The sequence below is a fragment of the Cornus florida genome, unplaced genomic scaffold (genome assembly GCF_030987335.1).
Source record: "Cornus florida cultivar Cherokee Brave unplaced genomic scaffold, ASM3098733v1 CherokeeBrave_3.0.0_Hap2_Chr05, whole genome shotgun sequence".
NCBI lineage: Eukaryota > Viridiplantae > Streptophyta > Magnoliopsida > Cornales > Cornaceae > Cornus > Cornus florida.
Genome location: NW_026775575.1, coordinates 82,738,158 through 82,882,336, shown reverse-complemented (window position 1 = coordinate 82,882,336; position 144,179 = coordinate 82,738,158). Strand labels below are relative to the sequence as shown.

The following is a 144,179-nucleotide window of genomic DNA, read 5'->3' as shown; positions in this document are numbered from 1 at the left end:
GAAGTGGGCATGTATACCTAAGCCTAACAGCGTACACCTCAAACCATCATAGCCAGTTATGCATCTCACTGCATATACGCTCCCTAACCGTCGATTCTGAGACTCAAGCTCATATCGCGGTACCATATATATATATATATTTAAAATCCATTCAAAAACCAAAATATGTCATTCAATTGTTCATTGATCTGACACACGATATAAGTAGAATTTAATGTTATGATTAATCTATTCCCTTATTCCAGTATAGGTAGGAGTTAGCGTATTGATCTAATCCATACTTAATATGCCACCGTCCTATACCGGTGCATACAATCCATACATCCAACAATTGATAATACAGATAATAATTGTAAACATCAACTGATCCATAATAAGCACACTAGAAATATAAACTAACATACTTATTTGATACTACTCCGCAAAATCCAATAATTGACAATACAGACAATATATGTAAATATCAATTATTCCATAATAAGCATAACCAGAAATATGTAAACTTGCATGCTTATTTGATATCACTGAAACATAATTAAACTATAAAACCCTTCATAGAAAAATTGCTAAGATAAGGTTAAGCAATTTAAATCCTCCACATTCAATAACAGTATACCAATTTATTCAAGAATTATATACTGTTTAAGTTATAAACACTAAGTGGTTTATCATGCATTATCATACCCTTTGGAGCTTGAAAATGACATTAGACATCATTTAATTCCATACCTACAACTCCTAATTGCATCTAGAGTGACCAAAAACCAACCCAGAATCAAAATTTCGCCAGACCAACAACCAAAGGAGGAAGGAGCCGCATCCCCCTTGAGTGGAGCCGGCTCTCCCTCATGGAGAGCCACCTCCTTGCTAGTTGAGCCGGCTCCCCCCTGTGGGGAACCGCCTCTTTGAGAGGGGAGCCGCCTCCCCTCTACTGGGAGCTGGCTCTCCTCTTGATTTCCTCCTCTGTATCTTCTCCGGCGATTTCCCATTCCTTTGTCCTCCATTGCTAGAGTTCCTAGGGGTCTGAACTAGGTCCCAGACTATTCCAGAAATATATTTAAATCCACTATGCATTGATTAAACTAATTACAGCAAGAATTTACAAAGAAACTTAAAATCAAGCAATACTAATTTGTTTAAACACATATTGTTTTAATAAAATCTAACATGCATAAAAGATTAATTTTTACGCTTATTTACTCCTGGAATTGCTTTAGGAATGCAAAGAACACAGGTCAAAGGGAGGGAGATAAATATAAAACTTGCCTTTAGGTTTCAGTTCGAAACCTTTCATCGTCGTCTCTGAGTTTCTGGCAAATTCCTAGACTGCTGACTATCGTAAAACCTCCTATTGCTCTAGTTCAATCCCACAAGCAATCCCTTCCTTCCTCCTTGGTCCGACCTTTAATCCACGGCTGAAAACCTAACTAGTCTCTCTGTTTACTCTCAAATCTCTCTCTGTTCATGAATAGGGTTTTCAACCATAGACAGACGTATACTGTTGTATTTATAGCCCAAATTACTTTAACCTAATTCTTATTATACTAAGAGAAGGAAAAGAAAAGAAAACCAATTGAATTAACAAAGTCGGCTATCCCGTGAAACCTATAAAACCCTAGAATTATAATGAATAAAAAAACTAGTTAAATCCAATAAAACAATTATTTCATTTTCCACATAAACATATAATAAAGAAAACAAACAATTAAATTAATCCATTAAACAATTAAAACAAATAAGTCAATTAAATAAAATAATTAATACAAATAACTCAATTAATTAACAACAAATAAAACAATTAGACTAATAGCCAAATAAACACATAAAGAATGTAAAATTGCAATAAAACCATAAAAGAAAAATACCGAGACTATCATTTTAAAATTAGGGGTATTACAATAGAACTAGCGGCAGGCGAATGGGGATGATCACCATTAGGAGACAAACCTCATTCAATTGCATTACTTCTGCACAATGGTATACACTTGACTAAGTGGGAGTACGCTCCACCTCAGGGAATATTTTCATTTAGAGGCCAAGGATAAATCGGTTGCCATATTTCATTTGGCATGAGATGTCTAGATAGTGGGATATGGTGGAAATTGTTTTTGTCTAATCAAGGTAGTGACATAATCTTTTGGTAGTGGCATGTTCTTATTGCCCCTTGAGATAAATGAGTGAATACTTACAGGGATTATGATTACCGAAGTTTTCATTTTATCAGTGGTTTAAAGAGACCCATGGAGAGGCTATACAAAAACTAAAGTTCATTTTTGTTTATGTATGTATGCCATTTTATTTATGCGTGAATGTTTGTATATATTTCAGATGTCAAATGTTTTCAGTCCACTTGCTGCTATACTTAAAAATAACAAATTAACTGGGCCAAACTATGTTGACTGGAAGAGAAATCTTCATATTGTACTTAAGAGTGCCCTCCTTTGCCTGACCCTGATGACAGCCAGGAGCTAAAGGAAATGTACGAGAAGTGGCAAAAAGGCTGATGAAATGGCCAAGTGCTATATTTTAGCTTCAATGTCAAACGTTTTACAACATCAGCATCAGTCTTTTGTCACTGCTCGTGACATTTTGTTGAACCTTAAGGAAATGTTTGGGGAACAAAGTAGAGCGGCACGACAAGTCGTAATGAAACAGATTATGAATGCTCGTATGGCCGAAGGAACTCCAGTTAGCAAACACCTTTTAAAACTGAATTCTTATTTCAATAAACTGGAGGTTCTTAGGGCAGACATAGATGGTGAGATCCAGGTTAATATAATTCTGCAATCATTGCCAGAGTCATTCAATCAGTTCGAACTAAATTATTCTATGAATAGTATGGCTTATGCTTTATCAGAACTGATGAATGCTCTGCAAGCTGCAGAAGGAATTTTTAAGGGTCAAGGGAGTTTTCATATAGTGGAAAAGGGTTTTTCTTCTCATAGAAAGCTGAAAGGCAAGAACCATAATAAGAAGCAAGATTCCACTGTCCCTAAAAAGGTTGGTACTAGTGTTGGAATTGTCAAGGCTAAGGGTAAGGCTAAAATCAAAGGAAATTGTTTCCATTGTGGTAAGGAAGGGCACTAGAAAAGGAATTGTTGCGTGTATCCAACAAAGAAACACTCTGAAGGTATGCTCCAGTCACTCATTATTAAGATATGATATGTGGTTGAATCTACAGATACCTGGTTTGTAGATTCTGGAGCCACTAACTATGTTTGCAATTTGTTACAGGGTTCCAGAAAACCAGAAGATTGAATGAAGGGGAGATATTTATCTTCATCTTGCTTCACAAGCAAGGGTAACAGCAGTATCAGTAGGAGTAGTTATTTTGAAATAAATGATAGGAGTTCATTATTAAAGATTATCTTTATGTATTAGAGAGTATAAAATACTTGATTACTATTTCAGTTTTTTCAAAATCTGGGTTTTCAATATTTTTATTTAGAAGTTTTAATAAATAAAAATAAAAGATTTATTTATTCTGGTACATTGATGGATGATCTTTATTTAGTTACTCCTACACCTCACTCCTTGTATGATACTAAAATAATTGCTGTGTTGTCTTACCATTAAAAGAAAAGATTCCTTCGAATAACTCTATATGTTTTAGCATATGTGGTTAGGTCATATTAATCTAAATAAGATTCAATAACTAGGCTGGGCCTTTGGCCTCTTTAGTGGTTAAACTACTTCTAGTTTGTGAATCCTACTTAGAGGGTAAAATGACCAATAGGCCTTTTAAGGCTAAGGGGCATAAAATCAAAAGAGGTAGTAGAGTTGGTGCATATAGATGTATGTGGTCCTATAAATGGGATCATATCCTGAATTTTTGCACCAGGCACACCGTAACAAAATGGTGTTGCGAAAAGAAGTAATAGAACCTTACTCGATATGGTAAGATCAATGATCAGTTATTCAATATTCTTTTGGGAACACGCTCTCAAGATGATTTTTATTCTGAACTCAGCTCCATCTAAAGTAGTTCCAAAGACTCCCAAGGCATTGTATACTAGGTGTAAGCTTAATTTACAAAATTTAGGTAAGTGGAAGTGTCCTGCACTTGTGTGGAAGGGAAAGCTTGAGAAGATGGGACTGAGAATAGATGTTTGTCTATTTGTGGCTATCAAAATGGTATAAAAGGATTATTCATTTTATGATCCTAAGGATAAAAAAGTGTTCATTAGCACGAATGCTACTTTTCTCGAGGAGGATTATATAATGAATCACCATCCTCGAAGCATGGTTGTTTTAAAGGAGATGATAGATACACCAATCAATCCAAGAGTGGATATGACAATAAAGGATGATGAGATATCATAAACTACAAGTCCAAAATCTCTTATTATATCAGACCCTTAATGTATTAGAAGGGTTATTAGGCCATCTAATAGGTTAATGCTTTTGGGAAAGTCTGACGAGGCGATCCCAGAAGAGCAAGATCCCTCTATACTTATGAAAAGGTTATAAATGATTGTAACTCGGAACATTCGTTTTGATCGTGATCAAATTATTTAAACATGATTAGAATATGAATGGGCCTTGTGTATACAAGAAGAGTAATGGTAGTATGGTGGTGTTTTAAAAAGATAGTTCAGCATGGGGATATTGTTGTCATTAAGATTGCATCTGCAAATAACCTTGCAGATCCTTTCACTAAGACTCTACTTACTAGAGTTTTTAAGTCTCATATTGAAGGGATGGGTGTTAGATGTAATGGTAATTGGCTTTTAGTACAAGTGGGAGATTGTTGGGATTATATGCCTTACAAGCCAATTATTTATTCGATATTTTATTAATAAATGTGATATTCATGCATTAGGCTTTACATATTTTTGCATGAGATGCATTATAGTCCTCAAGTTGCATTATAGGTGACTTAAGTACGTAAATGAGATTTACATGAAGGAAAATTGGGCTCACCGGTTTCTTACACCTTGACATTGTTCGCAGTCAATGATAAAAGTTGGGCACTTTTATCTGTAAAACTGTAATACACTTGACCTCTATAAGATAGGATGGTTTGTCTCGACCATTGAGGTAGTTGACTCTAAGGCAATGTGTTAGTGTGTTTGGAGTACATTGAACTGGAGCACCATAAGATCACATCTTACAATATACTGTCATTATTTTGGTGTGTTTCTTATCCTGAAGGATTTAGTGAACTCAAGTTTCAGTAATAATTAATTTGACTTACCAATGTGTGAGATCTTTTTAAGGTCAATACCACGATATCGTGGGTGGCTAATGTTAGAGCTCTGGGAACACAAATACTCAACATGGAATCCACTCTTTATAAGAATTAGAATATCCCCTTGATGCAATTTAATAAGTTTGATCACTGGAACCTGGCCAGGGTATTTTAGTAAAATGTTTACTAAATTATTTTTCTATTATTTATTTAGAAAAATATTTATTTTGAAAAATTCTTTTATAAAAGAAATTCAGTGATCATAAGGATTAAATTGGTTACTCAAGGAATATAAGAAGTAAGCATGCCTTAGGTGGGACAATATTTATTTTTCTTGGGGCTACTTATGGATATTCGGTAGTGGAGGGACTTATATGTAGTTATTTAGTATGACAGGGCCTTGTTGTAATTTTTGAATCCTAGAGTGCAATTACAATATTATTGTGGTGCTTATTGTAATTAATTAGATAGGGTGGAGTTATGAGATAACTCTATCTGTATCTAATTGGAGATAGGATTAGAATCCCTTTTGATCCTTATCTCTAGCCCCATCTATATATGCAATATCTCTCAGGCTGATTGTTCTATTATTTTACACACAAACTTACAGAATACAGAACAATCATATAGGGTTTCCACAAACTTGTGTATTCTGGAGATATAAAGGTGAAGGTTCACTGGTGTTCAAGGCCAAACGAGGAGCAATCTAATTCACTGTTATTCTCGGAGTGTTGACGATTAATTAATCGTCCAAAGGTATAAAATCCCTTTTCAGTATTTCTTGATTTAATGAAATATCACGTGGATATGATCCTGAAAATTTTTAAATCGCTTCCGTTGTGCCTTCAATATGGACCTGGCATGGTTTGTTAAACATATATTAACTATTTTATTTTTCTTTCAGAAAATAGTGTAGAATCAATAGGTAATAAAGTAAATTATATTTTTAGCTGTTCTGATTTTACTTATCTTTTTGAAGAGAATTTATTGCCACAATTGGTGTTGTGATTGTCCTATGAGGCTTTCTTTGGGCTTTAGCTTATTGGGCAAATATTACTTTGGTCGCAACACGGGTTGTCCACATGAAGATTTTTATGTGTCATGGTTACGGGTTGGAGTTGGAAAGTGATTTGGTTCATATCCTTTACTTTCCTTTGTATTCGTCTATCCTAGATCAGTTGGACCTGAATCTAAACCACCAACACCATGCTTCTTTGCTAAGTAATTTTGATAAGCAAGCATGATAGCTTGTTTCTGCTTTGCCCACTGGTTGTTGTAGAAACTAGCGGCTTTCTCGGTCTACGCTCTCAATTTTGCCAGCGCAAGCGCCTATACAGCATCTGCTAATGGTGGAAAGCTGTTGTGTGAAATCTGCGACTGAGATGCGATCGGAGCAGATAAGCCAGTGGCTTGTTGCGTACCAGCTGAAGGGGGAGGCGTCATCAGTTGGTCACCGGACTTTTTCTGATTGGTTGATGAGTCGATGTCGGACGACGAGTACTGTAACTTCTCAGCCGTTGGTGTGTCTATAGAAAGAAAGTGAAGCACAAGGTACAAATCTCTTTCATCGTTAGAATTGAAACCATCATTGTGATACCCCTCGATTCTAAAGCCATGGGTGATCAAGTCCGAGCACAGATCCGAGGGATATCAGACAATCAATATGTAAACAAGCAGAAATTAAAAACTGAATTTAAGGATAAATAAATAATACGCTGAAAGAAATCTAAAATAAGAATCCTCAAACTTGAAATAATAAATTAAGTATAATTTAAAACCGTACAACTCGGGAATCCACCTAGTGGACCCCTAATCCCAAATCCTTGAATAAATTTACAGAATTAAAATCCAACTAACAATAGAAAGGAAATCCTATGTAATCGGAAGAGTGAGTGTGTAATACCCCTAATTTTAAAAAGGATATTCGTGGTATTTAATTTATTATTTAAGTGCATTTTATTTGATTATGTGTCATTATTTTTTTTATTAGGTGCTTAATTGTTTTCTTTTGTGGTGATTTAATTTATTTCTTTTGTGGTGATTTAATTTATTTAAATGATATTTATTTTTAGTTATTTGATTGGAATTACTTGTTAGTGTTTTAATTATTTAAGTGGCATTAATGGTTTAAGTGTAATTGGTTTAGTTATTTGATTGAAATTACTTGTTAGTGTTTTAATTATTTAATTGGCATTAATGGTTTAAGTGTAATTGGTTTAATTATTCTATGTGTGTCTTATTTTATGTGTGTCTTATTTGGGTTTAATTGGGTTTACTAATTATTATTTTATTCAATTAGATTATTTGTTAAGTATTTAATGGTGAATAGGGTAATTAGGTAAATACATCTAACTAGGGTTTTAATTACAGTATAAATTAGGGTTTTATATTATAGCCGTCGTAGGTTTCTACGTTAATTGGATGGGCCGGTTAGGATTGTGAGTTGGACTTAAATGAACCTAGGGTTTAGAAAAACTATATAAGTATAAGGTAGACGTCTGTGTAGGGTTTTTTTTAAACAAAGCACACGTTTTGTGGAAGTGGAGAAGGAAAAACGTAGTTTTTTCCATTCTGCCCAGATTTCATCAAACATCCGGTCCCGCTTCGTCCGTGGTCCGATCGAGCTGAATTTTGGAGGAGAGGTTCATGACTCATTGACGCACAATCTGAACAGTGGAGATCAGAGTTTGACCTCGGGAACAGTGATTCGTACTCGTGAACAGTAACTGGGTCGCACAGGTTTTTTCCATTCTGCCCAGATTTAATCAAACATCCGATCCTGCTTCGTCCGTGGTCCGATCGAGCTGAATTTTGGAAGAGAGGTTCATAACTCAGTGACGCATAATCTGAACGGTGGAGATCAGAGTTTGACATCGGGAATAGTGATTCGTACTCATAAACAGTAACTGGGTCGCACAGGTTTTTTTTTCCATTCTGCCCAGATTTCATCAAACATCCGACCCCGCTTCGTCCGTGGTCCGATCGAGCTGAAATTTGGAGGATAGGTTCATGACTCAGTGTGCACAATCTAAACGGTGGAGATCAAAATTTGAGTTCGGGAATAGTGTTTCGTACCCGTGAATAGTAACCGGGTTTTGGAACTCGCCGGGATTTTTTAAGAAGACGACGTTGAAACTTTGAACAAAAGTTTCTGAGGCAAGATTCTATCCTTACTCTTTTCCTTAGGCTTCATAATCTTTGCACTCTTAAATGATTTCAGGATTAATGAAGATTAAACCAAACTAAAATGATATCTGTTTTGCTATGAAACTGGTAGTTATAGTAGTGTTGTATGCTTGTTCAACCTAGACTAAGCATGTTTGTGGATGCATTGTGGTTCTGTGGTTCACGTTTTTCCTTACCACTGCTAGTATAAATTATTGGAAGGATGGGTCTAGATGATAGCTATCTTAACTTCTGTAATAGCAACTGTTGGAACTTAAATACTAGGAGGATTTGAGTTTAACACTAGATCGGTTTTGTGGAACACTATAATTTGAACATGTCTACATACATACTATAAATATTATTTTAATGCTTACATTATCACAGTTAGTATCAACTGTGGAGGTTAGGATTTTGTGATACATACCCTACATATCTGTATGTCATTTGTAAGGTGTTAAGTGGAAGTTTTAATTAATTCTGTCTTTATATCAGATTAAAGGAAACAACTTAAATTGGGCATGTATATGTTGTTGTTGTGACCTTGTTTATCAATGCTTATTTTATCACTGCTAACATTGAATGTTGGATGTTGGAATTTAGTTGATATATACTTGATTTATTGGTATTTTTGACTACTGGAGGATTGGAAAGTAGGCACTGGTATGGGATGGTGGCATACTAAGGATGGGTTTGGTTTTTAAAACAATACCATTACCCATCTACTTGGAATAAGGATGGGATTAACTAAAAGTTAAGTCCCGTGGATTTGTATTGTCATGGCAACTACTTGTTGAGCGGCAATACCAGGGATTTTGGATGGATTTTATATATGTACTGTTATGGTGCCTCGGTATGAGCTTGAGCCTCAGGACCAATGGCTAGGGAGCGTATATGCATCGGGATATGTAGCTGGCTACGATGGTTGGAGGTGTACCCTGTTTAGGTATAGGTACATATGCCCACTTCGTGTGCGTTTTAGCATGTTACCTCTATTCAGGTTGAGACCGGCCTGTAGTCCAGTGAGAGTCCTTTAGTGTGACTATATATATATTTACGGACTATTAGCTATTGTTGAATTGTTTAGGATGTACATGCGTATCGGGCCTCTGTTTGGATTGTAGTAGTATAGAACTTGCGCGTGGGCCTGACCCACTTCTATTTTTCAGGTACACGACAGTTCTAGGCTTAGGCGTGTTCGTGCTGAGCAGAGGTCTCTATTCACTCTTCCGACGATATAGGGCTCTCTCTATAGTTTTATTTCTGGATGTTTATTATAGTTGTTCTATCTTCCGTTTAGATGTTTAATAGGGGTCCACTAGAGATGGATTCCCAAGTTGTAAACTGATGGAGTTTTGGAGTTTGGGTTTGATGGATTTTAATAATTATAATATTTTGCGGATTCTATTTTTAGTTTCTTCCAGCTTTAATTTCATTTCTTAATTTATTTTATATTCCGTGTTCATTATAAAATATTAATTGTTTGATATTCCCTCGGGTTTGGGCCTGGGCCTGATCAACCCGTGTCTCGGATCCGAGGGGTATCTCAGAGTGTCTGTATCTGCATCAACACGATCACGCTCTAAGCCTGGTACTGTTAACCACCTGAAAAATAATAAAGTGGGTCAGGCCCACATGCAAGTCCTGATCTACTACGATCCAAACTGGAATCCGAAACGCAGATACATCTTAGATAGACTCAACAATATCTAGAGTAGTCCATATATGTATATATATTACACACTATAGGACGCTCACTAGTCCAATAGATATGTCTCAGCCTGAGTAGAGATACCATGCAAATCGCACGTAATGTGGTCATGTGTATCTAGACCTACCAGGGAACATAACCACTGTCCAGTTATCCATCCTAGACGATATATGCACCCTAACCATGGTCCTGAGACTCAAGCTCATTCCATGGCACCATAACATAAATATATAAAGTCCGTTCAAAGTGTGTCATTCAAAAAGTTTATTGACCTGACACATAGTTATAAGTAGGACTTAACTTTTGTAGTTAATCCATCTTATTTCAGAGTAGGTAGGTCTTAGTGTTTGAACTAAGCCATCCCTAATATGCCACCGTCCCATACCGGTGCATATACATCCATATAAGTAGGACTTAACTTTTATAGTTAATCCAACTTATTCCAAAATAGGTAGGAGTTAGTATTTTAACTAATCCGTCCCTAGTATGCCACCGTCCCATACCGGTGCATACAATCCTCCCAAGAGCACAGTTTATAAAATAACATTATGCATTCAACAACCATTCTCCAAAATATGCATCAAAATAATTTAACACATATATATGAATATTAGGCATTCACTATAGGGCCTAAAAATAACCTTCTAATAATATAAACTGCTAAAATAATCTAAGCATTTACATTCTCCAACTTGCCTATAAATTGATGCAGTTAAATAACAAACATATATCAATTTTTAATCCAAACCAAGCATCGATAATTTCAGGTAAATCTCTACACTTATAACTCCACCTAAATATGATTTACAGTATTACGTCATAAATAAAACAATCTCCAAGTACAGTAAATAGGTTTCTTAACCACAACAGTGCACCACCAACAGGTTTTCCCCCAAATTCAACTTACTCCATTCTTTAGTCCAATTATGAATTGATGTTTCCCTATTGTTTAATACAATTGGAGTACCAATTAAATCTATACTAAGTATAGTTGATTTAATTAATTCACCATACTTATAACACTATGGAAAACATGATTATATCTATAATTAAATCATATTTAAAAGCCTTGATAAGTTCCAGTATATAAACCTAGCAAAAAAAATTGCAATACTGCAAGGTTTCTTAAACTGAATGCTACTCCATCTCCTAATACCATGCTGTACCAATGTTTTCCAATAGTTTTATAAGTTCTTAGTAATTAATTACATCCAAGAAAATCAATTAAACCATTTAAGAAAAGTCTGTACAACCCAAAATAGTCCCTAAAACTCGTTCCTGTGCTTTTTAAGAAGGAGCAGGCTCTCAAAATTGGGAGCCTGCTCTACTTTTCATCTAGAGCCGGCTCTAGGCTCTTAGAGCCGGCTCCAAGAACACCAAGAGCCGGCTCCCCCCTTTGGGAGCCGTCTCTAAAAGGTTAGGGAGCCCTCTCTCCCTCCTCTTAGCAGCCTCTGTTCGTTTCATCTTCCTCCTCTCCGATTCTGATGATCACCAGTCCTCTGTAGTAGTTTTTAATACATGTTTTAAAGTCCACCTAGATTCCATATTGGTCACAGAACAAGAACATACAACCAAAACTTGAATTTAAACACACGTTGTTACACAACAGCAGCAAGGTTTCAAGTTAACATTGTAAAGCAAACTAAGAACAGATTTATTTCATGAATTTAAATACAAATTAAACATGCATAAGAGATGTAATTAAGACTTAATTTAATCCCTGGAGGCTATCTAAGCATGCACAGAACACAAATTCCTGGGAAAAAGAAGATCAGAAACTTGCCTTTGAAACTCAAACTTGCAAAGCTAATCCCACGTCTCTGAGTATTAAACCACCCTTGCTACTTTTATTGTAGTCTAGTAACACACACCAAACTTCCCTCCGTGATTCTGTTTTGTGAACCACTCAACCTCCCACTCCAATTCTCCCTGTATCTCTCTGGTTTTCACTACCAATTTAGGGCTCTGTTTGTGGTTTACAGAACGTAGTTTATTTTGTTCTTCAAACCCTAAACCATATCTTGCTTTATATTTATAGGTGTATATAAATACCCTAGTCCACGCATAATCAGAGACTAAGCCCTAATCCCCATCCTAATCGGCCCATGAACTATCTCAGTTCTAATCTACGGCGGCTCACCTATACGTGAATTATAAGCCAAAAATTATAACTGTAACCCTAAGTTACCATACAGAAAATAAACACATTACATTAACTAAATAAAATAATTAAATAAGTATAGTAATTAAACAGGTAATGAATCCAAGTTACATATTACTAAGGCAATTAATTTAAATAAATTCAGATAATGTAATTAAAACAATCATAATTAACATGTAAATTAAATACACACAAATATTAATTAAATTAATTAGGCAAACACAATTAATCACTAAAAAAAAACAAAACAACAAGTCACATAATTAAATACAAATGAAATCAAAAATCAAAATCTAAAATTTAAATTCCCATTTTATCCTTTTGAAAACTAGAGGTATTACAATCATCACCGCCACCACCATCATTTTCAACCTCAGGAGGCTTCGTTTTTGAGTCGTTGGAAACTCGAGCAGCTATCGCTTGGTGCTTTTTCACCAGCAGAAATTTATGGACGTTGTTATATGAAGAAAGCGTGTTGGCGGAATCCGGCGACTGAGATGCGACAGGATCAGAGACGTCGGCGGTCCGTCGCCGACTAGGAGGCATCGTTAATTGGTCCTCGTACTTCATTTTGTTGGTTGACGACTTAGTGTCGGATGAGTACGGTGATTCCTCGGCCATCGGGTTGCCTGTCTGTAGAGAGAGAGAAGGTGTGTGTGAGAGGGGGTGTGAAAACCCTAGGTTTAGAAGACACGAATAGTTTAAAAGACTATATTTATGCCGGATGGAAAATGGATCATAGTTTTTGTGAGTAAATTATCATTTCCCACAGACGACGTCAAAGTGTAGGTGCAAAAATTCGTATGACTAAGAATAGTCAACAAAATCTCTGCAATTATTACACCCAAAATAATAATGGAGAAAAACAACGAACTAGAGAAATTATATAGAGATGAGGGGGTATTTTGATGATATGACCGAACCTAGAATTACCTAGATTGCTTACGTATCCCTCCTCATAGAGGTGTAGGAATTAGGTCGGAACATAATTCTGGCAATGAGAATTGAATCTTTCCTTTTTGGGGGCTTTGCCCTTTTTTCTGTGTCTATTTTATTGAGGGTCTTAAGCCTTTTAAATATAGGAAAAAACCCTAATCGAGTCCTTTTAGGATTCGCATTGCCTGTCCCTTAAGAATCTCAATCACATTATACCATCCTTATAATAAGGATTTTCATGATTTGGTTTTCTTAGATTATAATCCTTCTTCTCGTAAAACTGTTACAAAAAATGTGTTTAATAATACATTCGTAATTGGGCTTACGGTCTTATTATATCAGGCTTTCTTAATGAATTCAGCACACTAACAAAGTCAAAAAAAAAAAAAAATTGAGGTTGGATTTGTTAGCTGCCTAATGTGTTTCAATAAGTTCCCTACCATATTTGTTAAGCAAGTTGCTCAATGCGAACGTTGGATGCTTCCCTACTTATTAATGGGCTAAAAATGTTGAATTTGTTCCTTCTCTTAAAGGTCAATACAATACATTCCTTAGCTATGGATTGAATGCATTCATTACTGGAGATATGAATGTGTTTTAATGTATATAAAATTAAAGAGTATAAATATTTAACAAGGTTGAGATTTATTTGGGGTCTTATGTTGGAGGTCAAAAACAATTTACTATTTCGTTACACTGATATTGATATCGCGTTCACAACTGCAAATTTTGGATTCATCTTCAAAAAACAAAAACAAAAAAAATAAAATTATAAGTATGACTTTGGTTTAATTTTTGTATTGATGTTATAATTTATTTATTTATTTTTAACTAAGAAAATAAAAAAGTAGACCTTGAACATGGACGCATCACTCGAAAAGCTTGGGACTCTATTGCCAATTCAATCGTATATATAATTTTGCATTGATTTATTTATTTATTTATTTATTTTTTCAAGATTTTGCATTTATAATTTAGTTTATTTCTAGCCCACATTTGGAACCGGAATGAAATATCTCAAATTTATTTTTTAGTTTATTGGGGTCAAACAGTCCCTAAATCGATCTACAATCCACATGGGTGTCAAATTAGTGGGGTCACGTGGAAGACTGGGACCATCAGTCAGGAGCTCACAGTGGGCCCACTATTGGTGATCCAGAGGCCCACATCACTCCAATACTGCTCCATCAGATAAATATCTCACACGCATCACCGTTGCTCATCATCGCTCTCAATCACACCCTATTCTTTATTACTTACCCTCCCAAAAAAACCACCCCATCCTCTCTCTCTCTCTCTCTCTCTCTCTCTAGTTTTTCATGTCAGAAGAAAAATGAAACAATCCCAGAAATCTTATTGTACAAATTTATCTCTCTCTAAAAATTTCTCTCTCTAGGAGAACACTCGGACTGTGATTTGAATCACAGTAGTTTGGGGGCTTGTGTGTTGAGTCAAGCCATGGCTGCAGCACTAGAATGCTGGTCGAGCCGTGCGAGCACAGACGAGGACTTGGTGGAACAAGTCCTAATGCGGACCCAGGACAGATCGGAGGGCCTACCGGAGAACTCCTCGGCGGCAGCCGCTGCTGCTGGCGGCGGCGGCGGAGGAGGAGGAGGAACGAAGGAGTCGTCGGCGATGCAGAAGCGGTTGCAGAGGCTGAGCCGCAACGTTTCCGAGGCCATCGCGTCGCTCAAGAACACACTGAACCTGGACTCCGCCCGTGACTCGGCGCTACCACCACCGTCTCGGATTGAGAGCTGTCGGAAGGTGGTTTGGGGTAGCGTTGTACGGAACCTGACGCAGCTGTACCCTGGTAGTCAGCTGCCGGAGAAGCTCGTCTCCAATATTCGCAAGCACTACGATTCGTTACCACTCAGGTTTGAATTTTGAAATCACTTGGCATATTCAATTGTCTATGCTCTGTTTGGTTGCCGAGAAAGTATTGGTAAAAGAAGTATGAACTAGGAAATTTGTAACCATTTTTAGCTGCACTGACAGCTGACAGCCAGATTCCTAGTTTCATTTCCCTTTTTCCTACATTTTCTCTGCAACCAATCGACCATTAGGTTTTCTATATATTCATAATGTAGTTACAGAGATTCTATTTCTGAAACCGCGGTATTTTGTTCATGGTAATTTTATCAACAGCTACGCACAGGCGGGTTTTGATATGAAGGAAGTGTTTTTACATATCAAATTGATAGAGCAGGCGTCTGTGGAAGACCAACCAGCGATGTTGATTCAAGAGGTGTCTGATGATGAAGTTCAGGGGTCTGTTTTTAGGCTTACATTTGCTTGTAACTCTTTGATTTCGTGGCCGGCAATGTCGGGTGCACTCGATAATGCTTCAATTTGTTGCAAGAAGATACAGATCTTTGAGAAAAAGGGGTTCACATTGGGGGTTGTTTTGCTTCTCGTTCAATCTGGGCAAGAGAAATTGTTCAAAACCCGGTTCGAAAATGCTCTGAAATCGGCTCTGAAGAAGCCGAAACCTACTGCCATGAAGCTCCCATTTGGGCTTTGTGGGTGTCAAGAGAGCAATAGAGGCAAAGAGCTTGGAGAGATCGAAGAGGATTGCGGTGAACAGAACTACAGAAATGGGATTGAGAATTCGAACACGAAAGTTCAACTTCAGATGCCTTTACCCACTTCCTCATTTGTGGTTTCTGTTGATGAATGGCAGACAGTGCAATCAGGTGGAGAAGAGATTGGGAAGTGGTTGTTGAACTCTGATAATCTTGAGTTCATTGATCATATTGGACCCAATACATTCAAGGGAGTTTACAAGGGCAAGAGGGTCGGAATAGACAAGCTCAAGGGATGTGACAAGGGAAATTCATATGAATTCGAGCTCCGAAAGGATCTACTGGAACTAATGACTTGTGGGCACAAGAATATACTGCAGTTTTATGGCGTCTGTGTAGATGAAAATCATGGGTTATGTATCTTGACTAAGTTGATGGAAGGTGGGTCAGTTCATGATGCTATGCTAAAGAACAAGAAGCTTCAGACTAAGGATATAATAAGGATTACTGCGGATGTGGCAGAGGGGATCAAGTTCATGAATGATCATGGCGTTGCGTATAGAGATCTCAACACACAGAGGATTTTATTGGATCGCCATGGGAATGCTTGCTTGGGGGACATGGGTATAGTCACTGCTTGCAAGAGTGTTGGTGAGGCTATGGAGTATGAAACTGATGGTTACCGGTGGCTAGCTCCTGAGGTTTGTTCCCTTTACTCATTTCGATCGATTCATACTTTGATGATCAAGTCCATTTAAATGATAATACATTTCTTTGTCAAGGGCTATGAACCTAACCAGCTAAGGACACACTTTCACTACCTGCTAGAATGATTCCTATTTTTTTAAATCATATGGAAACAAAATGAATTTGTTCCTTTTCCATAGGTCATTTAAACATGTTATTTTTTTATTTTTAATTCTTTTGTGCCATGGTTCCATGATCTAACTTCTATGTGCTAATGCACTGAAGTTTTAATGAAGTTGTGGGACCTCACATCTGAAATGAAACAATTTCATCTAGATATGCATAACACAGTTATTTTGTAGATTAGTAACATTTAGACACAGTCTGTTTTGCACATTTGTTTTCTTCTTTTTGGGATTTCAAGGAATAAGGAATGGCATCATATCAAAACTTTTTATTATCATTTCAATGAGGAATTGACTCTCAATTCAAAGTGGTATGGCTGTCCAAATGCTCTTTAATTACCTTGGTCGTTGCATTGTCAAATTCGGAGAGTAATCAAACAGAAAAGGTGTTCAAATGTATGATTGGTTACATAATTGCATACAAAACAATCTGCTTGAATCTGAATTCACTGTGCTTTTGCATACTTTTTAACAATACTAACAACTGTAGCCCTCTCTAATAAAGTGTCTTTGAGTTATATATTACTTGCTCTGTCAATAATAACTCTCTATATAGCCTACATAAACATTTTATCAATAGTAAAGTTCTTTTTGATGAGAAATATATATTAGTTTAATTATACATTCAGGTACTTTGATCACGTACAATGGATGTAAGCAGCATTTAGGGGGTCAGACTACTCGAGGAGAACTTTATGTCACTTATCTAACATCATTGTTCAAGCATGCCTAACATGTCTTCATAATTGTGTTGCTTTACCCTTCAATTAGTCTCCCTTACCTTTATTTAAATATTCCTACATATCCCATTTCCTTGCAGAAGTGTTACTTCTGAAATATTGTTTTGGTTAATTAAGTCCACCTAAGTTACCTTAGCTTTCAGACATTTAGCATAATTCTTATTCAACTATGTGGACTTTTTCTGCACTTTCCTGTTGAGCCTTTCTACGGCAAACGTTGCAAACTTTTTTGTCTTTTTGAAATTTGATATAATGGGCATGTTTGAGAGCAATCGTGCTTGAAAGTCCAAGGTCCACTTGTTTGACTCCAAAAGATTTTATCCGGAGGCCTGATTCACTTTTTTTACTTTCACATTTTATTTCATTTTACTCCATTTTTTTAATTTATTTGTTTATTTATCTTTTTGTGAAAAAAAAAAAGTATGGTGACCATTTTTACAACTTGAACAGTTAAAATAATTTAAAATTTCAACCTCCAAGGTAGCCTGTTAAATTCTTCTAACAATAGGAATTATTTCGATGATGTGAGTATTTAAGCAGGAACTTTAAGTTTCAAATCTTTGATACACCCAAACATGATTGATTTAGGATGGAGTAACATAACATGATTCTATCATCTTTTTGGTTGCAAACAGATTATTGCAAGTGACCCAGAAAGTGTTTCAGAGACATGGATGAGTAACGTATATAGTTTTGGGATGGTAATCTGGGAGATGGTGACCGGTGAGGCCGCCTATTCTGCATATTCACCTGTGCAAGCAGCGGTTGGGATAGCTGCTTGTGGGCTAAGGCCTGATATCCCTAAGGACTGCCCACAAATCCTAAGATCGCTGATGATGAAGTGCTGGAACAGTTGCCCCTCAAAGCGTCCCCAATTCTCTGAAATTCTGTCGACATTGCTGCGCTCCAACAACAACAACAATAATAGGTAAAGTCCTTTTAGTCACTATGGAACCTAGTAATCTGATACTAGAAGTTTGTGTACAAAAAGCCCCTTATCAAATAGGTGCTACCATGCCTAAATGTATATCTGGGAAGTTCCTCAGCACAAATGAAGATAGGAATCTTGTTTTTACCAATGCAAATCAGTGTCATAATGATAGTATCCAAATTTAAAAAAAAAAAAAAAAAAAAAAATGGAAAAGATTTTTCTTCATTTTTTTCTTTAGGAATTAGGATATGATGCCTTTACAGCACATACATTAGAATATTTCTAATGAAGAACATTTTGATGAAGAAGATGTGACTGGTGGGAAATCAAATTATGTTTTTCCTCGTATGCGTGTCGTTATGCATGATTGGTCATTTTACACTGCTTGTAAAAGAATTAATATAATTATATAAAGTAGAAAAGGTAGAAGAAAAATGAGATTGTTTGTAGCCTAATGGGTCTACAAGTATTGAGTAATCACAGGCTTTTGTATTTAGCTTTTCTTTTTGCTTCAATGGTGGCTTTCGGAGGGGCCGGAGAGGGGTCCCTCTTGTTTTTTTGTCTCATGGGATGTGAGGGATTACGGGACATCCCTCCTCTCTCTTCCATCTCTGAATGAAGGTTCAACTGTCAACTTTGATGGAGCTCCTGAGCACCCATTACAAAGATAAGTTGTGCCTGAAAAACTCCAAATCTGTGACTTTTATACACTTATTATATACTTGGAGCTATTACACGTACTCTCTCCTAATCTGGTATCACCAAGTCCCACAATAGCCCCATTGTGATGTCATTTCTGGTTGTTGTATGACTCTTGTATCCAATGGCTGCATTTGGTCAAATTTGAATATTCACACACCCAATCAGGTCCTCTGGTTGTTTGGCCTACAAAATATGATATTATAGACTTGATTGACAAAAAATTACTGAAGCATAATTGATTTAAACTACATGTGAATAGTATAACAAACTTGATTATTGATGATTGATTGGATATCACTCTTGCGTTGATACTGTGTTGAATGTGCTTGTGCATGTTATTATCTATTTATATTGAGCCCTACAGAATTTGATCTCATTTACTATTGGAATTGCTTTATATGAAACCTAAATTCACTCTCATTTTCAGTTGTTGATGGAGCTGTAAGCACAAAAAAGGTATGATTATATGTATCTAGAGGTGTAAATGGAACAGGTCATGCTTTTGTCAACTTAGTTCAATTCTTGTGAACAAGCTTTGATCTACAACTAAATTTAATGCTTGTTTATTGTTTATTTTTTCTGTATTTGGGGATTTGATTCCAACTACTTCCAAAACTGGACGTTGAACACTAATTCAAATAGGAAAATGATTTTTAAACCGACTTTCCAAATAGATGTGCATGGTCGAAGGGGATTTTATTGGTTTAACTTTAACCACTGCATTAAAAGGATAAAAACTCCATTATACACATCGAACTTGAAAAATAGGTCCAAATAGCATTGTACGTTTGGCTGGATTTTGTGTGTGCGCACTCTTGTGGAAGCGATTGTTACTGTTCTTGGAAACTGATATTTCTTTCCGAAATGAGGAAAAGAAAATGAAATGAAAAGTATTTTTGAAAACTGCTCTCCAGTACATTAAAGAAAATGATTTTATTGTTTAAAAATTTTCATCATTTGTATTTTGAGATGCCAAAAATGGTTTTATTTATTTATTGTTATTATTATTATTTTAGGGTTAGTGCCAAAAATAAACGAAAAAGGCTACAAACAGCTTCCAAAACACCATGTGCTAAAATGCTTCAGAGCTCATGTTGGGTTATCGCCTAGTGGGCCACGTGATGTGCTTAATCAATAATCATACAAGAGTAGTGCACATGCTATAGCATGTGCATCATGAATCTCCCAAGTCGATTCAAAACCCTCAAAACCGTTGTCAAAAGCTATATATAGAGGTAACAATGAAGTATAATTATCAGAATATGGCCATGATTGCATGTGCTATTGACATGTTTTGGAGACAAGGGTTACACCGAATGTCTGAAGCTGCAAGGCAATTTGCCCTAAAATTTGTGGGCATCCTATGAAGTTGGAAGGAATTATTCTAATCCGAGCTGTTGGATTAGGATCCCAAAACCAACATAAAAACCTAATTATATATAATAAGAGATTAGAAATCATTTTGTGAATCTTACATATTTTTACATATTTATCTCTGACCTCTCTTTGAGAAGTAAGAACTTGATGCCGCTGAGTTACTGACCCGTTAATCACATCGCACCATTCTTATTAGAATAGATATTTGTTTGGTTCAATTAGGTAGAAACTCATGAAACAAAGGCCTATCTGTTTTTATACCCGACAAAGGCCTATCTGTTTTTATACAAAGTTAATGTACAGCTCGTTCAGAATTGTGTTTGAAAAACAACCAAACAAGCCCTTAAACTCTTGTAAATTATATGAGAGTTACACTTTATTATAATTTTCGCATGGTACAAAGTCAAAGTTCTACTTTGATTTGAAAATAGAAAGCTAGTGACCAGAGAACTTCAATAAGCTAATCATCCACGTGTCCACTTCAGTAGATTCTAATTCTTTAGTTAGTAGGCAGGAACACTAACCGGCAGTCTGGCATTTCCTAATGTATTAGTAGAGTGTATAATTTTCCGATCTAGTGTGTTCATGTCATCAGTAGTTGTTTTTTAGAACTACCCATTCCCAAATCAAAATTTGTGAATCTCATCTACCACCAGTACATGCTACCGATAGAGTGTGTGAGGTCTGAAGCTCATACTGGTGCATAGGGATGGCAACGGGACGGAGTTAGGGTAGAGTTGGCTAAACCTTACTCCGCCCCCTTAAAAAATTCGTCATACTAACTCCGCTCCAACTTCAAAACGGGTTTATAATTGGTATACCATCTCCGCCTCTACTTCGGTAGACAAAATACCGACTCCGCCCTGCATACTCCATTTAATTGCGGTAAAGTTTAAACTGTTGAATTAATTCCTGAACTTGGGATAAAATACTAAGATCTTGACTTGAAGATTGAATCACGTGCACAATTGTAGAATTTTAGTAAATATTGATTATAGAGAATATTTAGTGAAAATATATTAATGGACACTTAAATTAAATATATACTTTATAATATATATATATTTATATATAATCGGAATCGGGGTCGGGGTGAGGTTATCACTAAATCCACCCCCGCCCCAAACCCGCTTTGGGTTTTCAATTCTTTTATCATATTCATCTCAAACCCATTTATGGAGCTATCAAATCCACCCCATTAGGAGCGGAGCGGGGTGAAAACCCAGCGGGTTGGAAGAAATTGTCATCCCTACAGTGCTGCAAGAGTCACAACACCACCCCAAGTCCACACTAAAATCCTTGGACAGCTCTGCTGCTAGCACCACCAGCAGTGTCACCTGTGGTCCGCTTAATCACCACCACCACCACCACCACCACTGGTTCAGCATCACCGTCAAACAAAAAAAAAAAATACACACCTTAACCCAAGATACCCCCAAAATATAATTCCTAAAATGAAGGGGGTGGGGATTAAGAATGGATAGCAAATTAATGGCATAAGAATTTATCTGTAGCATGTATATAAAGTCAGTCTTTTTAATTACACCGCTTTGAATGGCTCTTTAATACATATATAGAAATCCACCATATATACAAACAATTATTTGAACTTGAGAACAAAATGCTGAAACGCATATCTGAACTTCACAGTTTATCTTCTTCAAGGAACTGCTCCTTTCAGCATCGTTGAATTGCACTCAAGCCGTCCCGAACTATACATAATACATATACAAAAAGCTGCTGGAAGAGTTCCTGTTGCAGGATCTTGACTTTCTACTTGGATAAAAGATTGTGTCTCAGAGCATCTCATTCGAGTTACTCAGAGCATTTTTATAACCCAAAGCTTATGTTTCTTTATATGCAAATAAATGAGGCAAGGTCCGATTATATTTGCATCAGAGAGACGCTTGCAAAGCTTGAGATAAGTTTCTACATTTCCCGGTTGTTGGATTCTTTTTCTTAATCCCTGAAGCACAGCCGCCCTGTCAAGAAACTCGGGACACAAACCCAAATCAAGCATTTTAATTACTGTTTCTGCGGCATTAGCAAAATGGCCACCTTTGATGTAACCTCTCAACAACCATGATAAGGTTTTCTTCTTACGCACAGAACTTGTAGCCTCCATTCTAGTTAGTAACCGAGCAATAGCACCACCCTCCTTTTGGGAAGCACAGATGGCCAACACAATGTCATAAAGCTCTCCGTCAGCCTCCTTACCCACCAGCTTCATTTCCCATAACTCTCTTTCAGCCTCAAGTCCACGACCAGCACAAATGTACATAGCAAGGAGCCTCTCATGAACCACCCCGTGAAATGATGATCCTCCCTCTCGAATCACCCAATTGGACAAGCATTGCCCATCATCCAAAAGATTTGATTGATACTCTTCAATAAGCCCAAGATTTTCAAAATCTAGTTCAGCAATCAAACCAGACTTACTATAACCTTTTAACTTGCGTAAGGCTTTTGCAATTTCATTCAATTCCTTAACCACAGCTGTCATAGCAATTAGGTAGCTGTAGACCTCTGGCTTGAACTCACATTCTCTGAGGTGAACCACTAATTTGATTGCATCCTTGTAGTTCCCGTCCACCTGAAAGAACATTTAAACACTTTTTACAATAAGGCACGAAAACTATCTATATTGTAAATATCACATGCATTGATGCATATACTAAAATAAAACAAAATTGATGACTGACTGCTTCATACTTCAAACAAATGATGAACAAATTTAGCTATGTCCATAAGTAAATTAACAGAGTAAGCTGACTCAGATTTCAAAAATCAGGCATGACTTTATTCAAGAGAGATGAGCTAGAGCAACGTTGAAAGCACTTTAAGCATTCTGCATTTGGGCATGGCAGGAAGGATCTCAGTAGGGATCATCTCAATCCGATTGCATTTTGAACACAGATATACAAGTTCATTTACACAAAATCATATTAAAGCTTATGTTACTCTGGGAACACCGAATCAGTACCTTGGGATTGGAATTGGGGAAATATTAATTCAAAGTTCGAACTGAAAATTTTCCAATTCCAATCCTAAGGTGCCGATTCGGTGCTCCCAAACGTAACATTAATGAATTTTCTCATACTGAAATTTTATAACATATGCATTATCAATATTCATGCTACATTGAACTGCTTAAGAAATGATCCAAGAAAATATCTAACGAACTTAGAAAGTATGCCTCTTTTCCTTTATCAGACATTTTGATATGGGCTTGTTTATATTCTTCTTTATTAAAAAGAATGTCAAAGCATATTCGACTCAGACACTTCACACATTACAAAAATATCAATTTAAGATAAGTAAAATGTTAGAAGCAGCAGCGTATTTATCTACTTACAAATGTAACAAGGTAAAGATGGCACCAATTGGGCGCAAAAGCATAGGAAATCAATTAAGATGGTCTAGCCATGCATTCAAGACAAATGAAAAGAAGGATGACTGGCAACAGCATCCTTCTGCATTTCAATGTTTCCTCCATTGAATTATTCAGAAAAGATACATACTTCTTTGTATAAATCGAGTTACACAAATCAGCCGACCTTCCATACAACAGACACAATGACTTGAGAAATTTATAATGTGATGTAGTCACAAAAATCTGTGTGAGAGCTAGCCACAAAATTTAAACACAATAAAACAAACGTCAAAGTAGAAAATTCCAGCATACTAATACAAAGGTAAAGCAAAGACTAAAGAACATAATTTAACAAATACAATCATCCTAATGACATGAAATTAACGATCAAGTTTTTGTACAAGTTCAACAACAAGATGAATTTCACATTGGAAAAACTCACGGCAAACTCATCTGAATAACAAAGACAAGAGCTTCCAATACAATTCGACTAAAAGACATGAAGAAACAAACAATTTCTACAGGGGTTGAAAATTGAGTATATCATTATAGAACTCTAGGTAGATATATAGTGTGATATAAATAGCACATTTTGTTATTTGACATGCCATACCATCAAAGAAACAACAAAAAGCACCCAAGTATGTAAGAACATTAACAAAATCAAGAAACTGAGTATATGATTAACAGAACTTTACCATCATCTTCCAAGCAAGATATCCAGTTGGGCATCCCTTCTGTCCGTCCCCGCGATCCTCCACATAAGTAATCCCCCTTCTCAAAACCTCTGTCACAAACAGAACAGCTTTCTCCTTCTGAGCCATATCCCAATACAAGGATATCACCTTTTCAATCATACTAAAACTGGGCTTAAGACCAACACAATCCATGTCCACCAGAAGGTCAACCACATCCCCAACAACATGCTCTCCTTGAATCAACTTCTTAACCCACCCACACATCAATGAAACCATAAGCTCCATCGTCTCCTTATCGACCCGGTTCTCCTTCCTCAGCCACTCAAACACCTCCAATGCACACCAGGAGTCCCGCCCCTCTTGGGAGAAGTACACCAACACAAGCTGCAATTCGCGGGCCGAAAGCCGGTCATTCATTTCCTCAAGAACATCAGAGGGTTCTCTAGTCATTCGCTCTAATTCCTCTATAGCCTCAAAAAAACCCTCACCCATTTCGTCTTCATCATCACTGGTCAGATATCTATCCAATTCAACTGACTTTAACAGCCTAAATTCTCGAATTTTACTCCGTTTTGAAATTACAAAACCAGGGTTTTGATTGCAGCAGATTGTAATTGAAACCCTCGAAGAACAAGAATAAAATTGAGGAACAAGAAAATTATACCTTTTTGAGGAAGATGAATAACTCGAGCCCAAGTGGGTAAGTGAAGCGAATCTGCCGGAAGAAGCCATTCTCAGGAATTCGATTACGGGGAAACAATTCGCTTAGTTTTGAACTAAGCAAGTCCGATTTGTTGCTGAGAAAATGGAGGAAAAGTGTTTACTTTCTTTTTCCTCAGTTTTCCCGGCAAACAAACAGAAGGGTGTGAATGAAGGAACCATTTATTTAGAGCTGAGCTGAGGTGAAAGGGGAAGAAAAGAATGAAAGCTTGAACACCACTTCTTGTTGTGGTGAGAATGAGAGCTTAGCTAAAGTATGAAAAGTAAAACCAGTACAAAATTACACTCGGCTCGATTAGGTGTTGAATTGCTCGGATAATCTATCCATGAAGTGTTAATTTACCAAAACACCCTCTCAATTTTTTTACTTTTATTTTAAATTTTTTTGAATGTAGTTTATTATTGTAATTTCTTTTGATCTTGCATTTAGAACCCAAAATGCACCAAATTTTTTATTACAAAATCTAATAAAATATTGATCTCAATGAATTTTAGTGTTTTCTGTTAAGATTTGAACGCGATTTAATATGATAAGTAATTTTACTTGAATTTATATAAACAAGGACTAAAACACCCTCTTCAAAATAAATTTATTTTTGTGTTACTTTTTTTTATTTTTTATTATCTTGTACATACCACATGGAGCTTAAAATGCATGGACATATAGGGACAAAGTTGGGTATATTTCAATCAAGTAATTTAAACACATTACACGTGGTTGCCATCCATCATTTCAAATTCCACAACAAACCATAGTTCTCAATAAACAATATTTGTACATTCAAAAAAAATAAAAATTTGTATGCTTCATCTTTCTTTTTCTTTCAAGAGTATATTCTTTGCCTCCCCTATGAAACCATTTGGCTTGCCAAAGAGCTTTTTACACATAGGTCCAACCATTATATATATATATATATATATTTTGGTGTTTTCTTATACTTCAGCACCAATTAAATATACACCAATGATTGATATACTACTAATTACAACTCACAATATTAATTAATTGATTAATATGTATGTCATCTCTTCCATGTGCACATGTTTTAAATTCAAAGACTACATTAAAGTTTTGGTACGTCTTTGGTTGGCAACACCACCATTTATGGAACCACGTATTTGGATTTGAGGTCTTGTTTCGCAAAAAAACATATTGTTTCTGCTTTTAGGAGGTACGAAAAGAGAATTAAAATCTCTTTGATCCTATTTTAGCTTATAAACTATTGTTTGAAAGCTGTATTTTTTTTAAGATAAGTTTACTTAGCTTGTGCGATAGTGTTTGAAATTTATATTTTCAGAAATTTTTTGCTGAATGTTTTTTTTTTTTTTTTTTATTAGATTAAAAATTAATAAATGTAAAGATTTGAAATCGGACTTTCTAAGTTTTGGTAAGGCAACGGAAATATTTGTTCAAACTCAAAGTGGAGCTTTTGGGCCAGGGGGCCATGGCCGCCCAATATGCCCATGAATAGTTAGATTTTTAAAAGTAAAAAACTTCGTCCCTAAAACAAAATTGATTTTCATTGGCCTTTGTAGGCATTAGTTTAGGGTAAATTACATTCACATCTTCTAATAGATTTTAGTAAATTACACATGGATAAATTCTTCACCTTTTAATATTTTGATATTTCATAAGTTTTAGTGCATGTGCTCAACAAAATTTTTAAGGTTTTATTTCTGGCAGACTAGTTGACCAAATTTTATAAAATGATAATTTTGCCCTTCCTTTATATGAAATGACGGGTAAATTATACTCGTCTCCATTGAGGTTGGACAAATTATACACTAGTTATGCGAATTTTCATACTAACAAATATTTGTAATAAAATATATTAATATAATATAATATAAGAGAATTATTGATTTTTCACATTCAAAATCACCTTTTCATAGTTAACGAACGAATTCACGAGAGGTCAAATTTCAAAGTAATAAATGATAAATCATCCTACCCATATGTAATTTGTCCACAACTTTAACAAGCCCTGTAGACTAAAATATATGAAAGCTAAGGAAGGATACACCATGGTGAAGCCACTCAACTTAATGAACATGAATCACAGGCCTTAAATAATTAAAAGAAGGTTTTACAAGAGTTTAGTTGTAACTCCCCCCTATGTTCGATCTACCTGCATCAGCCCAATGAAAAATTAAGTCCATAGCCCAAGCCCTGTCATCAACAAAGTATATTAAAAACATTTAGTATACATTTTTTTGGCCCATATATATATATATATATATATATATATATATATATATTTTCGGGATAAGAATATTAAATTAAAAATTAGAGATACAAAGACTAAAATTGAGTCTTTCAAGACTTTCAAAGAGTCAAAAATAACGTGGAGTAACCCAACCACTTGGCGTTAGTACGTAATTTCAGTTCAAATTCTACTAAATGGGAACTTGAAAATTTGAACAATTCTAACAATAACAACCAGAGCAAAAATCATGATGATGACCCCTCTCATAATTAATCAATAAATTTATTTATTTATTTATGTATAACACAAGAGTCAATAAATTTATGTAGAAAGCTGATTTGAAGTGTAGTTGGATTGGAGGGCTGTGAAAGGAATTGTCAACTGGGGGCAACCTGCTTCAACAGATGGGACGTCCATTCTGTGGGCTCAATTCTTTAAGCTAATATCCCAATCTTATTGAATTCATTATTTATACAGATTATAAAATCCTTAACTTGGCCTAACTCTTTTGGACCTAAATATATGTGTCACATACATATTTGTGATGCTTGTACTTTGTAACACGTGTCAATAGTAGCAGTAACAAGGAGGTTTCTCAAGAATTGTTCCCAAGGTAAATTGGGTTCGCAGGCCCATTATTGTGCTGCGATGGGTTTGTCAAAGGCCTGGCCCATCCCTTGAAACTTTTGCCACTCCCTGCGTTTTATCCGATTAATAATTGCTAAATAGAACGATCAACACATGTAGCATATACACACAGTCACACATACATATATACATATATATGTATATCTGTATGTATGTATGTATGTGTGTGTACATTAACATGGGAGTGGTTGATGCCATGCATGAGGATGTTGATGGTGGGTGAGGGGGATACATATAGTAAGAGAAAAGGACAAACATGCTCTCATTCTGGAATAATGGTTTGATCCGGTTTAATAGGGTGTTACGTATTCTCATGCATTTTAATAATTTGGTTTCGGTGGACTGTTTTGCCTTTTTTTTAATGGTAGGGATCGTTGGGAGTTGACCTTTCACTTGCCAATGTTTTCAATTCTCAATGACCAAATCAAACAAAATTTTCATTTTTTGATTTTTGATTTTTTTATTAATAATCTCATTGCATGACCAGGCTACCTTTTCAAGAACTTAAAAAGGCATCAAATCATTCAACCCACTCTAAGCACAATAACCCTAGTGTTATTGTCTCAATCCTACTTGAATTCAGAATTCCAAGTCCATTCTATATGTTTGGAATGTAAGGATATCAATTCAGTTTGCTCGCTCCTTCGCATGCAGGGAGCAATATATACGATTTCTATTTCAATCCTTAAATTTTATTCAATAATTGAAATTGAAAACTTGTTTCTTGTTTTTTAAGATTTCAAAACCACTCAATTTGAGTTATTTAAATAAAATAAAACATCTTCTAATAAGAATGTATTAATAATGAAAAAAACAAATAATTACTTCCATTAGAATTGTTTAATTACCGGGAAAAAAAAATCTCTTTGTACAAAATTTTTGATAGAAAACTTACATTTATTTTTTCTAACTCTTTTTCTCTATTCATAATTACTAAGTCCTTCCATATTGTAAGAAAAAAAAAAAAAAAAAAAAAACCCCTTAGCGAAATTGAATGGAAAAAAAAAAAAAAAATTACTAAGTCTTTCTTCTTTTTCTACTGGATAGAGTTCTTCCATAAAAAGTTAATTTTGGAGAAAGAAGAGTCCTCCTAAAAAAAATAAAATAAACTGAGGGTACAACTTGTTACTTTACAATTAAGTAACAAAGTTCTGAATTACGTAAAAATACATTAATAGTGTGTCCATTAAAATTTTGATGAAACGTAATTTGAATAGGCCACCTTAATTGATTGATGAATGACATTTTATTTATTTATAAATGTTCCACTATATGTAGAGAAGAAAATATGGGAAAAAAAAATTATAAGATTGAAGAAAAAAAAATTATTTGTATAATAATGAAACAATCCTCATCTAAATTATCTAATAATATGCTAACACCGGTATAATTTGGCTTATTAGAAAGGTATTTTATTTTATTTAAAACAAGTTTTGGAGTCTTAAAAAATCAGAAACAAATAATATAATTGTTTTTAATTTCAGTCATTAGATCCAATGGCTGAAATTTCTATTTGCATATATCCCTGCACACTAAAGAGCAACTGATCGGGATTATATATTAGCAAATGAAGTTATCCAAAATTTCAATCTGAGGCTAATAGTAGAGTAAGAGTAGAGAAACTCAAAAGAAGAAAATACATGGTCTCTTAAATTTTGTTAAAACTTGATTTAAATGTGTTAAAAAACACTAGCAAAACTGGAATTTGCCAATATATATATATATATAATCCTAGAGAGGTTAGAGTAGCTGTCATATCTACCCTATTAATAAATTAAAGTGTCGTATTAGGCATAATCTTTTGGGTAATCTCAATAGAAGTGTATATCTATTGATCACTGCACTAAACAATATATATGTATCGTACGAACTTAATTGTTGGACTACATGAGAGATAGTAAGAAAAACTGTACCGTAAGATCGAAGCTCCACACACAGCTTATATATGATTCATAAGAGAAGAATCTTGCTGCAATCCTTGGGAGCATTCAACATGTTACAGATCAGGAGCACCATATATAAATCTCTCTCATCTCAATATATAATAAAAATAGAGGAATCTTAGAGATGTAAAAAAATACAAGCTTTGTTTTTATTAGGTGCAGTTTATGGTAAGAAACAAAGACAAATCCGTGACCTCCGACAATAAGTATCATCAGCACAGACTTCCCCAAAACCTTGCCCCCACCATTTACATTTCTGGGGGCTGTAATTTCTTCCTTCACTCACCTCAAAGCGCGTCGATAACAAATATTTATTTATTTATATATTTTTTAAACTTCTAGTAAATGCGCGAATAACTGCAATATTACCCTAATAGAACTCAGACCCTCAACCTCTCTTTTGGAGAGGAGAAATCATATCATCTGAGCTAACGTGTTGCCTTCTTATCGTACCTAGACGAGGTTTAGGTTTAAGCCACTTGAATATGCTGAAAGAATGACCAATTATGAAAGCAATTGATGTGTGACTCTACGCGCTAGAAGGTGAGAAGGTCAGTCACTCCTCTAAGATTACCATCTCATGCACGTTTTTCCTCTCTGTGATTCTAGTCTTAACCCTTTCCACTATCACATATAACCTGTCCAAATTTCACTTTACAAGCATGTCCATATTGATATATACATAGTAATTTATATAGGTCAACATGTACATATGTGCATACATATAATGGGAATGCGTATAGGCAGGTCTACCTGTATGCTATGACTTTCAGGGAAGTTAGGTTTGTCATTTCAATCTCTATCTGGAACTTAGCTCATTCTGCTGAAGAAATTTTCACTGCACGTCATAACCAGTAAGCACTTCTCGGTTTCTAGCTAGGTATGACTACCAAATTAAGGATCAAACCTTATGGTAGTTTCTTTTTGAAAGATAATTTTTATTTCTAAGGGAAGTATTTGCTGATCTTATGAAAGCTTCAAGCTCAGAAAGAAGTATGGAGGAAGAAGGAAATCATGATGGTTCAGCGATGAATCCATTGGAGAGGGACGAGGAGGAAGAAGCTGAAAGTAATCCTAAAACAAGTACTGCAAGCTCAAGCAACAGCATAGTGGATGAAGAGAGTGATAAGAAGGAAAACCCTAGTGGGGTTCGACCCTATATCCGATCTAAGGTCCCGAGGCTAAGGTGGACTCCCGATCTTCATTTTTGTTTCGTTAAAGCTGTGGAGAGACTTGGAGGGCAAGAGAGTAAGTTTCTTGAATTTCATTCTTAATTTGATCATCTTTGTAATTATTCTATCTGAATTAAATTTAATTAACACTCATATATATTCTAGGAAATTTGTGATCTAATAAGAATATAATTAACATCCCTTGCTATGATATCTTCAATTGTTCCAGGAGCAACACCTAAACTAGTTCTGCAACTAATGAACGTCAAGGGCCTAAGCATAGCTCATGTCAAGAGCCACTTGCAGGTAATTAGTGATACACATATATATATATATATATAGTGCAACTCATAGGATGGGAAACTTAATATGCAAAACTATCTAGTTTACCCTTTTAATGTTCCCCATCCTTTGTTTCAAATTGGCTTTCCTGCAACAGATGTATCGGAGCAAGAAGATCGATGATCAGGGCCAAGGTACACACATAAACTTAATTTCAACTATTATTTGAGAATTTGTAAATTAATTAGGGTTTATTTTCTGGTCCTTGATATATGCAGCTGATGTTCTGAAATTATTGTTTTACATTGACTTGTGATAGTTATAAATGATAGAGCATATCCAATGGGAAGTACTGCAGATCATGATGTCCACAGCCTTTGGCAACTTCCCATGGTTGATCAAAGAGTTAGATCCAACTTCAGGTATTGATCATGATATATATATATACTTGCTACATATATTTGTTTGCCTTCTATATATATGACATAAATATATTGTATTATGACCTTTAGGTATGGTGGTGTTTCTTGGACTAGTGGCTATGGAAATCAGATCTCCAAATCTTGCATGACCGATAACACGAATATTAGAATGGGAGCTCGCTTTCATGGTTCAGTACCAGTAACTGAGAGAATCCATGGAGGGATTGGTGTCAACAGAAGGAATATTGGAGCTTTCTACATGGATATTAATGGTTCTACTTTCAGTACTACACAAAGATGGAAGAGAACTCATGAGACCGCGGAAGAAATTAGGCTTTCATATGGCTGCAAATACAATCAGATTCCCACCAGGTCAACCCTAATGGAGCCCTCTTCGAGTACCACACAATGGCTTCGAATAGGAGAGGAAGCAAAATGCTTCAATAATTCCATCACTTCAGACACTAATTGGAGCATCAATGGAGAAAAGCAAAACACGAGGAAGAGAAAAGCTCCAGACAATGACCTTGATCTGAATCTGTCACTGAGCATGAAGCCGGGACGAGAGGAAATAAAGAGAACACCTTGGGATGAGGAGGAAGTGAATAGCAGTCTATCTCTTTCATTATCTTCTTCTTCAAAGAGAAAAACCTATTCTATAGATCTAAATAAGCAAATTAGGTTGAATGTAGAAAATAATTCAGAGAATCCCAGCTTGGCAAGTACCCTGGATCTGACTATGAATTAGAGAATTCTAGTGAGATCCTGTTGGTACTTGTACAAGAGGATATCTAAAGGTTACTATTTTGCATGCAAGTTAATGTCAAGCACTTCTATCTTTATTTGAATTTATCCATTTCTTTTCAAATGCGCGCATTTAGTTCTATATATAAGTTCTCTACTTAAGTGGAAGCTACTATCTTTCATGTCACACACACACACACAGCTAGGTTTCCTGTCATATCTAAACATGCCATACTCAGAAAGTGTTTGTTAGGGTTTCAATATTCTACTATTTGGGAATCATAACCATTGTGCTCTCCATCATTGGCAGAACTTTAAAATTGTATCTCAGTACTTCCAATCACAGGTCATTTTAATTTATAAGTTTTAAACTTAAGTCACTTGATTAAAGCTTTAGCAGCCAGGAATACTATGATATACTGTGTGTGTGTGTATATATATATATATATATATATATGAAGCTTGTTCTAGACTTGTCCAGTAGAGTACCTAGAGTCATTGTGTTCGTTGGAAGGGCAAATAGTAGGATATTTACTCTTATTGGAGGTGTCTCTTATGGATGTGGGTTGCTTCATTTTTTAAGAGAAAATAAAATGCATTTTTTCTTGGTTCCAATAGATATATATATAGAAATGTTTGCAGAAGAGTGAGAGACATTCACCGTGCTACAACCTTCCTTTTGAGGCTGTGTGCTGGGCTATTTGTGTTTTGCTCAATTTCTTTTAGTCCTAATTACCCTAAATCGAGGGTTGTGGGAGGAATTAATTTAAAAATAATGATACTCATGCCTAAAAGCTAACTGAGAAGTCTAAGTAAGAGATTTCTATCCTTTGAATGAAGTAAATTTAAATGAATATATAGAAATCACTCAGCTAGGCTTCACAATTAGAGTTTTAGGTCTAAATAGCATTGTATTTAATTTAAACCCAAATTCTAGCATTATTTGTAAAAAGCGAATGCTTTCATTTAGTTCAATATTGGATAGTCTATAATTTAAAATATAGGTGAATCATGACATTTTGTATTTGTAGAAGGTAATATATATAACCTTTTTGTCATGACCAATTCTATTGATCAATATGTACAAAGGATTGTAGACAATGGTGGAATGTTGGGGTGCCAATTTATATATGGAGTACTTTGTGGACAAAGTGAGTCTGAGTTACGTAGTATTTGTTAAGAGAAAAAAAATAATAATGATAAAAAAAACCCATTGATTAGTTGGTATATACCAGAAATTCAATTTCCAGGTTTCATATTTTACTGCAATCTCGAGAATGTCCTTTAGAATATATAGGATTTGTTGTAATCTACAATAATAATTTAGCCTGTAGCTCTAACATCAAAGTGCACATTGATTTATGCGAGCTTGTTGTGTCAGACAGAGAGAGAGAGAGAGAGAGATTGCAGTCAATTAAGTACAAATGCCGAGCTCTTTGTTGTAATTATATAAATGTGTAATTTGAATATGTTCGCCAGGAGAAACAACTTCCGCATCCAAGACTGAAGACAACAATTTTCATCGAAATGATCAAATAATACTAGTTCTAATTACCAATTTAGACAAGCAGCGTTTCTTCCATGCATGAGGAACATATATGTATGCATATGTGTGTGTCTACATACATATATATATATGTATGTATGTATAGATATGCATTTATGCATCTAATGCTGAAGCAGTCATGCTTCGACGTTGTCTTAATCAAATATTTTTATCAAAAAACTTAATGTATTGCTAATGTATTTAAAGTTAAATTATTTGAGTCAAGTGCAAAAAAATCCCTCTACTATTGATATAGTGCAAATAAGTCCATGTATAGTGTAAAACCCCCTATACTATCGATTTGGTACAAATACCCTCCTAGAGACTTAAAATGACTATAATGCCCTCATATTAGTAAAATAAATTAATATATAAAAATGTAGGCCATGTAAAATGACGGTTTTGTCACATGCTCCATCCCTTCGGATTTCTCTTTTTAAAATGACTCTGCACTATGGCAGCTTTGAGCTTTGTCTGTGAGAGAACTCTAACAAGGTGGTAATGGTTGTTTTGCGCAAAATAAGGATCACTTTGTCGATCTGGGAACGAAGCGACTGCTAGAAAGGTTGTTAGGGAAATAGAGAAGCCATGGAGATGAACCGACCAATTTTTTTATTTTTATTTTATAATTTCTCTCTCCATTAATCCTTAAATCAAACCCTTCTACCAAAGGGCTTTTTTTGGTGTGCTGAAGACAAGGCAGTGCTCACAAGTTGTAATACCCCTAATTTTAAAAATGATAGTCTCGGTATTTCTTTTATGGTTTTATTGTAATTTTAAATTCTTTATTTGTTTATTTGGCTATTTTGTTTAATTGGTTAATTATTTAAGTGATTTGTTTGTTTTGGATTTATTTGTTTTAATTGGAATTATATGCTTATGTGGCAGTGTATTAATTGTGTAAATTACTTTATTGGTTTAATTGAATTATAGGTTTATAATTGTTTTATTTGTTTAAATTAAGTGTTGAATTAAATGTTTTTATTTAGGGTTTTAAATGTATGAAATTGCCTACTTTATTTTATATATATATTTTTTATTTTTATTTTTTTCTTCTCCGTCTCCTTACAAGATTAGAATTAGGGTAAAGTTAATTGGCCTATAAATATACTTGTATATGTCTGTCGAGGGTTTTAGAACCCTATTCACGAAACATAGTGGCGGAGAGATACAGAGAGGTCTGAGAGAAAACAGAGAGAAGAAAACTAAGGTTTGGCTAAGACTAAGGTTGAATCAAGGAGAGAAGAAAGGAGTGTTGTTCATGGGTGGAACCAAGGGCAATAGAGGAGTTGAGAATAGTAGGAATTGCAAAAAAAATTTAGGAAGATGACGGCAAGGTTTCAAACTGAGACCTAAAGGCAAGTTTTTTATATAACTTTTTCCCTTTGACTCGTGCTCTTTACATGCCTATTCAATTCCAGGAGTAAATAAACTTTACATAAATCTGTTCTACATGTTCAATTAGATTAAAACAGTAGAACTATTAACGAACTTGTAATTGTTTGATTTTAAGCATACTTGTGTAAATTCTTGCTTTGATTGGTTAAACAATGCTTAATGGATTTAAATAATCTCTAGAATATTCTGGGACCTAGTTTAGACACCTAAGAACCCTAGCAATAGAGGACAGAGGAACTGGAAGTTGTCGGAGAAGACAAAGTGGATGAAAGCAAGAGGAGAGCCGGCTCCTTTTTGAAGGGAGGCGGCTCCCCTCTCAAAGAGGTGGCTCCCTACAAAGGGGAGCTGGCTCTACCATGCTAGGAGGTGGCTCTCCTAAGGGGGGAGCCGGCTCCACTCAAGGGGGAGGCGGGTCTTCCCCCTTTTGTTGGTTTTCGGCGAGGTTTTGGCTACTGGGTTTGTTCTTTTGACATTCCAGGTAAAATGGTGTAATACCCCTAGTTTTTTTTTTTTTTTTTTCATAATTGGGTTTGTATAAAAGAAAGAAAAAGTATTTACAGGCGCACAAAGGGCATTCCCTCAGAATGAAACAGAAATGGAAAAACCTATATCAGAAAAAGAAATGAAATGTAAACAAATAATGCTAAATAATACCCCTAGTTTCAAAAGGATATAATTAGCAATTAATTATTTTATTTTATTTTTTGTATTTTAGTTGTTTGTGTGTGCTTAAGTGTTTTTTTTAATTAATTATTTAAAATTTTTAATTACAATTTTAAATATTTGCTTGATTGTCTAAATGTTTAATTGGTTAATTGAATTGTTTGTTTTAATTGAATTATATGCTTATGTGGCATTTGAATGTGTAATTAAATGTGCTATTTTATTTATTTATCTTTAAAACGAGGTTGGACTTGGATATGATTAACGGACTATTTGAATAGTGTAAATGGGTGCAACTTTTACCCATGGAGGTATTTTCATGTATATATATGGGTATACATGTATTTAGAGTTAGTTTTAATTGTTAGTATATATTAATAATTAAACTTGTTTTATTAATCATAATTTAATATATGTTATAATTTTAGGGTTACGTATATTCTCATGTATTTAGCTGACTGAGAATATAACTTTTGTGGTTGTTCTTTTCTTTCTAGGATTAGAATTAGAATTAGGGTTTTAGTTTTTTGAACCTATAAATATATCATTAGACATCGGCTTAGGGTTAGGAATCAATAAAAAACTTCATTCACAAACACTCGTTCACAAACAGAGAGTTATAGAGAGAAAACTGAGAGAGAGATGGTAAGGAAAACAGAGGGATTTGCCGTCAGTGTTCGGCTGCGGATTAAAGGATGGACCTTGGAGAAGGGAAGGTGGAGTAATAGGAGATTGATAGTGAATTGGACATCGTCGGAAAATCTAGGAAGACGGTGACAAGGTTTTTATTCAAAAACTACAGAGGCAAGTTCTTTCATTTCTCTCTCCCATTGCCTGTGTTCTGTGCATCCTTAGACTATCTCTAGGGTTTTAATTAATTATTAATTAAAGTTTACATGCTTGTTATATGTTAAATCAGATATCTGTATGCATGGAATTATTCTGTTATAGTTCTTGTATCTCTGTGTTCTAGTTTGCGTGAAAGCATGTTAAATCGGTAACGACTTTAAGCACTGTAATTGATTTAAACTGTTGTGAACAAGTCATGGGGATGTTATTGGGTGTAAATAGGACTTTTAAACTCAGTATTAAAGATGAACCGAAGGTTGGGAATGGCCGGAGACGAAGCTGATAGTCGAGACGGAGCAATAGAGTAAGAAAATGGACAGAGAAAGCTCTCGGAGAGGGAGAGCCGGCTCTGGGATGCAAAGAGCAGGCTCCCACTCTATTAGATCCGGCTCCAAGGTTATGGGAGCCGGCTCTAGGTAGGTTGGAGCCTGCTCCAATTGTTTTGGGAGCAGGCTCTGTGATCCTATGTGTGTACTGAAGCTATTTGTGCGTTGTTTGGTTCAAACTGTGTTTTTCTCCACTGTGTTTGGGTTAATGTGATGGTTTTAAACATTAATTCATGGAGTGTTAAAGGCTTAGGATGCATTAATTTATTTATATGCTAATGTCTTAAACCATAGGAAAATCTAAAGCAAGTCGGAGGCAGTTACGGACTTAACGGACCAGAAGGATTTAATGGTGCAAACTGTGTCTAGAAATTAAAAAGGGTTGGAACATGGATTCCAAACAATATTACCATGCTATATTAGAGCCACGTTTAATAAATTAAGGTCTTAGGACTCATGGATTTGACCATAGGAAATTATATAACGGTACAGGCGGTTAACGGATGGAAGGAGTTTAATTGCCTAATTTAATTTTAGCAATTTTACGGAGTGTGTATATATTTATAAATCTTATTTTGGTTGCATGTTAGGATCATTTAATTAACAAGTTTGATCTATGCATATCTTGGATGTTAATGGTTGAAATACTATATTCTTTTCTGCAATTACTTGAACTATGGATTTGGATTTTAATTGCTAAACTATCAAACTGTTTATGCAATTACTTGGATTAAATGCTTAGATTTTAATTGCTGGATTTCTAAATTGTTTATGTAATTACTTGGATTATGGATTTGGATTTTTATTGCTGGACTATTAAACTGTTTTAGCAATTACAGGGATGGTATTTTGGGATTATAGTTGATGTACTGTTTCAATTCTGTTTTATCAACTATTTAGATTATGTGGATTTATGTGATGTACTGATTGAGATGTTGCATCATTTACGGATCATATGCATGGTATGTACCGGTATGGGATGGTAACATACGGAGGGATGGAGTAGATCATAACGCTAATTCCAACCCATTCATACATATGGAATGGATTAACTAAAACAGTTAAATCCTACATGGTTTCATGTTCTGTCAACTAAAACAGTTGAACGATATATTGGATGGTTGTTTATATTTTCTGTTAATAAGAAGGATAAGGATTTAATTAAAACATTTAAATCCTAATTTTATGTCATGTCATGGCAACGAACAGTTGAGCGGCACTACATTGGTTTGGATGGGAATTTATATATATAAATTATGGTACCGTGATCTGAGCTTGAGTCTCATAATCGACGGTTAGGGAGCGTATATGCAGTAGGATGCGTAGCTAGCTATGTTGGTTGAGGTATACCTTGTTAGGCTTAGGTAGTCATGTCCACTCAGGTGCGTTTTGCATATTGCCTTCTATTCAGGTTAAGACCCTCAGCATAGTCTAGTGAGAGTCCTATAGTGTGGATATATATTTATCTATTACAGACTATATAGATATGGTTGAGACATCTAGAATGTATTTACGTATCGGGTCTCTATTTGGATTGTAGTTAGGATAGACTTGTTCGTGGGTTTGACCCACTATTATTTTTCAGGTAACGGACGGTTCCAGGTCTTAGAGCTTGTTCGTGCTGAGCAGAGACGACTTCTCATCCTTCCGACGATTTAGGAGTTTATTCGGGAGTTAGCATTGGAGTTCTTTAGTTGTTGATTTAAGTGTTGGAGTTTATTAGGGGTCCACCAGATGGATTCCCGAGTTGTATTAAAAATGGAGAATTTGGATGTATCAGAATAATTCTTTATTAATAAAATTTTATTCTGAGGTTTCAGTATTTGGATTATCATTCTAGTTTCTTTTCAGCAATTTATTTATTCATGTTTTCTTAATTGTATTCTGTGTTCGTTTATTACTAATTGGTTTGATATCCTCGGGTAATCGGGCGTGGGCTTGGCCAACCCGCATCCGGAAATCCGGGGGTATCACAAATGGGGAGCTGTAACAAGGGTTTAAAGGATGTTTAAACTCATACTAGAACTCCAGAGGACATTATAGTGCATAATAAACCACATAGAATTAGTGTCCTGAACAATATGAAATTTTGAATAAACTTGCATATTGGTATTAGATGTGGACAGTTCAATTTGCCACCTGTATATTAGCAATGTGTTTATTTATGATATAGTTTTATCATGTATCTGGGATATTAAATAAGCATGTTAATTTACATAATTCTATTATGTTTATTATGGATTAATCGATGTCTACTTATATTACTAGTATTATCAATTATTAGAGTTTGTGAAGTGGAGTAAGATAAGGATGTCGATTTACATATTTTGATTTTGCTTATTATGGATTAATTGATGTTTACATTTCTTAACTGTATTATCAATTATAGATTTTTATGGATTGTATGCACCAATATGGGACGGTGGCATACTAGGGACGGATTAGTTAAAAATACTAAATCCTACCTACTTTGGAATAAGGGAATGAATTAACTATAGTATTAAATCTTATTTATATATGTCGTGTCAAGGCAATGAACAGTTGAGTGGCACTATTTTGGTTTAGATGGATTTTAATTATAAAATTATGGTACCTTGATATGAGCTTGAGTCTCAGAATCGACGGTTAGGGAGCGTATATGCAGTGGGATGCATAACTGGCTATGACGGTTATGGTGTACCCTCTTAGGTCTAGGTACTCATGCCCACCTCAGGTGCGTTTTGCATGATGCCTACTAGTCAGGTTGAAACCGCCTAGTAGTTCAGTGAGAGTCCCTTAGTGTGGATATATATAGTTATGGATTATGTAGTTATTGTTGAGTTGTTTAGGATGTACATGCGTATCGGGTCTCTGTTTGGATTGTAATAGAGTAGAACTTGCTCGTGAGCCTGACCCACTCTTATTTTTCAGGTGTTCGTCAGTTCCAGGCCAAGAGCTTGTTCGTGCTGAGTAGAGACAGTCACTCATTCTTCCGACTACGCAGGATTTCCCTTCATAGTTTAACTTGGGATTTTATTTCAGTTATTTACTGTTCAGTTTGGGATTTGATTAGGGGCCCAGTAGATGGATTCCCGAGTTATTTAATTATTGGAGGTTTTGGGATTACTGCATTTTAATTATTTAATTCTAAAGATTTATATTTTAGGTTTCTTTCAGCCTTTATTTAATTATTATTTTTTTTATTATTCTTTTGTATTCTGTGTTCATTTACATACTTAATTGTTTGGTATCCCTCGGATCTGTGCTCGGACTTGATCACCCGTGGCTCTAGAATCGAGGGGTATCTCAGTTGGTATCAGAGCACTCCAGGTTTAGTGTCTCTAGGATTCTATTGTATAAGACTTCCAGGTAGCGTATTATCTTGTTTAGAGCTTAAGTTTATAATTCATCGTATTCCTTTATGATTCGTTTAAAATCGTACTGATATCTGTCTTTCTGTGTTAACAGAATGGTTAATGCTAGGAGAGGACAGAACATGCAAGGGAACAGGTAGCAGAAGAGAGCGGCACGTAGGCAATGATATCTCCTACGGCTTCAGCAAGTGGAGGAGGAGTAACAATTGCTTGGGTTTCAGGATAATGATGGTCAGTTGCACGAAGAACGGGAGGCAGTTCAGCAGACTCAGGGTCATGAGAGAGATCCAGAGTATCCTCCTCATCTCAATGACCTCATTGCTCGAGTTATAGAAGCAGGGGTAACAGCTATACTTCATAATCAACCACAGGTTCAGCAGGTACCTATACCAGCACCAATGGTTCAGACTGATCCTTGGGAAAGGGCTAGGAGTTCTTTCACCCCACCAGAGGTCACAGGCTTCACCAATGCGAAAGCAGCTCATCAGTAGAAGAAGGATATCGAGCGACATCTTCGAATGGTTCAGTGTACAGAGGTTCAGAGGCAGATGCTTGCTATTTTGAAGCTTGTCAGAGATGCACTCCAGTGGTGGGAGTCAGTTACCACCGCAGAGGAGAGGACTTCATTGACTTAGAATCAGTTCAGTGCTCGCTTCGATAAGAAGTACTTTCCGTATGCAATCAGGTCAGCTATGAAGATGGAGTTCCTTAATCTTGATCAGGGGAACATGACGGTGACAGAGTATGAGTAGCAGTTCACACGCTTATCACCAGATGAGGTAGATTCAGAGGAGATGAAATATAATAGTTTTGTTAAGGGACTGATATGGTCTATTAAACGAGTTATTACAGGTAGTCAGCCTACACTACATATGCTCAGGTGGTAGACGATGCTCTACAACAGTATTAGTTCATCGTGGACTTCAGACAGGCTAGGGGTGAGAAACGGGGTGATAAAGACTCTGTTAATCAGTCAGCTGAAAAAGGGAATGGCAATGGACACCGACAGAATGATAAGGGCAAATTCTAGGGACAACAGTCTTGGAAGAAGCACAATGGTGGTTCAGATACTCACAAGAATGGGGCACCTATTCAGAGGTAGCAGGATGGGGGACCACAGGCAGGACAGGGTCAGCCACAGGCTAACCGATAGAGGAGGCCATTTGGCAAATTCCAGGGTAGTTGCTATACTTGTGGAGAGTTTGGTCGTACTTCCAGGCAGTGTCCTAAAGCAGGACAGGGATAAGGACAGCATGTGCAGCAGGGACAGAGGGCACCGGTACCTTTACCCGCTCCACAGATTCTACGAATTCAGGGACAGACATATCCAGCTTTACCAGCACCGCTACAGCCTCAGGGACAGGCACTGCAGCAGTTACATTATGGCAGGGTATTCAACCCCATGCCACAGGATATGCAGGCACCTCAGGCTGTTGAGGGTATGTTTCCTATACATTGCACAAATGTCGTATTTTATTTGATACGGGTGCTACTCATTCATTCGTGTCTAAATCGTTTGTTGCATTATCTGGGATGACGACGCGAGTATATGATAGACCTCATGGTATTTCTACACCTTTAGGCGATACTGCCATTTTACATGAGAGTGATGGGCCTGTGACACTAGATATTGGTTATGATGACCTTGTGGGCGGGTGTGGCGTGGGCAGGTGTAAGAGACACTGTCAGCCTATCACATCGGCGAGCTACGGGTGCACAATCCCACATCGCCTGGGTAGAGGAAAGGTGAAGTGCTTATATGTAAGTATGTCATCTCCAATTGGTATGAGGCCTTTTGGGGTAAAGTCCAAGAGCAAAACCGTGCGAACTCAGGCCCAAAGCGAAAAATATCATACCATGTGGTGGAGTGGGTCGTTACAGTTGGTATCAGAGTACTCCAGGTTCAAGTGTCTCTAGGGTGTTTCGTATTAAGACTTCCGCATAACGTTTTCTCTTGATTAGAGTTTAAGTTTAGGATTCATTGTATTCCTTACGGATCGTTTAAAAATGGTATTGATGTCTATCTTTCTGTGTTACCAGATGGTTAACGCTAGAAATGGATAGATCATGTGAGGAACTAGGAAGGAAAAAAGAGCGGCACGTAGGCAACAATATTTCCTGCGGCGTCAGCAAAGTGAGGAAGAGCAGCAACTGCCTAAGTGTCAGAACAAGGAGCAGAGGGAAAGAGGCCAGTTACGTACCGAGCAGGAAGATGTATAGCAGACTCAGGGGTCTCAGGATCGGGGCTACAGACACGGCAGTAATCTGAAGTTTCCTCCTCAGTTAGTGTATATCATTGCTCAGGCTGTAGCTGTAGGTGTAACAACTGCATTTCAGAATCAGTCAAACGTGCAGCGGACACTCGAAACAGAACCAGTGGTACAGATTGCGGTTCAAGTTCATTGTTTTGGCTGCGGAGAGGATGGGCATACATCCAACCAATGTCCTGGGTTAGCTCAGAGACAACAAAATGGGGGACCACCTGCAGGAAGAGATCAACCACAGGCTAACCAGCAGAGGAGGCCATTTGGTACTTTTAGGGGTACTTACTATGCTTGTGGAGAGTACGACCACACTACCAGGCAGTGCCCTAGACGAGGATGATATCGGGCCATCCAAGCAGGCAGGTATCGGATCATAAGGAGAAAGACTCTTTTAAGAGTATTAATTATTACTAGTAGTAGTGGAGATTTTAATAAAGTGGTACGGATTTGATCACGTACATTAGTATTTTGTTAAATGATATTTTACAATTTTCTTTTTCCTTTGGAGGTTTATGATCCAAAGATGTTCTTAATAAAATGAACTAGCGGTTTTGGCTATCCTTACTGTGTTATGTGATGGTATTTTTGTGTTCTATATACATATGGTTTTCTTAAACTGTATTGGTATGTGTATGATGCTCTAATAAATTATTATCGCAGTAGAGTGATTGGTTGGACAGACAAATAACTTTTTGCTTGTAAATACATGGTGTGGAGACAGGATGACTACCAAGAAGTTTATAAGAGAACTGGTGTAAATCATTATGGTAGGTTTGGTGTGGAATGGGGACGTCACAGGATAGAATGATAATCTAAAATGGGACGATTGCGGGCATTTTGTTTTACCTTGTGTTTTTTTGCTTTACGAAGTATTCGGAAACAGGGGATTACCATGGATTGGTTGGTGTCACACATACGCAATAGACCTCAGGATATTTTTACCCCGTTGGGCAATACTACCATTTCTCATGAGAGTGATGGGCCTGTGACATTAGATATTGGCAGACTCGGATTTCTGGCCAGTCTTTTTGTCCTGGACATGCACACTTATGACATAATACTTGGGATGACTTGGTTATCATTGCCATGCTCAAGTTATTTATTTTGGGATGGGTCTATGGTGTTTACCATACCTGGTCAGGATAGGTATGTCATTGTGATGCCACGTTCGGGCAGGGTCACTAGCACCTATCTGTTCTATGTGGAAGAGGAAACAGAGGAGGGGACTACTGTATCATTGGATAACGTACCAATTGTACAAGATTTCCTGGATGTATTTCAGAAGATTCTAGGGTTGCCGCCTAGTCGCGAGATCGACTTTGTGATAGACTTAGCTCCAGGCTCTATGCCTATTGCTAGGGCACCGTATAGGATGGCACCAGTGGAGATGCGTGAGCTGAGGGATCAGATTCAACAGCTACTCTGTCAGGGTTTTATTCGCCGAAGTACTTCACCCTGGGGAGCACCTGTTTTGTTTGTGAAGAAGAAGGATGGTTCACTTCGGCTGTGTATAGATTATAGGGAGTTGAACAAGATTATTATTCGTAACAAGTATCCGTTACCCAAGATTGATGATCTTTTTTATCAGTTGAAGGGAGCTACTTATTTCTCTAAGATTGATCTGCAGTCTAGATATCATCAACTTCGGGTTCAAGAACGGGATGTTCCGAGGACGGCATTTCTCACTGGATATAAATTGTATGAGTTTCGGGCGATGCCGTTCGAGTTAACTAACGCACTAGCGGTTTTCATGGATTTAAGGAACAGAGTCTTCAGGGCTTACTTGGATCAATTTGTCATTGTTTTCATAGATGACATTTTGATTTACTCGAGGTCAGAGAACGATCATGCTAGACATCTTCGGATAGTCTTGCAGACGTTTCGTGAGCACCAATTGTATGCCATATTCGAGAAATGTGAATTTTGGCAACGGGAGGTGAAATTTCTAGGTCATGTGGTGTCAGAAAGAGGAATAACGGTAGAACCAGCCAAGGTTTCAGCAGTAGTTGAGTGGGGACAGCCTACTTCACCTATCGAGATACAGAGTTTCCTCGGTTTGGCGAGATACTATCGTAGGTTTAACCAGGGGTCTCCAAGATTGCGCGACCACTCATCTATTTGACTAAAAAGGGGGTACGGTTTGTGTGGGATAAACATTGTCAGAGAGCTTTTGATGAGCTGAAGACTAAGTTAACTTTTGCACCGGTTCTGTCTTTTCAGCAGAGTGGGATTGAGTATCTTGTTTACACAGATGCTTCTTTGCAAGGTCTTGGATGTATTGGGATGCAGGAGAAGCGACCGTTTGCGTATGGATCTCGGACATAGCTAATGGGGAATTGAGGTACAAAGGACGGTTAGAGGTACCTTCTGCTGATGAGTTGAGGAAGGATATGATGACGGAGACTCACCATTCTGAGTTTTCTGTTCATCCGGGAGGAGACAAAATGTATCAGTATATAAAGTGGCAGTTTTGGTGGGCAGATATGAGGAGAGACATTGCTTTTTTTGTTTCGCAGTATAATACCTGTCAGATGGTTAAGATTTATCACCAGAGGCCGCCAGGAGCTCTACAGCCACTGCTGATACTGGAGTGGAAATGGGAGAGCATTTTTATGGATTTTGTGGAAGGGTTGCCAAATTCCTTCACGGATAACAATTCCATTTGGGTTATCGTGAACAGATTGACGAAATTAGCTCACTTCTTGCCTATTCGCACTAACTTCACCTCGGAGTAGTTGGCGAGACTTTACATTACTAAGATTGTGAAGTTGCGTGGCATTCCATTGTCTATTATATCGGATAGGGATTCGAGCTTTGTGTTAGGATTCTGGAAGAGTTTTTCGCAGGCTTTGGGCATAGAATTACGCCTTAGTACTGCTTATCATCCTCAGACTGATGGACAGATTGAGAGGGTTAATCAGATCATGGAGGATATACTCCGGTTGTGTGTTCTTGATTTTAAGGGCCACGGGGAGGATTATTTACCGCTTGTGGAGTTTGCTGATAACAATAGTTTACCGAAGACTAGTGGGATGGCACCATTGGAGGTGTTATACGGATGACCGTGTTGATCGCCGGTTTGTTGGATGGAGGTTGGTGAGAACAGATTCTTGGGTCCTGAGTTCATCAAGGAGATAGCTCTTATTAGGAATCGCATGGGCACTGCCTATAGTAGGCAGAAGAGTTATGTGGGTCGTCGCACACGTGTTTTGGAGTTTCAAGTTGAGGATCAGGTTCTCTTCAAAGTGTTTCCTATAAAGGGGGTAATACGCTTTGGGAAGAAAGGGAAGTTGTCTCTGCGATTTGTCGGTCCCTTCATGATGACGGATCGAGTTGGAGCTGTCGCTTGTCGGTTGGCATTTCCGGATAATTTGGATCGCGTACACAATGTATTCCAAGTTCCCATGTTGTGGAAATTTCTGCGGGATAAGGATCGGTATCAGCATATCGATGTTGGGGAAATTGAGTTACAGCCGAATGCAACTTATTTGGAGCCACTAGTCGTATTGTCGACCGTCGGGATCACGTCCTTAGTAATAAGGTTATACGTTTGGTACGTGTTCAATGGAGTCATTACAATGAGGCTGAGTTTACTTAGGAATGGGAGGATGTTGTTCGCTCGCAGTTTCCAGAAATCTTGGAAGAAGGTAAGAGCGAATTTCGAGGACGGAATTCATTTTGTTAGGTGGGAAGAATGTAATACCCCTAATTTTAAAAAGGATAGTTCTGGTATTTCATTAGTTGTTTAATTGCTTGTTTGTGTGAATTAATTGTTATTTTTTGACTTATTTGCATTATTTGAATTCGATTGTGATTATGTGAATTACTTGGATTAAATTGTCTTCTTTTATTATTATTTTTAATAGAATTATTTTAATTGGTTTATTAAAATTACTAGTTGTATTAATTGTTTTTTTTTCTATTTTAAACTTAGGTAGTAATTTTTATAATTCTAGTGGTGTTAAAGTTAAGTTAGTATTCTTTTTAGGTTACAGTTATACTTTTGGATTACAATTCACGTATAATTTCATGGGCTGACTAGGTTTGGACTTAGGGGTTAGTCTCTAATTGCACATGAACTAGGGTTATGGTTTTCACCTATAAATATATGCCGTACTGTGGTCTAGGGTTTTAGAAAAATAAACGTAAATTCTGTAGAACACAGATATAGAGAGGTACTGAGAGAAACAGAGGAAGATAAAGAGAGGAGGGCTAGGTTTTGGTTTATACCAAGGTTAGACCAAGAAGGTGGAAGGAGAGGTTGTTCGTAGGTGAAACCAAGAGTAACAAAAGGAGAACAACAGTCGGGAATCTCGTCAGAAAATTCAGAGACGATAGTTTAGAGTTTCAAACTGAAATTCAAAGGCAAGTTTCTGTTCTTCTCTTTCCCTTAAACTTGTGATTTGTGCATCCTTAGATGGACTCCAAGAGTTTAATGAATGCTTAAACAATCTGTTATGCATGCTTAAATTGACAAGTAATCTCGTTCCATATGGACCACATGTAAGACCTATCAGTTCTATTGAACGAGATTACTTATCAATTTAAGCATGCATAACAGATTGTTTAAACATTCATTAAACTCATGGAGTCTATCTAAGCATGCATAGATCACAAGTTTAAGGGAAAGAAAAGAACAGAAACTTGCCTTTGAGTTTCAGTTTGAAACTCTAAACTATCGTCTTTGAATTTTCTGACAAGATTCCCGACTGTTGTTCTCCCTCTGTTGCTCTTCGTTTCACCTACAAATAACCTCTCCTTCCTCATTCTTGGTCCAACCTTGGTATAGACCAAAACCTAGCCCTCTTCTCTTTATCTTCCTTTGTTTCTCTCAGTACCTTTCTGTATCTCTGTTCTACAAAATTTACGTTTATTTTTTTAAAACCATAGACCACAGTACGGCGTATATTTATAGGTGAAAACCATAACCCTAGTTCATGTGCAATTAGAGACTAAGTCCTAAGTCCAAACCTGTTGGCCCATGAAACTATACGGGAATTGTAATCCAAAAGTATAACTGTAACCTAAAAAGAATACTAACTTAACTTTAACACCACTAGAATTATAAAAATTACTACCTAAGTTTAAAATAGAAAAAAAAAAAAATTAATACAACTAGTAATTTTAATAAACCAATTAAAAATAATTCCATTAAAAATAATAATAAAAGAAGACAATTTAAACCAAGTAATTCACATAATCACAATCGAATTCAAATAATGCAAATAAGTCAAATAATAACAAGTAATTCACACAAACAAGCAATTAAACAACTAATGAAATACCAGGACTATCTTTTGTAAAATTAGGGGTATTACATTCTTCCCCCTTAACAAAAGGAATTCCGTCTTCAGAATTCGCTCTTACATTCTTCCAAGATTTCTGGAAACTACGAGCGAACAACATCCTCCCATTCCCAAGTAGACTTAGCCTCATTGTGATAACCTTGTGGACGGGTGTGCCGTGGGCGGGTGTAAGAGACACTGTCAGCCTATCACACCAGCGAGCTACGGGTGCACAGTCCCACATTACCTGGGTAGAGGAAAGGTGAAGTGCTTATATGTAAGTATGTCATCTCCAATTGGTATGAGGCCTTTTAGGATTAAGTCCAAGAGCAAAACCGTGCAGGCTTAAGCTCAAAGCGGACAATATCATACCATGTGGTGGAGTGGGTCATTACAAATGGTATCGGAGCCTGACCCAGCTGGAAGTGTGCTGACAGGGACGTCGGGCCTCCAAGGGGGGTGGATTGTGATGACCTTATGGGCGGGTGTGCCGTGGGTGGGTGTAAGAGACACTGTCAGCCTATCACATCGGTGAGCTACGGGTGCACAGTCCCACATCGCCTAGGTAGAGGAAAGGTGAAGTGCTTATATATAAGTATGTCATCTCCAATTGGTATGAGGCCTTTTGGGGTAAAACCCAAGAGCAAAACCGTGCGGGATCAGGCCCAAAGCGGACAATATCATACCATATGGTGGAGTGGGTTGTTACATTGGTAGACTCAGATTTTTAGCCAATCTATTGGTCATGGGCATGCACACTTATGATGTGATACTTGGGATGGATTGGTTATCTCACTACCATGCCCAAGTTAATTGTTATGATAGGTCTGTTTTTGTCACCATACCTGGTCAAGATATATACGTCGTCGCTATTCCACGTTCTAATGGGGTTGCTAGCACTTATTTGTTCTATGTGGAAGAGGAAACTGAGGAGGAGATTACAGTGTCATTGGATATCATACCAATTGTACAGGAATTTCTGGATGTTTTTCAAGCGATTCCAGGGTTGCCACCTAGTCGAGAAATAGACTTTGTGATTGACTTAACTCCAGGCACTACGCCTATTGCTAGAGCACCATACAGGATGACACCAGTGGAGATGAGAGAGCTGATGGATCAAATTCAGCAATTACTCAGCCAGGGTTTTATTTGTAGGAGTACTTCACCCTAGGGAGCACAAGTTTTGTTTATGAAGAAGAAGGATGGTTCACTTCGCTTGTGTATAGATTACAGGGAGTTGAACAAGGTTACTGTTAATAACAAGTACCCTTTGCCTAGAATTGAGGATATTTTTTATCAGTTGAAGGGAGCTACATACTTCTCTAAGATTGATTTGCGTTCTGAATATCATCAACTTCGGGTTAGGGAGCAGGATGTTCCTAGGACAGCGTTTCTCACTAGATATGGTTCTTATGAGTTTCGTGTCATACCTTTCGAATTGACTAACACACCAGCAGTCTTCATGGATTTAGTGAATAGAGTATTCAGGGCTTACTTAGATGAATTTGCCATTGTCTTCATTGATGATATTTTGATTTATTCTAATTCGGAGGACGATTATACTAGACATCTTCATATAATGTTACAGACGCTTTGTGAACACCAGTTATATGCCAAGTTCGAGAAGTGTGAATTTTGGTAACAGGAAGTGAAATTTCTGGATCATGTAGTGTCAGAAAAGGGAATAGCAGTAGATCCAGCCAATGTTTCAGCAGTGGTAGAATGGGGACAGCCTATTTCACCTACCGAGATTCGGAGTTTCCTCGAATTGGCAGGATATTATCGTAGGTTCATTTAGGGGTTCTCGAAGATAGCTGGACCACTCACTCACTTAACTAAGAAAGGGGTACGGTTCGTGTGGGATGAACACTGTCAGAAAGCTTTTGATGAGCTAAAGAAAAAGTTAACTTCTGCACCGGTTCTATCTACTCCACAGAGCGGGATAAAATATCTAGTTTATACAAATGCTTCTTTGCAAGGTCTTGGGTGTATTTTGATGCTGGAGGAATGACCAATTTCGTATGAATCTTGTAAGCTTAAGCCTCATGAGCTTAATATCCAACACATGATTTGGATTTGGCAGCTATGGTCTTTGCGTTACGCATTTGGAGGCATTATTTGTTGGGAGAGTCCTTTAAATTATTTAGTGATCACAAGAGTCTGTAGTATTTGTTCACTCAGCGGGAGCTGAATATGAGACAATGCCGAAGGTTAGAGTTTGTGAAAGATTATTATTTCTTTATACAATATTATCCAGGGAAAGCGAATGTGGTGGCAGATGCACTCAGTCGTCGACCCTATGTGAGTCTTTTTGCTTTATTCACTATTGAGTGGAATGCTTTGAAGATAGTTGATGAGTTGTTTGATGCTTCTATAGCTTGTATGGTAGTTACACCTATCATTCACAAGGTCTTGCAGGCACAACTCATAGATCAGCAGTGCATTAACAAAGTTGCAGAGATAACTTCTAGGGAGGTTCCATTTTACTATGTTGGGACTGATGAAGGTTTGAGGTACAAGGGACGTTTAGTGGTACCTTTTGCTGACGATTTGAGAAAGGATGTGATGACTGCGACTCATCATTCTGAGTTTTCTATTCATCCAGGAAGAAACAAAATATAATAGGATATGAAGCGGCAGTTTTGGTGAGTAGGTATAAAGAAGGACATTGCGATATTTGTCTTTAAGTGTAATACTTGTTAAATGGTTAAGATCGATCATCAGCGGCCGCCAGGAGCTCTACAGCCATTACCTATACCAGAGTGGAAGTGGGAGAGCATTTCTATTGATTTTGTGGAGGGATTGCCTAACTCATTTAAGGATCACAATTCCATTTGGGTTATCGTGGATAGGTTGACTAAATCAGCTTATTTCTTACCTATTCGCATTAATTTCACTTTAGAACAGTTGGCGAGACTTTACATTATAGAGTTTGTGAAATTACATGACATTCCGTTATCTATTATATCGGACAGGGATTCGAGCTTTGTGTCAGGATTTTGGAAGAGTTTTCAGCAGACTTTGGGTATAGAATTGCATTTTAGCACTGCCTATCATCCTCAGACAGATGGTCAAACTGAGAAGGTTAATCAGATCATGGAGGATATGCTTCGTTCTTGTGTTTTGGACTTCAAGGGCCACTGGGAGAATTATTTGCCAGTTATACAGTTCGCGAATAATAATAGCTTCCAGAAAACTATTAGTATGGCACTGTTTGAGGCATTATACGGCCAACCATGTCGATCTCCTGTTTGTTGGATGAAGGTTGGCCAGAGCAGATTTTTGGGTCCTGAGTTCATTAAGGATACCTCCGAAAAGATCGCTTTTATTCAGGATCGCATGCGCACTGCTCAGAGTAGGCAGAAGAGTTATGCAGATCGTCGTACTCATGCATTGGAGTTTCAGGTTGGGGATCAAGATCTACTCAAAGTGTCTCCTATGAAAGGAGTAATACACTTTAGGAAGAAAGGGAAGTTGTCACCACGGTTTGTCGGTCCATTCATGATTACGGATCGAGTTGGCACTGTAGCTTATCGATTGGCACTTCCGGATCATTTGGATCGTGTGCACAATGTGTTCCATGTTTCCATGTTGCAGAAATTTCTGCAAGATGGGGATCAGTATCAGCATATCGATGTTGGGGAGATTGAGTTGCAGCCGGATGCAACATATTTAGAGCCACCGTGTCGTATTCTCGACCGTCGGGATCAAATTCTTCGTAATAAGGTTATCCCTTTAGTGCGTGTTCAGTGGAGTCACCACAATGAGGCTGGGTCTACTTGGGAACGGGAAAATGTCATTCGCTCGCAGTTTCCTGAAATAATGGAAGAAGGTAAGAGCGAATCCCGAGGACGGAATTCCTTTTGTTAGGAGGGAAGAATGTAATACCCCTAATTTTAAAAAGGATAGTCTCGGTATTTCTTTTATGGTTTTATTGCAATTTTAAATTCTTTATTTGTTTATTTGGCTATTTTGTTTAATTGGTTAATTATTTAAGTGATTTGTTTGTTTTTGATTTATTTGTTTTAATTGGAATTATATGCTTATGTGGCAGTGTATTAATTGTGTAAATTGCTTTATTGGTTTAATTGAATTATAGGTTTAAAATTATTTTATTTGTTTAAATTAAGTGTTGAATTAAATGTTTTTATTTAGGGTTTTATATGTATGAAATTGCCGACTTTATTTTATATTTTTTTCTGTTTTTTTTTCTTTTCCGTCTCTTCATAAGATTAGAATTAGGGTAAAGTTAATTGGCCTATAAATATACTTGTATATGTCTGCCGAAGGTTTTAGCTATTCACGAAACATAGTGGCGGAGAGATATAGATAGGTCTGAGAGAAAATAGAGAGAGGAAAACTAGGGTTTGGCTAAGACTAAGGTTGAATCAAGGAGAGAAGGAAGGAGTGTTGTTCGTGGGTGGAACCAAGGGCAGCAAAGGAGTTGAGAACAATAGGAATTGCCAGAAAAGTTTAGGAAGATGACGGTGCAAGGTTTCAAACTGAGACTTAAAGACTAGTTATATACCTAACTCTTTCCCTTTGACTCGTGTTCTTTACATGCCTATTCAATTCCAAGAGTAAATAAACTTTACATAAATCTGTTCTATATGTTGAATTAGATTAAAGTAGTAGAAATATTATCGAACTTGTAATTGTTTGATTTTAAGCATGCTTGTGTAAATTCTTGCTTTGATTGGTTTAAACAATGCTTAATGGATTTAAATAATCTCTGGAATATTCTGGGACCTAGTTCAGACACCTAGGAACCCTAACAATGGAGGACAGAGGAACTGGAAGTTGTAATACCCCTAGTTTTCAAAAGGATAAGATTGGAATTTAAATTTTATTCTATGTGCTTAGGGGTCAAATTGTTTTAAATTAATTGTTTTATTTAAATTAATTGTTTTTAATTAGGGTTGTTGTTTGATTATTTAATTTAATTGCATTATTTAATTGATTTTAATTTATGGGTTGTTTTTTTTTTAGTTTGTTTTAATTATTTAATTAAGTTAAATGTGAATTTAAATTACGTTGTTACAGTCTTTAGGGTTCTGTTAAGTGGTCCAATAGGTGGAAGCAGAAACAGATTACAACCTATGGGCCGAGTAAGGTTTAATTTAGGTTAGGGTTTCTATCGTAGATTACCATTAGAATTAGGTTTTGTCTGTGCCTATATATATATGTTTATCGCCTGAAGGAAGGGTTGGAAAACCTTATTCACGTATCAAAACACAGTGTGAAAACAGAGAGGTTGAGAGAAACAAACAGAGCAACTTTAATGAGGGCTTGGCCGTGGCTTGATGAATGGACATAGAAGAAGGGAAGAGTGAGCCATAGGAGATTTAACAGTGCATTGGATCGCCGGAAAAACTTAGAACGACGGCTACAGAGTTTTGAATCAAAAACTGTAAAGGCAAGTTCTTTCCTTTCTCTCTCCCGTTGCCTGTGTTCTGTGCATCCTCATACTATCTCTAGGGTTTTAGTTGATCATTAATTAAATTATACATGCTTGTTATATGCTAAATCTGATGTCTATATGTATGGAATTATTCTGTTATAATTCTTGTATCTCTGGTTTTCAGTTTGGAATGGAAGCATGTTTAATTTGTTAAGGTTTTAAACACTGTATTTGATCTGAACTTTTGTGAACAAGTCATGGGGATGAGCGAGGGTTTAAATAGGACTCTTAGGTTCAGTATTAAGGTGAACAGAGGGTTAAAAATAGTCGGAGATGAAGCTGGTAGTCAGACGGAGCAACAACAGAAGAGAGAAGACAATCAGAGAGGGAGAGCCGGCTCTGGAATGCAAAGAGCCTGCTCCCCCCATTGTAGAGCCGGCTCTACTTTTCTAGGAGGCGGCTCCATGGTTTTTGTGAGCCTGTTCTCCAATTTTGAGAGTAGGCTCTCTTGTTTTAGTGTGTTTTTAGGGGTTTTAGCATACTTCCGAGACAAAGGAGGTTCCAGAATTTGTTGTGGATGTTATCAGGGTTCTAAACTTTAAGTCATGATGTATTAAAACCATCAGGATGCATAATTTGAACTTTATGCTAAGGATCTTGAATAGTATAGAGGATTCAGAACAAGTCGTATACTGTTAACGAACGGAGAAAATTTAATTGTGTAAGTTGATGTAGTAATGTACATGACTGATTTATGTTTTAAAAATCTATTTTGGATGTGTAATAGGGTCATGTAATTGTTAGACCTTATTTGTGCAAAGGTTGGATCTTAATTAAGGAACTAGTAAATTAGGTTTCATTAATTAAATAGAGGTTGTTATTTTAATCGTTGATCTGTTCTGTCTATTTCTTTAATTATTGGTTAGAGCTGTGGATTTCCTGAGTTATATTTTATCCTTCTCAAATTTATAAATTGACACTTTACTATTGATAATGTTGTCGACTGCTGGACTGTATTAAGGGTTAGTTAAACTTTAAGTTAGATAAATTAAAGTATCAATGACATGGATGGATTCTGGATTTTAACTTGATGAAACATTAAACTTTGTCTCGTTAATTACATGGACGGATTCTGGATTTTAACTTGACGAATTAGTAAACTTTGTCTCGTTTAATTACGTGGATGGATTATAGATTTTTAGTTGATGATTTGTTTAAATTATGTGTTTATCAACTATATAGATACTGTGGACTTTATTTGATGTACTGCTTATAATGTTGCATCATTTACGAATCATTTGCATGTATGCACCGGTATGGGACGGTGTCTTATAGATGGATGGATTAGGTCACAACGCTAATTCCTACCCATTCATACATACGGAATGGATTAACTAAAACAGTTAAATCCTACATGTTTCATGTCCTGTTAACTAAAACAGTTGAACGACATACTGGATGATTGTTTATATTTCTGTATTAGGAAGGATAGGGTTTTAACTAAAACGTTTTAAATCTTGATTACATGTTGTGTCTTGAGTAATGAACTGTTACTTGGAGGGAAGTTATATATATAATTGGGATAGGGATTTAATTAAAATATTTAAATCCTAATTTTATGTTGTATCATGGCAACGAACAGTTGAGCAGCATTACATTGGTTTGGATAGAAATTTATATATATATAAATTATGGTACCGCGATCTGAGCTTGAGTCTCATAGTCGACGGTTATGGTGCGTATATGCAGTAAGATGCATAGCTAGCTATGTTGGTTGAGATATACCCTGTTAGGCTTAGGTAGTTATGCCCACTCAGGTGCGTATTGCATGTTGCCTTTTATTCAGGTTGAGACCCTCAGCATAGTTTAGTGAGAGTCCTGTAGTGTGGATATATATTTATCTATTACAGACTATATAGATATGGTTGAGACATCTAGGATGTATCTGCGTATCGGGTCTCTGTTTGGATTGTAGTTAGGATAGAACTTGTTCGTGGACTTGACCCACTATTATTTTTCAGGTAACGGACGGTCCCAGGTCTTAGATCTTATTCGTGCTGAGCAGAGACGGCTTCTCATTCTTCTGACTATGTAGGAACTTCTTCATGATTTAGCAGTGGAGTTCTTCAGTTGATGGTTTCAGTGTTGGAGTTTTTAGGGGTCCACCAGATGGATTCCTGAGTTATATTGGAAATGGAGAATTTGGATGTATCAGAATAATTCTTTATTAATTTAATTTTATTATGAGGTTTCAGTATTTTGATTATCATTCTAGTTTCTTTTCAGCAAATTTTTATTTATTCCTGTTTCCTTAATTGTATTATGTGTTCGTTTATTGCTAATTGATTTGATATTCTCGGGTAATCGGGTGTGGGCCTGGCCAACCCACATCCGGGAATCCGGGGGTATCACAGTTGGTATCAGAGTACTCCAGGTTCTAGTGTCCTTAAGAGTGTTTTCATTATAAGACTTCCGCGTTGCGTCTCTTAAAAAAACTTAGAGCCATATTAGGATTCGTTGTACTCTCTTTACGATTCGTTAGGAGGAGCTGATGTCAATTGTATTCCATAGTTATGGAATAGTTGACACTAGGAGGATGATAAGGTTCAAGGCGAAAGCGATACGGACCTAAAGGAGTAAAGGAGTAGGTTGTCGAGTTCTTTGCCAGAGGCAGAACTTGGGATTGATGATTTAGTTCGAAGGTTGGATTACTTAGAAAGTATACGCCGAGAATGGATTAAGGTGTAGGTGTTAGGTCACCGCATACCGCGACCAACACAACTTCAGGTGTTCTCAAAAAAGAGATAAGCAAAGAGTAGGATTCGGAAGAGGATCCTAAAGGAGGGGATTTCAGCGTCTCCAAGAAAGAGGATACCAAAGCTTGAGGATGAAAGATCGCACAAGTGTGCTCTCATTCACCAGCAGTATAGTGAATGATACTGGTAGCATTGGGGTGAACCAATCTACATATGGATAAATTTTCGTATTATCTCTCCGGGAGTTATTTGAGAGGTATTCTTCTGGAGGGTCGGAATGTGGTGAAGTTCTTATCAAAACAAAGATGTAATTTTATATCACATTCCAGAGCGTATGGGGATTAGGTTTGTGACGTTCTACGTTGCTTGGTAAAACCCGCGATAGACGGTTTACATTCTGCGTATAAGGAGGATGAGGGTTAAGCCTTTGGTATTTGCTTAGGCAAATGAATGTTGCTTTTCAGCTATAGTTATGGATATGTTTCAAGGTTTATGATTACCAACGAAACTACGAAATGAACTTCTGTGACATAATTTGGGAACTTAAGTTCAAAGGAGGTTTTCTTCTCTGGAATGGAGGATGTTTTAAGTAGAAATTATATTTTGGTTGTTTTGTTGTATTGTGTGTATCTGTGTTTGATTTTTGTTATTTTGTGTTGCATTTTGTTGTTAAGTGTTTCATTTTTGTTAATTGGTTCAGGATTTGGAATAGGATTTAGTTAGGGCACAAGTATGTTAGCCAACTATTATTGTAATAACATGGAGTAATATATGTGCTAGGATTTGTGGATATAGGGTCATAGGATTGGGTAGAGATACAAACTTCTAGCCAATCTATTGGACCTGGATATGCATTAATATGATATGCTACTTGGGAAGGGATGGTTAAACTACTAATACGAGTCAAATAATCTACAACGATTAGTTTGATATGCTCTATGCTAGGTAGGGATTCGTTTGTACAACGCTATAAGAATGGTGGTTGTTAATGTTTTGGGGATTCGTGAGGTTGTGGTAGGTAAAGATCACTGTAATGCCACTATGGTTCGGATGGAGGGTTTCGGGCTGGTAGGTACTTATTGGACTGACGCCAAGTGAGGATAGTGGGCTGATTAAATCTTCATCAATCTATTCGTAATCACTACATGATTTTTTGAGGGTGTCATTTGAAGAAGTTGTTGGGGTTGCACTTGGAGGAGGAACTGAAGTTTCTACATTGTAAAAAAGTGGAATTTTTTTTTTTTTAGGGTTATCTTTCGCAACAATTAGTTGTTGCTCCGACGGTGATGACTATATGGAGGATGGGAAATGTTTCATATTCAATTGAAATGAGACAAAGAGTTAACTTGACACTTACCCATAATAGAAAAGTAGGGTGTATTAAGGATAGAAAGGTGAGACTAAACACCTATATAAGGAAGCGGTGCACGGTGTGTGTGAAAAATTCATAATGAGTTGACCTTCGATAAATGGAATTACCAGTTAATTTTATTATCGGTAAGTTTATCACTAACTGGTGATGCATAGATACAGTTGTAGGGTTAGCTTTTGACAATGCTTCGATGTAAACAATAGGTGCATACGGAAGCTGGTGGTACCAAACCAGTTGGTACTTTCTGTAGACAAACAGGAAGGAGGATATAAGGACTGAGATTCACATCTCTTAGTTCTATTCATCCTGGTGCAACATAAAATGCTTCATGGTATGAAGCAGTTGTTTGGCGGATCGGCAAGTAGAGGGACGTGGTGATTTGGATACCATTTCTAACATGATCGAGATGGACCATTCGAGATTACGAGACCCTTGTAGACATTTTCTATGTTCAACTGATAGACCCTTTTCACGGATTTGGATTCGGATTTGGTTAGGATGTGGGTTCGTTTCTTTATTAAGTCAGCTAAATTCTGGTTTATTGCGAATTGGTGGGTCATTAGTTCGTATAAATAGAGGGGATTATAAGACGACTTAGATGCCTCAATGTGGTGATTCATGTTTTGCATTAAGTTCTGTCCGGGGGAAAGGAATAGGGAGGTGGATGCTCTCAACAACCGATCGGATATTCATACCTTGCGATCTCATAGTGGCAATTTCGCTTTTATAACATTGCCACGGGCTGTTATCACAGGAAATAAGGAAGTCAATTGCGCATATTGGGGTTGATCTTCGTGGAGGTGTTACCTTCCTCAGTTAGAGCTTAAGGTACTGATGGATGATTTGTAGTTTTGTTAGTGCTGTCAGAATGAATGCGATTTCATAATCGACACTTCATCTCAATGCACTCGGATGGTTATCAGGCACATCAAGACATTCCCTCGCACAAGTCTCTAAAGAAAATCAATTGTCAGTTCTAGGGATCAGGTTTGGGCAATAACATGTATATAACTATCTTTACGAGTAACACTTGTTTAAAAGGTGAACGATGGATAACCGGAGCTCATTGGAGATTTTTGCCACTGCCTCGATCAAAATGGGAATGGGAAACAGTTGATTTAGGGATGTCTTCTATATCAGAAGCAAGAGGCGATATTGAAGACGGTCAATTTTTATATATTATATTGCCGTTCATGGAGGGTGTTTCTCCATTTAGGCGATAGCCTATCAATTCGTGATTTACAACGTTAGGACGAGATGCATAGAAGTTTTACACATTTATGCTATGTACCTTGGAGGAATGTGGATATTTACCCTGTTTAAACAATTTGGGTACGGATAGGAAGTTGCTCACTACAACTTACGTGTTGCATAACTTTTAGGTTTCCTTGATATGGAACTCATAAGTTTTTCTTGGCGGATTGGGAATGCAGTGGAGCTCCTGCAAAGCGGCAGCATCCACAATAGGATGGAACTAAATTTAAACATCATATATTCAGAGTTTCGTGAATTCCGAGGACTGAATTCCTTTTGTTAGGGGGAAAGAATGTAATACCCCTAATTTTCAAAAGGATTAGATTGGAATTTTAATTTTATTCTATGTGCTTAGGGGTCAAATTATTTTAAATTAATTATTTTATTTAAATTAATTTTTTTTAATTAGGGTTGTTGTTTGATTATTTAATTTAATTGCATTCCTTTATTTAATTGATTTTAATTTATGGGTTGTTTTTTTTAGTTTGTTTTAATTATTTAATTAAGTTAAATGTGAATTTAAATTATCTTGTTATAGTCTTTGGGGTTCTGTTGAGTGGTCCAATATCTTTAGGGTTCTGTTGAGTGGTCCAATAGGTGGAAGCAGAGACGAATTACAACCTATGGGCCGAGTAGGGTTTAATTTAGGTTAGGGTTTATATCATAGATTACCATTAGAATTAGGTTTTGTTTGTGCCTATATATATATGTTTATAGCCTGAAGGAAGGGTTGGAAAACCCTATTCACGTATCAAAACACAGTGTGAAAACAGAGAGGTTGAGAGAAACAAACAGAGTAACTTCAGTGAGGGCTTAGCCGTGGCTTAATGAATGGACATAGGAGAAGGGAAGAGTGAGCCATAGGAGATTTAACAGTGAATTGGATCGCCAAAAAAACTTAAAACGACGGCAACAGAGTTTTGAATCGAAAACTGTAAATGCAAGTTCTTTCTTTTCTTTCTCCCGTTGCCTGTGTTCTGTGCATCCTCAGACTGTCTCTAGGGTTTTAGTTGATCATTAAATAAATCACATATGCTTGTTATATGCTAAATCTGATGTCTATATGTGTGGAATTATTCTGTTATAATTCTTGTATCTCTGGTTTTCAGTTTGGAATGGAAGAATGTTTAATCTATTAAGGTTTTAAACACTGTATTTGATCTGAACTTTTGTGAACAAGTCATGGGGATGAGATGGGGTATAAATAGGACTCTTAGGTTCAGTATTAAGGTGAACAGAGGGTCAAGAATGGTCGGAGACGAAGCTGGTAGTCAGACGGAGCAACAACAGAAGAGAGAAGGCTCTTAGAGAGGGAGAGCCGGCTCTGGAATACAAAGAGCCGGCTCCCCCCATTGTAGAGCCTGCTCTAGGAGAGGTAGGAGCCGGTTCTACCCTTTTAGAAGGTGGCTCCATGGTTTTTGTGAGCCTGCTTTCCAATTTTGAGAGCAGGCATTCTTGTTTCAGTATGTTTTTAGCGGATTTAGCATACTGCCGGGACAAAGGAGGTTCCAAAATTTGTTGTGGATGTTATCAGGGTTCTAAACTTTAAGTCATGATGTATTAAAACCATTAGGATGTATAATTTGAACTTTATGCTAAGGATTTTGATTAATATAGAGGATTCAGAACAAGTCGTATACTGTTAACGAACGGTGAAAATTTAATTGTGTAAGTTGATGTAGCAATGTACATGACTGATTTATGTTTTAAAAATCTATTTTGGATGTGTAATAGGGTCATGTAATTGTTAGACCTTATTTGTGCAAAGGTTGGATCTTAATTAAGGAACTAGTAAATTAGGTTTCATTAATTAAATAGAGGTTGTTATTTTAATCGTTGAACTGTTCTATCTGTTTCTTCAATTATTGGTTAGAGCTGTGGATTTCTTGAGTTATATTTTATCCTTCTCAAATTTATAAATTGACACTTTACTATTGATAATGTTGTCGACTGCTGGACTGTATTAAGGGTTAGTTGAACTTTAAGTTAGATAAATTAAAGTATCAGTGACATGGATGGATTTTAGATTTTAACTTGATGAAACATTGAACTTTGTCTCGTTAATTACATAAATGGATTCTGGGTTTTAACTTGATGAAACATTAAACTTTGTCTCGTTAATTACATGGACGGATTCTGGATTTTAACTTGACGAATTAGTAAACTTTGTCTTGTTTAATTACGTGGATGGATTATGGATTTTTAGTTGATGATTTGTTTAAATTATGTGTTTATCAACTATATGGATACTGTGGACTTTATTTAATGTACTGCTTATAATGTTGCATCATTTACGGATCATTTGCATGTATGCATTGGTATGGGACGGTGTCATATGGAGGGATGGATTAGGTCACAACGCTAATTCCTACCCATTCAATTAACTAAAATAGTTAAATCCTACATGGTTTCATGTCCTGTCAACTAAAACAGTTGAACGACATACTGGATGATTGTTTATATTTCTGTATTAGGAAGGATAGGGTTTTAACTAAAACGTTTTAAATCCTGATTACATGTTGTGTCTTGAGCAATGAACTGTTGACCGGCACAACATTGTACTTGGAGGGAAGTTATATATATAATTGGGATAGGGATTTAATTAAAACATTTAAATCCTAATTTTATGTTGTGTCATGGCAACGAACAGTTGAGCAGCACTACATTGGTTTGAATGGAAATATATATATATAAATTATAGTACCGCGATCTGAGCTTGAGTCTCATAGTCGACGGTTAGGGTGCGTATATGCAGTAGGATGCGTAGCTAGCTATGTTGGTTAAGGTATACCCTGTTAAGCTTAGGTAGTCATGCCCACTCAGGTGCGTATTGCATGTTGCCTTCTATTCAGGTTGATACCCTCAGCATAGTTTAGTGAGAGTCCTGTAGTGTGGATATATATTTATCTATTACGAACTATATAGATATGGTTGAGACATCTAGGATGTATCTACGTATCGGGTCTCTGTTTGGATTGTAGTTAGGATAGAACTTGTTCGTGAATCTGACCCACTATTATTTTTTAGGTAACGGACGGTTCCAGGTCTTAGATCTTGTTCGTGCTGAGTAAAGACGGCTTCTCATTCTTCCGACGACGTAGAAGCTTCTTCATGATTTAGCAGTGGAGTTCTTCAGTTGATGGTTTCAGTGTTGGAGTTTTTAGGGGTCCACCAGATGGATTCCCGAGTTGTATTAGAAATGGAGAATTTGGATGTATCAGAATAATTCTTTATTAATTTAATTTTATTCTGAAGTTTCAGTATTTGAATTATCATTCTAGTTTATTTTCTGCAAATTTTTATTTATTCCTATTTCCTTAATTGTATTCTGTGTTCGTTTATTGCTAATTGGTTTGATATCCTTGGGTAATCAGGTATGGGCCTGGCCAACCCGTATCCGGGAATCCGGGGGTATCGCAGAAGTCACCGGAGAAGACGAAGTGGATGAAAACAGAAGGAGAACCGGCTCCATTTTGAAAGGAGACGACTCCCCTCTCAAAGAGGCGGCTCCCCATAAGGGGGAGCCGACTGTACCATGCTAGGAAGAGACTTTCCTAAGGGAGGAGCCGGCTCCACTCAAGGAGGAAGCGGCTTCCCTAGTGGGGGAGGCGGCTCTTCTCCCTTTTGTTGGTTTTCGGCGAGGTTTTGGCTACTAGGTTTTTTTTTTGACATTCCAGGTTAAATGGGGAGCTGTAACAGGGGTGTAAAGGATGTCTAAGGTTATACTAGAACTCCAGAGGACATTATAATGCATAATAAACCACATAGAATTAGTATCCTGAACAATATGAAATTTTAATTAAACTTGCGTATTGGTATTGGAAGTGGATGGTTCAATTTGCCACCTGTATAATAGCAATGTGTTTATTTATGATATAGTTTTATCATATATCTGGGATATTAAATAAGTATGTTAATTTACATAATTCTACTATGCTTACTATGGATTAATCGATGTCTACTTATATTATCAGTATTATGAATTATTGGAGTTTGTGAAGTAGAGTAAGATAAGCATGTCGATTTACATATTTTGATTTTGCTTATTATGGATTAATTGATGTTTACATTTCTTAACTGTATTATCAATTATGGATTTTTATGGATTGTATGCACCAGTATAGGATGGTGGCATACTTGTGTCTGTAGTTAAAAATACTAAATCCTATCTACTTTGGAATAAGGGAATGGATTAACTATATTATTAAATCCTACTTATATATGTTGTGTCAAGGCAACGAACAGTTGAGTGGCACTACTTTGGTTTGGATGGATTTTAAATATAAAATTATGGTACCTTGATATGAGCTTAAGTCTCAGGATCGACAGTTAGGGAATGCATATACAGTGGGATGCATAACTGGCTATGACAGTTGTGGTATACCCTGTTAGGTCTAGGTAGTTATGCCTCTACTAGTCAGGTTGAGACCGCCTAGTGGTTCAGTGAGAGTCCCTTAGTGTGGATATATATAGTTTTGGATTATGTAGTTATTGTTAAGTTATTTAGGATGTACATGCGTATTGGGTCTCTGTTTGGATTGTAGTAGAGTAAAACTTGCTCGTTGGCCTGACCCACTCTTATTTTTCAGGTGTTCGTCAGTTCCAGGCTTAGAGCTTATTCGTACTGAGCAGAGACAGTCACTCATTATTCTGACTACGTAAGATTTCCCTTCATGGTTTAGCTTGGGATTTTATTTCAGTTATTTACTGTTCAGTTTGGGATTTGATTAGGGGTCCACTAGATAGATTCCCGAGTTGTTTAATTGTTGGAGGTTTTGGGATTACTGGATTTTAATTATTTAATTCTAAGGATTTATATTTTAGGTTTCTTTCAGCCTTTATTTAATTATTTTTTTATTATTCTTTTGTATTCTATGTTCATTTACATACTTAATTGCTTGGTATCCCTCGGATCTGTGCTAGGACTTGATCACCCGTGGCTTTAGAATCGATGGGTATCTCACAAGTCGAGCATGCCGATTTGATCGGATGCCATTGATTGCATAAATCAACTTCACCCTCATGTCGCAGGCAAATCAAAGAACACGAATATATATATATATATATATATATATATATATATATATATATATATATATATGCTTCAAATGTTCAATCTTGCTTTAACAGACTGCAAATCACAAATCTGACTCCGAGGATGGCCACTGTTGGTTTAACAGACTTACAAATCTGACATTGACGATTCCAGATTCCGACTACGTTGTGGCAAGCATTCCGAGGATGATGCAATGGCGAACACTTCGAGGACGACGGTTGTCGTTGGTTGTGTAGTCGCTGTTTCTGACTGATTTTGTGGTCAGCGTCTACATTTTTGCCGATCAATTGGTTTTTTGCTGTTGCGGAGAGAGAGTTGCAGAGGTTTCTATATCCTCACCGTCAGTGAGCTGCAGGTTGATGATTGTAATTAGGAAGACAAAGAGTGTTTGGTTACAGGAACTAGGTTAGCCCAAACCTAGTTTACTAAAACTTATTTTATAGAAATCTGGTTCTAGCTTAACCCGGAGTGAGTTCTGTAATCGTTGGTTGCTTCATCATCGCGAACCATTTCTTCGCTATCGCTGGAGTTTGTGCTCGATCTTGTCGCCTTGTGTTGTGGTTGTCGTTGCTGTGCCTTATTGTGGCTTGCAGTTGTGCCATAGTTGTTGAAAGTCTTGCCGAATCCGAAGATGGCCTTAATCAGTTGTGGTGGCACCAAGCGAATGCAGGTGGAGAACATGAGAAGCGTAGGAGAGAAGAAGGGCAGAATAGGAAGAGGAAAGGGCAAATTAGGGTTTTAAAATTTATTTTGTGTCAGTTTTGACCTAAAAATGGTCAGAGGGGCTTATTTGTATTTTTTTTTTTCTATAAATTTTATGGACTGAAATGCACATTTTTAAAATAAAGTGACTATTTGTGCACAAAACCTATATTAGAGACGGTTTTCTGCACTTAACCCAATTATTTATTCCATTAAGATTTCACTAAGAAAAAAAGAAAAAACAAAAGTTATGAAATAAAGATCACTCAAATGCGTTGTTTGTCTGACTAATCAACTTGGACTTTAGGGACCTCTCTCGTCTTCTAGACCTGATAAAAGTGCATTGGATTTCAATGCATGGTCCCCAGTCTTGGTTACATATGGTTTGGTTCAAACCTTCAATTCCAAGGCAATATTGTTGGCAGTTCCAAGTTTTTGCTTTTAGTGCCTCACTCATGTTGAAACCCATAGCCACCTATTTTTTCCATGCCTTTTCTTTTCCCAAATACTTATATGGAATACTTTTTTAGAATATTCCTGGTTTTTAATGTTAGTAATTTATTGTGTTTCAAATTCTTAATCTATTAGTAGCTTGATGAAAAACTCATAATAGTACACGTTGAAAAGACATGTATATACACATGGTGTTACAATTATATTTTTGTAACATATTAATGGAATGATAGAGAAATCTCTTTTCATATATATGTGTATGATGTTGTATATATGTAATTAGTTTATTATAATTCATCTTCAAAAACTAGCTAGCAAACATTTCACCTTCAAAATGGCTCTAGGAGGCTGTGTTTAATTATGGCTCTAGGAGGTTGTGTTTAATTATATGGTCATTTCTATTTATAAAATTAAAATCTCAGTGGATAAAGAACAAATAAGTTGTTAGGGATAATTAACTCCCTTCAACCCATTCAACAGTCGGCTGTTGTTGAGAGTTAAATCCCTCATTCATCACACACAGTGGAGGTATCATCATATCACATCAATACAAGCATATATGGAGATAACAATCACACACATCCACGCACAACACAATATTTTACATGGTTCACCCAACTCTAGGGTTACGTCCATGAAAGAGAGAGATTTCACAATTATGATTAAGGAAGAGAATATATAATCACATGTCAAAACCCATACTCACTCACTCATCATCTCGTTTGAGGCTACATGTATACACTCGAAAATTACATATACTCTCCCATCTCCTCACAACACTCACCCTTAAACCCCTTATATCTTTTCTCTCTTTTCTCTCTCTCAACCCCTCACACCTATCTCTATTTATAGAGTCTTCAAAACCAATTCCTTGTTGGACAAGTATTCCTCAACTTGCCTACAAGAAGTTATGTAACGACCTTAAACTGATACCCTTTTGAAAAAAAAAAAAAAAAAAAAAAAAAAATATTTTTGGCATGACCTCCCCTAAAAAGAGGACTACAACCACTTGCTCAAATAAAAAATAAAAAATAAATAAAAAAAAACGCGATGGCCCTTCCTGGCCTTTCAAAACACCTCCAACCTGTCCCAACACATAATACAATTAATATACTCCAACATCCCATCCATCCGTTCATTATACCTTAACATGCCTCATCTCATGGTAGAACATCTACATACCGTTTAATCCAAATTATCATAATTACAGTCCCAAAATATAGTTACAATAATAAGAGTTCACCAATCTCTATACCAAATATAACAAACTAAGATTTTACAAAAATATGGTACTTAATACAAAAATAGCAAAAAAAAAGTCTTCTAATCCAAATTAGGCCTGTGGTGGAAAGTCATCCGCCACTTTTTTCCCGTTTCCTGAAAAAAAAATATATTAAATAATAGGGTGAGCATAAAGCTCAGTAGGTAGCACTTAAGACACGTATCTTGTGTCCTTATGAATCCATACAAAGAATAGATCAATAGGAATGGGGATCGCACAATGTTGGGATAATACAACATGCTAACTGAGATACCCCTCGGATCCGAGACACGGGTTGATCAAGCCCAGGCCCAAACCTGAGGGAATATCAAACAATTAAAGTATTTTAAAACGAACACAGATGACAAAAAGAACAATAAAGATAGAATAAAACTGCAAGAAATAATAATAATAAAATCCTCCATGTGTAACTGAAAATTTAAACTCTAATCTTTCAAAACTTCAAAGTTACAACTTGGGAATCCACTGATGGACCCCTAACTAAAAATTCAACTGAGACTGAAACTGAAAATAGATAATACTAGAAACATCGGGGGAAGTCCTACGTAATCCGGTGAAAGTGAGACTGTCCTCGACAAACACGATCAAGCTCTAAGGCTGGAACCGTCCTGTACCTAAAAAGAATGATAAAGGAGTGGGTCAGACCCACGAGCAAGTTCTAATCTAACTGCAATCCATACAGTGACCCGATACGCAGATACACCGTAGACATCTTACAATATCTATCTAGTCCATACGAATAAATATATCCACACTAAGGGACATTCACTAGTCTATAATAGGGGTCTCAACCTGAATAGAAGGTAACATGCGAATACGCACCCAAAGGTGGGCATGAGTACCTAGACCTAACAGGGTACACCTCAACCTATTACAACCAGCTACGCATCCACTGCATATACGCACCCTAACCAACGAGTCTGAGACTCAAGCTCAACTCGTGGTACCATAAACATATATATAAAGTCCGTCCAAATCCAGGGTAAGCAGTTTAACTATTTATTAAACTGACCTACAATAAACCAACTAGTTAGTCACTCAACTTATTCAGTGGATATGACTTAACTACCATCCATTAATTCAGGAAGTCATCCAACTTGGTTACAGCTGATCTGACTTAGTCACAATTAGGATTCGATATCTTACAATCCATTCCATTAATCCATTAGGTTAGGTCTTAGCGTTTTGAAGCTAAACCATCCCTAGTATGCCACCGTCCCATACCGGTGCATATAATCCTCCATATCAATGCCAATTACAATATAGAAATCATAATTTAGTAAATTACATTCCAAAACATTATCCAAATAATTGCAGGAAGATATTTGATGTTCTAGCAATTAAAAATCCAAACGATAATCCATATCATTGCAGAAAATATTTACTATTTCAACAATTAGCCTCCAAAGCATGCATAGGTCAACTTCAATACATCAATGACCCTATAATGTATTTAGAACAATTTATAAACATATTAGATCCCACTGGAATGCTCAAAAATAAGCTTGAGCAATTAAGTCTTCTTCCATCCCTTAATCGTGTACAATGTGCATAAATTTTATACAGTTTGTTCCGTTAATTTAGAGGTAAACTTTAATCAATTAAAAGTTCTATTAATACCCAAAGCTAACTTCTTAATCACTATGGCAAGTCCCAATATTTTTTTTTTAACAGTTCAAACACACAACAGCTTCAAATAGTGCATTAAACACCTTCCGGAAGCAAACTGAGCGAGAACAGGTTATGAACAAAGGTGGAGCCGGCTCCAATTTTTATTGGAGCCTACTCTACTTGGGTAGAGCCGGCTCTACACCTCCTAGAGCCCGCTTTACACTAGGGGGGAGCCGGCTCCCTCCTCCATGGAGCCGGCTCTCTCCCTCTCTGAGAGCCGTCTGTCCGTCTGTGACTTCTGCGACCTTCTTCTTCAACGCCGGCCGCTTCCCATCCATTTTATTTAGTTTTAGACTATTCCCAAGGGTCCTAACTATGTCCAGTATAATCCCCATGGAGTGTTTACAACAGTTGAAATCAAAAACAAAAATTACAAGTTCCACAGACAAATCATGCTTAGGAAAACAACTACTGTAATGAACTTTAAAAAACCATCACCGAATTTATTCAAGGCAAAGATAAGGTTAAATTGACATATAAAAACATACTTAATTCAATTATTGATCCATTAGAACCCTAGAGTATATCTAGGTGCACAGAACACAGGCCAACGGGAAGGAGGAAGAAAAGAACTTGCCTGAAGTTTTGGACTCAAAACTTGTCGCCGTCTTCCCAACGTCCGGTAACCACTGCAATACTGTCTAGCTTCCTAATACCTCTGCCCTTCCCTTCTCCTAGGTCCAACCCTGAAATCCCCGTCGAATCCCACACCAAACAAAATCTGTTCTCTCAAAACCTCACTCTGTATCTCTCTGTTTTTATGTTACGCGAGTAGAGTCTTTTTTTTTTTTTCCAATCCTTAATACCAAGAAGCATGTATATATATAGGCGTACAAATCCCAAACCCTAATCCTTGTTTAATAGAGACAGAGCCCTCCTTGGCCCATAAACCGACCTATGATATATACATTGCCGGCTATAAACTGAAACCCTAATATAACTATATGTGTCCCATACAGTCCCGTGAAAACCAAATTAAACAAAACAAATAAATTTACCACTTAAATAATTAACTATAATTAAATAAATTAAATCAAAACAATTAACTCAAATAAATTAAAACAATTAAATCAATTTACTAATTAAAACACTTAAACAATCAAATTAACGAATTAAAACACTTAAACAATTAAATAATCAAATTACGAATTAAAACACTTAAACAATTAAATAATCAAATTAATTCAACTAATCACACATAATCAAATAAAATGCAATTAACTACTAAATTAAAATCCCCGGGATATCCTTTTAAAATTAGGGGTATTACATTCTTTCCCCCTAACAAAAGGAATTCCGTCCTCGGAATTCGCTCTTACCTTCTTCCAGTATTTCAGGAAACTGCGAGCGAATGACATCCTCCCGTTCCCAAGTAGACTCAGCCTCATTGTGATGACTCCACTGCACACGAACTAATGGGATAACCTTATTACGAAGGATTTGATCCCGACGGTCGACAATACGACACGGTGGCTCCAAATAAGTTGCATCCGGCTGCAACTCAATCTCCCCAACATCAATATGCTGATACCGATCCTCATCGCGCAGAAATTTCCGTAACATAGACATATGGAATACGTTGTGTACGCGGTCCAAATTATCCGGCAGTGCCAACCGATAAGCAACAGCTCCAACTCGATCCGTAATCATGAATGGACCGACAAACCGCGGAGACAACTTCCCTTTCTTCCCAAAGCGCATAACACCCTTCATAGGAGATACTTTGAGAAAAACTTATCCCCAACCTGAAACTCCAAAGCACGAGTGCGACGATCAGCATAGCTCTTCTGCCTACTTTGGGCAGTACGCATGCGATCTCGAATAAGAACAATCTTTTCAGAGGTATCCTTGATGAACTCAGGACCTAAGAATTGATTCTCCCCAACCTCCATCCAACAAACAGGTGATCGACACGGTCGACCGTATAACGCCTCAAAAGGTGCCATCCCAATAGTCTTTTGGAAACTATTGTTATAAGCAAACTCCACAAGTGGCAAATAGTCCTCCCAGTGGCCCTTGAAATCCAGAACACACGACCGAAGCATATCTTCCATAATCTGATTCACCCTCTCAGTCTGTCCGTCAGTCTGAGGATGATAAGCAGTACTAAGGTGTAACTCCGTACCTAAAGCCTGCTGAAAACTCTTCCAAAATCCAGATACAAAGCTCGAATCCCTGTCCGATATAATAGACAAAGGAATGCCATGTAGCTTCACAATCTCTAAAATGTAAAGCCTCGCCAACTGCTCCGAAGTGTAGTCAGTGCAAATAGGCAAGAAATGAGCTGACTTGGTCAACCTATCCATAATGACCCATATGGAATTATGCCCCTTAAAAGAATTTGGCAACCCTTCCACAAAATCCATAGATATGCTCTCCCATTTCCACTCCGGAATTGGTAGTGACTGTAGAGCTCCTGGCGGCCTCTGATGATCAATCTTAACCATCTGACAAGTACTACACTGAGAAACAAAAAGAGCAATGTCCCTCTTCATACCTGCCCACCAAAACTGCCGCTTCATATCTTGATACATCTTATCGCCTCCTGGATGAACAGAGAACTCAGAGTGATGAGTCTCAGTCATCATATCCTTCCTCAAATTATCAGCAGAAGGTACCACTAGCCGTCCCTTGTACCTTAAACCTCCATCAGCCCCAACATAGTAGAATGGAACCTTTCCGGAAGCTATCTCTGTGACCTTGTCGACACATTGCTGATCAGTGAGTTGTGCTTGTAAAACCTTGCGAATGATGGAAAGTGTAACCACCATGCAAGCCATAAAAGCGTCTGACAACTCATCTACATTCTTCAAAGCATTCCACTCAGTAGTGAATAGAGCAGAAAGACTACCAACAGGTCGGCGACTGAGTGCATCCGCCACCACATTCGCTTTCCCTGGATAGTACTGCATAGAAAAATGATAGTCTTTTACAAACTCCAACCATCTGCGCTGTCTCATATTCAGCTCCCGCTGAGTGAACAAGTACTGCAAACTCTTGTGATCACTGAATAATCTGAAGGACTCACCCAACAGATAATGCCTCCAAATACGCAAGGCAAAGACTACTGCTGCCAATTCCAAATCATGTGTTGGATAATTAAGCTCATGAGGCTTAAGTTTCCGAGATCCATAAGAAATCGGTCGCTCCTCCTGCATCAATACACATCCAAGACCCTGCAACGAAGCATCCGTGTAAACAAGATACTCTATCCAGCTCTGCGGAGTAGCCAGAACTGGTGCAGAAGTCAGCTTCCTTTTCAGCTCACCAAAAGCTCGCTGACAGTGTTCATCCTACACGAACTGTACACCCTTCTTGGTCAGATGAGTGAGTGGTCCTGCTATCTTGGAGAACCCCTGGATGAATCGCCTGTAATATCCTGCCAGACCAAGGAAACTCCGAATCTCCGTAGGTGATGTAGGCTGTCCCCACTCGACCACCGCTGAAACCTTGGCCGGATCCACTGCTATCCCCTTTTCTGACACCACGTGACCCAGAAATTTCACCTCCCGCTGCCAAAATTCACATTTCTTGAACTTGGCATATAACTGGTGCTCACGAAGCGTCTGCAAGACTATGCGAAGATGTCTAGCATGATCGTCCTCCGACCGAGAATAGATCAAGATGTCATCAATAAAGACAATAACAAATTGATCCAAATATGCCCGGAAGACTCTATTCATTAAGTCCATGAATACCGCAGGTGCATTAGTCGTCCCAAACGGCATAACACGAAACTCAGAAGAACCATATCTCGTGAGAAATGCTATCTTAGGAACATCCTGCTCCCTAACCCTCAGCTGATGATACCCAGAACGCAAATCAATCTTGGAGAAATATGTGGCTCCCCTTAATTGATCAAACAAGTCATCAATCCTAGGCAAAGGATACTTGTTACGAATCGTAACCTTGTTCAACTCCCTGTAATCTATACATAAACGAAGCGAACCATCCTTCTTCTTCACAAACAGAACCGGTGCTCCCCAAGGTGATGTACTCCTACGAATAAAACCCTGGCTGAGTAACTGCTGAATCTGATCCCTCAGCTCTCTTATCTCTACCGGTGCCATCCTATAGGGTGCCCTAGCAATAGGCGCAGTGCCTGGAGCTAAGTCTATCACAAAGTCAATCTCGCGACTAGGTGGCAACCCTGGAATCTCCTGAAATACATCCGGGAAATCCTGTACAATTGGTATATTATCCAATGACATAGTAATCCCCTCATCCTTTTCCTCTTCCACATGGAATAAATAGGTGCTACCGCATCTTTTAGAACGTGGCATAGCTACTACATACATATCCTGACCAGGTATGGTAAAAATAATAGATCTATCAAAACAATCAACTTGGGCATGGTAGTGAGACAACCAATCCATCCCAAGTATCACATCATAAGTGTGCATGTCCAGGACCAATAGATTGGCTAGAAATCTGAGTCTGCCAATATCTAGTGCCACAGGCCCATCACTCTCATGTATAATAGCTGTATCACCCAATGGTGTAGAAATACCCTGAGGTCTAGTGCATACCCTCGTCCTCATCCCAGATAAAACAACAAAAGTCCTAGCTATAAATGAGTGTGTAGCACCCGTATCAAATAAAACACGTCCATGTAAACCATGAATAGGAAACTTACCCTCAATAGTCTGAGGTGCCTGAACATCATGTGGCTTGGGGTTATACACCCTACCATAATACAACTGCTGTGGTGCCTGTCCCTGAGTTTGCAGCGGTGCCGGTAAAGCCAGATGTGTCTGTCCCTGAATCCGTGGAACCTGTGGAGCTGGTAGAGGCACTGACGCCCTCTGTCCCTGCTGCATATACTGTCCCTGTCCCTGTCCTGCTTTAGGACACTGCCTGGTGGTATGACCATACTCTCCACAAGTGTAACAACTACCCTGGAAAGTACCAAATAGCCTCCTCTGTCGGTTAGCCTGTGGCTGACCCTGTCCTGCCTGTGGTCCCCCATTCTGTTGCCTCTGAATAGGTGCCCCATTCTGATGAGCATCTGAACCACCCTTGTGTTTCTTCCAAGGTTGTTGTCCCTGGAACTTGCCTTTGTCATTCTATCAGTGACCATTGCCATTCCCCTTTTCAGCTGACTGATTAGTAGAGTCTTTATCACCCCGCTTCTCACCACGAGCTTGTCTGATGTCCACAGTCAACTGATACTGTTGTAGAGCGGCGTCTACCACCTGAGCATAGGTAGTATAGGCTGGACTACCTGTAATAGCTCTCTTGATAGACCACATCAGTCCCTTGACGAAACTGTTACGCTTCTTCTCTTCTGTATCCACCTCATCCGGTGCAAAGAGAGACAAGCGTGTGAATTGTTGCTCATACTCCGCCACTGTCATGTTTCCTTGCTGCAGATTTAGAAACTCGGTCTTCATAGCTGCCCTGACTGCATAGGGAAAATATTTTCCCTCAAAGCGAGCACTGAACTCATCATAAGTCAATGTCATCCTCTCCTCTGGGGTGGTAACTGACTCCCACCACTGCAGTGCATTCCCAACTAGCTTGAAAGTAGCAAGCATCTGCTTTTGAACCTCTGTGCACTGAACCAAACGAAGATGACGCTCAATGTCTTGTTTCCACTGGTGAGCTGCTCTCGCATCGGTGGAGCCTGAGAACACAGGTGGACTCCCCTTTGTGAAAGAGCTCCTAGCCTTTCCCCAAGAATCCGTCTGAACCACTGGTGCTGGTACAGGTACCTGCTGAACCTGTGGTTGGTTCCGGAGTACAGCTGTTACCCCAGCCTCTATAGCCTGAGCAACAAGGTCATTGAGGTATGGAGGAATCTCTGGATCTCTGTCCCGACCCTGAGTCTGTTGAACTTCCTCCTGCTCCACCTGAAACCCTGGCATTTGCTGCTCTTCTTCCATTTGCCGACGTTGTAGACGTTCCGGCTGTCTACGTGCCACTCTCCTCTGTCGACTGTTCATGTTCTGTCCTCTTCCAGTGTTAACCATGCTATTAACATCGAAAGACAGACATCAGTACAAGTTTAAACGAACCGTAAAAGAATTCAACGAATCCTAAACATAAGCTCTATATAAAAAACGCTACACGGAAGTCTTAATACGAAACGTCCTAGAGACACTTGAACCTGGAGTGCTCTGATACCAACTGAGATACCCCTCGGATCCGAGACACGGGTTGATCAGGCCCAGGCCCAAACCCGAGGGAATATTAAACAATTAAAGTATTTTAAAACGAACACAGATGACAAAAAGAACAATAAAGATAGAATAAAACTGCAAGAAATAATAATAATAAAATCCTCTATGTGTAACTGAAAATTTAAACTCCAATCTTTCAAAACTTCAAAGTTACAACTTGGGAATCCACTGATGGACCCCTAACTAAAAATTCAACTGAGACTGAAACTGAAAATAGATAATACTAGAAACATCAGGGGAAATCCTACGTAGTCCGGTGAAAGTGAGACTGTCCTCGACAAGCACGATCAAGCTCTAAGGCTGGAACCGTCCTGTACCTTAAAAGAATGATAAAGGAGTGGGTCAGACCCACGAGCAAGTTCTAATCTAACTGTAATCCATACAGTGACCCGATACGCAGATACACCGTAGACATCTCACAATATCTATCTAGTCCATACGTATAAATATATCCACACTAAGGGACATTCACTAGTCTATAATAGGGGTCTCAACCTGAATAGAAGGCAACATGCGAATACGCACCCAAAGGTAGGCATGAGTACCTAGACCTAACAGGGTACACCTCAACCTATTACAACCAGCTACGCATCCACTGCATATACGCACCCTAACCAACGAGTCTGAGACTCAAGCTCAACTCGTGATACCATAAACATATATATAAAGTCCGTCCAAATCCAGGGTAAGCAGTTTAACTATTTATTAAACTGACCTACAATAAACCAACTAGTTAGTCACTCAACTTATTCAGTGGATATGACTTAACTACCATCCGTTAATCAAGGAAGTCATCCAACTTGGTTACAACTGATCTGACTTAGTCACAATTAGGATTCGATATCTTACAATCCATTCCATTAATCCATTAGGTTAGGTCTTAGCGTTTTGAAGCTAAACCATCCCTAGTATGCCACCGTCCCATACCGGTGCATATAATCCTCCATATCAATGCCAATTACAATATAGAAATCATAATTTAGTAAATTACATTCCAAAACATTATCCAAATAATTGCAGGAAGATATTTGATGTTCTAGCAATTAAAAATCCAAACGATAATCCATATCATTGCAGAAAGTATTTACTATTTCAACAATTAGCCTCCAAAGCATGCATAGGTCAACTTCAATACATCAATGACCCTATAATGTATTTAGAACAATTTATAAACATATTAGATCCCACTGGAATGCTCAAAAATAAGCTTGAGCAATTAAGTCTTCTTCCATCCCTTAATCGTGTACAATGTGCATAAAGTTTATACAGTTTGTTCCGTTAATTTAGAGGTAAACTTTATCAATTAAAAGTTCTATTAATACCCAAAGCTAACTTCTTAATCACTATGGCAAGTCCCAATATTTTTTTTTTAACAGTTCAAACACACAACAGCTTCAAACAGTGCATTAAACACCTTCCGGAAGCAAACTGAGCGAGAACAGGTTATGAACAAAGGTGGAGCCGGCTCCAATTTTTATTGGAGCCTACTCTACTTGGGTAGAGCTGGCTCTACACCTCCTAGAGCCCGCTCTACACTAGGGGGGAGCCGGCTCCCTCCTCCATGGAGCCGGCTCTCTCCCTCTCTGAGAGCCGTCTGTCCGTCTGTGACTTCTGCGACCTTCTTCTTCAACGTCGGCCGCTTCCCATCCATTTTATTTAGTTTTAGACTATTCCCAAGGGTCCTAACTATGTCCAGTATAATCCCCATGGAGTGTTTACAACAGTTGAAATCAAAAACAAAAACTACAAGTTCCACAGACAAATCATGCTTAGGAAAACAACTACTGTAATGAACTTTAAAAAACCATCACCGAATTTATTCAAGGCAAAGATAAGGTTAAATTGACATATAAAAACATGCTTAATTCAATTATTGATCCATTAGAACCCTAGAGTATATCTAGGTGCACAGAACACAGGCCAACGGGAAGGAGGAAGAAAAGAACTTGCCTGAAGTTTTGGACTCAAAACTTGTCGCCGTCTTCCCAACGTCCGGTAACCACTGCAACACTGTCTAGCTTCCTAATACCTCTGCCCTTCCCTTCTCCTAGGTCCAACCCTGAAATCCCCGTCGAATCCCACACCAAACAAAATCTGTTCTCTCAAAACCTCACTCTGTATCTCTCTGTTTTTATGTTACGCGAGTAGAGTCTTTTTTTTTTTTCCAATCCTTAATACCAAGAAGCATGTATATATATAGGCGTACAAATCCCAAACCCTAATCCTTGTTTAATAGAGACAGAGCCCTCCTTGGCCCATAAACCGACCTATGATATATACATTGCCGGCTATAAACTGAAACCCTAATATAACTATATGTGTCCCATACAGTCCCGTGAAAACCAAATTAAACAAAACAAATAAATTTACCACTTGAATAATTAACTATAATTAAATAAATTAAATCAAAACAATTAACTCAAATAAATTAAAACAATTAAATCAATTTACTAATTAAAACACTTAAACAATCAAATTAACGAATTAAAACACTTAAACAATTAAATAACCAAATTACGAATTAAAACACTTAAACAATTAAATAATCAAATTAATTCAACTAATCACACATAATCAAATAAATGCAATTAACTACTAAATTAAAATCCCCGGGATATCCTTTTAAAATTCGGGGTATTACACTAACCAAATTCAAATATAATCAATGCAATGCCATAGAATGCAATGCATGCCGATGTCATTTCCCATTTTCAACATTCGAAACCATCACTTTCAAACTGTTAATATAATCCGCCCTTTGGTGACCCCGCAGTGACATGAGAGAAGGATTGGCTAGTATCCCTGACCCTTGGTATCCCCGCGGCGTCATTATGGGGCCCAGCTAGCTCAACCACTCTAGGGCGACTCCCTAATTCCCTCTAAGCTATATTAACACTCCGGCCCTTTGGTATCCCCGCGGCGACCAGGTTTTCATAAAACCATTTCATAAAAACTCTTTCCCAAAATTTCACTTTTTATTTCAAAGGAAAAATTCTCCCACTTCATGCCCAATGCAAGTGCACGGATGCATCAATACCATGTACATGTCCATTATTCCATAACTAATTCAACTTTAGTAATCGAAGCAAAGTTTCACAAGGATTTCTAAAGAAATTACAACATACTTTTATACAATAGAATTTTAGCAAGACGAACATATATAAATCATCCCATAAACATGCTCTTTATATAACTCATTTACCATACATAGTTGCACAATTAATGTATACACATAACAACCAACAATTTACTGAAGTTCTAAACAAATTGATAATGCTAACAACAATTTAAGAGGGATTAATTCATTAAATCACAAGACTTCATGGATTAAGAACCCCCACCTTGATTTTGAACAAAACCTTTAAAATGGGTTCAAATTTTCGAAGTCCCTAGGGAGGCTCAAAGTTGGAATTTCTAGTACACATGCGTAGAGCTCGTCGTGCTCTTCGTTTTGCCTCAAACGGCACTCAAAAACTCCAAGGATTGAAGATGGAATCAAACTTCAAAGATTTGAAGTAAAATGAAAAAGAAAAACCAAGAACAAGAGTGAGAGAGAGGAACTTACGGGAGAGAGAAATGAGAAGGCAGAATTGTGGTCTCTAGACCACTTTTGATATAGTGGTGGGCCCCACGAATTTTATTTCTTTTCTCATTATCTTTTACTTGAAATTTTACACCATATAAAATGCATCACCATTTAAATGTCATACCATCATATAAATTAAAATGCACCAAATGCAATTGGACCCAACCACAATCCCACACAAAAAACTTGAAAAGACAGAAATACCCTTACTTCAACGAAATTCCGGAAAAATGAAAAATGCCGAAAATCGAAAACGTCACAAATTACCATAATGATAAAAACTCTAAAATAGAAACATAATGGGATACACTTTCCTTTACAAATTTCAACCTTCCAAAATGAAAAAGGAAACTAATTTTCTGCACACGAATTTTGAGCCATAAACTCAACAATCTCCACCTTGGCTCAAAACTCAATCTTCACGTGCTTCTCCATAACTCCACCTCGAATAAGGATCTCTTCATAGCTCCACCTCAACTGAAGATTTCTCCACCTCAAATAAAACACTATGATGAACTTGAGAAACACTCTAACAATCTCTACATTTTCTCAAATTTCATCATTTTTCTTTTCTCTATCCATCTCATTGGTGTTTAATTGCTCACGTATAGTAACCCACCAATCTTCAAACTCATCTTCATCAATTGCTTTTCTGGATTAAAGTGTGATGTTTCCAATTTTCAGCATTTTTCCAATTTTTCGGAATTTTGTTGATGCAAGGGCAATTTTGTCTTTTCATGTTTTGCGTACGAGATTTTAGTCGGGTCCATTTTCATCATAATTAATTTTTATTCATTATGTTGTAAGTGAATGCATGTTAAATGTGCATTTATATGTGTGTAAGGTGCAAAATGAATGTTTAAAGAAAAAGAGAAAATAAAAAGTTAATGGCGGGACCCACCACTATCATTTTGTGGTATAGAGACCACTTGGTTTCTCATCACTCTCTCAATCTCCTGTAACTCTCTCTTCTCCCCTTCTCTTCTTCATTTTTCTTTTCCTTTTAAGTTCCAAATTTCAAATCAAGACTACTCTCTCAATATTTGGAGTTTTTGGAAGCCGTTTGCAGCAAAACAAAGCCTACGACGAGACCTTCGTATCTATACCAACAATTTCAGTTTTGGTACTCCCTTGTGCATTCGAATTTAGAGACCTATTTCAAGGGTTTTGCTCAATTTTAAGGTAGGGGCCCTTAATCCATGAAATCTTGTGCTTTAGTGAGTCAATTCTTCATAGATGGTTGTTGACATGCTTAATTTGTATAGAATCAAGTCTATTGTCTAGTTGATGTATATATATATATTTGCTAATTGAGTAATTGTGGTATTAAATGATCTATGTGTAGAGCATGTCTATGTGTTGATTCTTTATATGCCTACCATGCAAAATTTCATTGTATGAGAATATGTTGTACTTCATTAAAAGTTCTTATGAATTATGCTTTGCTAATTAAATTTTGAGTGATTGGAGAATGATGAGCATAAACATGATATTGAGGCATTCATGCATTGACATTGGGCATGAAAAAGGGAAGAATTGTTTTGATATGAAAAAAAGGGGATTTCGGGGATGTGTTTGATTAATGTGGTTTTGAGAAAACTCGGTCGCCGCGGGGGTACCAAAGGGCCGGAGAGTTAATATAGCCTAGAGGGAACTAGAGAGATTGTTCTAGCGTGGTTGAGCTAGCTGGGCCCCATAATGACGCCGCGGGGGTACCAAGGGTCAGGGACACTAGCCAATCCGTCTCTCGTGTCACTGCAGGGTCACCAAAGGGCGGGTTATATTAACAATTTGAAAGTGATGATTTTGAATGTGAAAATGGGGAGAGACATTGGCATGCATTGCAGTTCATTGCATCATTGTTTATGTTGAGATTGGTTTTTTTATTGTATTACCCCGGTTTAGTATGATCCCCATTCCCATTGCTCTATTCTTTGTATGGATTCACGGGGACACAAGAAGCGTGTCTTAAGTGCTACCTGCTGAGAAAATTGCTCACCCTATATACTTAACATTTTCAGGTCATGGCAAAGAAACGGCGGATGAAAATCCACTACTAAATTGAAGGAACTTGGAGAGCATTTTGGATATATTTTTGTAGAGCTTGAACTTGTTTTGTGTAGCACATGTAATAAGATGTGTTAAGTTCATTTGGCATATAAATGATGATGCAATTGAAACCTTGAATCCATTTTGTTGTAAATAAAGACTTTTGAAATGACTATGTACGGGACTATGTAGTTTGAATCAAGCATCGTTATGAGGTGTTCATGAATTGGTACTCCTGTTCATGATTGTAGATCAATTCATTTGTATGATGTTAGAGTGAATCTATCACAATAACTTAGTCTTTGTTTTAGTTCTTTTTTGTCTCCAAATTGCAGTACCACAGCAGCAGGTTCCAGCCTCGGGAGGGTCATTTCGGTTTACCGAAATGGCACTTCGGTCGACCGAACCACTTGCACCCTCTCAGTATCTCCTATTTTGGTCGACTGAAATGGGGTTCGGTCAACCGAACCATCTTCACACTCTTGGCATCTCTCATTTCGGTCGACCGATGGAGGGTTTCGGTCGACCGGTTCAGGAAGGTCTGCTTCGGACGATCGAAGCTCCACTTCGGTCGACCGAAGTGCACTTGTTTTAGGTTTCTTGTTCCTTCTTCTTTTGTAATCCACTCTTGACTCTTAAGAGTTTCTTAGAACATTGGAAAAGCATAGTTTTAATTCAAATGAGTATGTTTAGATGCTAAACATGAAGAGTTTGACGTAGTTGACCTCGGGTTCGAGTCAAGACCCGGCTAACGGTTCAGACCTCTGGGTTCGGGTCGTCACACAAAGCAACAAACCTCTCTTCTTTACTCTTTATCAAGCTTAGAGCAAACCCCTTCATTATTCATACCCCTTGCCCCATCTAGAGAACTAGCACTCACTCTTGTCTTATATTCAAAACTTGTTCCTCGTGGGCTTCATCTCTATCACTTTTGCCCCATCTTGAAAACGAGCATCCTCTGGCTTGTCCCAAAACTTGTTCTTTATGGGCTTTACACCATCACCTTCTTTATACCTTTGTGTCATCATCAATTCTTGATTGAATCTCAATTGCACCTCACGATCATCTTATGCTTCGCAACAACCTTCTTCTACTGATCTTCAGGACCAATCACAGGCTCTGACCCACCATCGGCTCTGATACCAGTTGTTGGGGATAATTAACTCCCTTCAACCCACTTAACGGTCGGCTGTTGTTGAGAGTTAAATCCCTCCTTCATCACACACAGGGGAAACATCATCACATCACATCAATACAAGCATATATGGAGATAACAATCACGCACATCCACGCACAACACAATATTTTACATGGTTCACCCAACTCTAGGGTTACGTCCATAGGAGAGAGAAATTTCACTATTATAAATTAAGGAAGAGAATATACAACCACATGTCAAAACCCCCACTTACTCACTCATCATCCCTTTTGAGGCTACATGTATATACTCAGGAATTACATATATTCTCCCATCTCCTCACAACACTTACCCTTAAACCCCTTACATCTTTTCTCTTTTCTCTCTCTCTCAACTCCTCACACCTATCTCTATTTATAGAGTCTTCAAAACCAATTCCTTGTTGGACCAGTATTCCCCAACTTGCTTACAAGAAATTACCATAATGATAAAAACTCTAAAATAGAAATATAATGGGATACACTTTCCTTTACAAATTTCAACCTTCCAAAACAAAAAAAGAAATGAATTTTCTGCACACGAATTTTGAGCCATAAACTCAACAAAAATTAAAAGATATGATAAAATATGGATGACACTCATGGCATTCCAAGAGAAAGAAAAAGAAAAAACATTTTTCTTGTTCTTTTAATTTACTTTCTTGACTTGTATATAATTATTCAGATCATTTTGAGAAGTGAAGTGAAAAAAGAAAATAAAAGAAAAAAAAGTCAAAAAAAAGAAGAAGAAAAGAAATGTAACAACCTCGATCTCCTACTCTTTTCATAGTTTTATGATTGAAATGGAACAATGTTTTGAAGTTCCAATCTTTTTAGGCCATATTGGTTATATTTTTGGATATATGGAATAAGAAAATTACATATTTCGAATGATAAGTTACCTGTTTTAAAATGTTCGACTCTTAAAAGAGAGATTTTTTTTTTTTTTAATTTTTTTTTCCTATTTCAGGTGGATAAAATATTTTGTTTTATTTTATTAATAGAAGGGTAAAAGAAAATGAAAAAATATTTTTGTCTCTATTTTCAAAATCATGCATAAAATTATACTTGAACTAACAAAACTTATCAATCTACTCCCAAACCCATGACGGGTTCATTTAATGGGTTGTGAAATGCCAATTTTAACCTTACCATTTGATATTAAATTAAAAGTTATAATTATTATTATAAAATTATAAAAATAATATTGGGGGACGAAAAATGAGTCATCGATGGCTAGTAAGATAATAACTCATCTAACATTAAATAATATTATTATAAAAGAATATTTTTTAATTTTAAAATAATAATAATAATTTTAAATTTAATATTAAATAACAATGTCAAATTTAAGGTTTCACAACTCATTTATTTAATGGGTTGGACATGAGTTTAGGGGTAATTTGATAAGTTTTGTTAATTAATGAAATTTTTAATTTTACTGAATTTTATGAACGATTTTAAAAATAGGAAGGAGTTTAATGATTTTAACAATTTATTTTGTTAATAGAAAGGGTAAAACAATTTGGAAAAGTAAATGATCATCACAAGTTCATTTTCATTTGGAACCATTTATTTATTTTTTTAAAATTTCTTTATAAAGAAATTTGGGTATTAAGAATCTCGTTTTCCTCCCATTTCTCTCCTTTCTTCCCTCCCCCGCCTCACTTCTCTTTCATCCAAACACGGTGTGAACCGACCAACTTACCAAGCTTCATCATTCCAACAAGTTCCTAATCCAAACGATCCAGCGGAGATCAAGAAACTGGGAAGGCCCAATACGACTCTCTCTCTCTCTCTCTCTCTCTCTTCTTCGAAAGTTTCTCTGTGAGCTCTCTCTTCTCTAGCACAGTTGTATTGATCTGTATTCTTGTATTCGATTAGACGCTCATATATTGGCATTGCACGTTTTAGCTTTATCTTTATGTATATACATGTGTGTATATATTCGAGATATATGAGTGTGAATGTTGGGGAAACAAATCAAAATCAGTTGTTTATATATCTATGTTGACGATCGTAGATTAATGTTATAATTATTTATCCAATCAATTCCATTTCGAAATATCGAAAGCTTCCTCATACTGGGTACTACGATTCTTGTGCCCTGTTGATCGAATTTCTCTTCAGGAAGCCACCAAATTATTGAATTAATGTGACAAAACTATTTACAGCTCTTAAACATAGGTCAAACAATCAATTACACCGATTATGCCCTTCACTATGTGATAATGGTGGAGGAATTTTTTTTTCTTTGATGATTAGTTGTTGTACTGAATTGAATTACACAGAGCTATATGTTCAAATTGCATTTTATGAACCCGGCTATGCCGTCGTTGATTTTATTATCTCTTCTAGTTGGTAGAACACAATTAGCTTAATTTACCCAAAAAACACACACACACACAATTAGCTTGACAAGTTATGTGGTGATTGCTGCGGATGGAGACCGTGCAGTGTAGTATGAAGCAAGTTATGTGGTGATTGCTGCGGATGGAGACCGTGCAGTGTAGTATGAAGCAAGTTATTTGGTGATTGCTGCGGATGGAGACCGTGCAGTGTAGTATGAAGCAGAATGTTTCAATGGTCTTTAGACCGTGCAGTGTACTATTTCCTAATTTCTGTCTCTATACACAAAATAAAGTTCAATTGAATCTTGATTATGTTTTGGAAGGATGGCTCTGGATTGAGATCCATCATTTTGTAGAATGAGGAAAGATAATCTTAAAAAAGATAAATAGAAAAGATCATAGCTTTTTATCCTTGGAAGAAAGTAAGAGAGAATGTTGATCATGACAAATCAACACTCGATTGTACTGATCTATTCATGATCCTTAGGGTGAGATGCTCATTGCTCATTTGAGTGACTGTTTTCAATCACCTGCAGCAGCTCTGTTAGGACTTAGAAGGCATAAGTAAACAGAATGGTAACACCTCAAGTCATTGATACTTCTTATTGAATGTTATTTTGAGATTTATGAGTACACGTTAAGTTTTTGAACAAATGCTTCGCTACTTCAGAAGATTCACGACTCTTTGGTTAGCAGCTGCTTACTCTAGTTGTCGATTATGTTGATTTTTGTTTTTATTATTGTTTTTTTAATACTTTTCCACTTCCTCTGAATTGATTCATTTATCAACCCAGTTCTCTGACTCATTCTCTCTATTGTCATTTGCCTTTTTTGGAAAGTTAGAAATCTATTCTTGCTCCAATTGAAGCCTTCAGTGAGTGCCATCCTTACCAGGCTTTGAAGCAACTTGTCAAGACCCATGTCAATGCCAAACAAAGATAACATGTCCTCTCAATCTCAGGTATCTCTGCATTTCACTCATAATTATACAATCCATCAAAAAAGTCGTATAATAATCTTGCATTATTAATGTCTATGTGAAGTTAGATGATGACCTACAAGTATCTTAGTTTTAATCATTATCCTCATAGCTCGGTGGTAAGCACAATATGCGCGCGCGTGTGTGTATTAGTAAGTAGCACGGTGGTAAGGTTAGTTATCCGTGTTACATTATCCTATGTTACATCACTTACATGGGTTTGAGTATTGTGTATAGGTGTTGAACCTTCTTGAACCCCAAATCTTGGCATACAAAAACTCCTCTTTAAATATGCCTAAAAGTCAGATACGGCTATGTGGGCACACGTTACATATTTAAATATATCTTTTTTATCTTATGTAATATTACTAGGCATTATGTGTTATATTACCATGAGTTGTTTCTATCTGTATCCACTACCTTTCTTTTTGCCAAAAAAGGTTTTCAATTTAATGAACCTTAAATTAGTGACAATATATAGTTGTTGTTGGTTATATTTGTTCACATGTGCTGGTGAATGTTCTACCAGATACCTTTTGTAATTCCTAGCTATTGTGGGTTCTGTTTGCAGCTTTCATCTCATTTTCTTGGTGATCTCCTGGATTCCATTATTGTTGATGTTGCATCTGAATGTCACCGAATAGCGAGGCTAGGCCTTGATCGTAATTTGGAAGAAGAGGAAGAAGAATTACGGCTTTCAGCACAAGCACGGGCAATGGTAGCTGATCCTAGTAATTGTATTGAAACAAATAGCAAATATGTGGTTGATATATTTGGACAAACTCATCCTCCTGTAGCCAACGATATATTCGAGTGCATGAACTGTGGGCGATCAATTGTGGCTGGAAGGTTTGCCCCTCATTTGGAGAAGTGCATGGGAAAGGTAATTCTCTCCCTCTTAAACACACACAGACGCACGCACACACACCCTTGTACCATCAACTCAACTCAGTTGTTTCTTAAAACCGAACTAATTTGTCTTGCAATACCTTTCAATGTTATCTCCTAGTAAGCATCGTTTTGTTTATTTAGTGAGGTATATCTTGTTATGCACATTTTATTTCCCACTCTGCAACTTCCATTTCATGAAAATGTATATGATATGTATGGAAGCCTTCTGTTTTCCAACTCTGAAGGGCTTCCCACTCTGTAACAGGGTAGAAAGGCTCGTCTCAAGGCAACAAGAAGTAGCACAGCTGCACAAAACCGGTACTCACGAGGGGGCCATGTTTCAAATTCCACCCACTCCCCTTATTCGAATTCCACCAGTATGAATCGGTTATCAAATGGAACACCTGGTGTTGCAGGTGAGGAGTACTCGAATGGAACCTTGGAAGAGCCATGATAGAATCCTGAACTGAGGCACGCCAACAAATTTACTTGAAGTTGGGATGAACACCCAATTCTATACTCCTGGTTGATGAAACATGATCATGGGTGACCTTTTTTCGCTTGTTTTTCTCTCGCTGTTTCCCTTGAAAGACTGTTTAACAGAGATGGGTTAGGTTTTTGGCCATTATCTGTTTAGATATACAACAAATTCACACTTTTTAAGGGAGAAACAAACAACTCTTTCTGATGGATAAATAGATTTCTATAAGAAATTTTGTATCAGTTGCTTGATCATGTTACGATCTATATTCAGCAGATGCAAATGGAAAAGAGAACTTGAAATTTGTACTAGTGTGGACTCTATTGAGACCCTAATTGTATATAAATTATGGATATATGAAGTTTAAACTAGAAGGGTGAATTTTGGCGGTTAAAAAACATTGTGAGAAGCTCCACTTCCTTTCCTCCTCTGCCATCTCCATCTCTTTACAGTATCCCTTTTGATTTTGGAACAAATCACTGGCCTCTATGATGGATGAGTGACTCTCAAACTGCCTGGAAGAACATTTACTAGACCTATTTAGATTTGGGTTGACTCTAAAAAGGCTACTCCATGAGAATTAGGATGATTTCAGTTTTTAATTTTTCAGGGAAATGATAGGTATTTAATTATCAGACCTAAGAGGTGGATTATCTCGTGTGTGTGTGTGTGTGTGTTTTTATTTTTTGGGGATTCCATAATCATCTCTGGTTTTTATTGGAACTTTAAGATAGTTGACACATACAAATTATACATTATGCTTCATAAACAAACTTTAAAAAAGGTTATTATTTCCTGGTTCAGTTTTAGCAGGTGAAGGAGACCTCTATACACCATGAATCTTGTAGGATCTTGAAAAATTATTGAATATCGCGGGTAACAACAATGTAGCATATGGGACAACAATGTAGCATATGGGACGGGAGGACTGCATGTGTTTGGTGATGAATTATGTGGTGTTTTAAGAGGTCCGACAAAAAAATAAAAAAATGAAAAAAGTGCCTTAAAGTTTAGGTTGCTGCACTCAGTTTCTTGCATGCTGATTTTTTTATCCATTCTTATGGCCAGATTGAATCAGGTGTTGAAAGAGAAACATTGGGAAAGATTAGACATTTGGGTCAATTTGGATGGAATATTTACTTCACTCAAGGGATTAATTACTGAAGCACCAATAGGTCCATTTCGGCCTTAAAAAATCGTTATGACCTCTAGTATCTCACCCTCTTTTGTGGAATATGAGAGAAGGGTATTCAATAAAGAGTAAGTCAAATACAATGTAGCATTGGGCTCATGTCGCTATTCATTGGTCGTGAATGTAACGACACACAATTTCGGCACAAGTTCACCGGAAAGTACTCTCGTCATAACTTTTTTCTTCTAAAAAAGATAGACTAATCTAGTCCAATAAAAACCAATTACAGCACTCATCTTCCTTCAGACTATAGAATTAATTTTTCAGGGATTATATATCCTTGTATTATTAATCCAGTTCTGAATAATCATGTACACTCACAAAAGAATGACCACTGATTATTAACTATCAAGCAATGACTTGTATCGGAGTTGGTATTAGGAAGACACAGGAGACCTGACAGAAGAAATCAGGATCTTAAACCTAAAAATGCTTCCGAAAACTCTGTGGACAGTGAAACTCTGATCCGAAGTGTGTCATTCATGAACGGCGAAACTCCATCTCCATCATCGACAGTATAATACCATGGTCAGCAATCGACAGTATAATACCATGGTGAGCAAAATGGTGTACCGGGAAAGAATGCTACAATCATTAATCAAGTATTGCTTATATAATGAAGTTCAGACTGAAGGAGGTGTTGCCACAAGAATGCAGTCCTAAGATTTGATCCCCCTTAGTGCAAACGATTCCTTAGGGGTCATTCTTGCAGGTGAAAGCCCGAGCTTTATCCGATCCGTGTGAAGGGGGCGCTTTGCACGGTGTCCCGGGGATTTAGTCGGGGCAAAACCCTGGATACCCCGGTTACCTAAAAAAAAAGAAAAAAAGAATGCAAAGTCCCGAGACAAGTCTTGCTTTGGAATGTGTTTGACAAGGTCACTGCCATGAAGAGGATTATCAAAAACCATTGCTACTTGTTTCACTGTTCAATATATTGACAAAATCATGTGTACAAAAAACTGTTGTTATTTTAAATTAACTGTAACATTCTATACATTCATGTAAGCCACTCTCTCATTCCAGTTTTCACCAAGTAGCACCTCAGAAATCAGAAATACAAGACTGCACAAAACAGGATTCGAATCATATAACATTACAGATACTCTTTATACAACTCAAACAAAGGGACAAACCTTCAGCTACTCGAACATTTCCCAGTCCTGAGTGATTTTTGTGGAAGATCATCCTATTGGGCTTGGAGCACTGAGGCTTCCGAATCCCAAATCAAATTTCTCCCATTTGGTTGCCACTGACACAGGATTGCTGCTATTCCTAAAAGGATTAGAATTTCTTGCCTTTAAATTGTCAATTGCATCAAGAAAACTCTGGATGCGTCGAACCTGTGCAGGAACAATTAGAGTACAATGTTTCAATCTTCACTTTCATATAAATATTCGACAGTCACAATTAATTACTAGAAATTTCATGTGAAGCTTCTTCTGAATGCAAGCATTTGTGGCAACTCAAGCGGTATAATGACTCGTAAGTAAACATGCTTCAAGGAATTTTAAACAGATGGTTATAATTTTCTATAACTACAAAAGTAACGACGACTCTTCAAAATAGTTAGCAGTACAGACAACACTTACAAGTACCTGACCATTAAATTATCATAACGCCTAAGCTGTTGTAAGTTTGTAACATATTAGAGGATATTCACACTTCCATTATACAACTTAATCAATGCCTCCCAAATTAATATTCTCGTGATTTTCCACTTAAGTAATTTCACAATTCAACCAAAAAAAAAAAAAAAAGGTTTCAGTCACTGGTTTCAGCCTTCAGGGGTTACATAGGGGAATCTGTCTTGAGAAGGGGGAAAGCATTTGTCTCGAACATGCTTGTAGGAGCACAATCTAATGATAACAAGCAACGGTGAACTAAAACTAGTACATGCAGTGATATCAGGTAACAAATAACCAAATATAAGTAACTAGATCAGATTTGTCAAGAACACAAAAATATTCAAGAAGTGCAATTCATTCATCCTGTATCTACTGCAGTTCTTTTGACAGGAAGATAAAGAATGAAACTACTATAAATATATGGGTATAAATAAGAATGTGATAGTGGCAAAGTATCTTTTTCTTTTTCCTTTTTTCTGATAAGTAAAACAGAATAGCAGAACAATCTTTTGAACCAACTATCTACAATTTCTGAATCTTGAATGTGCAGGATTTCAGTAGCCAAATTTTGGGATGACTAACAAACTAATTAACCTAAATGATACAGCTTGAAGAAGCCAAATCGTCTATTGACGCTGAAAAAGGTAAACAGAACTAGAGACCAAACAAAATAAAACTCTAAAATAGAAAACTAATTAACCTAGGAATTTGAGATACAATTTCCACAAGAGAATAAGAGAAAGCCCCTTCTTGACGGTTTTGAAACTGAAAAATGGAGCTTCCAACTCGTTCCATGTGTAAGTATGATTTGTCCTGCCAAATATGAACAATTTCCAACTTATGAACTTATGTAGGAGGACAGCGATTTCACTAGGCAATTGTTGAAATGCCACAGATTGTGACATGTAGGAGACTCCACTGTCAGCAATTAGTTAGTTGGGCACTTGTCGACACAGCATCCATGCCTGAAACTAGTTTCAACACTAATCATAGTGTTTATATACTTCAAAAATGCACAGATGAACAAGTAAGACCCTCTGCTTGCCTTTGCTGAAAGCATTGACTATTAGCTTTATAATTACAAAACCTATTCTGTAGTTTTTACCTTCCTCATTATATTATTATGTACGGTTCATCCACTTATACACAAACTAGAAACTATACAAATACATACATTCTGTATAAGAAATTAATATATACATATATAGCCTGACAAACCATCCATGTCAAAAAGGCAACACCCATGTCCATGTCCACATATCTTAGGCCAAAACCAAAGAGTTTGGTTCCATTTTTACATAGGAAAATATGTCACAAGATATACAGATCCCCTTCTTGACAACATGTCTAGGAAATGGAACTTCTATAAGACACATTCCGGATGCAACAAACTGTTGGCTGTACATAAAGTCTAAAGATGATGACCTCGCCAAAATACCCCATTGAATTAATACTGAAGAACCTAAAATCTTGAAGCTGAAATGTGAGGAACATATTAACCTCAGATGATGTATGTTTTAGAAGGGAAAAGCAGAAATGATGGCTCTAGCACCTCAAATTATGTGAGATGTAAACCTTAAGGTGTGAAATATGTATAAATACACACATAAATACATATATACTTATACATATTTTGAGAATAAATAATAATTACTTAGACACATGTCAACTCTAAGTACTAAATATTATTTTGAGTTAATGGCCTTAAGAGGCAGATGCCTATATTTTGGGAAATTCTTCACATGAAAAGCACAATTCATACTTTAAGCCCTAAGATTTTGTACCAGGAAAATTCTCAAAAATATCATCTCCCTAGAGGACATAAATGTTCAAAGCTGCAATCTCATAGCTACACTATACATTATATTGTAGCATTTGATTGTTTTATGTGCACGAAAACATACCGCTTGCATGGATTAGTGGAATCAACAAGCCATCAGTTGGTCATTGGTTTCTTATTGTTATAAGAGCAGCAAGAACTACTAACCTCGACACGCCTCTGCACTTTTGCTTCTCCATCAGCCTCAATGGTATCCAATTTAAGCAACTGCACCATGAGCAACTCTGTCAAGACGGCAAATTCCCTGTCCGCAACCTTGGTGCAATTATGCACAGTTGTATCCAATGCGACAACCTAAGACATAAATAACAACTAATAAGGTTTCCATGGTGCCACATGAAATGGTTCATTATTGTGAAGCAATCCTGACCTTGTCCCGGAGTTTATCAACTTCTGCACTAACTGTGGCAACAGCTTCATAAGCTTTCAATACACTTTGATTTCTATTCATCTCCTTAAGCTTCCTTTCTTTGCTAGCAGGGTCCTCCAACAGAATCAACTTTGACATGTCTTTTACACCAACCATATGCAAACATTCCTCATCACCCTTCTCTTTCCCTCTAAACAATAGTCTTTGCGCCTTAGGTTCCAGTCCAGTTTCATGGGCAAGAACCTTTTTCAGATCCCCTTCCATTAGACCAGAAACATATATTTTGCATCAATTTTTTTGGAACGTAGAATGCAAAATACTATAAAAACTAGCACCTAAATTAGTTTAAATTCAAAGAAACCCCTACAAGAATAACCAATGTTATTAAAGAAAACTGAACAAATGATTCAAATAAGCATGGAACACATTTAATTTTACCATGGACTTGACCCCATTCGAAACACCAGCATTTTTACAGTATTGAAATTTGAGTTCTACTCGATTTGTATTTTTCACTGTTCAGCCCTTGATATGATTATAGCCTTGATAAAGTAATCTGGACAACTCTCTGGGTTTCAATAGTTGACCGTTATGGCATCACAATGTTTTAATCATCTTTTTGGTTAGTGATTGGAATCACTTGCAAAGACAACATCTTAAAGAATGGGCTTGCAGCTCCAAATCCTACCTCAGAAAGAAATTCAAGACAGAAGGATCTCATTTTCATTTGATGTCCAAATGACCTTCTGTTAAAACAAGTACACATCAATGCACAAAAAAAAAAAAAAAAAAAAAAAAAAAAAAAAAAAAAAAAAAAAAATCAGTGATGGATGTAAAAGTTGCAAGTGATCTTAAACTGATCTGTCTCATAAAGAACACTCGATTAGTTTTTTATTTATAGGGAAAAAGACTTCCTTGATGGACTAAAATCCCCATCAAATGCCCTAAAAGTTGTCAACTGTTTCAATTAATTATGACTTTAATTTATACACAGCTCATTAAAATGATATAAAATACCAAACTAGCTTGAGAGGCAATACCCTGCATCTAATCCCACAAACAAAAGTGAAAAGAGGCAGAAGGATAACATAAAAACATACAAAACTAGCAAATGTGCATCAGTACGTATTCTAGTAAAGAGACTAAATAAAAAATAAAATCATACAGCAGAGAGAAAAATTAGGAAATACCAAAAGTGGATTGATCAGGGACAGTGATATGATGTTGATAAGAGGCATGAGAGACCTTGATCTTGATCATGGTATCAGAATTAGTAGCAGCAGGTTCGGTACCAGAAGCAACATCTCTCTTTTGAACAAGCATTCCCCCGGGCCTCATCTCCCAATCAATAGTGACCTTCCAATTGTAGGTGTACCCTTTTTTCTCCACACCATCACATTTTTTTTTAGTTCTTGATAATCTTTTCATACTCACCAAACCCAAATGAACTGATAAATCCTAAAATGGAATCAAAAGGAAAGGAAAGAAAAAAAAAAAAAAAAAAAAAAAAATTGGGAAAAGGTGTGAAGTTGTTGGTAGAGACTTGGGATAGCTAGATAGGTGAGAGGTGTGTGTAATGTGAGGAGGGTTTGGTTAAAGACTAACAACAAGAAGGAAAAGGAGCTTTGAAACCAATGAAAGTGATGGTGGACAGTGACTTTTCAACTGACCAGTAGAGTTTGCCGTTGGATGGTTTCTACTTGGAAAGTAGGTAGAGAGAGAGAGAGAGATAAGACTCGAAATAGTAAAGGGTTGTCGTCACAAAGCCTCGACATAACAGATTGTGTAGATTGGGATACTTTGGAAGGGGAATCCAACTACAAGGTTAGGATTTAGCACTTGGAGGAGCCCATCAAAGTTGTTTTCACAGCCCCTGGGCAATTATTATGTCTCCTTCTTTTTAATTCTGTTTTTAGAATTTTCCTTCCTATATATATATATATTTATATTTAGCATTTTTTAAAATAAATTAAAATTTTGAGGCATGTTTGGTTTATCACTCATAAAATAGATTTTAAGAAATTATAAATTATAAAATTATTTTTAGAAAACTATATATATTTTTTAATTTTATTTCCTTTTTTTATTATTACAATCATATGAAACATAAAAGAAATATATTTAAGACATGCATTAATGTTACGATAACTTAATCTTGGAATGATCCAACACACGATGTGGTTGCGCATAAGAGATATAAATTATTAGTATTCGTAAGTATGAATGTTAAAGAATTGAACATTCTAATTCATTAGTGTAGCACTGATTTTTACTTGGTGGAGACACAAAGCGGTGTGGCTTACCTCAGTCTTTTGAATGGAGGATTCACAACCAAATGTATTGGTGTGTCGAACACACTGAACATATTATCGATAAGTACAAAATTACTTAAGGCGCCATGAGTAATTTTTCTTACCAGTTGCTAAAGTAAATTCATTCTGAATCATGAGAGATTTATGAACTATAGATTGTAATAAAATATACTTTGATTTACTTGAGTGACCTAGGTCAATACCAAGGACGGATCTAGAAATTCATATAGAGGCAAATTTATAAATAAATAAAAAAGAAAAAGAAGAAATTACAGACAAAAATACAAAAAAGTATAAATTTAAAGGTGTAAAATGCAATAAATTTTTTTTTTTCAATGAGGGCAAATGAGCCCATAGTAGATCCGTGCCCGGTCAATGCACTTCCATATTTTGGTACTAATATATTATTGGAAGGTTACAAAACATACTTTTTAAAGTGTTGCCTCCCAGTTGATAATCTTAGATTATCTAAAGGTTAATATTTTTTTTGTCTCAATTTAAGTGTCACTTATGGGGAGTAGTAATTTTTAAAGGGACATGTGAGACATGCATTGTCTTGTTGAAAAGTTACTAACTTTTCTTTTTAAGTTTTGAATATTCAAATTTGAAATTTTAAATTTAAAGGACATATAAAAAGATGTGAGATATATTGTTTGAAAAAGAAAAGTGGACACTTATTTTGAGACAGACAAAAAAAAAACACGATGCTTATTTTAAAATAGAAGAAGTATTATTTATTCCCCTTTAGGTAAAAATAAAATTACCATATGATTCATTAAAATCAACCCATCGAACTCGGGCAACATGGCAAGACTAACCCATTATAATATGAAAGAATAGGCACAAATCCAAAACACAACGGAACAATCATTCCTCTCATAATTAAAGAGGATAAATGCAAAACTAAACAAACCTCTCACAATTCACACCAACTAAAGTAATCCCAACTTTAATAATCTCCTAAGCCTTGTGAGCATCGCTTAGGTAATGATATAGTCTGCATAAAACTTTTACTAAAATTCATGTAAATAACGTCAAATGTTACATTTGTTGTCCAATCTCCTTTTCAGTATTTTAGTGCCTCTTCACAAGTTTCAACTCATGTCTACTATTATTATTGTTCCTTAAGTTCTATATGTGATGATTATGAGTTTAATATTTGTATAAAATTGTGCATGCAAAGAAAAACGAATGGTCCCGTAGCTCAGTTGGTTAGAGCGTTGGTCTTATGAGCCGAAGGTCGCGGGTTCGAGCCCCGCCGGGACCATTGTTCCTAAGTAATCTTCGTTTTGGGCCGTCTTTTAATATGGGCTCACTTGGGCTAAGTCTTTGCTTGAGTAATTTTCGCTTTGGACCTTACTTTATATGGGCTAACCATCATTGGGTTGAGTAATTTCTTTTATATGAGCTCACGATCATGTCAAAGCAGATGGGCTAAGTGTAGTTATTGTGATCCAAGCTAACTTTAGTGTAGTTGGAAATAAATATAATAAAATATCTAGGAGTATATTCCATTCAGTACACATATTTTTTTAGTTTTTATTTTATTTTTGTGTGCATTTGATTCGGTTTTAAATGTAAGAATAGCCACTTATATACAATATAAGCTAAATTATTGTATTCGGTTTTGTTTTATTTTATAATATAGGCTAAATGTGAGTTCTCAATTATAATGAACTATTTATTAAGGATGCTAACCAATTTTATGTATCGACATCACTATCATCCTTACCTTTATTTGGTTTGAAAAGAAAGAATACTGGATTCGGACAACAAGAATATTGAAAAAACATATAATAAGTCGTATATCTATGTACATTGCATAGCAAAGAGGGTTAGAAAAATAAATTTATGGGATGCAAATGTGTATAAATCAGTATATATATATATATATATATATATATATAGATCAGAGATAGAGAGAGAGAGAGAGAGAGAGCATATTACAAATTGGTTTGTGGATGAAATCTGACATGAGTAAATCAGGACATGTGCTTGGCAAGTTTTAAAAAAGTCACATGTGATTGTTTTGTTTGTATTAGTTGATGTGTAAGATTAATCAATAACTTTATAGTACCACGTGAACATACAAAGCGGACTGATCGAAGAAACAAAAAATAGTGGAATTAAAAGTTGACTGGTGCATAATTTTGAAAAGAAAAGATCGAACTAGTACGTTAGATGGTGGCCTTTGACATTTCATCATTTTGGTTTTACAACTGCAAATCATATGTATATAAGGCTTAGATTAGAGCGATGGGAAAGGTTGTGTTTGAAGTGCTAAATTCAAGATTTTGTAATGAACTTCTTATGGTCATGGTCACGTTGTCAGATATCCTGGCTAATCCTTATTGGGTACGTAAATAAAAAGTTGAATAAAATGTACATATTTTTTACGCAATTATTTAGATGTTAGGTTGAAAATTACGGTATTATGTAATAATTCTTCCTCTTTATCTTTTGTTCTGTTTAATTAATTAATTTTTTTAATTTTTAAAAAAGAGAAGTGTAGTTTTCCTAGTCAAAACTAGAATTTACCAAAATGAACGCAGAGATATAAGCATGTCTAATGTCATTTTTTTTTTTTTTTTTGGGTAAATATACATGCATGTGTACTGCCGAACGAATATGTAGTAATTTAGAAAAATATAGGTAAATCATTAAAGAAGTATCAATGGATATGATCACAAAATCATTAATAATTTAATAGTACTTTCCTATGATGGGGATTATGAGAGTTGTACGTGTTCTCATGTGTTCAATCAACCTTACACAAACTTAGGTAAAGGAGACACTAAACAAATTTATAATATTATTTTGCATAAGGAGATTATTTGGAGACTTAAAATCAAAATTTTCAATCTACGGCAACATTTTGTTTGTTTTTTTAAAAATGAAGAACCCTTCCAATCACCCACCAGTTGAATTTATTATTGTAACATAAACCTTGAATATGTGTAATCACCCGTAAACTGTACTTATCATTTAAACTCATGTATTTTCTTTTGTGTTTTGTGAGAGTCGAATCGAGTTTATTGTTCGTCTCTCGAGACTCTAAATAAAATTATAACATCATTTCGCATAAAGTGATTGTTGCAGATTCATAATCCAATTTTTTTTATCCTACCAAACAAGTAACGACATCATTTGCTATACATATACCATCATTCCACCAAAGTAAAAATGGCAGGGTAGGCTTTTGAGTATATGACTACACCCTATTAATTCCTTCAATTCAGATTGACGAAGAGAGCTAGACAAGTGAAGATCACTGACATTGCAGTTGGCTTCAATAAAGAAATGGTAACCAATGCAAGCTAATAACTAACAAACCTAAACCCTACATATGTGTGCAATTACTAGTATGACATGCCCATACTCTTCCCCATCACTTCCCATTTCAAAATCTCACCATTTTTCTAACACACCCCAAGTCTACTCCAAACACACACAAACACACACAACACATCCTCCAAATCTCTCTCATGGCCACCCAAGGTTTCGAATCATTTAACTGGCAAACAACTGAGCTCAACTACACCTTCCATCTCAACGGCCAAACCCTCCTCATTGTAGTCATTTTCATCTCCGTCCTCCTCATCATCACCTTATTATACATATACATCCATTTCATGTTTCACCACGGCCTTGTCTCCGGTGTCACGGCCTCAAATGTGAGCTCCACGCCGCATGCGGTAGTGCCTGCAGCTTGGTCACCGGGGATTGATGCCGCCGCCATCAACCGCCTGCCCATTTTCGTGCACCGGTCGTCGGCCGCTAATTCGGACGTGTCAAACAGTGTTGTTGTTGAATTTACAGAGTGCTCGATATGTCTTGATATGTTTCGAGATGAAGAGATTGTTAAGGTGTTGCCTGTATGTCAACATGCTTATCATTCTGTGTGTGTTGATAGGTGGCTAAGCACTCACTCTACTTGTCCTCTTTGTAGAGCTTCTCCTCATGTTCACTCTTCCATTAGTGATCAACCAAGCAATCTTTGAATTATGTTTAAAAAAATAATGTAAATTAAGGTAACAAAAATCTCATTTTAATTAATTATTTTGTGTCTTTAATTATTTTGGTTAACTTAACTATTTCACTGAAGAACTACCCTTTTTCATTTCTATTTTATACGGTTTTTTGTTACATATATATAATATTGTAGGGGAGACAATTTTCAGTTACGAATTCGTTGTTTTCGATTCATAATTAAGTAACCTTAATCAAGAACGGTTTTACATATATAACATGTACTCTTTCTCTCCATGTTTATTTTTAATCTAGTTTTAGTGGTTAATATTAGTATTTGTTGTGTAATCTCACTGTCCAATTCACTGAGTGGATGGAAAGGTTTAAACTAAAGAGAAGATCTTGAGAAAATGAGATGATCTTTAGGTTCACATTTCTCATAACAAAAAGTGGACATATGTGGAATTTCACACAATTATGAGGGGAAGGATGATCATGTCTAAGGAGATTGCGTAGACCATCTTTACAATAATTACTTTTTAGCTGAGTTCAAATTTGTTAAATACTATTCCAACTTAAATGAAACTTGTACTCATCTATGGTTAAAACCATTTCAAGGTAAATAATGATTTTTAAGGATTTGAATCATTTTAAGTTATCCTAAGTTGATTTCGCAACCGATTGACACGTGATATTTGATGTTAAATCATATTAACTAATTTAAAGAAAATTTGAAAATTACACCATTTTGAATTAAAAAAAATTCACATACTCTAACTACGTTTAACGTCGCAAAAAAAATCCTCCCTCTCTCTCCTCTTGCTCATTCCCACCATTGGGGGAATAATTCACACTAAAAATGAATGTTTTTTGCCATGTAAATAAGATGGACGAAAATGTAATTGCAAGACATGCAATTTTTACAGGCAATAATAATGATTGAAAAAGAATATATATATATAGATATTAATGGAGTTAGGAAAATAAAACCAAAAACCCTATAAATAGAAAAGATGAGAGAGAACGTCGGTCAGGTTAAAAAAAAAAACAGAGACCATGAAGACTTGTTTAAGATAGGAATAAAGAGGAGAGAGAGGGAGGATCTTTTTTTGGGAAAGATGAGAGAGAGATAATGATGTTAAACATGTTAGAGTATGGTGAATTTTTCTTAATTCAAAATGGTGCAGTTTTTAAACTTTGGTAAATTTTCTTTATCTCAAAAAGGTGTCAGTTTTCAAACCTTCTTTAAATTAATTGACGTGGTTTAACACTAACAATAGATAGATTTTAAATGTCATGTGTCAATTTATAGCGAGTTCAACTTATAATAACTTAAAAAATATTTAATTTAGAGGATCAAAGTCCGATTTTTAAATTGAAGTGGAGAGCAGAATTGCTCTCCATGTTTTGAATCGCCTAATGTCAAATTCATATTATTTTATTTTAATTGATAGAGTGGATTCTTCATTTCGGTTCAAACACTTAGGAGAGGATATCACAGTTAGAGACAACTCCAACCATAATGCTTATAATAATAGAAGTGTTATGGATCCTTCCGCAATAGGTGGGACCCGAAACAACCATGGGTATCATCTTAAGCTGAATTCGCCATGAAAGCAATTTTTTTTCTTGTTATTAGACCATGTTAGAACGGTCAAAGACTTCCGTCAAATGAATGAGAAATTATTATATGATTATAAGATTATTGGTTCTGATCAATTATGAAATGACATGTAAGTAAAATACTAATTGACAATAATATAAAGCTGACACATTTACTTACATATCTCTTTATGAATAACCTGAAACCAATAATTCTAGAAACATGTAATAATTTCTTCAAATGAATTGCATACGTATCATTATGGTGGGATCCCATTACAATGCATTTTATAAATAGAGAATTTTTTTTAACGTGGTTCAGTGCTATATGATTTTGGCGAATCATAACTTGCACAAATAAATATGTTTTATTGATTTTTTTTGTTTGAATTTTGATTAGACGATATGCTATTCAAAGGGCTGAATAAATATCATTTTCTAAAATGACACACAGGAAATTGAGTTTCGGGCTTTGCTAATGGTACCCGAGAATGCCTAAACACTAGTGGGATTTAGAACCCTACTCTCAATTTGGCCCAAACAGAATAAACCCGACTTACACATATCAACCCGACTTACACATATCAACCCAGCTTACACAGGTTGTCATGAGGCTTGAAAGCCCAATTTTTTAGGCCTAAATATAATGGCCATTTCTTTTTATTATTCTCTTATTAATTAAAGAGGTCATTTTTATTATACAATAATACTCTCTCTCGTTCACATAAAATTGTTGGGTACGTCTAATTTCAATGCTGTATCATAATTTTATGAAAAAGTATATTTGTGCGGAGCAACGAAATTTGAACATTGCAATTAGACACAAATGACTTGTGAGGTCGACCGTAATCGGTGGATTTTACGTACTCTCTTTGTTGCCTGATTTGTGCAACTCATAGGTGCATGTATACATGTAGTATATGAGATGCCATTAAAGAGAGTGTAGTGAAATTCAAGCAGGTCTTCTCAGAATAATGATGTTGAAGAACATGTTACCATTGCGGTGCTTGTTTGACTATCCCTGTCACAAATAATATTAATAGCTCATGTACTCAACATTTTGGTACACAAGTCTTGGACATTGTCAGGATATAATTGGAAGGTTGTACAAAAGTGTTACGTCCATCTCAAATCAATTAATTGGTCACAGAAATGAGCCCCACCCTCCCACTCAACAAGCAATTGTCGAAACTTAAATTTGAAATTAAAATGACCCATTCATAATTCCAAATTAGAGAGTAGCCACTAATGGGAGATATTAATTCAAATCGACGGACTGATTCAGTTTTTTTTGAATAATTTTGAGGAATTTATTTTTGATTGGGAAAGAATCTAATTTGACCATAAACGGATTAGTCAAAAACGGATCCATTTTTGAGCCAGGTCCGAAACGAATTTGTTAAAATCATTAGAAAAAATTTGTACCAACCTGTCTGTTTTGACCTTTTGACGATTTAAATAGATTCCAAAATTTTCAGCCAACTATTCTCTATCATTAACGTTTTAGAATTGAAATTGAAATTGAAATTGAAGTAAGAATAACTTAAAACCAGAACTTAAATGATCGATTCATATTATATTGTGAATTTGGCATGATGAAAATTGAGGAGTTCAATGAGTATTCACAAGAGAAAATTGATATTAATTTTCTTCTTCATCATCTTATATATATATATATATATATATATATATGTGTGTGTGTGTGTGTGTGTGTGTGTGTGTGTGTGTGTGGAGGAGAAAACACTCTTAAAGTATACCCCGCGTAACACTTTTACCCTTATTTAAAAAATGTACAAAAAATATCCCTAATCTTTTCACATTGTGCAAAAATAGACATAAATTTGAAACTTTTTTTTTGAAACTTTTTTCTCAATTATATTTCTGCGTAATGGTAAAATACACGCATTGAGTTTGTTTATGAAAGGGATAAAAAATGTGAAATGGTTCTGCATTTTCATACATATGTGATATTTCGACCATTATTAGTATTTCCTACTATATATATATATTTTGACCATTATATATATATATATATATATATATTGACCATATTATATATATATTTGAAACTTTTTTCTCTATATATATGTTTAAACATTTTTTTATTTTTTTATTTTTTTAAGTTTGAGAATTTGTAGAATAAGGATTTGAATTTTTTTGAGATTTCAGTTTACTCTTTTTTACTAATTTTTTTTTCTTTATTTTATTTTTTTTTCGTACCAACACTGTTAAATAAAAAAAAAAATTCTAATATTAGTGTGCACTAGTTTTCAGAGTTTGTAAAAAATTTATTTTCCTTAGTTTGCACTTTATTTTTTTTTTATTTTCTATTTTTTTTTTTTACTTTTATTTTATACTTTTCTTTTATATTTTTATTTTTACTTGTCCATTGCCGGTGTCTTCAAATAGTGTCATTTTCGGTCATTTTATAAAATTATTTATTTTTATATATTTTATAAAATGATTTAGTAAGGGTAATTTAGTAAACTTAGGGTTTAAATTTATCGGAAGAATCTATTTGCTCCATATTGAAACTTTATGGGGTATTTTTTGCACGAGGGGGACATCCTCCAATAGTAATTTTTTCGATCATTTTATAAAATTATTTATTTTTAAATAATTTTATAAAATAGTTCAATAAGGGTAATTTAGTCAACTTAGAATTTAAATTTGTCAGAGGAACCTATTTGTACCAAATTAAAATTTTAAAAATATTTTTTGTACTTGAGAAGTATAATATGCACTGTAAACATACTTTATGCATATTTTCCAATGCTTTCGTTTAACGCTTGTCGAATGCCCTATGGTGCTGCAGCCTCAACTCTGAATTCTATGTCGCATGAAAGATATGATGATTTTGTTTTTATAAGTTTTAAAATTTTGACTTTTTAATTGGTCCATCCATTTTGGGACAGTGAAAAATAAAGAAAAATTATTTAATTTGAAACGAAAGGGATAAAAAAGTAAAATTTTGTAGGGGGCCCATCACGATTGGTGAGTCCCATGCCTAGTCACAATGTATTTTTAACTTGTGAAAATTTTAAAAACAAAATTGATAATGGACTCCAGCTTTATTCTAAAATGTGAAACTCATTGGTGTACGTATATCTGAGATGCCATTTATCAGAGTGTAGTAAAATTCAAGCTTTTCTTATCTGAATTATGAAGTGGAATAACATGTTGTTGGTGGTAGGAATTGTGGGTCGTATATTATTTGATTTCTATTTTATGAAAATTTCGTTTAAGAAATGTCTTAGCCTTCATGTAACATTAAGTTTTGAGCATTACAGAATTGTAATTCATACTAACGCATTATTGAGAGTATGTGTGGTCCTGTGGAGAAGAAGTGAGTTGACTGGTAGAGAGTGAGATTTGGCAGGGTGAACACCAAAAACGAGAGGGTGTCATGTAACGAGTGCAAGCATCGAATATTTCGACCAATACCTGATAGATAGTTACACATGAAAAACTTCAAAAGAGACAATGAAAAAGTATGAATGTACATGTTCTGGTATTAATACAACCTCTGTTTTAAATTAGATGTCATGTTTAAAAAATCGTTACTCACAAATCATTCATCAAACTCTGAACTACATTCCTAAATGAAAAAATACCACCATAATGAAAATGAGACATTTTGATTTGTAAAGAATTACTCCCTCTATTTTTTTTTTTAAAAATATCCTAATTTAAAAATGGTGACTCACAATACTATTACTTGGTTGAATCTTTCTTTTATTACGTAAGTCCGACCAATCGCACTTAAGTCGGATCAGACCGATTACACTTACCTAGTGCACGATTTTGGTGATTTGTTTTGGGATGTGTTTGACTATGTTTGTCACACATACTGGTAATATGTCATGTCACCAACATTTTTGGTGCACAAGGCTACAAGGTTGTCAGGATAAAAAGAAGGGGTTGTACAAAAGTGTTGTCTTTATCACTAATTGTGACCCCACCAATTAATTGCTCATAGACCCTCCACTCCCAGTCAAAAATCAATTATGTGGAAGCCCATTTAATGAGTGGTAAACTTTAATGCAATGAATTAATTGCTGTTCAAATCTATTGCTTTTCACTCCCTCCCATTCGAGTTCCAAATTTCAACATCCCTACCATGGGGATGAACCTTATAATTTTTTTATAAAATATATTTTAAAAAATAAGAAAAAAAAAATTTGAACATTTGATCAAATCCCAAACTTGGGATATTATCAAATATAATAAATAGAACGAATAAAGAGAAGAAAATTAACAATATACTGACTGAGATCATAACGGTGAGATTTGAGATCATGTTTTTCAAGGTCTGGAGGATGCTAGATGGTTGAAATGAATGAACAGTCTTGATTTATATAATAGTAGCTGTGGTTACAAGAATGTTGGAACATCAAGCCTACATTGAATGATTATGAAAACAAAAAGATATAAATAACAAGAACGAATAGGGCAATGCCATTATTTCAAATCTACCAAATTATTTACGGGGTGATCTTCTACATCCTAGGTCTTTCCATTCCGTTCTACCAAATTATTTACGTGTTGATCTTCTACGTCCTAGGTCTTCCCGTTTCGTTACATAAAGCATTAGGAATTAAACTTATAAGGTGTATTCGATTCCCTTGGCCAGCCTTATAGATGCCATCGGTCCGAAAGGGGAAAGTGTAATCAAAATGGCGGTAAAACTGCCCTAGTCAACTAAAAGAAAAAAGTCTAAGCATGAAATCAACGCTTTAGAATTGGAATTGAAGTAAAATTAATTTAAAATTGAAACTAAAATGACCGATTCATAATTCTAATTCCTAATTAGAGGGTAGTCACTAATGAGACTATACTAATGATGTATCTGAAGTAAAATTAACTTAAAATTGGAACTAAACGATGGATTTATAATTCGAATTCCCTGATGCGAATTTGGCATAATGAAATTTGAGGAAGTTCAATGAGTATTTAAAGAGAAAATTAATACTCACAGCAGATCTGTACAAGTGGTACTACAAATTGAAACATAATCATAAAAAATGCAGCGGTCTCCTCTCTCTCTCTCTCTCTCTCTCTCATCTCTCTCTCTCTAGCCTATGATGAGCCATTGACATTGGATGATGGATGAACCTTACGTTCAGATCTATTCCGGCTCATCATCATTCTAAGTGAACCACCCAAAGACGAAGCTTGAGATGACAAAGACGACGATGTTGAAGTCACTGATAATGAATCATTCATTCCCAAATTCTCATTCTCACTATTCGGAACCTCAACTACGATCTCCAATGCCGACTCCCCATTAACCAAACCGGACTCGGTACTCGCCATTCCCGCTGTTTGCTCCTCCCTCAAAATCCCGTTATCATTTGCTATTGAATCAGTTTTACCCATCTCACGCGCCGCCACCACCGGAGCTCTACAAATGGGACAATTCGAATGAGAATGCAGCCACATATCGATACAGTCGACGTGGAACGCGTGGCTACACTTGGGTAGCTTCTTACCCATTTCTTCATCCTCGAAAACGCTTAGACAAATGACACACTCCAATCCGTGTTTGTGGTCACCGGACTTGTAAACGAACAGCGGCAATGAAGAAATGACCGACGGCTGTAGACCCTTCTTGGGAGAGCTAGAAAGAGTGGTGGTATTGAGCGTGAAGGTATGGAAGTGATGGAAGCGAGCCGGAGCACCAAAGACACCAGACACGGACACCGACCTTGTCCTCCGGTGACGAGCTTGAGCCAAGAACCATTTGGCATATATGTGAAGTAACAAAACGAACAGAATTACGAGTAGTAGTGAGATGAGAGCGGCGAGCATGACGTTGCCGTCGTACGAGAGCGCGCTATGAATGAGACGGGGCAGCGGGTTTGAGCTCCGGTGAGGTGGGTCTGGAGGAGTAGGAGGAGGAGGACTATTAAACATTGTTGGTGTACAAAGTAGTCGTATTAGATTGTAGAGAAAGAGAGAGAAACAAAAGAGTTGTGTGATAAATGATTTGTAAGGGTGGGGCGATGAGTGTGAACTGATAACGTGCCCATATAAGAATCTCTATCCTTCTTTTATGGGACTACGTTTGTGTGAATAGAAAGTCGTTGATAACGGATTAAATTACGGGCATTGCGCCCTTGTTTCTTTGCGTGTACTTGTTACCTAAACAAAGGCCCCCTCCCTCTCAATATATATATTATAGTATCTAATATCTATACACACAACTGTCTCTATATATACGTATAGATAAAATATGTATATATAATATAACACATGATTTAAGGTCAAAAAGAGAATCCCTTTATCCAAGGAGCCAGTGAGACTCATGCAAAAATTGAGAGAGAGAGAGAGAGAGAGGGGTTGGAGTGAAGGTCTCGTGAAGGCGACGGCAGGAATAGGTTAGTGTGCGTATTTTAATAGCGGACCGAATGGGTTTATTGTATTCATGTGTTCGTATTTTGTTAGGTGGACAAGATCCCACTACCAGATATACGTGTGTACATTTATAAATCTATACATATGTGTGTGAACATATATATTAGTCTTCTGGTGGGGTGAATAGGGGCCCTAATTGTCTTTCAAAGTTATTATCTTCAGGGGACCCATGTGAAATGGAGTTGGAGGAGAAGGGATGTCATTTTTGACTCTACAACCACCAATGAAACCAGAACCACTAACTAGTGCTGATGATTCTAGTAGTAGTCTAGTATACTAGTAGTACTGGTGGTGATAATAGTTATTATGGTAGTAGAGTCGGTCCAACAATTACAATACTGGTCTGGGATTCCACCTTTTGATGCATGTTTTAGGGCAAAGGGGTCAACTTTTTTATGTGACTGGTAGGCTGGCTCTCGTGACTTCTCTCTGACCCCAATTCAAAAGGCAAGTCCAAAGTATGGCAGGTCTAGACCACTTCACCGATTGGGTCCAACACCAAAGTTCCACTGTTCGCCCACTGTCGTCGTCCTACCTAATCACTTTCTGCTTAACAGTGATTCAGATCATAAACAGTGATTCAGATGATTTCAGATGGAGGTTTGTGGGTAAACTGACACGTAATATTCCGGCTTGTGGTGGAGACTGTTATGGGTGCTTATTTACTAAAATACCCTAACATCACCAGCTTAAAACTAGTCTGTTCTGATTCTCTAAACTTTAAGATGACTTTAATAAATTTAATGGGATACGCTTATGATTTCATTTTCGCGCCCATTAGCATTGATAGAAGACTCCTAAGTATAAATTTTAAAATTTACTGAAAAAGGGTAACAATTTCTTGTTGGTCATTTGAAAATCAAATTTCCCTAATAATTATTGAGCTATATGCATGGGGAATAGCTTTTCCATAAAGATGATCAGTGAACGTGTACGCAATCAAGTGTGTAAATAGTGGAGGAATATCAGAGAGTGTCTTTTCTATTTAGCATGATCGCTACAAACGAATTCGAGGAATCATACCTCTAACTTTATGGCATGTAAGCTACAAACAACATCATAAAACTTGGGAAAAGTCATCTAATGGAAGGAAGAAAATAGTTGCAGTCAAACAGCAGTTAGCCGAAAAAAAAGTAAATGAAATGGATTAATCATTATTGTACTTACAAGGTGGCATTTTCTTGTTTATGTTACATCTTGTCGATGAATGGATAAAATTACTTTGCCTTATGAGTTAGCAACTTACAATCAAAATATTCAACCGACTAAAATTCAGTCCATGAGTTTGTATCGTTTCTCTTGAACACCAGTAACTCCCATTTGTATCTCTATAATTGTGTGAAGAGGCATCTGAAAATTGCAACATAATTTTTCTTTTTTAGGATACAATTTTAAAAAGCATACGCTAAATTGAAAAGGAACCAATTCAAAATCCAGATCCAAAGAATTTGACCCAGTATTTCTTTTCTACTCGGGACGTAGATTTGGAAATAAAACGAGAAATTTGAGGATAGGAAAATGTTATCCAAATCCTTGCTTCGAAATTAAGGGAATGGAAATACCATCTAAAAAGGTATATGGAGATCTTTCTAAGTTTCTAGGCCACCAATAAGAAGATTAGACATTGTGAGTCATCCAAAACCGTGTTAAATAATAATCCTAGTGGAAAGCAACACCCTTGTTTGTACCATCCCCCATGTACAACATGCTACATGCAGCATACATTAAATTTGCAAACAGGGTATTTAAATAGCTTGTCTATCAGAAAAATTAAAATTAGTTGGTTCTGGTTCTTGACTATTAATGCATTACCTCAATATGTGGAATTTCTTGCAAAGGCCTATCAGCAAAATAAGCATATAATGCTCTCAAAACCGCCTACAAGAGTAGCACAATGAAAAAAATTAGTGTTTCAAATACAATATCAAAGTAAAAAAAGAGTAAAGTTTAATGCTCTGTCACCTGGTGAGATATCACCACAACAGGTGCTCGCTGCCGTTCAAGCTCAATGATTACAGGCTCTAGCCTGCAATAAGGTGGAAAGTTAATTTTATTGAACTATTTACAAACAAATTTTGATGGCTTAAAAGGACTTGTGCTTCATCTGGAATGTTGATTGTAAACCTTTGGATAACATCCAGATAAGATTCTCCACGAGGATATCGATACCTCAACTTGTCCTTGTTACGCGACCTGCTATGAATAAACCACTATTATCAAGAGAAATAAGCTAATTGAAAGCACCAGAAGAGTACGAGACTTCAAATACACACTTCTAGTGAAAAAGCTTCTAAAGAACATACTAACTAAAAATGTTTCAGAGATTTATTGTACCTAACCCAATGATATGTTAAGCGACATCAGCAAATTAAAAGAGGACTGCAGCCAATTCATGAAAATTTCAATCATCTTCTTTCCACAACCATGTTTTTTTTTCCAATATGATAGAGAGAAGATTAATAATTACAGTAGCCACCCTTATAATTCATGCTTCATGTTTGTGATTTTTTGTAGATTTTGATTTTTCAAAGAAACAAAACTTTCTATAACTTCTAATTTCTAACATTGACCATTTCATGTACATTAAATCTAATTTCATATTATAAACTAAAAAATCATATTATTATATCATTCTAGCACAACCAAAGTTATTGCAAGCATGCCATGAGTTCAGGAGTCAGTATGCTGAACAAGTTGACCTCGTAAGATCACAATAAAGAATGAGAGCTACAGTAGAATATTCATTTTCAATTCTGGGTAGAATTATACTGAAGGGGAAATAACGGTGTGGGTTAAGGACCTGCAAAAAGAATTAAAATAATGCAATGCTTCCTTAGAATAGCATACATGTCCTACGTCATTATACCTTATTTAACTGAGAATAGATATGCTTTATCCACTTCTACTTTTACCCTCCATATCGGTTTGTCTTTTTCTTATCTGATACTATAGTTAATCAAATTATTTTATTTCTACCCTGTCCATATAACAATCTTACTAAATTGCCAAATACTGATGATGATTATCTCCTGCTATGCATAAAGATGACAAATTGTTCAAATTATTACAATAATAAATTTTTGAGATGTTGACTGTCATAATTTGCATAATTTTGTTAATACACAATACCAATTTATGTTTTCTTTCAACATACCACTTCATAGAGGGAATTCAACATGGTTTACGCCTTGAAATTCGTTTTTTGGCAATATACATGTACACTCATAATTGTTCAAAGAAATGAATATTTAATCATAGCAGAATATTTTCACCTTGACAATAGTTGTCAGAGGACCAATGTAGATCAATTTTATCAGTGAGCTTCTCACAAAATTCCAGTACAAATAAAATGCTCAGCTTCTAGATAATAACAACCATCATAAAAGAATACTACTATATTTATTCTTTGCCCCAAGTCCACCTCCACATCAACAGAACACAGATCTTCAAATAGCACGAGCATGAAACAGTAACAGCAAGAATGATGAATGATTTAAAAAGCTGCAAATACTAAGATAAAATTTACTCATGATTCTGAGTATTCAAGTTAGTTCTCCTGATTACATCATAATAGGGTTGGATATTGTGTCTATTTTCCTTCCCTGTCCTTATAAAGGAAAACAATGAAATGTCATATCGAAATAACTGAATACAGTTAACACTGCCAACTAACAGATATTATTATTATTATTATTATTATTTTAATATACGACCAAATTACTGATATTGGAGTACAAGCTTGCAATATTAAAATTAATGGTGTCTCGAGGGTGTTGTTGCATCATGCCTCGATAACAGTTAACTTCATATTTTACCACTGGCCTTTGAGCCATCAAGTAGATTTGTTAATGTAGCAAGTCAATATTATAAATGTACAATATACAATGTTTATACATCACGAAGATGAAGTATTGTCAAGTGTTCAGCCAGTCACTAGAAAGCCCAAAGTATCCACATTTACATGATTCATATAAAGAGACTTTGCTCTAATCAGATGCATGCATGGAGATAACGAAACATAGCATTAAGTTAATAAGCAAGAACATCAACATACTTGTATTCCTCGGGCATATTCTTCTTTATTTCCTCATATGTCATTCCATCACATACTCCAGCATTTATCTCATCAAGCGCACGCCATTGTATCTATAAGAATTGAATCTATGAAGCTGAATCCTAGGTACATAAATCAGATTTTTCTTGAGTCAACGAAAAATAACAGGATTTTTCTAGGTTTACACTAACCTTAGGGAATCCAACAATTGTATTGGCGGTCAAAATTGTTCTCTGCAATGTGCTAGTCCATATCTAGACCACATCAGAAGCACAAAAACTAGCTATTAGCATTTTGACTTGTACATGATCAGGTGGTAGAAAATTCAGAGCATATAAATTAATTTATTTAAAAAAAATAGTAATTGTGATAATATAAGTTTCCTGTTACTTTTTCAGTGAGGGCGTCCATGTGCTTGAAGCATAAACCAAGTTTGCATTTATTTAACAATTGAAACCAATACTTTAAAAGAGAGGAAATCTTAAACCAAAGCAGCAAAACTAATGCTTATTTGACATGTAAATGAACCTTTTCTTGCTATTTTGAGAATTAGATAAGCAATTGCTTCCAAAACCAAGAACTTATATCCAAAATGCTAGGCAATTATTTGTTATTAATTATATAATGTAGGGTGCTTATGTGTAATTTCTGAAACTTCTTAGTACAAATAGAATGTGGTGGAAGGAGGAAAGTATTCTTCTTCTTCTTCTTCTTTTCTATTCAATTCCTAGATATTCACAACGTCACCTGGTTGATTAAATGTCTCATAGTCTATGATCTGCTCCTTACTTTTATTCACTCAATCAAAGTATGCTAGTCTATGAAAACTTTGATTATCAAAGTGTAAAATCATACTCTAGACTGACAATACCTCCATTTCTATAATTAATATAGGAATCCTATTTGACATTGGAAACGTTAATCAAATTAAAACACTGATTTTTGTGGGTTTCCAGAACAGTTCTGTTCCAATCGAGAGTTCCAAAACAAATTCGAGCCATTGAACCCTTTCCTGTAGCCTTTGTGTTATTTGCTCATTAGGTTTGATCAATCGACCTATCAATCGAACCTCAATGGAGATAGTTAGGTTGATATTTTGAGCAATTAAACTCTCACTCAAAGCTCACTGTTTTCCAACAATTTTCTTGTTCAAAATGTTCAATCGATCCATCAAATTTTCGATCAATTAAAGTCCTTGAATTTTGAAAAAACTTGTTTAAACAATAATTTTGAGTCTTTTAAAGATCAAATCTGGGTCATTGGAGGTCAAACTATGTAAAATAACTCATTCCATCCTATTTCTATGTCCGCTAAGGTCTCACTTAACATTTACAGCTTTACCTAAATATGATTGAGCTTGAGATATTTTCGAGTGTTCTTCATTGTTCATCTTCATCAACTTCAGCATCTACTTTGGCTGTAAACAAGCTGACTCAAGACATTTTATTCAACTTACACCCCTTGTTTTGTCTAGGAAATTGCCAACTCAATAACCACATAGTATACACAATATCTAATTCTTTTAATGTATGCATCTCATCAACCTAAACTAGTCAAAAGTGTTATATTATGGCCCGAATTTAGGGCCGGGTCGCGTTGCGATCCGCTTATGACCCAACGACCCGTTGGACAAGCTTTGTGTGAGCCCAATCCAGGAAAAAATTTGACCCGATGTTTGCTCATGAGTCGTGGACCCTAATTATTCTCTAATAACCCGATATATAATGGTGCTTAGGGTTTGGAGTGGAGGATGTGAGACTCTGAAATTCGTACAGAAACAGAGTGTGGGGCTGAAAATTTGTAATTTTCGATTTTACAGATAGTGAAAACTTTCGCCAGATCCCAACTATAGACGTAGACTGTTGCCGAACCACGTAGAAATCTTTTTATTCTTTGTGTGGCGTGTTTACTTTTTTATCGTGATTCTTAATTCAACTTGGGTTCGTTGCGTTTGTCATAACAAACTGGTATCACAGCTTTCGGTTCGAAGCAAGAAAATCATCCAAGTTTCTGGAAATCGAGAAGTTTAACGGCAAAAACGATTTCAATCTGCGCCGGGTTAAGATGCAAGCTTTGTTGGTTCAACAAGGGTTATCCAAGGCGTTGAAGGGGAATGATGCACTGCCATAAAAGATCAAGGACAAAGATGAGGTTATGGAGAAACACACAGTACGATATTGTTGTGCTTGAGTAACAAGGTTCTGCAAGAAGTTACTAGAGAGACTATAGCGGATGGGTTGTGGCAGAAGTTAGAGTCCCGGTATATAACGAAATCTCTTGCGAATCGCTTGTATCTAAAGAAGCGGTTGTTCACTCTTCAAATGCACAAAGGTTCATCTCTGAAAGACCATCTTGACGAGGTAAATAGTATCATCATGGACTTGAATAATACTGATGTCAAGATAGAGGATGAAGATCAAGTTATTATTCTGTTGTGTTCTCTACCACCCTCGTATGAGAACTTTGTCGATACAATAATGTATGGCAGAACTGCTTTGTCCATGGAAGACGTGAAGGCAGTTCTGAATTCTAAGGAGTTGCAGAAAAGGGAGTTTGAGGGCAATACAGAAAGTTTGGCAGAGGGGTTATTTGTTAAAAGGAGAACGAATCAGAAGGGAGGGTCTGGTAGCAAAGGTCGTTCTAAGTCAGAACAAAATGAAGAGGCTTGCATTTTCAATTGTCCAATGAAGAGGCCGTAGCTTTGCTCAAAGAGCTTCGATTAAGTGTAGCACTGAAAGGACTTAACTGCCTGCCTTATACAGGGGCTGACGAGACTGATTCTGGTAGATTCGCTGGGATGGGCGATTTTGTTACAGAATCTGATTCTTTTTATGAGAATGACAGGGAGCTGGAAAAGGAGGTGTTTGATGATTTAGGTTCAATCCAACAGGTTTGCTCCAATGAGCTTACACCTTGGGTGGAGAATGGTTCTGAAATCCTACAGGAGGTACCATTGGCTATGGTGCGATCCGACGAACAAGTTGCTAACATAGGGAAAGATTGGGTAGTTGACAATATTGGAGTCACTAGTGAGCTTTTGGGAGTCTCTTCAGAAGGTAATGATGATCAGACATTATCTAACCTTCAAGCAATTGTGGAAGGGAGAGAGGTTGCAGTGACCAATGAAGTTATGAACACGAAGCCTTTATCGTACAAGAGATAAAGAATCTCATTTCTGAAGTCAACTGCGAAGGGAAAGGAGGAGTGGCAACGGAAAGGGGAAGAACCAGGAGCAGGAGTCTCGGGAAGGGTGGAGGGGAGATTATTTTATTTGGTTTACAATGAAGCTACGAATCATTACATGGAATGTTCGTGGTCTTAATGATCCGAACAACCAGCTTGTTTGTTTACAAGAAACCAAGTTGGCATCTATTTCTGACAGGGTGGTTAAGAGTTTGTAGGGAGGAAGGTTTGTGGAATGGGAGGCCTTGAATGCTATAGGTTCTTCGGGTGGGATCTTAATCATGTGGGATAGTAGATGGTTAACTCGAACGGACGTCTGGATGGGGAGATTTTCTATATCTTGTGTGCTTAAGATGGAAGAGGACAACTTCAAATGGGTTTTTACTGGAGTCTATGGACCGGTTGTTGATGATGAGCGACCTATTTTTTGGGAGGAGCTTTGCCATGTCCAAGGATTGTGGTCTCTCCCTTGGTGCTTGGGAGGGGATTTCAATTCTGTTAGGTCTCCATCAGAGAGGTCTACAGGGGGAAGAAGATCCTTGGAAATGGATCAATTTTCTGATTTTATTGATGAGCATCTTCTTGTTGATTTACCAATGGAATGTGTAGCCTATACTTGGTCAAATGGTAGGGATCCAATCACTCTTTCAAGACTAGATAGATTTTTAATTTCCGGGGATTGGGAAGAGAAATTCCTGGATGTCGTTCAGGCGGTGTTAGCAAAGGTCACCTCTGATCATGTTCCTTTGGTCTTGGATTGTGGGGATTCATGTTCTCAAAGATCCCCGTTTAGATTTGAGAATATATGGCTGCGAGCGAAAGATTTCCAAGGGAAAGTCAGATCTTGGTGGGAGGGAGTTATTGTTTCAGGATCACCCAGTTTCACAATTACAAAGAAGTTAAGGGCTCTCAAATTTGCTCTTAAGCAGTGAAACAAGGATGTCTTCGGGAATTTGTAATGGAGGAAGAATAGAGTACTTGCTGATTTTTCTGAGATTGATCGTCTTGAGAAGGCGGGAGGGGATGTGGAATTTCTACGTTCCAGGAGAGCTTCTTGTCAAGCGGTTCTTGCTAAGATTGCTAGTATGGAGGAGATCTCATGGCGACAAAAATCTCGGGCTCTTTGGCTAAAGGAAGAAGATCGGAACACAAAATTCTTCCACCGGTTAGCTAACGCTCATAGGAGGAGTAATCATATAGGAAGAATTCGGGTGGATGGTGAGGAGCTGTGGAGAGAGGAAGAGGTGTGTAACGGTATTGCTTCCTTTTATCAGAAGCTTTATACCGAGCCTTTAGTTTGGAGGCCCAAACTTGATGGTCTCCATTTTAAGGCTATTTCTGAGCTAGATAGAGATAGGATTGAGAATCCTTTCACTAAAGAAGAAGTTCTTAAGGCTTTATCAAGTTGTAATGGAGACAAAGCTCTGGGGCCTGATGGCTTTACCATACGATTTTTAATGGAAAGTTGGGCAGTTGTAAGAAATGCGGTAATGGGTCATTTTAAGAGTTTCATTCTTATGGCGTCTTTGAGAAGTCGCTTAATGCTTCATTCATTGCCCTTATCCCAAAGAAGGGAGGCGCTTCAGATATAAAGGATTTTTGTCCAATCAGTTTGGTGGGCTGTATTTACAAACTTATTGCTAAGGTGCTTGCTTTAAGGATGAGGGAAGTAATGGATGGCATTATTTCCGACTCCCAAAATGCTTTTGTTGGCGGACGGCAAATTCTTGATTCAGTTCTTATTGCTAGCGAATGTGTGGATTCCAGATTGCGGAGTGGTATTCCTGGAGTTTTATGCAAACTTGATATTGAGAAAGCATATGATCATGTTAATTGGAATTTCCTACTCTATTTGTTACAAAGAATGGGGTTTGGAAGTAAATGGAGGAAGTGGATTGAGACCTGTCTTCCGTCTATCAAGTTTTCAGTTCTTGTGAATGGTTCTCCCACTGGTTTCTTTGGTTGCTCTCGGGTTATAAGACAAGGAGATCCTTTGTCATCTTTCCTTTTTCTTGTTGTTATGGAAGAGTTAAGTAGACTTATGCGCAAGGCAAAGGACCTTGGTTTTATAAAGCAATTCAGGGTGGGTAGAGATTTAGTCCATCAGATGGAGATTTCTCATTTACTCTTTACAGATGATACCCTGGTTTTCTGTGATGCTGATGTGTCTCAACTTCGATACTTGAGGTGTATATTGACTTGTTTTCAGGCAGTTTCCGGGCTAAAGGTCAATGTGGCTAAGAGTATGCTTGTCCCAGTAGGGAACGTTCAGGATATTTCCTTTTTAGCTGCAGTCCTTGGATGCAGGGTGAGCTCATTCCCTATTCCTTATTTGGGCTTGCCCCAAGGGGTCTCTTCAAGGTTTGATAGAGAAAAATATAAACCTACCCTACCCTCGATAAGATTGATTAGATTTCATTATCAAGGATAATGAAATCTGACGTGGTTCAACAGGGTAAAAATAATCCTATCATAATTGGAGGAGGTCAAAAGGATTATTCATATCCCCGACAAATCTGGCAACAAATCTCCTATGATCTTGCACAAGCGGAAGATAAGATCAACCATCGACATCGGCAAAACCAATTGGATTCCAATCAACAGCCATAAATAGGGCACCAAGCCGTTAAAGAAGGTACGAGAAAAAATCCCTAAACAGAATATACATAATTATTATGTGATACGATTACAAGTACTAACTTGATCGTCGGAGGGTCCTCGGCCGGCACCCCACCGGTGCCATTCGAGGTGACGTCCCTTTGTTTTGCAGGTAAACGCCGTCGTTCCGAGTCGTGAGGATTTCCGCATCAACAAGGTTAGTGGGCAATTGGGATTCCGTAATTGACAGGTATGCGAAGAGATTGACAGGATGGAAGAAGCAATACTTGTCAAATGGGGGTAAAGTTACTCTTATCAAGAGTACGTTATCGAGCCTTCCCACTTATTCTGTTGCAGATAGGATTGAAAAAATTCAAAGGGATTTCCTATGGGGAGGAAAGGGCGATGAGTTCAAGTACCACCTTGTCAGATGGGAGGAAGTTTGTAAGCCTGCGAAATTGGGTGGACTTGGAATAAGACGTTTAGTTCCTTTCAATCAAGCTCTCCTGGGTAAATGGTTATGGAGATATGGGAGGGAAAGACATCATCCATGGCGCAGGTCAGTCTCTTGTCGGTTTGGGGAAGAGGCTGGAGGTTGGTTTACACGTAGTGTTACCCTTGTGGGAGGAGTAGGGAAGTGGAAGGCTATTCGGAAGGGATGTGAAGCTTTTTCTGCTCATATCGGATTCAAACTCTGTGATAGTCGTCACATTCGGTTTTGGGAAGATCTTTGGTGTGGGGATCAGCCACTTTCTCGTACATTTCCTAGATTATTCAGTATTGCTGTTGATAAACACGCCTACTTAGTTGACTGTTATCGGTTTGATAGCAGCGAGATTACGTGGGATGTGCATTTTCGGCGCTCTTATCAGGATTGGGAGATGGATAAGGTATGTGTTTTTCTGGATCTTCTGTATCGGCAGGAGGGCGTTAGCAGAGATAATGACGTTTTGATTTGGGTTCCTTCTTCCCACGGACGTTTCGAAGTTAGATCCTTGTTCTTATGTTTGTTTAATTTTGTTAATCAAGACTTCCCGTGGAAAACTATTTGGCAGTCTATGGCTCCAACTAGGGTGGCTTTCTTTGTCTAGACCGCTAAGTGGGGAAAGATTCTGACAATAGATAACTTGAGAAAAAAAAAAGGCAATTGTATTGTTAATCGGTATTGTCTATGCAAGGATGATGAGGAGTCAGTTGATCACCTCCTTTTGCATTGCCTTGTGGCGAACGACTGTTGGAATCTTATTGTTAGGTTGTTTGGCAAGTGTTGGGTTATGCCACGATCTACTAAGGAATTAATTCATGTTTGGAGAGGATGTCGAGTGAGAAGAGATGTTCGCAATTTCTGGAGAATTATACCACATTGTGTATGGTGGTGCATTTGGAAGGAGAGAAATAGCAAAATGTTCGAAGGGAAAGAGTCGCCTACGGCAATGGTCAAACTTTACATTCTTCGTTCTCTTTTCAATTATGTGAAGAGGAGCTTTTGTTCTTCTTCTGATGATTTAATTACTTTCTTGGATTCTTTGGGGCCTTAGTCCCGGTTCCACTTTTGTAATTGGGACGTGTTCCCCTTTTGAACGCCTTTTTTAAAGTCATTTTTACTTATAAAAAAAAAAAGTCTAAGAACATAATGAAGGTGTTGAGATGCTTCATCTGTCACAAGGGCACTTCAAAAAGGATTGTCCGGAGTGTAAGAAGGGAAAGGTAAAATCCTCTGAAGTTGAAAATGCGGCTGTTGCAGAGGGTAATGATTCAGATGGTGGTAATGTTCTCACAATTTTAGTTGGCAGCTCTTGCGATGAGTGGATTCTTAATTCAGGTTGCTCGTTTCATGCTTATCCAAACAGGGACTAGTCTACCTCTTATCGATGATGGAGGGGAAGTTCTGATGGGGAATGATGTGGCGTGCAAGGTTGTAGGTATCGGTACAGTTAGAATCAAGATGTATGATGGCATAGTGAGGACACAGACTGATGTCAGGCATGTACCAAAACTAACAAAGAATTTGATTTCCCTGGGTACGCTGGATTCCATCAGATGCACTTATAAGGCTGGAGGTGGAGTCATTCGGGTATCAAGGGTGCTCTTGTGGCGATGAAGGGACTGAAGAAGTATGGTTTATATGCTCTGCAGGGTAGCACAATCATGGGTTCAGTTGCTATATCGTCTTCAGATCCAGATTCAGATACTACCAGATTGTGGCATATGCGGCTTGGGCATATGAGTGAGAGGGGGATGGATGTTCTGAGTAAGTAGGGTTTGCTTGGTGGTCAAAAAACAGGGAAGTTGGATTTCTGTCAGCATTGCGTCTTTGGAAGCAGTGCAGAGTGAAGTTCAGTTCAGGAATTCACAGGACCAAGGGTACGGTGGATTATATTCATTCTGATCTTTGGGGTCCCTCTCAGGTTACTTCACATGGTGGTGGTAGATATATAATGACGCTGATTGATGACTTTTCTCGGAAAATTTGGGTTTATATTCTGAAGCACAAGAATGAGGCTTTTGTTACATTCAAGCAGTGGAAGACCTTGATTGAGAAGCAGAAAGAAAAATTGGTTAACCGCTTGAGGACAGACAATGGCTTGGAATTTTGTGATGGAGAATTTAATGAGTTTTGCAAGACTCACGGGATTGTGACTTTTGTCGAAAAGTTTGGGTTTATATTCTGAACCACAAGAATAAGGCTTTTGTTACATTCAAGCAGTGGAAGACCTTGATTGAGAAGCAGACAGGAAAACTAGTCAAGCGCTTGAGGACAAACAATGGCTTGGAATTTTGTGACGGAGAATTTAATGAGTTCTGCAAGACTCACGGGATTGTGAGACACCACACAGTGAGGAAGACTCCGCAGCAGAATGGAGTTGCAGAACGAATGAACAGAACGCTATTAGAGAGGGCATGGTATATGTTGTCCAACGCAGGGCTATACAAAGCGTTTTGGGCTGAAGCTGTTTCTACAGCTAGTTACTTGGTGAACCGGTCTCCGTCGACTGCTATCGACTGTAAGACTCCAGAGGAGGTATGGTCTGGTTCTACTGCTAGTTACAGTAATTTGAGAATATTTGGGTGTCCAACGTATGCTCATGTGAATGAGGGGAGGCTTGAACTGAGGGCTAAGAAATGCATATTTCTTGGTTATTAGCTTGGGGTCAAGGGATACAAATTATGGTGCCCAGAGGCTTCGGGAAAGAAGATACTTGTTAGCAGGGATGTGACCTTTCATGAGTCTGCGATGCTTACTCCGCAGAAGGAGGTAGTTAATTCAGGGAAAGCTCAGGGTTAGGGGTGGCAATTCGTGTTGGCGTGTCGTGTTCATGTCGACACGATTACGACACAAACACGATTAGGGTTAACACACACACGACACGATTATTAGTCGTGTCTAAGACCCCTTGACACGAACGCTACACGATTATTACACATGTAACACGACACAACACGCGTAACCTGTTTAATAAATGGATCAAGACTTGATATGACACAAAAAAACACGTTTAAGTCATTTTTTACACAAACACGACACTTTTATTCTACATGTTTAGCTAAATGGGTTATTTTTTACACGAACACGATACGTTTATCTGACACTTTAGTTAATCAGGTTATTCGTGTCATAATCGTGTTTATAGGGTCAAACACGACACGTTTAGTTAGTGGGTCAGTCCGTGTCAACACGATTAACCCAAACCCTCTCATCTCGTATCGTGTTCATGTCGTGTTAGCATGTCGTGTCAAATATTGCCACCCCTACTCAGGGTGGTCAGTGAACAGGTGGAGCATATAGAGGTTCAATTAGAGAATAGTCCTGTTCGGTCGACTCACAAGCAGGTGCAGTTTCGGGCTGAGGGAGATGCATAATTGCAGCAGTATAGTGTGGCTAGAGACAGGCCTAGGAGGGATATTAAGCCACCTGAGAAGTATGGGTTTTCACATGTTGATTCGGTTGCTTATGCACTTAGTGTGGCAGAGGATATTGATGAGCCATGTTCTTATCATGAGGCCATCACAGGTGGAGAGTCAGCACAATGTTTTGCTGCCATGAGTGAGTAGATTGAGTCTCTTTATAAGAACCAGACTTGGGAGCTAGTTAAGAAGCCTAAGGGCTAGAAGATTGTGGGATGTAAATGGGTCTTTAAGAAGAAAGAAGGAATTCTAGGGGTGGAAGATGCGAGAGACAAGGCATGCTTGGTGGCGAAGGGTTATACACAGAGGGAAGGGGCGAACTTCAATGAAGTGTTTTCTCCTGTGGTGAAACATAGCTCAATTTGGGTGCTACTTGATATGGTTGCTCTGTATGACTTGGAGCTTGAGCAGCTTGATGTCAAGACTGTTTTCTTACATGGTGAGGTGGAAGAGCATATTTATATGCATCAGCCTGAGGGGTTTCTAGGAAAGGAAGATCATGTTTGTCTACTGAAGAAGTCCTTGTATGGGCTGAAGCAATCTCCTAGACAGTGGTACAAGCGATTTGACACCTTTATGGTTGGGAATGGCTACTGTAGGAGTAAGTTTGACAGTTGTGTGTATCACGGGAAGCTCTTAGATGGTTCGTATTTGTACTTGTTGTATGTTGATGACATATTGATAGCTTGCAAGAACATGTCTTAAATCAACATGTTGAAGGCTCAGCTTAGTGGTGAATTTGAGATGAAGGATCTTGGTGCTGCAAAGAGGATATTGAGAATGGAAATTCATAGGGACAGAGGGGCGGGCAGATTATATTTGTCCCAGAAGAAATACATTGAGAAGGTGCTGGAACACTTCGGTATGCAGGCATCAAAACCTGTGAGTACTCCATTGGCTGCCCACTTTAGAATCTTAGCGCGATTGTCACCACAGACCGAGGAGGAGGTGGAGCACATCTCTCGTATTCCTTATGCTAGTGTAGTTGGTAGCCTTATGTATGCTATGGTGTGCACTAGGCCAGACATTTCACCTACAATTAGTGTAGTAAGCAGATACATGGATAGACTTGGGAAGGTCCATTGGCAGGCTGTGAAGTGGATATTACGATACTTGCGAGGCACTCCAGATGTTGGGTTAGTCTATGACAGAGGCAACGACACGTGTGGGAGTGTTGTTGGATATGTTAATTCGGATTATGCTAGAGATATTGATAGGAGAAGGTCCTTGACAGGGTATGTCTTCACTCTTTGTGGGAGTGCGATTAGTTGGGAGGCGACTTTGCAGCCCGTAGTTGCATTGTCTACTACTGAGGCTGAGTACATGGCAGCTACGGAGACAGTGAAGGAAGCTATATGGTTGAGAGGCTCAGTTGGTGATTTGGGCTTGCAGCAGGATGATTTGACTGTGTTTTGCGATAGCCAGAGTGCCATACATTTGATTAAAAATCAGATGTTCCATGAGAGAACCAAGCACATTGATGTCAGGTTTCACTTCATCAGAGATGTGATTGCACAGGGTGCTATTGCAGTGAGGAAAATTGGGACAGCAGAGAATCCGGCAGATATGATGACTAAGGTCATTCCTACACTCAAGTTCAGACACTATCTAGACTTGATTGGTACTTACAGTTGTTGAGGCCCTTAGGGGCATATGGAAGCGACAAAAGGAGTAGTTAGTGATTGTGGAGCTTGGCGTAATTCGAGCCAAGGTGGAGATTTGTGATATTGTGGCCCGAATTTGGTGCCGAGTCGCTTTGTGACCCGCTTATGACCTGACGACCTGTTGGATGAGCTTTGTGTGGAAAAATTTTGACCCGGTTTTTGCTCATGGATCGTGGACCCTAATTATTCTCTTGTAACCCGACATATAAGGACACTTAGGGTTTGGAGTGAATGATGTGAGAGACTCTAAAATTTGTACAGAAACTGAGTGAGGGGCTGAAAACTAGTAATCTTTGATTTTACGCATAGTGAAAACTTTCGTCGGATCCCAACCGTGGACGTAGGCTGTTGCCGAACCACGTAAAAATCTTTGTATTCTTTATGTGGCGTGTTTACTTTTTTGTCGTAATTCTTGATTCAACTTGGGTTCGTTGCATTTATCATAACAAAAAGCATGCTTCCCGTTTGACAAACATGGATCCTAGAAAGAATATTGAAAAACCTAAATCTCTATTGTGCTTATACAAACTCTTTAGGAATATAGCTTCGGAAATATATATATATATATAAGGAAAAAAAACTATTTTTCGACAATCAGAAGCCCAATCTAATGACATCAAATTTGTTCTCTTCCTGATTTTGTATCACATTATGATTAATGAAGACCACGACTATACAGTATAAGTGTTAGCATATATGATAGCCACGATTTATGGAATAATTTACCATATTAGCATATATGATAGCCACGATTTATGGAATAATTTACCATATTAGCATATATGATAGCCACGATTTATGGAATGACTTACCACATTAGCAGAGATTCGATTATGCTATAGAATAATCAAATCTCTGCTAATGTGGTAAGTCATTCCATAAATCGTGGCTATCATATATGCTAACAATAAGAAATTCGATTTGATCAGACCAGAACTTTTGGTAAACAGCAAAAAACTTCCTTGTCATGATTCTTCAGTTACTATGTAAATTAAGATCAGGAATGCTTCAAGTCAACCTAATGATCAAAAATTCTCTTCAAGTTCAATAGAGTCAAAAAGGGTAACTGAAAAAATGCCATAATAATTCTCATTGATATCATAAACACGAGAGAATGGGCAGGAAAATTGGCGTTACGTGTACAGTATATATTCAAGTGAAATTTACAGAAGGCATAAAGAATTTTGGCTGCAAATGAATATATATAAATAGTGCATATTGACAAAGCTTACAGAAGCAGCACGTTCAGTTTTCAGTCGCTTTTCCACAAAGTTAGCAAGTTTCTTTGCATAAACCTCTCCAGTATCACTGTTCAAAGAAGTATCATATCAGAAGTATTGTAGTTTAACGACTAGAGTTCATACTGAATAGAAGGCCTTAACAGATGAAATGATCAAAGTAACATGTCCCACCAAAATACAACCAAAGCACTGTCAAGATAATGAACACGCAAGAAATTCTCTGAGCAAATATAAACCAGAAGAGAGAGTTTTAGCGAGTATTATTAAATAAAATTTGTGTTTATGGGTCGTCGTTCAGGGCAGAATAAAAGACTAATTTTGTACTTATTTTTAATAGAGAAACTCTAACGTTTTCACCTTTCACTTTGTCCTAAATTTGGTTCATTTCATTTGAGGCAAAATCAGCTTCCTCTTTCTCTGATTTTCTGTTACAAAAGGTGGAAGTAACACCAAGTAAAGGATAAATGAGAGAAACCCGACTAAAAGATAGTTTGACCTGTTCAGGAAATACCATGAACTGCATCCATAAAGTAGACTTCAAATTGTGATTGATGTCATAATAAAGGGAAGAACCATATCGTATAAAAAGGTGATGGTGTGTTTATTAATTGAATTTTTGACCTTAGATATAGAAGAGTGTAACATGATTTATGTAACACAAACCAAATAGTTGGGATAAGGCTTTCTTCAGTTCAGTTAAATTGAGTGGCATAAACTCCCATTGTTTACCTTCTCGTTGATCACCACCATGAAGCTACCTAGTCTTCATGGTCAATCATAATATAACCAAATATTTTTTTTGCATCCTTCAACCGTCTATATTTTAACAAATTAACATGCATTCCTGAAAAGTTCTATTTTCAGGGTCTTAAGTAAGACGGTCAATTTAACTTCCAATTTCCCCCAACATTGGGAGATCATAACTAAAGCTTCAGAAAAGTACATAAAGTAGATAGTGTATATGTGTGTGTGTGTGTGTGTGTTTGTTGCAATATATCAAACCCAAAAAAAAAAAAAATTTAATTAAAGAGTGAATTTGTGGGAAGAATTGTTGACATTCTATCACCAATTGTGAATATAAAGTGCAATTATTGGTAAATAATCAATGCCTCAACAGAGAGTTTAGAGGAAAAAACGTGAATTATAAACAACCTTAGAACAATATTAGCATGCACAGGTGTCAGACTACTCAATTTCTAGTCCAAGAAAGAGAATACAAATTTTAAAGCAAATGTTACATTTCAGAGGAGAAAACTGTGGGTAAAAAATCAGGCAATTTCATGATTTCTGAAAGATAACCAAACCTCAAGACAGGATCACCCCCTATTCTGCCTCTAACGTTATCTCGACTCTCTCCATGCCTCGTCAGTAAAATTGGACGGGGTGTGAGATGTGTATTCACCTGCAAGCCACTTATTGGCATTCATGTTCTGCATTGAAGTTTAAGAAAATATACAAGAACAAATGCTTAAAGCAGATAAATTATCACATCAGCGACAATAATTATTCATTTTAGTAACAGAAGCACAAAATTTTCTTCGTCACTTGTTATCTTGAATTATTTATTTATTCATTCATCATTCATTTTTTTTGGTTGGACAAGTAGAACAGCCAATTAGTGATGCAAAAGATGCTGTGAAATAAGAAGCCTTAAAATTTAGTTTAAGTCATCTCTTGAGATTCAAGCAAAGAGCAGATATATGCTAAAGCTTTTTAGCTGTATCATTCACAAAAGGCCTGTATTTTCATGATCATCCCAGCAATACTTTTCCACAAGTGTATTTAAGATACATTTCCGTGCCATATTCTTATTCAGATTCAGTTAATTACATATTATACAAATAAGAATAGAGCACACTTGACTAGACACATCATAAAACAAATTGGGACAACATACCAAGAAAAAGACAATTCGTCCTGGAAGATAGCCGCTGATATTGTTTACCTGAAAAAGAAGCAAATTTTCTTAACAAATAAAATTAGATCATACTCTGTAAACCAATTGGATGGCATCTAAATTAGAAAGTCTACCCATGTTACAAATATTTACCTTGAGGATTTACTAGAAGGAAAAAACGAATCTTAGAAAGTAAAATTTTCAATTGAATTTACAGTGTAAATAAGATACTCCACTAGACACTAGTTATAGAGTAAAAAAGTTTCAGTAAGTAATCTATTCATGTTATACCTACCCAAAAAAATATGTATCCAATAATCAAGAAAGACTACCAAGGTTTGTAGCCTAGTAGCTTCTCCTCTAACTCCCAAAGTGGGAGGTTTAGGGTCAAGTTACCGTAGGGACAAAATGAGTGTGTAATTTGGCGGGGGAAAAAAATCAACAGAGCTTCGGAACAAAATTTTCATGATAAACACATCCAGACTGTCTTTTTCGATCAGTATCTAGACTGCAAAGTTTCCCTAACCAATGAATGACTATATAGACTGCAACTGAACACATTTCTCTGGTTTCAATGGAGGTTTCTCATTAAGCATAATATAGCTTATTAAGAGGATACTGGGAGGAGTAAACTGAAGACAAACCTAGCATTTAGCAGTCTTTCAAACTAATTAGCTGCCCTAAGCTTAAACCCACATTCTCATGCTTGCCGGTCCAATTTATCATTTGACCAAGCAATGGCCACTAGTATATAGCTTATGCAATATAATAAATGTACTGAGCAATTGAAATAAGAATATCAATTCATTTTCTCTAACCAAATATAACTATATCACAAGGAAGAATATCACGAAAAGACCCCATGTCCATAAAACTTGAGAGAAATTAAAAACAAGGCCCCAGTAGGGTACCAAGATATGGAAAGTGCAAAAAAAAAGATATGGAAAGTGCAAAGTGATGATTGAGACACAAAAAAGCCAAAAGTTTCCTACAATTATTGATAATTTGAATTTCACATGACCATGAAGGGAAATAAAAAAAAAAATGCCCTTCAAGTGTCAAAGCTGCTTACTGGGTAATTAATTGCACTATACAAATGATTTGTGCTTCCACATTTATCAAAAATAAAGAGTAAAAAGATCCATGCTTACACATGGTGTTTTAAAAGAATCTGTGGAAGAAACAAAAAAAGGTTCAGTCAATGGTTGGTGTACATAAGACAATGTGGCTTTAAAGAGATCAAAGCCAATTCTATCTTACATAAACTATAAAAGAAAATTGATCCAGTTTCCGCAGTACCTGAGGGAGGAATGGTTTCAGCACACCTAATACACCAAGTTCCATTATCAATAATTGAACCCAAACCTAAGAAGTCACCCACCACAGGTTGGACTAGTAAAAATATTGTCAATTAAGTGGTCCTCAAATCACACACATTCTGCTCAAAGGTAATAAATGTTTCAAACATGAAACCTATGCAATTTTCTTGATATCAACTCCACATCATGATTAAATGCTTTCCATATGGAATCCTGCAACATTTCTTGCAAATACCAAAACATTGGAAACAACCATGGTGTCCAGCATAACCAGTTCCAGTTTTACAGGACACATGCTGAATTCATGGTACCTTTTTCAACCATACTGATACATCAAAGACAAACAATAATAACAATTTACATCATACATGCAACATGGGTCAACCCCACAAATGCATGATGCATATAAGATGATCAAATTCAAAAGAATAACCAAAAAAGAAAAGAAAAAACTTAAACTTACTTGTATTTGTCCACCTTGGCCGCTGACCATATCAATCATTTTGATATAAGATCCCTCTTCTACTGGCTCGTACACCTGGCAGCAAGAGTATTTATTTATTTTTTCATTTAATAATATACAGCATTCATTAACACTGAATCCTTGGTGAAAATTAATTATCTAATGTATGTTTCAGAAAACTACCTTTTCATAATAATCTAGTCGATTTTTGAAGTCTTGATATCCAGCTTCAAAATCTGGCCTGCAGACAAATGTAATTTACTAAATATATAAATGTCTGTTAAAATAAAAGTTCAACTATTTTAGTAAGCAGCCATACTCTTCTGCGTAATCAGGGCTTTGTTGAATTTTAAGACGTATATTTCTTTCAATAATCTGCTTATCATTGCATAGTGTTTCCAAAAAAATAATCTGTAGGAGAACACGGAAGAAATATTAGAAATTGATGAGGAGTTTATAACTAGATATACGACATTTCTGCTAAATCTCCAACACACTAATTTGGCCACAAATAAACAAGTTTCTTCGGCACAAAATAACTATAAAATATATATGATTCAGGTTTCCAATTCATATGTTAAATTTCATCAAGGAAGACTAAAAAAATGATGGATCTTCCCTCCTACGTAAATCCTGGTACTGCTGCTATACAAAAGCCTTGATTCACTTACATGCAAGAGTTTCATCCTCCCAAAATTCTAAGCATCCCTGCTAGTGCAAAAGCATCATACCTTGCATTTTCCTTCAGCCATTTTCATAAGCATGTTCCTCCTTTTCCTAGTACTGTTTGTGGCATCAAAAATTCCAACCTACAAATTAATGAAACAAATAATAGTAAAAGGATAGAATGGAAATCACATTATCTGATTTAAAAGAACTTACCTGACCACCTTCTTGCATCCAAGCTATCATGTCATCCATTGCTAGGGCAGCTACCTAGTAGCACGTGATGTATTAAAACTATTTGCAAAGAAAATGGTTAATACACTGTAATACCATTATCCAAGAAAACCAAATTCAATAGTTATAACATCATAAGCAGTAGATTTATCTTAGTGAGAAGAAATGCTTTTTTTTTTTAAATTCTTTAAGCGATAGAAATAGTTGAAAGTTGAGTAAATTAAAGCTGCACATCGACAACCTGGTTTCTTTGAATGAAACATTATTTCATGTATCAGACATGATGGCCAAAACCATATGGCAGTAATTATACATGTATAATAACTAACAACTCAATTTGAACAGATACCCTACCAATGCATGACCTCTTTCAACAGAATTAAAAAAATCTTCATATTCCAAGTAAAATGCCATCATCCAGTGTTGGTCCCACCTAAGTGGGTGCTGAGAGGGATGAATTGGATAAAAATCTAACCATTTTCCTGTCTTTAGACTAATTACAAAATTGCAATAGATAACAAGGAAAACTGAAGAATGCGTTTCTTTTTTCTTTTTCTTTTTTTCCCTCTGTACGAAATATTTTCTGGGTTATCATTTGGTGGAATTGGCAGTTAATTTTTCTGCATATGTATCATCTTTAGTATTTCAGTTGACTTTTAGTTCGATTTGTTAGTTCGCTTTCCAAAAATTCCTCCTTAGAAAATATTGTTTTAGTGATTCCATAGTGATGACGGTAACAAAAACTGGAGTAAACAAGACCAACAGGCCTAAAAGAATGGTACGAAAAATTACAGAATCAATACAATCATTAAAGAAACAGCATTATAACGAGTTCTTACAATAGGTGAAAAACACCTGATAAAGGGGGAAAATTCCATTAATATCAACTTCGTAAGCATTATATACAACACAAGAGATACCGTTACAATGAGTTTCTCCTGCTCTAGGTGGGGGGGAAAAAACTGATTTAGGAAAAATAAACTCCATTTATATCAACTTCATAAGCATTTTCATCAGGATGAATTTTTATATATTTTTCCCCATAAAATAACGTAATATGATTCCAATAAATTATCAACAAATACAGAAAGCATGTAGTCATTTTCAAAGTCCTACTTGAAGCTAAATTTGTGAACAACTGGTGCTGGCATTCATCGTACTAATAGTAATTTCAATCAATTTACTAACTTCAATTTTCCAATTTTATGGCTTAGTTTTATTTATTATATACTCCTCCATATTACTCGTTTAATATATCAGTGATTTTAGAGCATATATCTTTATCCGTGCAGTACTTTACATTCCACGTGTACATAGGTTATTAGGTCGTACAACCTATTTCGTCCTTATATATATGTATATGTATGTTTGTGTGTGTGTATATATAGTACTTATAAGAGCAAATAACTTCTAGATTTTACTTCCCCAGTGTCCAAAATCTGAAGTTCATTAGGGAGCTGAAATTTAGTTTTGCACAATACTTTGTAATAGAAACCACATGTGCAACAAAAATATTGTTTATTTCATCAGCATTAGTAATAACTACATCAAATCAAATCAGGGATTTTATAGGTTTTATGATTAAAACATCATCCTAAGAGTTAAAAGAACTACCAAAGTATTCTTTTTTAAACGGAATTTACATCTCTAACAAAGACTTTCTGAGAAATACCATAGATTTTTCTCAAAAAGTGCATTTCAGAAAAGTGATTATTCAATTTGAGTTATTGATTCGGGTATTTTTTAATCATCAGATCTCAATGTCGTATTCCTCGGATGTACATGGTTTGCACAACTGTTTGTGTTCCCACGTGACCACATGACATTCAGGAAACTGAAAGGTTATTCTTTGATTAAAGAGATGATTCACAAGAAAATGTGGCATTGAGAAAAAATGATTCCAATAAATAAAATAACAAATGAAACCTCAATGTAGCCTCGTTAAAATAACTATTCCATTTTGACAACTCAAGAAAAAAAATCCTTAGCTGAGATTCACCTCATTGCGTGCCTCTATGCCTTCTGGATTGTCACCTCTAAAAAAATCAGCAGTCTGCATCCAAAAAAAAAATGTACAATGTATGAAGAAGTTTTAGGAAAAGAAAAAATAAATGAAATCTCTTTCTGGCATTGAGAATCCAGCTTCTAAGAACGTGAAGCTGAATTTTGATGATAAGATAGTGAACCACTCAAGTATCAAGCAGAAATTTAGAATATAGACACGATGTGCAACCTGTGCCCAAAGAACTAGAAATAGAAAAACTACCAGTAATTGTCTTTCAGAACCTTTTACCCTATAGCATCTTTTCTTTCAAATTCATACTCATGCATTCACTTCATTTTTACTGGAAAAGATGACATCATAATGAAAATTACATTTCGAGATGTTCTCAAGAACCTTAATGTTACCAATAAAAGTATTATGCAACAATGATGGGACATATGGCTTGTCTCTTATGCGAGCATGGCTGATAGCCATTAACTGGTGACCAGTGTGAGAGTCCGGTTCATGTTGCCTACAGTCGCTCTTGAATCTGTTGAGTTAGCAAGACTTATATGGCATGACAAGGCATCATGGTGATGGATTTGTTACTTTGCGTGTGTATATTTTATTACTCCAGTGGGTGGATATGTTGTTATATGTAATGAAGGTTAGAGAGATTGGATTATTTGAATGTTTCTGTTGACCTAGAATTGTGCAACGCCATTGATGTTCTGAAAAATGAGCTAAGAACTAAAAACTACCCCAATGATTATACTGGAGTTGCGTGATAGGATTTCCAACTAGGCATTCATATTCACTCCCCCCACTTTTCCCTTTTCAGCCATAAAAGCAGGAAAAAACAATGGCTCCCAGACAAAGCAAACCTAGAGGAGGACCAATGGTAGTAGGCGATGAGGAGATAGTGGCTTTCTTTTACATAGTGGTGTAAGTAGGTGACATGTTGAGTGTCTAGTTCTGACACTTGAGCAGAGTTTGTGTAAATATCTAAAAAAAGTTGGGGCCAATATGTAAATGATATACATAAACTTATGAATTTATGTGAAAATAAAAAATCGATATCTAGCCTATTTGCAGTTGAAATGTGATTAGTTATATGATCAACTTTTTAAACCTTTCATTAAGAGGATGGGTTGGGGATCAGGGCGTGACAGAAATACTGCCTAACAAATCCCCTTTCTTGTTCGGCTGTACGACTTCTGTTCTCTGTGTCTGTGCCACTAATCTCATAGAGCGGTAAAACATCCATGCTTTATGTCATTGCAGCAGAACCCTTTTTAAAAGAGAGACTAAAATCGTATCACAATAAGAGAAGCAAGCAAACGAGTTTATCATAACACTTCAAAAAAAGTTACAGAAAATCAAATCAATTAATACTAAAAGTAAAAACTTCCACTGTTGATGAATTCCACTCACAACATTAAGTTAAACTACTAAGCATGTAAGACGTAACCCCCTATAGTAGATAGAAATTCCCCACCACATAATCAATTGTACTTCAGACAACTTTACAATACCTGGTTAGCTCCATGCTTGAGGCGCCGATACTGTTGCAACCAAAGAAAAGTTAAATGAATCTTTCTTGCTTGAATGAGTAGAGTCTTTAAGAAATGTGAAGAGTAGTGATGATAAGAACATTAATTACCTTCCCAACATTGAAGTGTTTGGTCTCATGACCCAACCAGCGAAGATATCTCGTAAGTTTAGCAGCAGTAAAAGTCTTCCCTCGAGCTGGCAAGCCAACCTAGAATACAAGCACTTGTTAGATCATTCAGTCTCAACAATACAGTTAAATGAATGTTAAATGGAATTATGAACCTATAAATATTGGTAGTTGCTTCTAGAATCCAACTTTTAGACCACTGAGAAAGAGTCTGAAATTTTAAATTTTAATTTTAATTTCCCTACACTTACAATGTAAATAGACAAGGGAAACCGATCATCAAATTAATTAGCATATATGATTAATCACTTATCAGAAAGATACCAGGACAATTGCCAGATGGCTATCCTCCTTTGGTCCAAGCATTTGATCAGCTACAGCTGCAGCTGCAACAGCTCCAGCAGCTGCTGGCATTGCATTCTAACAATTCAGGAGGAAACCAAGCAACAATAAACCAGTCAAGACTTCACCGTTTTAGGAATAAATTTTCTCCCTGCGTAAATGGAAGTGATGAGTTTTTACAAACCTTGCGTTCAGAATCTAGTTTGAGATCCGTAGTGAAAGTAGCTGCACTGGCTGATTTAGCAAGCCTAGGAGATCCCACGCCCCTATCCACAAAGAGTCCTCTTTGACTATCTTGCTTTTGAAAAGGCGAAAAAGTTCCCACTGATTTTGATTCAACCATGCCAGAACCTGAATACACCTTAGATGGATCTGGAACTATGATCTCCATCTCCTACATAAATGTTGGCACCATGAATTTTGGATCTAGAAGCTTAAAAGAATGCCAGAAGAAGAAGGTACAAACCAGACCCTGACGGAAGATCAATCAAAACACATCACAGTGCATTAATGGTGCTTTTAAGTTGTAAAATTATTTGCAATTTGCACATGGTACAATTTCAGGTGCATATAACTAAAATAAATAAATAAAAATAACTCTCAATCTGATCAAAGTTAAACTGCATGGCGAATGGAAGTTTTGAAATATGACAGGTAATATTAGATGGTTTAATAACCCACACTGATATAGCTTACAAGATCCTTCAAGGCTTAGTATTAAATCTTTGTTAGAAAAATGAAATTCAGGGAAAAAGATAAACCTTTATAGTCGCAGGTCGATCAATGGGAACACCACTATCATTGTAGGAATGTGAAGCACCAGTTGAGCCATCAGTGTTGGAGAATACCCCAGCACGGTTCAGTGACCTTGGAGTCTCTGTCATGTTAGCTGCATAAACCAGACCAGAGTTTGCAGAAGTTATTGGAGCTGGGACAACATAATGCTCAAGATCAAGCTCCAAACTTGCTGAAGAGCCAAGCTGGCAGAAAATGAGAGTAAATATCAGTTCACACTGTATTAAAGATTATTTAATGGATATTTACAACAATTTTTACCCGCAAAAAGAAAATGAGTATTTACAACAATGTAAAATTGGTTTCCATCCTTTGACACGAGTCACACGAGTATTTAGAACAACATTTGACACGAGTCACAGAAAATTGAAATGAATAGAAGGTGGGTGGAACGAGAAAGTATCCCCAGGGAAAGTAAAGGGTCTTTCCCTCCTTTTTTTTGGTTGAGCTGGAAGAAGGCAAAAGGGAAGAAAGTGGTGTTACGTAATTGTTTTCATTATACCCTTTCCTTTTTTTTAGTACTCATTATACCCTTATATATTAAAAATAATTTTTTTAAAAATTAAAAGATGTAAAATAAAAGGGAAAAGGGGAAGAAAAAAAAAGGAAAGGAAAGGAAATGCCCTTCCCCTCCACCTCGACACCACTTTTAGGAGGTAATAATATGAAAGGCTCCAAGAGCACAGCCCTCTCCTCTCTTATTTTCCCTTCTCTTTCCTTCTTAGCCAGTACGAAGCCAGGAAATTCCCAGGCATCCCTCTGCTTTTTCTTCCTCCCATTTGTTCCTTCAACTCAGAGTCAGAGAGACTATAGCAAATAAGGAATATGTTCGCTTTACTTAGAATGACCGTCGCACATGTACACGCACAAGCAAGTTTGAGGCTTATATCATAATTATGCACATCAATATAATGTACTTAATAAGCTAGTTAACATTTTGAAGTGTCCTCGTAACAGATTCTAATTACTTCTTTCAAAGTTTTATGTATTCAAATTTTCAAATTCAACTTTTTAAAATTATGCATGTTCATAAATACCGAATATTGCAAAAGCAAATAAATGGTTCCTAAAGATAGAAAAAACATGCATGATGAATCCAAGGCTTTCTTAAGTAGGTCAGTTGAAATAGTAATTAGCATTAGAACAAATAAAACTTTCTTATTAGAAAGCCTTACACATTACTTGTTTGTGTCTTGTCTCATTAGTTAGAAATGAATTGACATAAAAAAAAATTTTTTTTTTTTCATAGGTAAGACACACACACCCACAGACCCACCTGGCCACCTATTGCCTCGCTGGGACTTGAACCCTCAACCTCCCATATGGGAGCAGGAGTAAATACGACTAGGCTAGACCCTTGGTGGTTAAAAAAAAATGACCTTGACTTACACAAGATGAAGCCCAGTGTTTTTATAGCTCCCTACAATGTAGAGATGTGGTTATGTGCTTCTTCTTTTTTGTCAAAAATAAAATCTAAATTTTTGTGCTAAATTTTCTTTTTATGGTTAAACCAGGGGCCACAAATTAATTGTTAGACCACTTGAAATGGAGGGATGGGGACAAATGGAAGGACAAAATGGAGAGAGTCTCTTTTCCCTTGTTTGAATGTTTAAGAGAGAATAGAAAAGAATAAAGAAGGTTGATCATCCCCAATGCTATTTTCATCTTCCTCCCAAAAGTGAGAGAATTTGTCGAGCAGAGAAAATGAGTTTGTAGTTACCATTTAACGATTAGCTTTTATAAAAAAAAAATAATAAAATAATATAAAAAAATAAATTGTATTTTTAGCCTTCCTACAAACAAAATAACACATGTTCCTTTTTTAACCTCCTTATTTTCCCTCACAGGGAGAGGGATTATGAGCTTCGCTTCCTTTCTTTTCTCTCCTCAGGGGACAAATACTGTGTCTTTTTATTATTTTTTCCTCCAGAAACTCTGAAAAGCTATAAAAGTATTTTATTTTTTCAACACAAGTCCTGTATGTATCTATCTGCTATGTCATTCCTTCTAAGAAGGAAAAACATTATTGACCAAGAAATACACTAAGCATAAGATTTGTTAGATACTTAGTTTCAGTTTGAAATGGAATAATTATAACTGCGGAAAACAAACCATTCACAATGAAATGTTTTTCTTGGTAAAAATTATATACTTTTCTATGGAAACTTATGTAAAAGGTTTTAATGCTACAGAATTCATATGGAAAATAAATAAATAATAATAATAATAAGATGATACTTCAGAATCTTATTTCCTTCTATTCCTTCATAAGTTGCCTAGCCACTGTTGTTACAATGATATGTATTTGAATGTAGAAAACAAAAATGCAGCTCTAGTAAGTAAATATTGGAAATAGAAGATGGAGGACATTTCTTAGCAAGGGTTGTCCAGCATTGTATAGCTAGTTAAAATTAAAACATCAACAACTGTGATCACATCCATACCTCAGCACCTGGCTCTGGCACCGAATTTATACTAACATCAGGAATACCACGGACAGTGGAAGGCTGCAAATTGTCCTGATAAGCTCTCCAACTAGCAGCTAGATCAAATGGCGAAACCCTGTCAGCTTTAATGAGCACCCTGTACTCAAGCACGTCTTCACTATTCAGCCTAAACAGAGCCGGCCTTGCATCCTCGTGCTGCAAGGTCCCCCCAGTGAGGAGCCGGTTCGGTCCCTCCTCAAGTATACAGGGCACATTATTGTACTGGGGCTTCAACATGAACTTGAAATCCAATGTTTCTAATTTCAAACAATAAAATCAACAATTCTTCAAATTAGATACACATAAACCCTAGATAATCAGTTAAAGAGCGCAGTGTTCAGTTACCGTGATTAGGAGGGACAACGAAACTCAATTCCCACATTGACGCCGATTCGCGTTCCAGTGAAAGCTAACAATGTCATTGTCATTGAATCAAACAGTTAGTGATCAGAAAAAAGATTGAATTGAATCAAATTGGGGAATGGAAGGAGAGTGATTACTGCTTTGGAGGAGTCCCAAGAGCCGACGAGGGGCACAGAGCCGTAGACGTGAGGGATGAGTTCGCCTTTGGGCTTGTAATTCTCCATCTTGATAGAGACGAAGAGTTGTCCTCCTTCATGGTCTTCTCTCTCTTCGCTGCCATGAGAGGTGGAGTCCGTGTTCTTGGATACACCAGTCCCCATTCGCTCTCTCTCTCTCTCTAAACCCCTATCTCTCTCTCTCTAGAGTCCTCGATGCTTATTCTTTTTTGAACATAGTGTGATAAATATCATGAGATTCTATATTTGTGTGTGAAGTTGTGGATAGGTAGAGAGAGATTGAGAGATGGAGCTTGAAGGCAGTTGTTTTGGTGTTTTGTGTTTTGTGTTTTGATAAGAATATAATAAAGTGCGTGACCGGTGAGGACGTTGGATGATGCGGGGACCAGGCGGAGTTGCTCGAACAATACTCTCTCTCTCTCTCTCTCTGATCTAAATCTATGTATCTATCTATATACTAGTGTGTGTGTGTCTATATATATATATATATATATATATATATATATATAGTTTTTCAGATGCTGTGGGGTTTGAGGTTTGAAGTTCGCGGTTGAGTAGGTAAATGTATAGACTCGCTTACATTGGTAGACACCTGTGCATCACTCGACTTGTTTGGGTGTCAATGATGTGGCTACGTGCAAGGGAGCTAGCCCATTTGGGATCCGGATAGAAAATGGATGGAGTATGTTATAAATATTTTTTTTTTTCAATTCTTAAAAATAAAAATAAAAAAATGTGTAAAAACTTTATTTACTTTAATTATTATGTAAACTCAGTTATAAATTGTTTTTGTGAGTTTTTGAGAATTGTCTTACAAATTAAATAGGCTCTAAGCATCGTGTACAATCAGATTAAGAGACTGACTCGGTTATTTATTAATCGTATTTGGTGTTAAACAAAGCATCCATTCAAAAGATATCCAAATGAGTAGACAGAGAGTCAGAGTGATCCGATTTTTTTATGATTTTAAAATGCTTTGGTTGGTTACTTGAATTTAATGATAAAAAACAAAAATCATAATTTAAATAAATCAATGAAATTATCAAAAAATTAAAATAAATAAAAAGACTTGATAAGATCCTAATGCATCTAATCTTTTTTTAATTCACAAAATTTATATGGTGTTAAATATTACATGGATCCACAATAAATTTTCATAATATCACTCTTGTATTTTCTCTTTTTCTTTTTTGGTAACGGACTCTTACGACTTTTAACCGAGTAATCCTTAAAATACTCATTTTTTTTCATTAAATTTTCTTCATTTGTTTGATATCATTAAATGTCAAATTCTAAAAGTCAATGCACCTTTTTCAATTGGAGAATGCTAAGTACAGTTATGGCTATTGTGACTCTACAATTTCGGCTTTAAAAGATTGAACTTGCAGAGTTATGACCATAGCAACTTTTTGTTAATTTTATTTTGTATATAGACTTGAAGTTAATTATTTAATTAATGCCCCATTGAATTTTTTATAGATTTTTTGAAACAGACAGCCATATATGGTATTATACACTCTTTCTGTTCAAAAAAAAAAATGTCGCAATTTCGGCTTTAAAAGATTGAACTTGCAGAGTTATGACAATAGCAACTTTATGTTAATTTTATTTTGTATATAGACTTGAAGTTAATTATTTAATCAATGCCTCATTAAATTTTCTATAGATTTTTGAAAAAGACATCCATATATGGTATTATATAGTCTCTCTGTCTCAAAAAAAATATCATGTTTTTCTTTGATCTGTCCCAAAATAATTGTCACTTTTCTTTTTCAAACAGTATATTTTACATCTTTTCATATACATCTTTGGAGTTTAAAATTTCAAACTTACATATTCAAAACTTAGAATGACAAATTAGTAACTTTACAGAGAAGTAAGGCATGTCTCACATGTCTCCTTAAAAACTCCTACTCTTCCAAAGCACATCTAAATTGGAACAAAGGGAATATATATATATACACACACACACTTAGTATATATGTAACGACCCGAATCCGTAGGTCCGAACCGTTAACCGGGTCCGAACCGTTAACCGGGTCCTTACCCGAACTCGAGGACACTTAAGTCGATCCACATCAAGTCTAGGTAAACACGTCATCATTATACCTTAACTAAGCTTCATGAAGGCTTTAAATCAACTTTCAAAGGGTTAAGGTTTAAATGAACCAAGGAAGGAGCAAAGATGCACTAGCAGCTCCATTTCGGTCGGTTGAAATGGCCTCTGAAGTGCCTCCTGAACCGGTTGACCGAAATGGGGTTTCGGTCGGTCGAAATACAAAGTCCCGAGGCTGTGAAATGAATCGGTCGACCGAAGTACCCATTTCGGTCGACCGAAATAGCTCTGCGAACCCTGAAATCAGCTACTAAATTTGCTGAAATGAATAATTATCTTCCTTTCACTTGAAATAAAAAAGTTTACACACACAATATACGATCAAAAAAAATGATTTTACAAGTGTTAAACTATCATTATAACAAGTTTACAATTTTTGAAGCAAAAACAAGGTTTTTACAAAGGTTCAAAATATACAACTTTAACAAATGGTGTCTAAACTTTACAAATGGAGCTTTGTTCCTAATTACATACAAAAGGCAATAAACAAAAGTCACAAATCCCTCTAAGAGCTGTGGTGGATTGTCGCCCGCCACTCCTTTTCCCGAACCTGAAAAATGTTAAATAATAGGGTGAGTTAAAAACTCAGTAGGAGGTGCCTAAGACACACCTTTTGAGACCCTGTGAATACTAACAATGAATAGAAAATACGAAGGCGGGATCATACCATGCCGAGGAGAAAATAATCCACAAAATCACATTTATAACCGAGTTATGAATAAATATGCCATACAATGAGATGCAATGTCACTCCCCATTTTCCTTTCCAAAACCCCTTTTCAAAAACTTTTCTAAAAACACCATTTCATTCTTTTCAAACATCATTTTTCTCATTTCTTCCCAATGAAGTGTATGAATGTTTTATGCTAAGACTTATCATTATACAACGAATTCAACTTAAACCACTAGCAAGCTTTACAAGAATTTTCACAAAAATACCACATGCTTTTATTTAATCAATAATCTAGCATGGCAATCACATAAAAACATGAATTTTAGTCCATATAAACATGCTTGAATCACAACTCATCAATTTACACATAATTAAACCTTCCATATACAACATCTAAACAATTTTTCAAGAATCAAAACCAAATAGGCATGCTTGATAACAATCCATACCAAGATAATTCACAAAAATTCAAGAAATTGTGAATTAAACACCCCTACCTCTCAAAAATGCAAAAAGCCCCAAATCCAAGCTCTAAGTTCAAAATTACTGTGGTGCACCAAATGATGAATAGCTTACATCAATGCGTGGATCTCGTCGAGCTTTCCGTTTTGCCGCAAATGGCACCAAAAATCTCCCGATGATTGAGAAGTAATCTAAACTTGAAATTGATAAAGAAAGAAAAAGAAAAAAAAATAAAAATAAAAAAAATAGATGAGAGGGGAGGAGAGAGCTAGCAGGAGAAGAGAGAATTTGAGGCCTAAATGGCCTTATGGCCATTAAAAAGGAAAGTGGTGGGTCCCATCACTTAAAAAAAATATTTTCCTCATTTTAACTTCCACCACACATATAAATATAAACACAAACTATATAAGATCCACATAAAGCACACTAATTAAAATAAATGAAGTGCAAATGGACCGAAACAACATCACCGTACACGACAATTCCGGTAACGGGTCCAACACGGGACCGTCCGACCCGAAAAATGGAAACATGCCGAAATGGCAACCGATGCATTTTCCAAGAGTCCTGAACTCAATGGAATGCCCCAACCAACTCTCGGACAGACCCGGCACACTCCACGGTGTTCTGCGCGCAAAACGAGAAAAGACGAAAATGCCCTCGCAAAATAAAAAAATTTCAGAAAATGAAAAATAGTGAAAATTGGAAACATTACAATATAATACATTGCTACCTATTCCACCTCTCTTAGAAAAGGTCAATGGTCTGTTTTTTAGCGATTTTCATCCGAATTTCGCTATTGGACGCCAAAATTTAGGCCCCACCCAATGAGTCGCGGAATGGGTCGCTGAAAACTGCGACCCTCTTAGTGAGCCGCGGGCCAACCATGCGAGTCCACATCAATTTTGTTTTTATTTATTTTTTATTCTGGCCCAAAACAATGTTTTAGCCCATAACACTGTTCCTAAGGGTATGTTTGCTTGAAAAAAAAAAAAAAAACATATTTTTGGCTTCTTTTGGTCTCTTTTGTTTTTTTCCTCAAAATAATTGAACCAAAAAACCGTTAAGTCACTGTTTGGCTAACACAAACAGTGCCTTAAAAGGCCTTTTTAGGGAAAAAGTGTTTTTTTTTTTAAAAAAAAAATTTACTTTTTAAAATATTCCTACTGGCATATAGCCGTTTTAGGCACTGTTTGGGTTACCAAACAGTGCCTTAAACAAAAAACCTATTTTTTGATTTTTTTTAAAAAATAATTTTATTTATTTATTTACTTATTTATTTTATTTTTTAAAAAAAAACTTTCATTTTTTCTCAATAGATACATCAACCCCCTACTATTATTCACCTCATATCCAACCTATTTTCTCTAGTCTTCAACCTGTAACTACAACCACTAAGTCATTTTCTCAATCTTTTAGTTATATTTTTTACTCAAGTTCAATTTCATGGATCCGACACCACCATATTACAACTACAACCACAATTCAACCAATCAAATAATTTTGATCTCTTCTTATTTGCTGGAGAATAATCACAATTTATTGGAGAAGAATCTCAATTTCCGTCTCATTAACCTTCTCAAGTTTTGCCCATTCCTAGAATCCTACTGAAATGCCACAATCTAGTAACTCCCAACCTCTCAGAAAGCAAAAGGCTATTCGGCCTCCTAATTGGTCTACGGTTGAAGATGAGGCTTTATGTTATGCGTGGATGGCCATTAGGACTGATGCAGTCATCGGCTCAGACCAACAAAAGATAGCGTTATGGATCCGAATTCATGAAGGTTTTGAGCAACACGTTAGTTGTGCTGGTACACCTAAAAGAAATCATAATACCTGTTTGAATAGTTGGTCCTTCATGCAACAAATATTATTAAATTTTCTAGATGCATAGCCCATATCGAAAGAAATTACTTTGGTGGGCAAGATAATGAATACAAGACAAGTTATTTATTATATTAAATTTAATTGGTAGATATTTTAAAGATTTGTCTTCTAATAATTATTGATTTTTATTTTTTAGATGATAGCAGCCAAAGAGTTGTTCACTCGTCAAAATAACACCAAATTTAAGTTTGACAGTTGTTGGAACATTTTGAAGAGTGACAATAAATGACATTTATATTGTAAAAAAGAATTGACATCCAAAAAAAAGCAACAACCGAAGAAGATGAGTGGAATCCACATTGGTGATAGTGAGCCTATTGCTTACTCAAACCCATCAACTCCATCAAGTAATGCAGCAACGACACCAAGTTCGGTTGAAGGATTGGTGCACATAAGCGAAAATGAACCGACAGATGTTGAAAAATGTCAGCGACCACAAGGACGAAAAGCAACGAAACAGAGGCGAAATAAGGATAAATGTTCTAGCCAAATTCATAATGAATTCATTAACAAATTTGATCATGCAACAGCCCTTTATCAATCTAAATCTGAAAGTCTTGAAGCTGCTCAAATAGCACGAGAGGCATGCAAAACAGATAAAGAAAAGACCAGACAACTCAAGCTTCAAAGCAAACTAAGAGAGATTGAAAACAAACAAAGAGCTAAAGAGATGTTAATCGTGCAAAAAGATCCAGAATCGATGCCAACACAAACGGAAAAGCATGACCAATTGAATGCTAAAATGAAATATTAGCATCTATACGCTCACGTGGTAACTCAAGCTTTCCATATGATTATCTCAAGCATTCCATATGATTGTTCCGTTTTTCCTAGTTGTCATGTTTTTCCTACTTGATTGTATTATTATTATTATTTTTATATTCAAGTCGTATTATATTGTTTTTTTTTTTTTTATTGTATTGTTTAAATTCATATCGTATCGTATTGTTTTTAATAACAAATATTGTATTGTTTAAATTTTTTGTATGATACAGCCGTTTTAAAAATAAAGTTTTTAGGAAAAAGCTAAAAAATAAAATTTATTAAAAATTTTAAAAATATTAAAATATTAATATTTTTGGAGAGCAAAAATGCACCATTGGAATACATGCTCTTAGATCAGCTAGTTTTTAGAGATTCAGGGCCTTTTATAGCTATTGGGTCAATCCAATAGAGTCTCCAAACGCGACATAGTTAGCGATTGCAGGCTGCCTTGTGCGGGCCTGTTCATTTTTTTTCAAAACTTTTGTGGCCCAGCAATACTGTAGCCTACAATAAATTTAAGGGTGTGTTTGACTGTGAAAAAAATTCCAAAAATTGTTTTTTTTTGGCATTATTTTGCCTTTTTTTTTTCCTCAACATAATTGAACCAAAGAGCCGTTAAGGCATTGTTTGGCTGACACAAACAGTGCCTTAAAGGCTTTTTTGAGTAAAAAAAGTTCAAAAAAAAAAATGGAGAAAAATGATTTTTTTTTCCTTTTTAAAGTTTTCAATATTTGTACTAACATTATAGCCGTTTTAGGCACTGTTTGGCTGATCCAAACAATGCCTTAACAGCTATATTAGCACAAAATCATATTTTTTGATTTTTTTTTTTAAACAATTATATATATATTTTTTGAAAAAAAAAAAACTTTCATTTTCTCTTTATAAATACATCAACCTCTACTATCACTCACTTCATATCCAACCCATCTATATTCTCTACTCTTCAACCTATAACTACAATGATTGTTGTGTTTTTCCTAGTTGATTTTAATAATGGTATTGTATTATTATTATTTTTAAATTCATATCATATTGTATTGTTTTAATTTTTATAATTCATAATAAATATTGTATTGTTTAAATTTTTTGTATGATATAGCCGTTAGGAAAAAATTAAAAAATAAAATTTATGAAAAATTTTAAAAATTTTAAAAATTTTGAAGAGCGAAAATGTACCATTGGAGTATATGTAATAGATAAAATTTGAAAACTCTAAAATGCTGACGTGATTTTTGAAAATGCTGATGTGGCTTTGGAAAATGCTAATGTGGCAAATTCGAGGAGCCAATTTTTAGAGACTCCATTGGAGTTGTGGCAAATTCGAGGAGCCAATTTTTAGAGACTCCATTGGAGTTGCTCTTAGAGCATCTCCAGTGGAGTCTCTAAAAAATGGGTCTCCAAATTTGCCACATCAGTATTTTTCATAGGCCATATCAGCATTTTCAAGAGCCATATCAGTGTTAAGACTCTCCAAATTTTAGTTATGGCTAGTGCTCCAATATTGCATTTTCGCTCTCCTATTTTAATATTTTTAATAATTTTTTTTAACTTTTTCCTAACCACTATATCCATTATCATTTGATGTATTTATTTATAAAGGTGAAAACAAAGAGAATAAATTTCATTTTGTTAACAAAAAAATACAATTTTCTCAATTATTTATTTATTTTTTTTACTGTTTGGCTCATTTGTTTTGAGGGAAAAAAAGGAACAAGAAAAAAAAGACCAAAAATACTCCCAAAACTGGTTTCTATAATTTTTTCCAGCCAAACACGCCCTTAACCTAATTATATGGGCTGAGGGCTACATTGATTTGGACTTTAAAAAATAAAGAAAAAGGAAGTGGGCCTGCACAAGACAGGCCAGCAATCGCTAACAGGGTTGCCCTTTTTTGGCAACACATTCCGCGACCCAAAAAATTGAGTCCACATTTTGGAGATCCCATTGGACTGCCCAAATAGCTAGAAAGGCCCAAAATCATTAAAAAAAAAATAATTAAAAAAAAAAAAAAAAAAAAATAGCCATTGAAAATTTGGAGCTGCTCCTAGAAAGAAAAGTAGGTGGATTCGGTAAGTAGTAACAATAGGTGTGTGAATCAAGTTTATTAATTTATTTTTATTCAATTGATTTATTTTTTATTTTCATTGATTATTACTTGACTACTCAGTAGCTAATTAAAAAGGTTAGCTAGTACTTGAATTATTTTAACAAACTTGTGCAACTTTTATTTTTTATGGTTATTGTTTTGGTTTATTTCTTTTAGGATATTATCATCAAAGATTGCCACCACTCGTTTATAATTTGTGATAAGTTGCTACACAAATTTAAAGTTGGGACCGAAATGGGGATTAAGATTGAAATTCTTGTTTGGCGATCAACTCATGCTTATTTATTTTGTTCGACACATTTTGAACATTTGATCAACACGAACACCTAATCAACATATTTGTTATCAATGGACTTATATAAAACAAACTCATGACAAATCTAAAAATAACGTTACGAACATACATCAAAGTGTTCTTTCAACCAACAAAAATATAACTTAATAAAAACATATGATGGTAATAGCACGCGCGTGTGTGTAATATAGCATGTTTCTTTTTTATATATTCAAATAGCGTTATTTTCTATTTTATGTAACTTTAGTATAGAGTGTATAAATTAATTAAAGTTCTATAATTATCTTATTTAATAAATATATAAATAAATATACGTATTTCTTAGCATACTACTCGGGTTAAATATAAAACCTGAACGCCAAGAGGTGCTGCTGACAACCAAACCTGAAGCAAAAGTTAGCTTTGAAGTAGCTAACTTCAGCTAACTTTCTGTCATGGTACTGTAAGCAATATCATATAGGACATCAACAATACACAAGGAGGTGAAATTTCATTACTTGGTATATGTTCACATATATCAATATGCACACACACACACACACACACACATATATATACTGGAATTTGTGATGGTTATTGAATTTACATTGTGAATGCTAAGCGATTGCGAGCAGTTTTTCATTCATACATGCCAAATATTCTGTTTGTATCATTGGGTGTTTGGATAGAAAGAAAATAAAGCAACACTTGGGGTTTTATTCATTGTTAAGGAGTTTGGCAATTTGAAATTGGTATTCTCATCAATTCCTCATTTTATGTGTTCTGTTAATCCAACATTGCACAACTCATTGTACTGATTGATTTTATAGTAATTGCTCAATACAGTGCTGGGTTATAATGGTGTTCAGGGTCCTCTTATTTTTCTTCTTCATTTTTAATGACAAGAGTAATGAAATTACAAGTTGGTATGCTTATATATCAATCAAATATATATCGTCTGCTACTTGTTTGTTGTTTTTACATTTGAACCATAAGAACCTGTTTGGTAGGAGGGAAGAATGGAAGGAAAAGAAAAGGACAGACAGAGTTCCCATTCTTTGCTAGGAAAAGAATGAAAGGAAAACACTTTTTTCTCCAAACCTTTCTTTCCTTCTCCTTTGTTGCCCCTTCTACAAAATTGAGCATAAATCGAATTTTGACTAATAAACACCTTCTTTAAACAATATATGCAGAATAGGATATAGGTCTCATATAGCTTTAATATATACTGGGACTAACAAGCAGGTCAGCTCACTTCATCCTTTTATTTTCACAGTTGTGATTTTGGAACTTCATTATCGGTCTTAGTATGAGCTGACTCATCCCGAATTTTCCCATTTCCAATTCAAATATCTCCTGCACTAATCTTTAGCTGCTGTCGATCTTGTTTTACTAATCTTTAGCTACAGCAGACCTTCCTATATTAACCCTTTGCCACTTTATCACAAACATTTTCAACTATATATATGTATGAACATATCTATTTATGTATAACAAATGCATAGATATATAATTATCACAGGGTATGATCGAGTTGGACAGAATTATTTTGGTTGCAAAAGCAATTTATGCAATAGAAGGGTTTGATTACCAGCCAAATACACAAATACTTCAAGCTACTTTTTTAAGGGTGCCTCAATTTGTTAGATTAGTGCTTGAAAGTTGAG

The 144,179-nt window shown here is 36.3% G+C and overlaps 9 protein-coding genes and 1 non-coding gene across 12 annotated transcripts; 6 read left to right on the top strand and 4 right to left on the bottom strand.

Annotated features, from left to right (window-relative positions):
• Positions 1-2,508: 2,508 nt before the first annotated feature.
• LOC132309574 (uncharacterized) lies at positions 2,509-3,258 on the top strand. The gene is made up of 2 exons (XM_059807869.1): positions 2,509-3,034; positions 3,182-3,258. The coding sequence occupies exons 1-2, from the start codon at positions 2,509-2,511 to the stop codon at positions 3,256-3,258; spliced, it is 603 nt and encodes a 200-aa protein (XP_059663852.1).
• Positions 3,259-14,398: 11,140 nt separating this feature from the next.
• On the top strand, positions 14,399-19,507 carry LOC132307218 (uncharacterized). Its single transcript, XM_059804916.1, has 4 exons — positions 14,399-15,041; positions 15,313-16,390; positions 17,937-18,229; positions 19,362-19,507. Exons 1-4 carry the CDS (start codon positions 14,623-14,625, stop codon positions 19,366-19,368), a joined length of 1,797 nt encoding a protein of 598 aa, XP_059660899.1. The 5' UTR covers positions 14,399-14,622; the 3' UTR covers positions 19,369-19,507.
• A 2,285-nt stretch (positions 19,508-21,792) lies between these two features.
• LOC132307217 (pentatricopeptide repeat-containing protein At2g30100, chloroplastic) lies at positions 21,793-25,371 on the bottom strand. Its single transcript, XM_059804915.1, has 2 exons — positions 24,383-25,371; positions 21,793-22,904 (listed from the first exon to the last, which is right to left on the bottom strand). Exons 1-2 carry the CDS (start codon positions 25,112-25,114, stop codon positions 22,131-22,133), a joined length of 1,506 nt encoding a protein of 501 aa, XP_059660898.1. The 5' UTR covers positions 25,115-25,371; the 3' UTR covers positions 21,793-22,130.
• Positions 25,372-30,662: 5,291 nt separating this feature from the next.
• Positions 30,663-32,524, top strand: LOC132309573 (uncharacterized). The gene is made up of 6 exons (XM_059807868.1): positions 30,663-30,754; positions 30,850-31,148; positions 31,302-31,378; positions 31,512-31,548; positions 31,674-31,776; positions 31,867-32,524. The coding sequence occupies exons 1-6, from the start codon at positions 30,663-30,665 to the stop codon at positions 32,522-32,524; spliced, it is 1,266 nt and encodes a 421-aa protein (XP_059663851.1).
• A 50,268-nt stretch (positions 32,525-82,792) lies between these two features.
• On the top strand, positions 82,793-86,157 carry LOC132307216 (SAGA-associated factor 11). The gene is made up of 4 exons (XM_059804914.1): positions 82,793-82,971; positions 84,339-84,456; positions 85,046-85,357; positions 85,631-86,157. The coding sequence occupies exons 2-4, from the start codon at positions 84,415-84,417 to the stop codon at positions 85,817-85,819; spliced, it is 543 nt and encodes a 180-aa protein (XP_059660897.1). The 5' UTR covers positions 82,793-82,971; positions 84,339-84,414; the 3' UTR covers positions 85,820-86,157.
• Positions 86,158-87,718: 1,561 nt separating this feature from the next.
• LOC132307215 (BAG family molecular chaperone regulator 4-like) lies at positions 87,719-92,674 on the bottom strand. Of its 2 annotated transcripts, XM_059804913.1 has the most exons (5): positions 92,064-92,674; positions 90,874-91,130; positions 90,651-90,797; positions 88,172-88,378; positions 87,719-88,100 (listed from the first exon to the last, which is right to left on the bottom strand). In XM_059804913.1, exons 1-4 carry the CDS (start codon positions 92,299-92,301, stop codon positions 88,220-88,222), a joined length of 801 nt encoding a protein of 266 aa, XP_059660896.1. In that variant the 5' UTR covers positions 92,302-92,674; the 3' UTR covers positions 87,719-88,100; positions 88,172-88,219. The 2 variants fall into 2 exon arrangements, with proteins under 2 accessions (XP_059660896.1, XP_059660895.1); XM_059804912.1 differs by having other exon boundaries at positions 87,722-88,378.
• A 1,704-nt stretch (positions 92,675-94,378) lies between these two features.
• TRNAI-UAU (transfer RNA isoleucine (anticodon UAU)) lies at positions 94,379-94,452 on the top strand. Its single transcript has one exon. It is a non-coding gene; the product is annotated as a tRNA-Ile (tRNA).
• A 2,218-nt stretch (positions 94,453-96,670) lies between these two features.
• Positions 96,671-97,186, top strand: LOC132309572 (RING-H2 finger protein ATL66-like). Its single transcript, XM_059807867.1, has one exon. The coding sequence runs from the start codon at positions 96,671-96,673 to the stop codon at positions 97,184-97,186; it is 516 nt and encodes a 171-aa protein (XP_059663850.1).
• Positions 97,187-103,645: 6,459 nt separating this feature from the next.
• LOC132307214 (RING-H2 finger protein ATL63) lies at positions 103,646-104,978 on the bottom strand. The gene has a single exon (XM_059804911.1). The coding sequence runs from the start codon at positions 104,670-104,672 to the stop codon at positions 103,836-103,838; it is 837 nt and encodes a 278-aa protein (XP_059660894.1). The 5' UTR covers positions 104,673-104,978; the 3' UTR covers positions 103,646-103,835.
• A 1,313-nt stretch (positions 104,979-106,291) lies between these two features.
• On the bottom strand, positions 106,292-134,590 carry LOC132307213 (6-phosphofructo-2-kinase/fructose-2,6-bisphosphatase). Of its 2 annotated transcripts, none has more exons than XM_059804909.1 (23): positions 134,187-134,590; positions 134,032-134,095; positions 133,645-133,943; positions 131,167-131,385; positions 130,590-130,799; positions 130,388-130,483; positions 130,046-130,144; positions 129,918-129,947; positions 128,398-128,451; positions 126,381-126,434; positions 126,230-126,307; positions 125,818-125,909; positions 125,682-125,739; positions 125,499-125,573; positions 123,717-123,764; positions 123,124-123,221; positions 121,811-121,886; positions 109,419-109,481; positions 109,228-109,319; positions 107,298-107,369; positions 107,136-107,199; positions 106,986-107,051; positions 106,292-106,523 (listed from the first exon to the last, which is right to left on the bottom strand). In XM_059804909.1, exons 1-23 carry the CDS (start codon positions 134,367-134,369, stop codon positions 106,446-106,448), a joined length of 2,268 nt encoding a protein of 755 aa, XP_059660892.1. In that variant the 5' UTR covers positions 134,370-134,590; the 3' UTR covers positions 106,292-106,445. The 2 variants fall into 2 exon arrangements, with proteins under 2 accessions (XP_059660892.1, XP_059660893.1); XM_059804910.1 differs by having other exon boundaries at positions 107,298-107,366; positions 134,187-134,582.
• Between the last annotated feature and the right edge of the window lie 9,589 nt (positions 134,591-144,179).

Excerpts from the sequence above, each read along its gene's own strand:
- LOC132309574 (XM_059807869.1), top strand. The coding sequence starts at position 2,509 with ATGGCCAAGTGCTATATTTTAGCTTCAATGTCAAACGTTTTACAACAT. Across the intron at positions 3,035-3,181 it reads TGGAATTGTCAAGGCTAAGG|ATACCTGGTTTGTAGATTCT; the intron begins GTAAGGCTAAAA and ends TTGAATCTACAG.
- LOC132307218 (XM_059804916.1), top strand. The coding sequence starts at position 14,623 with ATGGCTGCAGCACTAGAATGCTGGTCGAGCCGTGCGAGCACAGACGAG. Across the intron at positions 15,042-15,312 it reads TACGATTCGTTACCACTCAG|CTACGCACAGGCGGGTTTTG; the intron begins GTTTGAATTTTG and ends TTTTATCAACAG. Across the intron at positions 16,391-17,936 it reads ACCGGTGGCTAGCTCCTGAG|ATTATTGCAAGTGACCCAGA; the intron begins GTTTGTTCCCTT and ends GGTTGCAAACAG.
- LOC132307217 (XM_059804915.1), bottom strand. The coding sequence starts at position 25,114 with ATGGCTTCTTCCGGCAGATTCGCTTCACTTACCCACTTGGGCTCGAGT. Across the intron at positions 22,905-24,382 it reads ATCTTGCTTGGAAGATGATG|GTGGACGGGAACTACAAGGA; the intron begins GTAAAGTTCTGT and ends ATGTTCTTTCAG.
- LOC132309573 (XM_059807868.1), top strand. The coding sequence starts at position 30,663 with ATGACTTTCAGGGAAGTTAGGTTTGTCATTTCAATCTCTATCTGGAAC. Across the intron at positions 31,379-31,511 it reads ATGTCAAGAGCCACTTGCAG|ATGTATCGGAGCAAGAAGAT; the intron begins GTAATTAGTGAT and ends TTCCTGCAACAG. Across the intron at positions 31,777-31,866 it reads AGAGTTAGATCCAACTTCAG|GTATGGTGGTGTTTCTTGGA; the intron begins GTATTGATCATG and ends TATGACCTTTAG.
- LOC132307216 (XM_059804914.1), top strand. The coding sequence starts at position 84,415 with ATGTCAATGCCAAACAAAGATAACATGTCCTCTCAATCTCAG. Across the intron at positions 84,457-85,045 it reads ACATGTCCTCTCAATCTCAG|CTTTCATCTCATTTTCTTGG; the intron begins GTATCTCTGCAT and ends TTCTGTTTGCAG. Across the intron at positions 85,358-85,630 it reads TGGAGAAGTGCATGGGAAAG|GGTAGAAAGGCTCGTCTCAA; the intron begins GTAATTCTCTCC and ends ACTCTGTAACAG.
- LOC132307215 (XM_059804913.1), bottom strand. The coding sequence starts at position 92,301 with ATGAAAAGATTATCAAGAACTAAAAAAAAATGTGATGGTGTGGAGAAA. Across the intron at positions 91,131-92,063 it reads CCCTGATCAATCCACTTTTG|GGGATCTGAAAAAGGTTCTT; the intron begins GTATTTCCTAAT and ends GTCTAATGGAAG. Across the intron at positions 88,379-90,650 it reads AAGTGCAGAGGCGTGTCGAG|GTTCGACGCATCCAGAGTTT; the intron begins GTTAGTAGTTCT and ends GTTCCTGCACAG.
- LOC132309572 (XM_059807867.1), top strand. The coding sequence starts at position 96,671 with ATGGCCACCCAAGGTTTCGAATCATTTAACTGGCAAACAACTGAGCTC.
- LOC132307214 (XM_059804911.1), bottom strand. The coding sequence starts at position 104,672 with ATGTTTAATAGTCCTCCTCCTCCTACTCCTCCAGACCCACCTCACCGG.
- LOC132307213 (XM_059804909.1), bottom strand. The coding sequence starts at position 134,369 with ATGGGGACTGGTGTATCCAAGAACACGGACTCCACCTCTCATGGCAGC. Across the intron at positions 130,484-130,589 it reads AACTAGATTCTGAACGCAAG|AATGCAATGCCAGCAGCTGC; the intron begins GTTTGTAAAAAC and ends CTGAATTGTTAG. Across the intron at positions 125,574-125,681 it reads GACTAGATTATTATGAAAAG|GTGTACGAGCCAGTAGAAGA; the intron begins GTAGTTTTCTGA and ends TCTTGCTGCCAG.